The sequence below is a fragment of the Pinus tabuliformis genome, chromosome 9 (assembly GCF_031772625.1).
Source record: "Pinus tabuliformis cultivar Carrire ecotype Pingquan chromosome 9, CPIR1, whole genome shotgun sequence".
In the NCBI taxonomy this organism is placed as follows: domain Eukaryota; kingdom Viridiplantae; phylum Streptophyta; class Pinopsida; order Pinales; family Pinaceae; genus Pinus; species Pinus tabuliformis.
Genome location: NC_142307.1, coordinates 1,383,174,299 through 1,383,318,477, shown reverse-complemented (window position 1 = coordinate 1,383,318,477; position 144,179 = coordinate 1,383,174,299). Strand labels below are relative to the sequence as shown.

The window sequence follows — 144,179 nt, the reverse complement described above, 5'->3', positions numbered from 1 at the left end:
ACCACAGAGCAAAGGACAAAGCCAAGGCAGGGTGGCCCATGACGACCCGCCAAAGCCGCAAGCAAAGAAAAACACAGCGAAGCTGAAGAAGGACACAGGAAAGTGGTGTGAGTTCTATAAGAGCTCCACTCACAACACAAGTGAGTGGCGGGCCAAGCAGTCGCTGATGGCCGAGTTAAAGGCTTCAGAATTAGATGCATGTTCTGACTTTGAGTCAGAACCCTACAAGGGGAATGACAAAGGGAAGCAGATTATCGATGCGAAGCCCAATTCCACCACGAAGATCTAGAAGGAGGAACCCAAAGATCCAGAGGAGGAGGAACCCCTCTTCCACTCCCAGATGTGGGTAAAGGGTTCCCCGCTACAGTTCATTGTCGATAACGAGAGCCAAAAGAACCTCATTTCAGCAGAGGTCGTGAAGCGGATGGGCTTACCGACTATAACACACCCACAATCGTACACAATCGGGTGGTTTCACCAAGCACGAGATCTTTGCATGAGCCAACAGTGTCGCCATCCATATAGCATCAAGCCCTTCACGGATGAGGTATTATGTGATGTTGCTCCCCTTGATGTTTGTGATGTATTATTAGGCCAACCATACTTGTGGAAGTGACATGATGTGTATGAGTCAAGGCTTCGTGTTGTTAGTGTTACTTTGGGAAATAAGTTGCACAGGATACCGGAGGCAGAACCACCTACCGCCATCTCTTTGGTTACTGCAAAACAATGCAGTAAGCTCATTTCCAAAACCGGGAAATTTGTTTTCCTGATGATACGCCCTCAGGGAAAGAAGAAGACGGTGGCCATGACCTCCAGGTAGGACCCCTCCACATGAAAACAACAAATGGACAAGGTCGTGGAGGAGTACAAGGACATCTTCACTCCCCTGTAGGGGTGCCTCTGCATTGTCAGGTCAAGCACTCCATCTATTTGACCCCAGGTGCCTCGCTGCCCAATGGACCTGTTGGCTCATGAGAGTCATCAGGGGGAAGACCCTGGGTTCGGGCACAGGAGGCCAACAATGGTCTGAGGTAGTCTAGGACAGCGCCAACATTTTCACCTTACCCTAAAGGGTAAGGAGTCTCACACGAGGCGCGCCGCGACCAAAAGAGAGAAGGGTTCATCATGGAGTCACGGAAGTCTTAACCGGGTTGCATTCAATCAAATACATGGGTACATTATATAAAACACAGAGGTAACAACATACTCATGATAGCACACGGACTACCGATTACATGCAATTGTTAAGACATTCAAAAAAATTAAAGATCCATCATACACAAGGCCCTGATACATAATAAGCCACAACTGATCTTAGCAGATCCTTATACTAATCATAGCAATCAAACATTACAATATCATTCAGCTTCCATCGTAAACAACTACATGAAATACCCAGCTCAGTTCCACGAGTTCTGTGTAGCTTCACGGACCATGTCTTCTCGGCTCCTGCAACCTTCCCTCCGTCTACCACAACAGGGGTCCTTTCACCTTCTCTTAACCTCACCCAATCTAACCCCGCTCCTTTCCTGGTCTTCTCCTTTTATATCCCTCTCTGTTACTTGGACTATCGGTTTTTCTCCTCGGTTGCTTTTGAACCTTCCCACCCCCTCGGCTGCCTTTGCCTTCCGCTGCCACCTTGCCGCAACTCTTACACAACTGCTTGTTCCACCAACCAACTGTTGCTGCCACTCATTTCCTTCTCGTCCCTTGGTCAACCAAAATTGGTCAAAACCTTTTCAAAATTTAAATGAAAGCTCCAACAAGGCCTGACCACAATTCCTTAACTCGTCCCCGAGTCAAGTCATTTCATCCTTTGTCGGTCCTGCTGATCCTGTGGGTGGTGGCTGTGCTATTGCCTGCATTGGTTCTGTTGTCTGCTATGCAGGTGCTTCTTCTGCTTCGATCATTGATTGCGGGGTGGCATCTGCTTCTGTTGCACCTTCTTGCTCCTGCAGTTCCCCCGTTCCAAACAAAGGCTTCAACTCCGAGACAGAGGTCGTTTTTGCTACCTGAACACTGTGTAATTTTGAACAACGGTGTCCCATCGAGTGATAATTGCATCAGCGGCCTGAGTAAACATTTCGGCTGAGTGCAACATTAGTTCATTTGGTCACTGGCTTTCGATGTCACTCCATTGCTGCCCGCTAGAGTCACACACCTCCTTCAGAAGCAACACCTACATTCAAACTAGTGGTTGCAGATCCCTAATGATCTTCTTCGTCCTCGCGGACTCCTCCTCTATACTATCAACCTGAGCCTAGAGGGTGTCCATTTGATCGTTGATTTGCTACCATTGGGCGGGGTCTGTGCAATCTTTCATGCTAGCAAACAGAGTCTGTATTTTCTCTCGGAGGGGGTAGACCAAGTGGTTCTTCAGTGCCAGACTGCCAGACCAGTCATGGACCTTGTTCATCAGGGCATATCCGTCAACAAGGGCATCAGCTAAAGCTTGCTTCTTGGCTTCCAGTTCCCTGACCTTCCCCTTGACCGTCCTTGCATAAATTGCAACTGGATTTGGTAACGCAGATATCACCATCTCCAATTTCCTCTTCATCTTGGCATTGCTAGCTGCCAGGTGCAAGTATGCAGCCTGGATGTGGTTGCAACAGCTGATCAATGTGCAGCTAGCCATGTCTGTTGGTACTTCGACATCCACCTCAGTGATGGTCAGCCATAGTGATCTGAACTACTGTTTGACCTGGTCGACCTGGGCCTGAAATCCAGTGTTTGCTTGTCGCAAGTGATCACACTCTTCGGTCACCATCTGCAACTCCTTCGTTTGTTGTTCATGCTCTTGGGCCAAGTCCTCATGGAGCCTTTTGGCCCTGTGTGCTGCCTGCTGAATGAATGAAAACAATTGGGTTGACGATCAGTGCTGGAGCGTCTTGGCCAAAATTGTGCTAGGGTCTGGGAACTATTACTATAGGGGTAGGCCGCTGGCGATGGATTTGTCAGAATGGGAGGCGGGTGAATGGGCTTGCTGTGATGGTGGGGTGAACTGTGGAGTGGGTGGAATGATGCTGGGAATCAGGCAGACTATGAGACTTATAGGGAAGGGTGGCAAGTACGGCTCAACCCTTTCCCCATGCAGAGTAGAATCTAAGTTTCCCCCTTCTAGTGGGTCTGACCCAAGCATCGGGAATGTGGTGAGTTCTGTAGGTTGCATCCCGGTGGTATGAGTGGTGCCCTCTATCTACTCGACTGACTGGACTTCTGCTTCCACAGTCGTCCCTCGCTGGCCAGGCTGAAGGGTTTCGGATAAAGTCACGGAGGTTGATGCAGTGTGCAGGGACGACTCCCGTGACTGGTGTAATGCGGTGGAGGTGGTGGTGGGGATCTCTTCAATGATGGTGGTTGTGGGGATTGATTGCTCGACCTCCATAGTGAGGTCGACGATCGTAGCTGGCGGAGTAACTTCCGGTTTCTTGACAGTTGGGGTTCGGGCGACTCACTTTTTCTTGGGCTTGGGGACCATGGGCTGAGAGGGGGCTTGTGCTACTCCTGTTGGGAGCTTCATGGCCAGTGGCATCATGACGATAGGTGTAAACATGGTGGAGCCCTGAAATATGGCGGGGTAGTTTCTCTCACCTGAACCGAAGCTAGTGATTGTTCGTCGGAGCTCGAACATCCTTTCCTCCATCTGGAGCACCATCGGCTCGATTTCGTCCTTGGCTGGCCGCTTCCTGCTGCTCTCGGCCCCATCTTCCCCTTGCCCCTGCAGAGTCAGCACTCCAAAAAGGTACTTGTGCTTGCCTTCTATTATCTCGCAGGCCACTCCCGACCATGAGCCCACTTCTCTGTGTAGCACTTCCTCAGTTAGGACAAACCTCAGAGGTCTCATTTTAAACATTTGAGGGTGGGCACACGTTGGTCTCAAGTACGTATGTGCGTGGGAGGCACCGAACCATAGGTCTTCTGAGAATTCGTCTAATAGAGCCTTGGGTATCCTCTCTGTCGACCTGATGGTGGCCAGCATTTGCTCGTACTAGTCCCTAAAGGTTATCTCATTGATCTCCTTTGTGTTGGGGTCTCTTGATGCCTTCCATGGGTCATACCGAAGCGCAATTGGTTGTCCCTCGAGGATGGGTGCGATTTTCCTCTCCTTTGGTGGCCTCCATTTCCACATTGCCAGGGACATCAGCAAATAGCCAAACACAAACCCACTACCCCTTCTGTACACATCCTCACATGCCTCAAATAGCTCGTTGAGAACATAGGCTGACCAGTTGAGCACCTCCCCTCGGCAACAATGTTCTGCAACTGAGATTGCATCCAAGGTGCATTTTTTCTTTGTGAAGTGTTGCATTGTTTTGTCTGCAATGAGGTAACAAGAAGATCTAATGTCATCCTTGTTGATCTTATCTAACTTCGCTCCTCTCCTGCCCCGCTCTGTCCCATATTTGGCATAAATGTTGTCTTCACTCTACTTCTTTACCCGCCTAGCCCCTGCCTGGACCCTAGTGCTAACTACATTTCCAACCTCAGCCAGTTCTGTGAGTCAACTAATATCTTCCACGTGGATATGATACTCCTTGTCTAGCCACAGTGAACCTCCATGCATCTTGCTCACTAGCAGCTTGGTACACTGCATCGCGGAAAATTGAGTGCCAAACACAGGTAGGCTCATCAAATGGAGGATTGTTGATATTTGTAATCCCTTGAATTCTTCCCTGACCCTAGAGGACTTAGTGCCATCCTCCTTCAGGAAATCCTCCATGTAAACTTCTCTCTTCATTATCGGGAACTGGAAATAGTCTCTGAAGTCATTGTCTATCGGATTTTCCTTGTCATACTTTCCATATAAATTATCGACTGCTTCGATTCGTGCATCCTATCTCCTTTCTCCTATGATAAACTATCTGCACTGGAGGCTTTCTACTTCTCTGTTTCTGCACCTGTTCTTCAGACCGAACTTGTAACTCTTTTGTTGTCTACAATTGGAATTTTGGAATTCCCTTCATTCTTTTGCGACTTAAGTATACGGTTCTGACACAACGTTCCCTAACTGACAAGGCCTTAATAACTAATTACTTTGTCGATCTTCCCATGCGTTTTAGCTAGACCTTGTCGCCACCGGCAAACTTAGACGTGACAACCTTGACGTGGACTCAAAAGTACAAAGTGGGCTGCATGGCATATTTATTTTTCCGTGATGGGTTTATTTATTATCTAACTTTATGCTTAATGGGAAAAGATATTGCGGCTCCTACTCTAATAGCTGCTTATTTAGTTACTTAATCAGGAAATGACTATTGGTACAGTGGACGGGTAGGTATTTGTGTGGTCATAAATGTTGGAAAAAGTGCATGCCTATGTGTATTCTGCTGATTAGGATTATGTATGTGGCCACTGAATCTACTGAATAGGACACTACCCCCCCACTGACTATGCTGACAGGGACTACATGTGTGCCCACTAACGCTACTTCTCCCCCCCCGACCACAAATGGGTTGCGGTAAGAGAAAACTTTGTCGCAACCTTATTGATATCTGCCGCCCATTATATATATATATATATATATATACATATACATATACATATATAGATATACATATACATATATATATATATATATATACATACATACATACATATATATATATATATATATATATATTGCGCAACTGGATGGAGTCTTATATGTATATGTATATGTATATATATATATATATATATATATATACATATATACATATACATATATAGATATACATATACATATATATATATATATATACATACATGCATACATACATATATATATATATATATATATATATATATATATATATATATATATTGCGCAACTGGATGGAGTCTTACTGCATGGATGGGTGAATGGCGCATGTCTGACGCCCTTCCGCAACTGGAAAATATATATATATATATATATATGCAACTGGATGGAGTCTTACTGCATGGATGGGTGAATGGCGCATGTCTGACGCCCTTCCGCAACTGGAAAAAATATATATATATATATATATATATCCAGTTGTGCAAGCCTTACCGCACCTAAATCTAGAATTTCTATTACTATGAATGGACCCAGCCAGTGCATCTGCAATTTCCCACTTGCTGTCATAAAGGAGCACTTGTTCCCCTACTTCAAATGACTTCCTCTTGATATGCCTATCGTGCCAAGATTTCTTCCTTCGTTGCTCCACTGATTGATGGAATTCTGCTAAAAACCGGGTTTCATCAAGTTCCATCAGCTGGTTTAGTCTGTCTCGTAAGGCACTGTTGTCTGTCATTCCTGTTGCCTTTGAGATGAACATGCTAGGTAGTATAAATTCTGCTAGTACTACCACTTCCCTTCCATATACAAGTTGAAATGGAGTTTTCTTATGGAGTCTTTTTATTGTCATCCTATATGCCCATAGGGTTGCAGGTATTCTTTCATCCCAGTCATCCCTATTGGTAGATACGAATTTCATGAGTCCTTTCTCCAGTATCTTGTTAAACGCTTCTATTGCACTGTTGGCTTGTGGGTGGTACGGGCTGCTCTTGTTGTGTTGAACCATGAATGTCTTTAGCAGAGACTCAATGGTCTCATTCAGGAAATGCGTGCCTTGGTCGCTTGTGAGGCTCCTCGGGCATCCGAACCGTGAAATGATGTTCTCAAATATGAACCTTGTTGTTGTTTTTGTTGTGCAGTCCTTTACGGGTGCCGCTTTTGCCCACCTTGTGAGGTATTTTGTTGTTGTTATGATGTACCTTGCTCGTGAATGCCTCACTGGTGGAGAAATGGGTCCAATGAAGTCTACCGCCCACTTATCAAATATTTTCACTATGTGCACCGGGTGTAGAGGCAGCTCATCACGTCTCGATGGCTTTCCGACCCTTTGATAGATGTCGCATGTCCTGTCAAATTCTTTAGAATCCTTATGGATAGTTGGCCACCGTAGTCCTGTGTGGAGTATATTTCTTGCAGTGGCCTTCCCTCCTACATGACCTCCTGTGACCTCTGCATGGCACTCCCATAAGACATTATTCCTTTGAAGGACACAACGCCTCAGTATTTGATCTAAGTCCATATAATAAAGGTGTCCTACATTCAGCTGGTAATATGTTGCCCTAACTACTAAGTGTTGTCTTTGTGCTGCTATGTATTCTGCTGGGCAGTGACCAGTTGTTAAGAATGAAGTGATTTGTTCCAGGTGGTCTGGGATTGCCTCTACTCTGAATAAATCGGCATCGGGCAACCGATCATCTACTGCTCCTTCATTTTCCCCTGTTTCCAACCGCGACAAGTGGTCTGGTCCCACATTGAGTCTGTTAGGCTCTACCACTACTTCAAACGTGAATTTCTGGAACAGCAACATCCATTAGCATATTCTCCCTTCTAGCACTGGCTTGTTTACTAAATACTTGAGCACAGAATGGTCTGTGAAGAATTTGAATGGCGCGCCTAGTAAGTAGTGTCTGAACTTTTGGAGAGAGTAAACCATTACCATGGCTTCTCTTTCAGTTGTTGTGTAGTTTCTTTCTGCAGTAGATAGCTTTTTGCTAGCATAGTACATTGGATGGTCCATGTTTTTGTCCCCTGGCTATGCTAAGACCGCTCCCAGATCTATTCCTGATGCATTGATGTGCACATGGAACATTTTGTTCCAATCAGGATACACCAATATAGGGGCGCTTACTAGTCTTTCTTTTAAGTTATTCAGGGTTGTCTGGAAATCCGCAGTCCAAATGAACTCTTCTGTTTTCTTCAGTAATTTCTCCATTGGAGCCATGATGGATGCGTAATTTCTGATAAATCGCCTGTAGTACCCCGTATGCCCCAGAGTTGCTCTTAGTTGTTTGACGTTGCACGGTGGTTCCATGTGGATAATTGTCGCAACCTTTGCAGGGTCTACACATACTCCATCCTTGCAGACGATATGGCCTAGTAGATTTCCAAAGGGGACTGCAAAGATACATTTCTTGAGGTTTAAGGAGATCTGCAATTGTCTGCACCTTTTGAACATTATTCTCAATAGGCTGGTGTGCTTTTTCAACAGACTGTATATTGTCCAGTCATCCATGTAAACTTCTAGGAACTTATGAATATAATCTCTAAATGTAGTTATGACGATCCTTGAGAAGACTGTTGGTGCATTATTTAATCCGAATGGCATCACATTGTAGGCATATGACCCTCACTCCATGGTGAATGTTGTTTTCCTTTTATCTTCTTCGGCTATTCTGACTTGGTGGTAACCTGAGAATCCATCTGTGAATGAATATGCTTCGTTCCCCGCAACATTGTCTAGGACCTCATCACTAAAGGGCGTGGGAAACGGGTCATGCATGCATGTGTTATTCAAGCTCCTGTAGTCGACACATACTCTGATTTCAGTTGCGTCCTTCTTGTTCTAAATAACTATCGGACTTATCCGTTTAGCTTCATCCACTAGGAAAATGATTCCTGCTTCCAACATTTTGTCAATTTCCTTCTTAACTTTCTATTTCACCCTTGGGTTTAATCTGTATGGTCTATGTTTCACCGGTCAAGCATCCGATCTCAAGAAGATTTTCATTTCCCCAAAGGTTTCCTTTTATTCCATTCAGTTCTACCACTGAAGCCGGGAATAGGTCCTGATATTCGTGTAATAGGTTGAAAATTTCTTTTGTGGTTTGCTTGTCCTAGTAGTCCCCCACTGATGCTATCTTGGGCTTATCCTCTGACCCAACGTTTTACTTCATCAGCCTCATGGGGAGAAGGTGAGCACCTTCCATTAGGGGGCTCTGCCGGATTTCCCTCTCCCCTTTTGTTTCCCTGAAGGCTAGATGTCTCAGTCCTTCCAACTCGTCATTGTCATCTGGTCCTGCGTCTACCTTGTCGTGCGCTGCATATCCTGGCGACTCTATTTCATACAAATATTGTAGAAAACTTTCGTCGGGACCTCCCTCAACTAACGGCTATAGTGTGAACAGAACTCCCTTTATTGCTTGGAGTGGTCCTTTCATTTGTGCCTCGTCCCCTTTGAATGAGAAGTTGCTGACAAACTGTACCTCCACGGTATCCCAATATGTTGTCTGCCGACAAAGCTCCTCTTGGACATACCAAGCTCGGGGAACAGTTCTGAGGGTGTGTATAAATGCTTGTATCCATCGATCCTTTAGCATTCCTTTGCTTTTCCAATTGATTATGCAATCCTTGATGTGCTCTTCAAGACTTAAATCCCCCTTGTATTTTCCTTATCCTATGGTTGATCTTCTTCCCAAGAAAACCTTTCCTCCATGCCTTGTTCGACGCTTGCCCAATCTCTTAGTGTATTGCAATGCGTTCTCCACCATCTTGCCGGAGTTTCCATGAGGCCGATACTTAGATAGGAGATCCTTTGATCCTTTGTTACTTCCCGGTCCACTCTGTCTAAGAAGATGTCCACTGGTTCAAGGCCATGGTACCTTGGGTAGTCAGCTATCTCCATTTCTCCCCAGTTTACTTGGCTTATTATTGCACACTGTCTAGTGGTCAGTTCATATCCCCCTTGCTGCCATGCATCCCATGCAGCTTCCGAGCCGGTTTCCGAGCTTTGGATACTTTGCCAGCTTACTGATCCTCCGACTATGGGGTTGATGTAGTCCTCCGTCTTCCATGCTGTGAACGTGTATAGTTGGTCTAACCCTCCTGGCTCATCCCTGTCATCTGCTAGTTCTGTGAACCTAGGTCCTTGGTAGGGGTCTAATGGTTGGATCACCCTTAGCCCGTCTGCTTCAAAAATCATCAGTTCCTTCTTCAGGTTTATGACCGCGTAGTTCTTGTATGCCCAATCAATCCCCAAGAGTGTCGGGTATGGGTCCTTATTCCCCATGATGTCAATCACCTCGAATTCTGTGTGATTCTTCACCCCCGCAACATCAACCTCTACATTATCCAATATCCCAATTGGTAGTATGCAGTACTAATTTTCCATTCTTAGTTGAATTGGCGAGTATTTTAGTTGAGGCTTCCCCATTTCCTCCTAAGTTTTCCTAGGTAGGATGTTTACATCTGACCCCAAGTCTAACATGGTGTCCCTTATCTGGAATCCTGCCACTTGCGCATTGATTCGGAACTCCTTGTCACTTCTTCTCTTGTTCTGTTTCACTCTTCTAGAAGCCTTCTCTGGCAACCCTGCGCATGGTCGATCCAATTCCTCTTCCTCCATGGATACCGTAGCCTTTAGACTTTTTCTCAACTCCTTCAACATGCCTTCATCCTCAACAATTTTCAAGAATAGTTTAAACCGTTCTCAAATTGGCTGGGTGTGATCAGGAATGTGGTCTCATGGTGTTTTAGTATCCTTCTCTGCGGTCATCCCTTCGAATAGCTTAGTTGCTTCCTAATAGTATTGCTTTTGGTGTTCAGGCTGATACCCCTTCTATGGAGACGCCGCTTTAAGGATTAAGGGGGGGTCCTTTGTGTAGCAGACCTCCCCTGTCTTCTTCCCTCCCATGGTGACTATATTAATATTGGTTGCGGGGAGGCCGTCATTAGTCCATGGTTCAGCATTCACCAAGTTGGACCCTCTATGTTTGGTCCTTTCTTCCAACTTTGCAATGAGTTCAGGACAGTCCTCTATTGTGTGGGTATTAATTCGACATTTTGAGAACCATGGTCTCCTCGGCAACGGACATTCTCTGGCAACATGCCCTTCTTGATCACAGTTGTAACACCTCACAGACCCTCTTCCTCCTGTTCTTCCTCTTCGCCCATTTCCTTCTCGTCCCCCCCTTTTTGACTCATTGATCCTGAACGTGGATCTGTCCAGCCTTTCTACTAGAACATCTAGTGCTTGGCACTGATCAGTGTGATGCGTCGTTGATGCGCAAAACTGAAAATAGGTGTTATTGGGGACGTTAGAGTAATTTTGCAAAATGGAGCACATTTGTGGCAGGTGTCCATATGCCCGGCAGACTTCACAAAAGTCTTGGTTATTCCTCCTTGGGAAGGCCCCTTGTGCTCCCACCACCGTAACTCCTACAATTGGTGGGGCTCCTAACAACCCTGCAACCCCACCTGTATGATTAATCCCTCGCAACCTCGGGCATTCTGTCACGACATGCCCCTAGACCATGCAGTGGGTACACCAAACATTGGGTGTGGCTGGATACACTGGCTGAAGATCTTTCAGTTTCTTTGTCAAGGTCGCGATCTGGTTCTGTAGGCCTAAAATCGATGGATCTTGCAGGCTTGCCCCTCCCCTGTACTCATGTGGGTATCCCGCCATAGCTTCTATGCGTGATGCTTGTTCCAACGCATCCTATAGGATTCCTATCTTCTATTATGTTAGTGGTGTTCTAGTCAAAGACAATAGTGTCTTAATGAACCAATATTGCTGGTGGTTTGGGTCCAGAGTAAACCTTTGCATGAGCTCCCAAGCCGTCTCTCCTTCCCTTTGTTTAATTTCCCAAAGTTCCGATAGCCCTTGCTAATCCATCTGTGATACCTTGAACTGCTACACAAATCCTCTCTTGATATCATCTACTATGGGGTTTTGATTATGCTCCGCCCACTTTATAAACTAGCGCAGAGCCCTTTCCCTCAGCGTGGTTTGGAATTCTACTGCCCTTACATTATCTAGAGTCTTACGGGCCCTCCAAACAGCTTTGCAAAGATACTAGTGCTGCTCTACATCCTCGTTTCCTCTTCTCGCAGATTTGAGATATCTGGTAAAAGATCTCGCCATACTTATCTCGGTAGGAGATATCAGCATGAACCCTTTGCTCCCCACCTGTTGGAACCACTGTAATCCTAAGTTACTGATATTACTAGTTCCTATGTCGCTCCCAATGTTGAAATTGACTTGGTATTTCTCCCACGCGCTATATACCCGCACTGCCTTAGCTAAGCTAATAATAAATTCCTCTGGATTGTGATAAAGTACCAGGGGAAGATAAGGGGAAACGTTGCCTACATCTCAGGGGTATTGCTGCTGACTCTTAACGGATGCTTCCTCTTCACTGAATAATCTCCTCATCACCTTGCCCATATCCTCTTTGCTTCCTTCTTCATGCCCATGTGGCCTCTTCTCTTGCGATCCGTCTGTCACAACCTGTACTTGCGATACGGCTTCTGCAACCTACAGGGAAGGTCCATCCTCATTTCCCCAACTCCTCCATCTTCCTTCACCACTCTTGCTTTTCCCAGTACCTTCTTCTCCTTCCTCTTCGACTCAGGGTTTTCCCTTCACTGCTCCTACTTGGTGGGGCCCCATCCTTTTCTTCCCTAGAGTCTGAATCACTCTCGCCTGCCACTTATCCGCTAGCAGTTCCCTTCTTTGCGCCCTAACATCTCTTGCTTTCTTTAGTTCTTCAACATCCATCCCTTCAGCAACATCTCTATCCCTCAACCGACAACATTCCCCCCTCTACGTCTTCCCCTGGTACTGGGGATTTACGCTACCATCCCCACAGCAGGCGAAGACAACAGTCCTTCTTCCACCATAAACATCTTGATCCATGTCGGGACTTCCCTCATCAACTCACCTCTCAGTCCCAAGCTGAACAAAACTTCTTCTTTTGAGAAAGACTTATAACTCTCTGCGACAAACTCAACTACGTATCCCTCCACCATAGTCCTTACCCAAAATTCGACTGCTCTGGTCAGATCATTATCCAACTGTTGTAGCAGGGTGACCTCCAACGAAGTCCAACTTTGGCAAGTTGTCACTTATCCACCTGGCTGAGTCTGTCCCTTCAGCATTCTTAACCAATTGTACAGGTCCTCCGGGAACTTACACCAGAAAATTTCATACTGATCATTAGTGTCATCAGCATGTAAAATTTCCTCGATTACCTTGTTGGTCGGTTGACTTTTACGGGTAGCCTGCTCCGCTACAAATTGATCTACTCTATGGTTCCACCAATCTCTAATCTCTCTTTTAAATATCCTTGACACCATATTCTGAGCTAGTTCTTGTACCTTTAGGTCCCGACAACAGAACCATTTGTTGGCTCATGAGAATCATCAGGGGGAAGACCCTAGTTTCGGGCATAGGAGGCCAAAAATGGTCCATTGTAGTCTAGGACAGCGCCAACATTTTCACCTTACTCCAAAGGGTAAGGAGTCTCACTCCAGGTGCGCCGCAACCAAAAGGGAGAAGGGTTCAGCATGGAGTCGCTGAAGTGTTAACCGGGTTGCATTCAATCAAATACATGGATACATTATATAAAAAACAGAGGTAAAAACATACTCATGATATCACATGAACTACCGATTACATGCAATTGTTAAGACATTCAAAAAAATTAAAGATCCATCATACACAGGGCCCTGATACATAATAAGTTGCAACTGATCTTAGCAGATCCTTATATTAATCATAGCAATCAAACATTACAATACCACTCGGCTTCCGCCATAAACAACTACATGAAATACCCATCTCAGTTCCATGGGTTTTGCGCAGCTTCACAGACCATGTCTTCTCGACTCCTGCAACCTTCCCTATGTCTGCCGCAACAGGGGTCCTTTCACCTTCTCTTAACCTCGCCCAATCTAAGCCCGCTCCTTTCCTGGTCTTCTCCTTTTATATCCCTCTCTATTACTTGGACTACTAGTTCTTCCCCTCGGCTGCTTCTGCACCTTCCCGCCCCCTCAGCTGCCTTTGCCTTTTACTACCACCTTGCTGCAACTCTTGCACAACTGCTTGTTCTGCCAACCAACCATTGCTGCCACATGTTTCCTTCTAGTCACTTGGTTAGCCAAAATTGGTCAAAAACTTTTCAAAATTTAAACGAAGGGCCCTACAGGACCAATCTATTGGCGCTCCATTCTAGAGAACAACAAAATCAAGAGGCAAATTCAGGAGTTGTTATGCCTTTCAAGTTGATGAATGCTCCTGCAACCTTCATGAGGCTGATGATGACATCTTGCATCCATTCACCAACTAATTTCTAGTGGTATACTTGGATGACATCCTGATCTTCAGCCAGAGTTGGGAAGAGCACCTCCACCACATTCGACAGGTTCTCCAAACACTACGACAACACAAACTGTGTGCCAATTTGGAGAAATGCACTTTTGGCATGACCCAGGTTCAGTATCTGGGATACATTATTGATGAATGGGGGGCTGCATGTGGAACCAGCCATGATCCAAGTCATTCGGGATTGCCCAGCCCCAACTACTGTGATAAAGCTTCGTAGCTTTCTAGGTCTTGCCAATTTCTACCGCAGGTTCGTGTTGGGATTCTCTCATATCACTTGGCCCTTGAGTCAAGTCACCAAGGGAGGAGCAAAAGAAAAATTCTTTTGTTCTAAATATCAACAGAAGGCATTCGCAGAGTTGAAAAATCACCTCTGCTCTACACCAGTGCTCACATTACCAGACTTGCAACAGTCATTTTAGATCGAGACAGATGCCTCTGACTATGCTATTGGGGCAGTCCTTACTCAACATGGGCATCCATGTCACAGTGAGACACTTTCAGACACAGTCTGGAAGTATCCCACTTATGACAAAGAGATGTATTCCATTGTGCAGGTCTACCGATAATGGAAGAATTACATCTTGGGGAAGGAAACGGTCATCCACATAGACCACCGACCCCTGTAGTTCATATAGATGCAAGGGAAGTTACAGAATGATCACCATCAGAAGTGGTCCACATACCTGCAACAGTTCCATTTGAATATCAAGTATAAGAAGGGAAGGACCAATAATGTTGCAGATTGCCTCAGCCGACCACCGATTATGGCAATAACCACCGTGCTCAACTCTTGTGGGCACCGGACTTCTGATTGGCTACTTCTCTACAAAAGCGACCCAGAAATTGGCCACACTTACCAGACGCTCTTGGAGGGTTAGCAAGTTCTAGATTTTCACCTCTAGGATGCCCTATTATTCCACCTGGGACACCTTTGTGTTCCTTCAAGCGAGTGTGCCAAGATGATTTAGGAAGTGCACTACAGTCAGGCCGCTGGTCATTTTGAGGTCAAGAAAACAGTGGCAGTACTGTAGAAGTATTTCTATTGGTCGAATCTTCAACATGATGTCGGAAGTACATCAGATCCTGCACTGCCTACGCCATTGCCAAACCAACCATCAAAAAGCAAGCCCTCTATACTCCACTACCTACCCCTAGTCGACCTTGGGAATCCATCTCCATGGATTACATGTCGGGCCTTCCTTCTACTAAGCATGGCAACGACTGTTTTTTTGTGGTCATCGACAGATTCTCGAAGATGGCCATTATGGCGGCCAGCAAGAAGAATATCACAATAGAATCCACTGTTAAACTCTTCTTTGAACGAGTGTGGGTACATTTTGGGATCCACAGTCTATCATCTCAGATAGGGACAGCAGGTTCCTTAGTACATTTTGTTCCAGTCTCTGGTCGATGCTAGACACCGAGCTCACTAAGTCCACAGCTTTCCATCCCCAAATTGATGGCCAAACAGAGGTCATCAACTGGATGATTGTACACATTCTGCGCATGTACAAGTCAAAGCGTCCACGCACATGGGATGAGAGCATCCCGTATGTCCAGCACAACTATAATCGGGCTCTCCACAGCTTGACTAGCCACATCCCTTTTCAGATGGGCTTGGGATTCTAGCCATTATGTCCCATTGATGTGGCCATGCCATTTGCAGCTACTTAGGCAAATTCGGCTCATGTCTAGTTCGAAACCGATAAGGAAAATAGCTTCATTGAGCACATCCAACATATCCACCAGCAGGTCCACGACATTTTGGAGAAATCAAATGCCAAGTACAAGTAGCGACATGATTAACATCGGGTGCCACACAAGTTTTAGGTGGGCAACAAAGTCTGGTTTCATTTGCAAAAGGAACGCCTTACCGGTGCTTATCGAAAACTCAGACCACTCCGATATGGTACTTACACCATTACCAAGGATGTGGGAGACAATGCATTTGAGCTCAACATTCCCCCATTCCTTGGCCTGCACCCAGTATTCAATGTGGACCGCCTTCGACCATACTTCCCACCACTGCTAGACACATCAGACATTAGAACATCTCACACCTATAGAGTTAAATTAAGATTGCAGGGAACAAGCCACAGCTAATCAGATCATGTATACGCAGATCAATAACACCCAAAAGCAAAGGATCCAACTATATCAAGTTGTCAAAGCAGACCAACTCCTTCACCAGGGCAAGTGGCTCACCAGGAACCAAGTTCAGTAGAAGTTTCCTCATCTCATGGAGGAACTCAAAGCAATGGGGACCATTGCCTCCTAAGGAGGGAGGAATGATCCAGGTGGATATTGGTGGCCACCTACCTATTCCACTTGGACCCCCACCATTGTTTCTTTCAGTTTTTCAGTTTCCTTATTTGTAGCACAATTTACTATTTTTTGTAGTTTTTTGGGTCCTGAACTTCTGGAGTCGTTTTGAGGCCCTAAACGACGTTTATTTGGGAAAACTGGGACCAACATACATTTTAGATTGATGTTGGTCATTCAAAAGTTGTAGTCCTTGGATAGATCTTTCTAACGAGGTATTGTGCGCATTAAACGAAGATCGTATGCCAAAGTTACGGCCTCGGGAAGTTCATGTACCAATTTACCCAAACGGGGCCCATAGTTTGGTGCTTCATCTCCTAGGGTTAGGTTTTTCGATGTTTAGGGTTTTCCATTATTTCTCAACAATAAATAGGCCTTTGAGTCTCATTGTAACACAATTTAGAGGCATGTAGCCGCCACATCTCTTCTCAGAGATAAGATACCATCGCCTAAGCTAGCATTATTTTCATTCTGTTTGTAAGCATATTTCAGTGTTTGATATTAATGAAATGAAGTGTTATTTCTACTGCATCTTTGTATTTATGGTTATATCTATAATGTGTTGCGTTCCTGTTTAAATCCAGATCAGACATGAAAAGTGACAAAGTATCATGTTCAAGAGTGACTTACTATCTTTACAAATTCAAAAAAGGAATACTTATTTCTCAATTTTCCCCACCATTACTAGCAAGTACCTCTTTATTTTTACACAAGCTTGAGGAGGACAACATATGCTTGAAGTATAATCTCATCCTTCGGATGAGTCCTTTGGAGTATTAACGAACCCTAGGAAAGAGTGGCTCAGTCTCATCATGATGGATGATTCCTACTTTTTTATGTTTTACAAGTCCAATGAAGGGGTAACTCAACTTCTTTTCATGTTTAGAGAGTCTGAAAACAAATAAAACGAAAACTCCAAAATGGCCTTTTTGTTTACTTTTAATGAGTCCGAAAAAAGGATAAAAGATAACTCATTCAATTATTTCAATGTAAAATTTTAACGAGCCCAAAGAAAGTAAAGCTCGGGGATTTTTCATATTTAGGGAGTCTAAAAAGAGCATAAAGAAGACTCCAAGGGTGTTATTTTTCATAAATTTAGTCTCCTAGGGCTGAAAAAGGATAAAACAATACAAAGGGGAACTCTTCTAATAGTGATTGACTAGAGCATACCTTTTTCGTAATTAGTTTATTCGGCCTGAAAAAAGGGTAAAGTTACACCGAACATACACCCTTTCTAATCCATTTAATGAGTGTGAAAGGAAACAAGTTCACTTAGAAAACTTTTCATGTTTATGGAGTCTGAAAAGAGCTTAAGGAAACTCCATAAAGTTCCTTTTTCGTATAGTTTTTATGAGCCTATTTAAGAGCACGAGAAGGAACAAATACTAAGCTCGAGATAGGTTTGTTTTTTACACAATCTTGAAATGGAGAGAAAATTGTGCTTGAGATAGGTTTCATTTTTTTTACACAAGCTTGAAACAGAGAGAAACTTGTGCTTGAAGGTTGGTACCATGACCCCAACATAACGACATAAGCTAGTGGCTTAATTTCAACATGATGACCAGAGGCACCCCCCATACTTTATGGAGGGAGATCCATTTCATTTTTTAATGATATTAACACAATAAAGGAACTATGCTCATGCGACTTGTTTCATTTTTTAACGAGCTTGACAGAAAAAAGGAACTATGCTCATGCAACCTCTTTCATTTTTTAATGAGCTTGACATAGAAAAGGAACTATGCTCATGGCACCTTGTTTCATTTTTTAATGATATTGACACAGGAAAAGAACTATGCTCAACATGAGTTTGTTGATGGCTTCCAAGAGGAAAATGCTCTAGAAGGGATACATGCCAAGGGACACAACTCGATCATGGCTTCCAAGAGGTCTTCATTGGATGGAAGAACAATTCTCTAGAAGGAATACATGTTGGGTCCTTTGTTTTTGGGAGCTAAAGAATGTAGATGGAAAACTAGAAGGCTGATGATATTTTGTGGAGATAGACATTGGGAAGTTGTAAGGGAGACAACCGACAAGAAGGAAGGAACTCGTGGAGAACTATCAGTTGCAAAGGAATGGTGGAAGAAAGAAACCACAACCGAGCGGAGAAGAACAATGACAGTCGAGCAACCAAAGCATCTGAATGAGGAAGAAGGCAGAGCCTCCAAGAAAGAATTAGCAGTCCAAGCAGAGGTAGAAATATAAGGAAGGGCATGCAGAAAAGGAAAGAAAGGAGAGAGTACTGAAATGTTGTTGAGGAGTTGTTTGAGCCGCATTGTATATGTTGATGTGGTTATGTATTGATCCCTATTGATAGTTTTTTGATATTGATGTGAGGCTCTCGATCAGGATGTAATATTGTACTGGTGAATCAATTAATAGAAAAGGAGTTTGTTGGGATATTTATATACTGCATGGATAGATACATGGTTTCTTAGGACTTTTAATATGATCATATTTGTAGTGTATTTCTCTAATGTATGTTCATGATATGTTGCGATTAGATGTTTGATTGACACAGTCCGGGATCTCTAATTCCTGCATTCCTCATGTGACTTTTCCCCAGTACTGGACTTCCATTCCCATTTGACTAAAGTCGCGACATGCCTCGAGTGAGACTCCAATCCTTAGTGGATAAGGTGAAAACGTTGGTGTTGTGCTAGACTACAACGAAGCTTTGTTGGTCCCTTTGTTTGAACTCAAGGTCTCAACTCGGTCAATATTTTTGTGCCAACAAATTGTTATGTTGTCGTGACCTGAAATTTCAAAAGGGAGTTTGGAATATGGTATTGAGGATCTTTAAGAAGGAGTTGCAAGACTGGTGGCACGAGTAAGTGGACCGATTCGTCTTTCAACAAGCTCAACTCCATCGACAAAGTGTGGGGAAGTTGAAGGAATAGATCCTATATGTGGAACCAACTAGTGATCAATATGAGATCTTCTGGTGCAAGTTCCCAGAGGAGATTTACAACTGGTTGTTGAGGTTGCAAGTAAAAGGAAAGACCAGTGGAAAAAACCGATCTCGTCGTGCCTGGACTCAAGCGAATCTTGTCGAGCTACATTGACTTGACACAGATTTGATGTGAGTTGAGGATTTCTAGGTGCAGACCACGCTAGAGGGATACATTATTGAGTTTGCAACAAAGAGTCGTCAGTCTTTTTCTAAATTTGAAGTTGTGTTCAAGTCAGGATTGAGAGGAAGACAACTGAAGGAAATTTTGTTGTGGGTTAAGGTTCTAATGGTGTAAGATAACTTATTGGTATTCTAGAACTTGAACATGGTAGCTTAACCACCTAGTACTGGGGGAAGGACTTAAAGGGAGGGATGCTACCAAGCGAGGAACTATGAGAATGTCGAAGAAATGGACACAAATGACTTTCGAAAGGCTAGGGATCTGAGGGCACAAAGGAGAGCACGAATAGCTGAGAAATGGAGGGAGAGGGCTCTACAGGAAATTAATAAGTGGCATAAGAGTTTACACCAAGCAGGAGTGGTGTTAAGAGGTCTAGAAGAGGAAGAAAGTGCGGAAGTTGGTCTATTGGGAAGAGCAGAGATGACTGTAATGATTGTGGGTCAGGAAGGTGACAGGGAACCATCCCCACTAGTAAAAATTGAAACTTCGGATGGAATGGGCTACACAGGCTCCAAGGAAGGATTTTATTTATTATTATTATTATTATAATAAAAGAATTAATATATGAGGATTTTTATTTTATTTTTATTTTTAGGAAAAAATCATAACTTTATATCAAAAATAAAAAGTTACAATAGTACATGCGCAAGTGCATTCGTATAATGTCCCCAAGGACCATTTGTATGTGCTTGAAGCACTCATCATAGCCAAGCTAGCAAAAAACAACATTCACCTAGATAAATTTGGTTTCTCTTTTTTACCCTTTTTCTTTTAAACTTTGTGCCAAACCCCAAAGTTTGGAGTGGCCATAACAATAGCTAATTCTTATCCTTCTAAAAGTGTTGGTGTTTACTTTTATGAGTGTGAACTCTCAAATATGTGTGTTTGTTCCACCTGCTCCTTGGTTATTTCTCTTTTCATCATTCTGATTACCAGGTGTTTGAACCACCGCTGAATCAATGAGTTTCATTGCATGCTTGGCATGATCCTCTTACTTCTATTCTCTCTCCATTTGGGTAGCTTGTTGATGTTGTGCCTCTGGTTTTTGTTGGTTCTCATCAATTTCTTTATCTTCGTCTTTAGAAGAGGATAGATCTAGAAATTTCCAACCCTTTGGATTTTGTGATCTCTTCTTCGTCCTTTTTTTCCTTATGGGCATGAATTCTGCAAATACCCTATCTGATGGCAGATCTGGCACCTAAAAGCAGTGTTTTCAAAATCTAACCATTGTGTCCACTGGAAATCTTGGTGGGTTAAATAGATGCAATTTGTTAGGCCCTTGCTTAAGTCTATCTCCCCACATATGTGTGCAAAAGTAAAGATACCTTTGTCCATCCTTTCTCGATCCATCTTTAGAAATCTCCCCATTGAATTTCCAATGCCTTCTAAGACTTGGTGATGCAAGAAAGGAAGAGGGAGATTATGTAACATTACCCATATAGACATCTTCGTGACCACCATTGTTGTGGTGTTGAAACCAAGAAACCATGGTGTTACAAAGAGACACGCCCTTCCCCAAAACCATGGTCCTTCATTGATGACATATTCCAAGCCTTTCTGATTATTGAATTGTACCACAAAAAATACCTTTGCGCAGAGATAAATATCACATTTTTTTGTCTAGTAGATGGAGATCTTCATACTCGGGCCAGAAACTATTAAATCAACATATAAGGGCTCTAACTTGCAGACTAGTGAAAATACCACTCAATTCTGGAAATTTTATTGATAGATTTGAAGATTTCTCCATCTTCTCAACTAAGTAAGTACCTGGAATTATTATATCTAGGGATTTTTTTATGGTGTGGTAGCATTCCCTCTCACTATCTCCTTAAACGAATTCAGACCCTTGGCAACTGAAATTGATCCTGATGGTATGCTCATTCGTGGAGCTCCACCCCGTAACCTCAAATTTGTAATGATCATAGAATTATGTTCGATGTCGTAATATTTCAGTTTGATGGCATCTTGTAGTGATTTTCCCTCAAAGATCATATTCTAGTTATTAACTAGTTAAACCCAATTTTCCTGCATCTTCTTTTTTAGATATGATACTAGATCCACTGGCTAAGCCCCAATAAGGATTGAGTTTCTGTTTATGGTTTAAAAAAAAAATGAAACTCCTCCTCACTAGCCTAATCTGAATCTTCGAGTTCGTGGCTTGGATATGGAGAAATAGAGGCTCATATTGTAGTTCTGGGGTGGTGCAGAGATCCTCCGGCTAGGTCCACACCCACATAAACATAGGAATAAAGATCAAGACGCTCCCTATTTGCCACAACTTCCCCAATCCAACCAAATCCTGCATCAGCATAACACATACATCCTTGTGAGAGATACGAGATAGCTTTGCTTAGATCTGGCATCCAAAGACTAAGAACATTTCCCATGTGTCATTTATCCCCATACCTACCATATACTTCAAGTATAAGATCGTGGAATGGAATATATGGGCATTTCTTGTTGAGATCCAACCAAGAACAATAGACGGAGGATGAGATGGGGATCTCATATGTCTCATATACACTAGCGGCACGAAACAATGAGTCATGGATGCTTAGATCCATCCCCCTTGATAGTTTGTTGTGTAATCTGTAACCCTGCTCCTTCATCCAACGATGAAAACAATCCCAGGGTTGTATATTTGCGCAGAAGATAGCAGGCACCAAGACCTCCTGGCATTTCAGGTCCGTTCGTTATAAACCTTCATTAATATATGAGTTAAACATATATAGAATTTCAAAAACATGTAACAAGAAAAACATGGTAAAACAACAATAAGTAATAAGAGTTCAATCAACAATGAGCAATAAGAGTTCAATGACACTTGTGAACATGTTTTATATATATATATCTATATATATATATATATATATATATATATATATATATTGAAAAGAAAAAAGGGTCTAACTACCTTTGAGGTAAATATCAACCCTATATCCTCACTACTAAAGATATCCCATGGAGGTTAAATCCCTACAATTTACCTAATAATTATTGATAATTAAATTAAAATTATGGAAACCCTATTCCAAAATAAACAAACTTGTCAACATAAAAATAAAAACTTTGTTCAAAAGTGCTCATGGAATGCAAAAATAAAATACAACATAATATAAATGAAAAAAAATGTTACTCATTTTATTTAGACACATATTTATGTATGCTTAAAAAAAAAGAAAGCAATTTCCAAAATCTTAAATGGCAGAAACACTTAAACTCCCTCCAACTATGATTTATCCATCTCTTCAATCAATATGTCAAATTTATTTTAAAATCAACATGATTAATGCATTTTGCTATATAGTTTTTCTTTTAACAATATCTGAGAATATATATTGTATTAAAGGACAATGAGCTAAAGCTCAACTTAGATACATGATTTACATAAGCAAATTAAAATCAATGGACATGGTCGAAATGGAGTATGTATCAATGACCATCTACATAATTTTGACCTTGAAGCTTTTAAACAAAATGCTACAATATCTACAATATTCCACTTGTACATTTGCTAATACTGACCTAACAAAAACCAAAATTTACAAAGCATCAAAATATTACATTAAACCATGAGGAATTATTCCTCCTCTTTGACTTTCGAGTCTCCTAATTAACCATTAAGGAAGGGGGACATACCCCTTTTTCCCATACCACCAAAGTTCACCTTGATTTAACCTTGACCCCAAATTAGCAATGGAATCATCCTTGGAGTTATTTGATCTATGGTCATGGAGACATTTCTTCCTGGGGATAGACTGATACAACTGATAAATCTGTTTGAAAATTTGACTTAACTTTGTATATGAGGGGAGAGATCCTAAATATAAATGGTGAATTATATTCAAGGAATCACTATAAACAATCACCTCCTAAATTCTTAATTTCACAATTTGCCTAAAACCCTAATGTAAAGTAAAGGCTTCAGCAACGTTGTTGGAAGTATGACCTAAACCCCAAGCATACCTATGTTCTTATTGATTCTTAGGGCAAAAAACTACACCCTCCCCTATCCTGCCACCCCTGGGTTTCCTTTTGCTACTCCATCAAATCCTAAGAAGAAATGTTTCTACTTCAAGAGCCACTGATCAAATTCCTCCTTAAATAATCTAACTTTCCAACTCTTGTTGAGATATGTTTCTCCCTGATAGCCCACCTTGGATCAATAAATTTAATCCGTTATGATTCCTCCAAATACAAATTTTGACCCTATTCATTTATTTTCTTAGCCCTAAAAGATTCTCCCAAAAACTTTATTATTGATCTCCCCGACCTGATGATAACCACCATTTCATCTTGAAAAAGAACACAATTTCTAGCCAACCAAATTTTCCAATATACATATTTAGGTAGTACTTCCTATATTATCTTCATTAATTTTTTCCTTAACAAAAGAGTCATTATAACATTTTCCCAACAAGTATTACAGTGAAGAGGCTAGATTACCCTTGATTTTAATTGAGATAAGATCACTCCCTAGACTTCAAGCGTGAAAGGGCATTCCAAGAAGAGATGATTTATATTTTCAGTAGTGTGTTTGCACAACGCATACCAGGAACATCCAATAATTCCCCTTTTCAATAAATTCTCATATGTTAGGATGTTCCTATGAGCTAATGTCCAACAAAAAAATATTAATTTTTGGGAGGCAGTATGAGCTCCAAATGAAGGCCCAAAGCTGAGAAGAGGGTGCTCTAATATCAAGGAAGAGAAAATATTGATAACCCCTTTTAACAGAATACAAATCACCTTCCCAACCATGAGAGTCTCGATTTGATAAGGAGGAAGGAGCACATATAGTAAGAGCGAATTTGAGAGATCTGCAAACACTAACAAGGTGACCTGAAATGTTACCCAAGTCCCATCTTAACCAATTCCTGTTAGATGACCATGAGGAGATATTCCATAGAGAGATTTTATGATGTGAAACAAACCAATTATGCAAGAGATGAAATAGGTTATTTGAGCCCAAAGGAGGATTTCCCATAATTCCTTTAGTTTAAAAATTTATTGATTTCCCATTTCCTGGAATCTAAGTAAGCTTAGAACTAATTAAAGGAATATAAACCAAAATCAAACTCCATACCTAGGAGTTGCCTCTATTTTAAGGGATATGACGTATACAAGATTCTCTCACCCCATTAAGATATTTTTTATCAAGCACTTGTTTCCACCAATCATTATCCCCTATGATTAGCCACCAAACCAGATTTGCCCCAAGGCTATATTCATTATAATTGAGTCTCTTATTCCTAACCCCCCCATGGTTTTTGGGATCCTAACCACCTTCCAACACACTAGATGAAACTTTTTAAAGTTTGTCTTTCCTCCTTTCTAGAGAAACTACCTGAGTTCTTGAGCCATTTTTTTCCTGACTGAGATGGGGGCCATCATACCTTAGAACTAGAATCTCAGAAGGGATGAATGGACATATTGAAATATAATTATTCTTCCAATGGATTTAGCGAATGAGCCCCCCATTGCACAAATTTGGATTTAAGCTTGTCAATAGCATGACCCCAAGAAGGATGAGGGAATGTTTTGAGACATATGGGCTGACCCAAATATTTGAAATTGGTCGACTCATCCCTTCATGTTATCCCCAAAATTCTTAAGATCCTTACATGCAATAGTTTGCTATAATTCCAAGAATACATATTTAATTTTACCCTAATTTATTAATCCTCCCGATACCAGAACAAATTCATACAAAATGTTAGGATCACAAAATACCAAGAGAAGTGGTGGCATCTAAAGACACCATTATTGGGATCCCATTAGTCACTGGGACCAATTTATGTGGATTCTTTCCATCATTAATTAGGCTATATTCCACATGAATATTGTTGTAGTTTTTTTTTTTTATCATCTATCGCACAAGTGCTTCAGAAGATATAGTAGCCTCCTAGAGACAACCTCCGGGTTGAAAGAAGACTAATGCCTAGGGCATCCGAGAGAAGTGAATTTGGAGATTATATGAGGGATTTTTGCGACACTCCATATGTCACGAAGTTTGAAAAAGATAATAAAGGGGGATTGGTTCAATGGTCCTTCATCAAGGTAGACTCGAGCAAATACATAAATCTGAATACATAGGGGGTAAATCTATCTCATCTCAAAGAGAAATGTCTGGTTCTGATGGCCAACACACAACAATAGGCAACCTTATATTGGCGTTGTAGTAAAAATGAAGAGGAGGAAAGAAACAAGGGAATTCGATGCAAAGGGTTGGGTACAACGTAGAATCCTGAGCATCAAGCTCCGGCAGAAGTATGAAATAATCAAGAGGTGAAATGGCAGAAATTGTGGAGTGCAAATTAAGGTCTCGTACTCTAAACCTCATGGGCACTCTTGTCACTAATCAACATAAGTTTTTCTGTGCTCATAAAGGTATTGTAAGTTATCAAATAACACATGTAAAACTTCAATTAACACAGGGACTATTACTACTTAGTAGCATACATATAACCATGAGAGAGTGAAACCGACAACTTCATTATACAATTTTAGAAGAGGAAAAACATACATGAAGTGAGATACAAAGAGGAAAATGTACTATGCATTACTTTGATAGGAATCAACAGAATAGTTTCATTAATCCTCAAAGATCAAGTCCAAATCACCAGTCCATTTACATTCAACAATTATATCGTTCAAGTCCCTCATGAACAGGAAAATAGAACCAATGTGGAACCACAAAATTCGAGCCTCTTGGATGCAGAATTCATGAACCTTTGTTAATTGTTTCTTCCCCCTTTTTCTAAGGAGAGGGGAAGATTTGAAAACAGTTACAGAAATGTCTTAGCCTGAGCTCCATTTGTCTGATCGACTAGTTGTCTCGGCGTGTAAAGGCTCTGTCACCCAAATCATTTCAACATAATGATTCCTTTCTTTAAAATACAATAATAACAGAATAACAAAACAACAAAATAACAAAACAAGGGAAAAATTGAATGATTATTATAGGAAAATATATCCATGTCACTTCCTGTGATGACCTCTGATCAGGCCATGTCTCTTACACAATGTGCCTCTTCTATTATTTGAATGGTTCCCCTATCTCTTTCCACCTTAACAACTTGAATTCCCCATTTTCTAAAGTCGGGAACAATCACCCGTGATGGCCTTAGTAATGCTTTGTAGCACAGCTGCCGACTCATCCATCTCTTTAACTTCTTTGTATTTCACTATCGGAGTGCTATATGCCCTGTAGTACAGCCATAATGTTATATCAAAGCTTATACCCTATTGGAACTCTTACTCTTAAACATGTTACAAAACAACAAGTCTCGATCTCCTTTGCCCCTTTTGTTTAGCCCCTTTCTGCATTTCTTCATCATAGGACCGAGGGTTGTGACCTGGTGCTTAGCCTTAAGGTGCTAAGGCCTTTTATTCCTACTTAGGGGCTATTTTTCCTTTTTAAACTACATAGCGCCCAAGGTTCTTTAACTTCTTATAGACCATGTGTTAGCCTAATATATTGGAGCCCCTCTCATCGGCGGTTTCAAATCGGGGAAATAATAATGGGAGTTGCGACATGCTCATTCTCCGATCGATGATCTCTGATTATGACTTCATCATTTCCACGTGGCACTTCCTGAGTGGTGACACGTGTCACCCAGATTCACCACATTAGGCCCCCTTCAAAATGCCATAATTGCCTACCATGTGTCCTTCCGTACCGCCACATCATACTGACGTTAGCTGCCACATGTCCTTATTAGAGCCAATACTGTGCCGCCATGCGTCATTATCGGAGCCAATCATGTGCCGCCACGTGTCATTCTGGAGGAGAGAGAAAAGGGTTTGTTCGTCCTTGGATTTGTGATGAAATCCTTTGTAAACTTATATTTGAGTCCCCTGATGATTTTACACTATTGGCATATTTCCCCTGTCGCAACATTAGAAAGGTTGCCACCTACCAAAAGTCTTGATTTGCGATTGTTGATGTTGCGATTTTGCTTGAAGCTTCAATCTTCCTGCTCCAATGCATTGGATCCCCAATGTGCGATCGTTGATCTGCTTAGTGGCACTGATGTGCAATCAACAATATGTGATCACTGATATGTTGGATGCCCTGGTGGGCAACCGTTGATCTCTGATATTGCTGGACCTTCGATATATTGTACCTATGATATGCGATGCGTTGATATGCCATGATGATAGACCTTCAATATGCGATCTTCAATATCAGACCTCCAATATTCCTTCTTTCCTAAGGCTTGAATCCTTGAAACTTCAGAATAAAATATCTTTTGATCTAGGAGTCCATTTTTTGATTTCCACATACCGTTGGAAAGCTTGTTCAAATCACTTTTCAATGGAGATGGTCTGATGTGGACTTGAGTCCTTCTGAGGTTTGGAAGATGACTGCAATATCCTCTGCTCTTTTGCATTCTTTTGACTTCATTTGGCATTATTTGAACAATTTTGCAGTGGGTGATAACATTGGCTCCAATTGGGGACAATGCCTTACTAGCAAGGTGCTGAGAACCTGTAGGCTAGTAGACTTCTATCCATTGGGCATGGAGTCATTTTATTCAAGTATATAAAAAAAAAAACATAAACATAAAGAACTGAAAGTATTACTGATATTTTACAGTGGCTCACTAGTATGTATAATGGGTGAGAAATAAACCTCTTATTGCTAGAAGTAAAGCTTGAGGAATTTCCCATTTACAGGTAGCTCAAATATTTCACTGTCCAATTTTTCCAGCAAGAAAGTATTGTTTCCCTTTGCCTCAACAATCTTGAAGGGTCCAAACCATAAGGGATCAAATTTTCCATGTTTCCCTTTGTCTTCTCTTCATCCCACCTCAAAACTAGATCTCTTTGCTAGATAGGTTTGTCTTTAGCCTTCTTGTCGAACAAAGATTCCATTTTATGTTGGTAATTGATTAACCTATGGTTTACCAGCTCTTTGTTCTCCTGGAGCTCCACTAGTTGATTTATTCTTCGGATCAGGGAGTTTGGTTCGTCTTCTGCATCCTATAGTATCTTGGCAACCGACATAGTGATTTGTATAGGGAATATATGTTGGCTTGTTGAGGCCTGACCCAGGTTTAGAAGTGATTTAGCCAAACAAACCTTGAAACTACTGGCCCTTTCGGCAATAGTCTGCGATGCCCGAACTGAGGTCTCACCTGAGGTAGTATGGGAGGTGCTGGAATCAGGTTTCCACACCTTAGGGATGTCTTGATGAAGTCTAGGAAGTTCGTAAACCGAACCTGCGTGCTTGCGTTGCTCTGCGCAACCGTCTACCCTTCGCAACTTGTGCAACTGCTTCCGCATAGCTCTGTAAAGAGCGCGAAGAGGTGTTGTCTAGATCCTTTATCCTTACTGTGTTATTATTATAGATATTACTTAATTGTGTGGGCCCAATATTCTCATTAATCATTCAACATTCATAACAAGTGCGCATAATCATAAAACTGTAAAGAGATGCATAAATATAACAGAAGCATAGACACACAATATTTCAGAATCAACTTATCTTTTATTAATTCTTTGTCCAAGTACAATCCCAACTCCACCCTATGCACTCAGCTGCAGGGGTCCGCGCACACAGCTGCGAACTCTACCAGGCCTCTGCGCACTCAGCTGTAGAGCCTCTTACTACTACTACAACCCAAGACTCAGACTTACAGACTCAGAGCTAATTCATCATCCAAAAACCATATGACTCCCTTTACCCTTAGAGCCTTGCTCTATTTATACAATCCCATGGTCCGCGGACCATGGGTAGGCCGACACACTTTACATTAAATTACATTATCTTTAGGGCGGACAACCCTAGACTCTTGCACTCCACGCCTGCATTTCGTGGGGTCTTTCCATTACACTTGACCAAACTTCGGGCTTCAAGCCCCAAAAACCCGCTATGGGGGGATCCGCTGCCCAACAGGTCCCCAACACAATCATTGTGACTCGTCTCGAGCCACCCTGTTGGTGCGACGATCTTTGCACGAAGTCCATCTAATTGTGCTTGTGTTGCGCAAAGATTCGTAGCGCACTGTTCTGCCGTCCGCTAGATCTGTTCTGCCGTCCGCTAGATCTGTTCTGCTCACTTGGCCGAATGCTCATTGTCAGGGTCAAATCCCTATCACAGTTCATGCATCGCGTTCATTTGCGCAAGTTTTCCTTCGATGTCAGCGATGATGAGGAAGGCCTCATCAATCCAAGGTTGGATGCGTGCTTTAAGTACTGCCTCTTTTTGGCGCGTTGCGTCCACTTGCTCCTTCAATGCCTTTGCCTGTTGTAACCTCGCGAGCTGTTGAGTTAGGACCACTGTCTGCGCCATCCCGCGCACACTATCATATTGCATTTGAAGCTCCCACGCCTCTATTTCCAACCGCTATATGGTGGGGTCCTCCTGTAAGGTTGTGAGGACCCCGAAGGATTCTTCCAACAATGTGGTGCAGCTTTGCACTGCCTATTCAATTTCTTCCAATCCTTTTTAGATATCGTCGGCATGCTGATCTCAAACTTCTGGGGGTGTGGAGGGTTGCGCCTTTAACTGTAGTTCAGCAATTTGCAGGTTGAGGTCCAGCTGGATCCTCGTAGCTTCCTCCTTCACCTTACGAAATCCACTGGCCAATTTGTGGATCCGCATTCCTATTGGCAGATCTGTCGCAATTTCCAGTTCTGGGACGCGACGACATGCTTCCTCTACAATCTGCTCCAACTGTTGGTTCTGAGCCACCGCTTCATCACGTTGTAGGCTAAGCTGTTCGATGTTGATTTGTTGTTCACTTAGAATTTGCACTGCGCGTCCCTCCCTAGTGCGAAGTTCTATCATCGCTCCGTCCTGTAGCTGGTATAAAATATCCCGCGAAAGGGCAACCAAGTTTAGGCCGAGTCCCTTGATCCGTCCTACCACAGCTCTATCCTCCATGTTGTCTACTATTAATGCTCCTTCTAGCAGCGCGATGGTGTTGCCCATTTTGGCTTGCAACAACTGCTTTGTTATCGATGCTCCTGTGGCACCATAGACGGCTACCGTTCCTTCTTGTGGGAGTCGCACCTGAAGTCCCTGTAGTTGTGCCCTGAGTGCCCCCAACACATTCTGCTACTCCGTCATTGCTTCTTGGAGCGCCTCCCTGGTGACCTCGCGAACTGTGTCGCCGATGTTGTATAGATCACCCTCTGTCAATGTAATAGGCTCCCCATCCAATTTGGAAGCCTTGGTCTTCTTCCGTGGCCCTGTTCGTTCCATCCCGCGCGGCCATTTCAATTGTGTAGAGGTGGTGCTTGGGTCCATGCCTTCCGCCGTATCATCTGTCCCATGTCTTGTGGTTAGGTCCGGGCCTCTTTCCTCCTGCGTCATGGTGGCCCCTGCTGCTGCTGTTTTTTTGGCGGCCTTGGTCTACTCTGCGGTGGCCTTCGCTACCTCGCGGGAAGCCCTTACCTCCTCGGCGAGCTGCTCGTTCCGCTTTTATTGTGCCAACAACTTGGCGGCATCCTTCTGTCTTTGTATCGCTGCCTCATCACGCACTGCTAGATCTGGGGCACGCCATTCGGGTGGCCATGAGTCGAGCACCGCGAAAACAATGTCATCAATTGCGATGAACGGGAGTTTGGTCCAGTTCTGCTCCAGATCCTTCCGCGCCTTGATATACACATTGTGCATATCCACCTTAAAGTCTGCAAAGCTCTGCAGACTGTCGTATACCATGGGGGATAGGCGTGGCCATTTGTGGATCCACATCCATACACTCACCTCCATGAGTATCCAGAAGATCTTGATCTTGCGGATGCGCGTGGCGTGCCTTGTCACCCAGAGCGACGCGTATTTCACTGCCTCTGGCAAGTCCTGGTCAAGAGGAGGAAACTGACTGTCCTCTGGCAATTCCCCTACAACCAACAAGATGGATAAGAGCAACCACGTGTAGTGGAAGGTCTTACCTTGAACCTAAGCCTCCTTGCAGTTTGTTAGGAACTCCTCACAAAGGAACTGCACCCAGTTAAACTGTACCCCTTGGCTCATTGTTCGGCCAGTGCGATGACCGTTGTTGGTACCTCATTGCTGCAACATTTTCTCATCACTTTTCCTGCCAGCAGCTGGGTGGTTACCCGCACCCCATTGTCTTGAATGCTAGTAATGACATCGCCCCTTTGCTTCTTCTCCAACTTGTATTTCTTCTTCATGGTTTCTGCGAGCGCCAAGTCTCCGCTTTGGCCAACTATTTCTGCAGGGTCCCTTCCCGTACAGGGAAGGTTTGAAATCCTATGAATCAGCTCCGCCGTAATAGGAATCGACTCCTCCGGCCACAAGTACCCCTCATGCACTAGGCAAAGCAGTTGCCTAATGACGAATATCATGATTGGTGCCTAGTGAAAGTGCAGAATCCATAGTAGGTGGAGTAGCCTGGCCTCCTCCACCCCGTGCAGCCATTTCCGTGGCTGCAGCACTGTAACTACCCCCTCCTTGCTTTGTTTCATAAGTTGGCTAGTCTCCAGATGTGGGAACTTTTCACTGTCTGTGAGGTCCCAATCTTCAAATTTCATTGTGGGCACGTGGCCTAGGACTGAACCCTCAAATAGAATTTCGTCTGGGAGGAGTGGGGTTTCAAGTGCGCTCTTAACGGTATCCACGTCCTTGGGTACTTTTGCTTTCCCTTTCCGTGGGGGGGCATATTTGGGCAATTTTGCTGTAGCGCACACTGGCTGAATGTCTTCCTCTACTTCTTCATCTAGTTCAATCTCTTCTACAAAGGCCTGAAGATCCTCCTCCTCATCATATGTCTCAATATTAACCGTCTTGCCCTTGTCTTCCATAGACAGTTTACCAAACTACGGATTTCGTGGAGACATATGGACCGGTCCTGCTGCCTGTGGATCCCTTTTGGGCCTCGGCGTCTAGGGCGATTTAGGGATTTCCGATGCATCCCCTACCAGCGATGTAGAGCTCTATACATCTCCCTTGGTTGTTGACATCATTCTGATCAGGGAATCCTGTGTCTCCTTCGACAATGTTTCAAACCACATAATTTCTCTCACAACCTCCAAATTCGTCAGGTTTATACCCAATTGATAACGCAACAACTAAATTCTCAAAACGCAAAGGGTTGTTCGGTGGAGAGCCACCTGTGATTTATAGGCCCTTTTGAATTCAAATTCAACCGTTCCCCCATATTTGGCTCATTAATGCGAGAATGGCAGCAGATAGTCCCAAATCTAGTTCTGACTTTGTGTCTTAATTGCCCGTCGTCCGCTCCTTGTTGCCTTAAATTGGACATCTTGTCATGAACAGTGACACCAACGGTCACTTTCTAGCCTACCCACGCGGCAACACAACCCCTTGTTCATGAACGTGACCCATGCGTCATACTGACCCTGCACGCAGCTTCTGTGTCGCGCAGCGCCCATATAGACTCTTTTATAGTCCCACGCTCTCTTTCAACTGCTTGGAGTGCTGAGACTGTGCTTCCTACGGATAGTCAGGTGGTCGCACCATCAGTGAAAGGCTTCAAGTCACCTTCCAACCTGATTCGTGGGCCTTCCTTAGTTAGGCTCGCGCCAGTCAGCGCCTCGCGTTCTTCCTTATGCGATGCACTTCCTTGGTTACTTTGTCCGATAAGGTGCGGTTGCAGCCATGGTACCAGAGCCAGAAATTCTTGCCGACAATCTTCTAGTGCAGTGTTATGGCTGCCCATATGTTGTCCTGTCCTTCTGTTGACGCATATGGCTTGCGCGATTTCGGTTTCCAGTTTCCTGATTTCCGAGTCCATTAACATGCATCTTTGCTTCAGTCGTACCCGATCTTCTTTGAGTTCACGAAGCTCAAGGTTCCCTCATCGAATGGCTTCTTGAATCTGCATATGTTCATCCTGCCGCGGTTGCTTAATCTCTTCACTTTCCTCCTCACGTGTTGTCCCAATTATGGGAGTTATTGCATGAGGATTCTTTTCAAAGCTATTCTGCTCATCGTCTTTGGAATCATTCCCATGCTCAGGTTCTTGTGCATGGCCCTATAGGCCCATCGGACCGCTGGCACATGCAGGTCCCAATCAGTTCTTTCTGCCTGGTAAACTCTATTCATGATTCTACACAGCTTTGTGAATGCTCCGATGTGGAATATTTGTGGTGTGCATCGCTTTTCCTGTTGCCGTGTCGGGTTCTGATTTTCGATCCTTAGTTGGGGATGTGCTTGCACAACACACGTCTGCAACCATCAACACAGGTGGGCGCGTACGCTGCTCCATCCTGGCTGCCTGGCTCTTGTTCGATGTTGGGGACTTCCAAACCGTAAGCGCATCAGTCTTCTACATTCACGCCAGTTTCCAATGGTCTTCTGATGTGTACTCCACCATCGTGCAGGTGTTGCATGCAACGTCCATTCCAGCGCACCATACCGCTGCTATTCTGGTACTGTGCTTTCAAATTTGTCTAGGAATTCATCCACCGCTGTTACTCCATCGTATGTTGGCAGTTCCCTTGCCTCTGTTGTCACGCAATGCAATGATCTAATCATCATTTTGTAATTCAGCATTGTCACTTCGTGCAACTGGTTCTGCCAGCGTTCTACTTCTTCGTTTGAATCTGAAGTACAGGAAATGTCGTGCTCCCATGAGATTCTTCCATCTGCAGTCGGGTTCACCTGCTCCTGGTCTCGCACCGTTATTTGGTAAATACAGTCGCTTTCATCGTCGCGCACTGGTTCGGTGTAGCGCGCTCCTTCGGCTGGATCTAGCGGAACTACTACGCGAAGGGACTTTTTCTCGAATATCATCTTCTACTTCTTTAGGTTAATGACTCCATTCATATCAATGGCCCAGTCTATTCCTAGCAACGCTGGGATAAGGATTGCTATCATCGACAATCTCTATTACTTCAAAGTCTGTCTATGTGCTCGTGCCTTCGATATCAACTGTTACCCCCTATAACCTCCCCATGGGCAAAATCTTCTGTTGGTTCGCCATTCGTAATTGAATAGGGGACCACTGTAACGCGGGCCTGCCCATGTGTTCCCATGTCTGCTTTGGTAACACATTCATGTCCAAACCCAGGTCTAGGATTACCTGATCCATTTCGTATTCGCCAATCTGCGCTGTCAATCTCATTTCCCTCCTAATGCGCAATGCATGCTTTCCCAGTTTCCAGACTATGCGCAGTTCCCCTGACCCTGCACATCTGGTGATCAACTCCTGTAGTCCCTTAACTGCCTTATTGTCACGCAGCAGTTTCATGCATGTCTCCAAAAAGGTAGTAAGCATAGAAGGATCCATCCCTGTCTCTAGTTGATCCTTACTACCCGAAGTGGAGGCTTCTGTGAAGCTCTTCTTAGCTTCCATGAACATCTCCTTTACGCGTTCTAAGTCAAACTCAGGTTCCTTTGTAGGAGCCTTGCGAACCCATGTATCTTCCTCGGGCTTCTTCCCCTTATCTTCCCCTGTGGTCGCACCACTTCTGAGCACTATGTTCACATTTGGGTCCTCTTTGCACAGTTCAAACCTCATCATTTGAATATTTTGAGTCGGAGTAGGCTGGAGTACCCCTTTCTCGCACATTTATGTGATCAACGTAGGACAATCTACTGCTTCATGATCAAACTGAGCACAGTATGAACAAGATATTCTTGTCGGGTTGGTACAATCGCGGGTGTAGTGCCCTGGTCCTCCACAATTGTAACAAATTAACTGTCTGCTGCCCCTTCCTAGCCCCATTCCTCCTCGTCCTCGACCTCGCCCCTTAACTCCAGCGAGCGCCATCCTTGCTGCTGGGTCGAGGGCTCGCGTTTCTGTCTACATCCGATAGGCTAGGGTCCAATACATCATCAACTCGTAGCTGCGACAAGTACGCTTGTCGTGGCCTACTGACCTACAGAAATTACAAAACAACTGTTGGGGAGTCTGTGTATACTTCTGCAACAAATGACAATTATCCGTCGTGTGCTTTCCTCCTATTTGACAAATCGCGCACCATAATGCGGGTATCACATTCGGCCCTACCTGTGCCTCTGGTCTCAACGGCATTAGCCCTCCCTGCCAAGTAGTTCACGAATACTGGACAGTGATCCTTGTCATGGCCCTGGCCTTTGCATTTTATGCACCACACTTCCTCGTGCGCCTCTGGCCGCAGTGCCCTATCCTGCTTCAAGCTCTACATTTCTAGGCAAAGATTCTGTAGTTGCGCGTGGATTTGTTGAACTCCTAGCCCTGGATCTTGTATCAGTGTTTGATGCAACCTCATCGCCATTTCCAATGCTTCGACCTGGGTAGAAAGTTTATGTTGTGACAGCACCGTCCTCAAGTTTGGTGTTAGAGATGCTACAAACCAGGCGCGATGTTGTGCATCGTGAACGTGATATTAGCCTCATGGATCGTACTCTTTAGTCACTGATCCAAATCCCAGGGGGTCTCGCCTGGAAGCATCACGATTTCTTTAAACCCGATGATTGACTGTGTCTCTGATTTCGGCTGGCCAAATTCTCTGTTCAATGCATTTTGGATCTCTATTATTCTTGCATTTGGGTGATCATTAGAGTGCTTGATATACCATGTCAATGCACTATCCTGTAGCGTGCTCACTAATGTAGCCTTCTTAATGTTGTCGTTTGTGACCCCTTGCGCTTCCCACACCGCTCTTACCACGAACCAGAACTGGTCTGGGTCTTCATTCCTTACTCCTCTGAATACGGGTAGCTTGATTGCGCTCGCCATGCTGAACTACGGGTTTGGTGGAGGTGGAATGGGTGAAGATGGAGGTGAAGGAGGTGAAGCGGGTGATGGCGTAAGTGGAGGTGGTAACTGCGGAATGCGCTGCCTTATCAAACTAACCGCACTTCTCAGAGAGACCCGAGCAAGCTCTTCCTCGCTCTCTCGTGAAGGTGAAATTAAGGGACTTTTTCCTAATTCCCCGCTACCTTTGTAGGTCTTTCCGCTCTGCGTCGTTCCAAACATTAATGTATTCACATAACCCGCTTTTCACATAACATCATGTTAATCCAAGTATTCAAAGATTTAATGTACTTACCTCGCGGTCCCTTGAGAAAACGTCGTTCTACTTCGTTGTAGCTCACGATCATGTCTATCACAAATTCAATGATAAATCCCCCTATTATTCGGTTGAGCCAATGGTCCACAGCTCGCGCGATCTTATCTTCTAATGCCTCTAGTCTGCGCACTAATTCCGGAGTCCACACTATTGGTTGGTCGAGCTTACACCTTCCCTGGTTGTCGACTAACCTCGCAATCCACTCATACAGTTTAGAAGGAAAGGATGCAAAGAAGATCTCGTGGATTTCTGTATACACGTAGCAATCCAACCACCTTTTCTCAGATACCTGCAGAGTTTTGTTTTCCTGTGTCATGAACTCGTGAATCTTCTTGTCCAACCACTCTTCAATTTCCTTCTTGGTTGGGTTCCAATGGCACGACATCAGACATCCCTTAGGCAGATCCCAGTCCCGGCAACAGAACCATTTGTTAGCTTGTTGGGGCCTGACCTAGGTTCAGAAGTGATTTAAGCAAACAAACCCGAAACTACCGACCCTTTCAGCAACAGTTTGCGATGCGCAGACTGAGGTCTCACCCAAGGTAGTATGGGAGGATGCTAGAACTAGGTTTCCGCACCCTAGGGATGTCTTGATGAAGTCTAGGAAGTTTGCGAACCAAACCTGTGTGCTTGCGCTGCTCCGCGCAAACGTCTGCCCTTTGAAACTTGTGAAACTGCTTCCGCGCAGCGCTATAAAGAGCTTGAAGAGGTGTTGTCTAGATCCTTTATCCTTACTGTGCTATTATTATAGATTGATCTTAATTGTGTGGGCCAAATATTCTCATTAGTCTTTCAACATTCATAACAAGTGCGCGCAATCATAAAACTGTAAAGAGATGCATAAATATAACAGAAGCATAGACACACAATATTTCAGAATCAACTTATCTTTTATTAATTCTTTGTCTAAGTACAATCCCAACTCCACCCTGCGCACTATGTTGCAGGGATCTGCGCACACAGCTGCGGACTCTACCAGGCCTCTGCGCAATCAACTGCAGAGCCTCTTACTACTACTACTACAACCCAAGACTCGGACTTACAGACTCAGAGCTAATTCATCATCCAAAAACCATATGACTCCCTTTACCCTTAGAGCCTTGCTCTATTTATACAATCCCATGGTCCATGGACCATGGGTAGGCCAACACACTTTACATTAAATTACATTATCTTTAGGGTGGACAACCCTAGACTCTCGCACTCCGCGCCCGCATTTCGCGGGGTCTTTCCATTACACTTGACCAAACTTCGGGCTTCAAGCCCCAAAAACTTGCTATGGGGGGATCCGCTACCCAACAATATAGCTGCTTTCCCATAGACCAATTTGAAAGGAGATTTCCCCATGGATCTTTTAGGAGTGACCCTATTAGCCCATAGGGCAAATTTTAGTTGGGAGTCCCAATTTCTCTAGCTTTCTGCAATTGTTTTCTTCATGATCATCACTATCATTTTGTTGGAAGATTCAACTATTTTGTTTCCCTGAGGATAGTAGGTAGTAGAGTGGACAACTATAATGTTGAATTTTTGACAGAAGTTGATAAATTTTAGAGACTTAAAAGCCCCAAACCTGGCCAAGATATTTTCGTCCAAATATTTTATGACCACAGTGTCAGTTGCATTTCAGGGTGGGATTACTTCCACCCATTTTGTGAAATAGTTTGTGGTTGTGAGTATCCACTTGTGTTGGCCGCTGGAGGGGGGGTGTATCTCTCCAATAAAGTCCAATCCCCATTGCTTGAAAGGCTCTTCTATACAAATAGGGATTAAGGGGAGTGGGGCTAATTTATGCTTTTCGGTGAAAAATTGGCACCGCTGGCAGGCCTGAACATAAGAGTGAACCTCTCTGAACAATTTAGGCCAGTAGAATCCTCCTTTCAATATATTATGCAAAGTGGTCTTCCAATTATAGTGTCCCCCACAAATGCCACTATGGAAATCATCCATTACCCTCTGAGTTTCTATTTCTACCAAACACGGAAATAAAATTCCAATTGAGTCTTTCCAGTATAGTATGCCATTCGATATAATAAAATTTTGGGCTTGTAATCTTAATGCTCTATACTTGGATTTATCCATCTTCACTGGGCACCTCAAGAATAGCAGATAGTGGATGACGTCCTTATACCAAGCAGATGTTTCATATTTGATATGAATTTTTTGGATCGATCTCTTGATCATCTGTTATTGTCTCACCTCTTCATCTTCCTCTGTCAATAGGTTAATCCCCAAGGTCTGTTAATTAGACTCTAATAAGATTTTGTCCAATCCTTGTCCTTTGAAAAGTATAATGGGCTTGATATCCATGTCATACTCTTGAATTTTGGCAATCCACTTACCTCTTTTTCCATCACTGTCTCCTTGCACCAAGATGTCCTTGAAAACCGTTGTAGGAACATAAGTTATAATGTTAGAGTGTAAAACATAAACTCGGAAGGCCTTCAAATCTTTGACCATGGAATAAGCCTGTTTTTCAAAGATATTATATTTTAATTCAACCTTTCGCAACACTTGGCTGAAGAAGGCTATAAGCTGCTCGTGACCTTCCTTATTCTTCTGTAATAACACAACGGCTATAGTATGAGGGGAGGCAAAAGAAAAGATGTAAAATGGCATTGAATAATCTGGGCTGACTAACACAGGAGCCTCTACAAAATCTCTCTTGATCCTAGAGAAGGATTCTCGGGAATCTGGGCTCCACTTTACTTCGTTCTCCTTCTTCAACATCTTTGTGATGCCTTTCACTATCTCTGCATAATTAGGTATAAATCTTCTCAAGAATTTAATCCTTCCCAAGAACACTTGGACCTCCTTTTTATTTCTTGGTAGGGAAATGTGGCTGATGGCTTCCACACGCTTAGGATTGATCTTCACCCCCTCATGTGCTACTATATGCCCCAACATCTTACCTTCACTTAGAGAGAACTGAGATTTCTTTGGATTTAGAGATAACCCATACTTCTTGCATTTCTCAAAAGTGAGTTTCAAATGTTCAATATGCTCCTCATCTGTTTTAGAAAAAATCGTGATATCATCGAGGTAGACCACTATGAATTTGTCTTGTTCTCCCATGATTGCTCTATCCATTGCCCTCTGGAAGGTTTCTCCTGCATTTATAAGGTCGGGTTGCATTCTTGCATACATGAAGGTCCCCCAGGGTGTAGTGAATGCAATTTTCTTCTGATCACCGGGATGCACCTCTACCTAATTATACCTCGAAAAGCCATCCATCATGGACATCCAAGCTGAGCCAACTATCTTCTGTAATATATAATCCATTTTCGGCAATGGGTAATTGTCTTTCAATGAAGCTCTATTGAGGTTTCTGAAATCTACACACAGTCTTATCTCTCCATTCTTTTTCCTAACAGGAACCAATTTTGCCACCCACTCTGAGTACCTTAATGGTACAATGATCTTGACCTGAAGCAAATTCCTCACTTCCTTCTTGATGGGTGGGAGTAAAAGGGGATTGATCTGTTTTATTTTTTGCTTACAAGGCTTCATTCCATTCTTTAAGGGAATCTTATGTTGAATAACATTTGTATCAAAAGTCTTTAAATCTTCATATGACCAAGCAAAAACATCTTTATTAATTTTTAAGAGATTTAAGTACCTTTGTTTATATTGATGGGGGATCCCTTTTGATAACTTGATCATCTAGGATTCATTCTCCGAGCTGATGTTGCAATCCTCCACATATTCATCAGCTCCCTGTTCAGCAGGTTTTGAAGCCACGTCATTGGATTTTAATAACCTCTCCAAAGGAACTAGACCACGAGGAATGGTGTTTCCCTTTAGCTGCAGAACTCTATTCCCTACAATAGTTTCCTCCCAGGCGGTTGGTTGTTCCTCTGTCACTTATTCTTCTTCTTGGTTGATCACAAAATTTAAGAATTCACCAATGAATTCCATGAAACACTTGATTTTTCCAATATCTTCAAACACTTGTCAGTGTTTCAAATTGTCTGGCACTGAGGGTATGTACCTAACTTCAATTTCATATATGAGAAGTGGATTTTGCGGTGGCTTGAAATTACTGGCAGCTATAGCCAAGGAATCAACCATTCGATTTCCTTCCCTGGGTAAGAATTGGACATTAAAAGCTAGGAAGAAGTTTTCAATTAAATCCCAAACCTCATTTCTATAAGCCCTTAGCTAGGGATGCTTAGTTTGACATTGGTCCTTGATTTTCTTCACCACCAGTTTTGAGTCTCCAAACACAGTCAAGCATTCAATGTTTAAATTCCTTGCTACTTGCAAGCCTAGTAGTAATCCCCCATACTCTGTCGCATTATTGGTTGCCTCAAATTCCAATTTGAAGGAGAGGGGAATGAAGTTACCCTCTGGAGATATCAACAATACTCCTGCTCCATTTCCTTCTTTAGAATTTGCACCATCAAAATGCAACTTCCAAAATTTGCTACAATCTCTAAGCTACTGATCTAGTTTGGTTTTTGCTTGTACCTATGTTTCTTCTAAAATAAAATCATCTTCTTCTAACATTAAGCAGGAGAGATCCCTTTCTTTCCCATACAAAAGAGCATTATTTGGGAAATCAACTTTCATGATTGTTTTAACCACCAAAGATAAGGATGGTAGCATAGGTAAGATCCAGCTTGATGGAACCTTCAACCTTTGATCCGCAAGATCTGGACAAAAGCATATTGAACCTTGTAGGGATATCAACTACTACAATGTCCATTACTACACTTTTCACTGGGATCTGGGCCAAATTCACCACCAAGTCCTTTATCATTCCCAAGCACTTGACCCTCTTAGAGTCAAAAGAATAGAGATCTTTGTATGGTATGGTTATATCCAGACCTAGTTGCTCCATTACTGACAGTGGCATCAACTTATATGAAGCTCCTGAGTCCAACATGCAGTTATGGAGCAGGAGGTCATGTACTACTAGAGTAACATAAAAAGGTGTTGTGGAGGGATCTTGTTCTTCGACATGGGGTCCAAAGAAAACCATTGGCCTTTCTTCTTAGAGGTTTAAACTATTAGGTGGTTGGATTGAAGCAGAAGGAAACATGAACTGAGAAACTTGGGCCTTATAGGTGGGTTGTTTCAAGAGCTCTGATAATGAGACCGAGATCTTGACTTTCTCAAGCTCTTTTTGAAGATTGAAGATGGCGAGGCCTTTTTCTGTTGGGCTAACTTCTACTGGCTCCTTTTCTTTTTCATAGATGGGCCTGGAAGGGGAGGTGATTTCTCTTCTTGGAGAGCTTCGGGCTTATGGCAGTTTGGGTATAAGGACCCATTATTTTTTTGAATAATTAGCTCTAAAAGCCCCTTCCCCTCGTCAACTAGCTTAGGAGGCTCTTCAGAGGAAGTACCTTCATTATGGTCTTGTACTCTCAATCTCTTTCTAGATGACCGAAGATTGTATTTCTTGTGCATCTGAGTCTGCATGAAATCAGCAGATTGCTTGCAGTAATCATCAATATCGTCATCGTTCAACGTTGCATCAAGCTCATCCTCCTCTTCTTCATATGTTTTGAGTTCTTGTTCTTCATCGAAGAAAGAGGAATACAAGTTCTGAGGAATACAAGTTCCCCTTAACTTCATTTGCATATGGTATTTGTTCCTCTTGGTCATCTTCTATAATGGAGGATGAATGTGGTCTTGCTGCTATTTCCTCTCCCTTTGTAGTAACTGTAGGGGAGGCCTTTTGTATTGGGGATAGAAACCCCAATTAGTAGCCGAGACTTTCTGTCATTGAAGGATTTTATTTTCCAACTCCATTTTTATCAATTTATTTTATAAGTTCTTTATCAACTTATCCATCTCCTCTATCCTCTGTTCTTAGGATTCTCTTCCTTGACTTGAGGAAGCTGCCTCTTTTTTTCCCTTTTTCTTCTCTCCAGGGTCAGTGCTGCCTCTTGACTTCCTTGTTGAGGAAAAGATTTATTCTACCTCGAGAGCATCAATTTGAATGTGGTCCAAGGTAAGAGACTTCCTCTCTCTGAGTGTGAAGCCAAACTATTATTCAAAGGCCCCAACAAAAACAACTAGAGCAATGGCCTGTGGAGGTTTAATCTCAGCAGGTTTATTATTGTACAATTTATTAAACCTTTTTATAAAATCCGAGATATCCTCGCCAAGTTTCTTCTTCATATCGTTGAAATCAGTAAGAATGTATCCATGATCTCTCTTCTCTCCCCATACCTGCATAAAAGAATTCTCCATTTCTTCCCAAGTGGTAATGGAAGCATTCAGAAAGGATTTGAACCATTTCATGACTTCCCCATCCAAAGATTGGACGAAAATCCTCAACACTACGTCCTGGTGCTCGACATTCAAATTTTCTACAAAGGCACAAAAAATTTCTATGTGTCTCTGCGCTGATATGTCAGCTTCTTCATTAAACCTGGGCAGGAGCTTGAGATAGTCCTATGGCATGAATTTAAAGGTTGAGGCAGGTCTAAGGGAGCATATTTTTTTAACAAGAAACCTGGGACAACCATTTGGATCAGAGGTGGTGGTGCTTGATTTATTAGGGGTCTCTGAGGTATGACCAATTGTGAGACAACTGACTGACCATGGAATGAGAAACTGTTCACACTGTGGGTAGGGCTGCTTTGGAGTATATCTTTTATCTCCTCAGCTTCAAGGAGGAGGAATGAGAGAGAAGGGGTGTTGAATGTAACTTCTTCTTCTTTGACCTCTAGGGAGGCGGTATTCAGTAGCTGACCACTTTCTGAAGGATATACTAGAACTCTAGGAGGAAAATCAGAGAAATGAATTATGGCATTATGTGAGCTGGATGAGAATGTTTCAAAAAATGAAGAGAGAGTAGCACCAATATTTGGGGTTTTTTCTTTCTAAATCATTTTGAATATTATTCTTTCTGGTTCAGATACAGATGGTGTTCTTTGTTGAGAGGTATCTGAGCAGGTATGGGGCCTCTTATAAGCCAGGATGATCAGATAAAAATATGGACAGTGGAGTCACCAAGGTGTTTATAAAGAAATTCAGACAGTGGAGTCGCCAAGGTGAGAGATATTCAACCCACACTTCCCTTGCTCACCTGACAAAGGGAATGTAAAGATTTGTCATACCCAGGGGAAAAATTCTCTAATCCATTCCCCGACAATGGCGGCAAAAAGTTGTTGTAGCTTTTTTATATCACCTGCCATACAAGTGCTTCAGAAGATATAGTAGCCTCCTAGAGACAACCTCCGGGTTGAAATAAGACCAGTGCCTAGGGCATCCGAGAGGATTTCTTTTGGAGATTATCTGAGGGATTTCTGCGGCACTCCATATGTCACGAATTTTGAAAAAAGATAATAAAGGGGGCTTGGTTCAATATTCCTTCATCAAGGTAGACTCAAGCAAATATATAGATCTAAATACATAAGGGGTAAATCTGGCTCATCTCAAAGAGAAATGTCTAGTTCTGGTGGTCGACATACAACAATAAGTAGCCTTATATTGGCATTTCAGTAAAAATGAAGAGGAGGAAAGAAAGAAGGGAATTCGATGCAGAGGGCTGGATACAACGTAGAGTCATGAGAATCAAGCTCCAACAAACGTATGAAAGAATGAGGAGGTGAAATGGTAGAAATTGTGGAGCGCAAATTAAGGCCTCATACTCTAAACCTCATGGACACTCTTGTCATTAATCAACATAAGTAAATCTGTGTTCATAAAGGTATTGTAAGTTATCAAATAACACATATGAATCTTCAATTAACACAGGGACTATTACTACTTAGCAACATACATATAACCATGAGAGAGTGAAACCGACAACTTCATTACATAATTTTAGAAGAGGAAAAACATACATGAAGTGAGATACAGAGAGGAAAACATATTGCACATTGCTCTGATAGGAATCAACATAATAGTTTCATTAATCCTCGAAGATCAAGTCCAAATCACCAGTCCATTTACATTCAACAATTATATCGCTCAAGTCCCTCATGAACAAGCAAATAGAACCAATGTGGAACCATAGAATTCGAGCCTCTTGGATGTAGAATTCAGGAACCTTTGTTAATTGTTTCTCCTCCCTTTTTATAAGGAGAGGGGAAGCTTTGAAAACAGTTACAAAAATATCTTAGCCTGAGCTCCAACTATTTGATCGACTAGTTGTATCGATGTTAAGGCTCTGTCACCCAAATCATTGCAACATAATGATTCCTTTATTTAAAATACAACAATAACAGAATAAAAAAACATGGGAAAAACTGAATGATGATTATAGGAAAATATCTCCACGTCACTTCTTGTGATGGCCTCTGATCAGGTCACCTCTCTACCACAATGTGCCTCTTCCATTACTCGGCCGGTTCCCCCGTCTCTCTCTGCCTTAACAACTTGAATTCCCCATTTTCTAGAGCTAGGAACGATCACACATGATGACCTTAGTAATGCTTTGTAACACATATGCCAACTCATCCATCTCTTTAACTTCTATGTATTTCAATATCATAGTGCTATATTCCCTGTAGTACAACCATAATGTTATATCAGAGCTTATACCCTATTGGAACTATTACTCTTAAAAACGTTACAAAACAATGAGTCTAGATCTCCTTTGACCTCTTTTGTTTAGCCCCTTTCTGCATATCTTCATCATAGGACCAAGGGTTGTGACCTGGTTCTTATCCTTAAGGCATTAGGGCCTTTTGTTCCTGCCGATGGGCTATTTTTCCTTTGTAAACTGCAAACACTCAAGGTTCCTTAACTTTTTATAGACCATGCGTTGGTCCAATATATTGGAGCCCCTCTCATCGACGGTTTCCAATTGGGGAAATAACAATGGGAGTTGCAACATGTTCATTCTCCAATCGCCAATCTCTGATTATGACACCATCATTTCCACGTGGCACTTCTTGAGTGGTGACACGTGTCACCCAGATTCACCCCCTTAGGCCCCCTCAAAACACCATAACTTCCTACCACGTGTCCTTTTGTACCGCCACATCATGCTGACGTCAGTTGCCACGCGTCATTATCGGAGCCAATCCTATGCCACCACTTATCATTATGGAGGAGAGAGAAAAGGGCTTGTTCGTCCTTGGATTTATGATGAAATCCTTTGTAAACTTATATTTGCGTTCCCCGATGATTTTACACTGTCGGCATATTTCCCCTGTTGCAACGTTAAAAAGGTTGCCACCTACCAAAAGTCCTGATTTGCGATCGCCAATGTTGCGATATTGCTTGATGCTTTGATCTGCCTACTCTGATGGATTGGATCCTCGATATGCGATCGCTGATCCACTTGGTGTCACTGACATGCGATCGCCGATCCACTTGGTGTCATTGATGTGCGATCGTTGATATCCGATCACCGATATAATGGATGCTCTAGTGGGCGATCGCCGATCTACGATATTGCTGGACCTTTGATATATCAGACCGCTGATACGCGATGCACTGATATGCCATGATGCTGGACCTTCGATATGCTATCTCCAATATCAGACCTCCGATATTCCTTCTTTCTTAAGGCTTGAACCCTTGAAACTTCAAAAGACCATATCTTTTGATCCAGAAGTCCATTTTTGGACTTCCACATACCGTTGGAAAGCTTGTTTAGAGAAATTTCCAATGGAGAGGGTCCGATGTGGGCTTGAGTCTTTCTAAGGATTGGAAGATGACTGCAAGCTACTCTTCTCTTTTGCATTCTTTTGACTTCATTTGGCACTATTTGAACAATTTTGCAGTAGGTGATAATAAATACCATGGGAAAAACCATGGTTTCTCACAAACCTGGAGCCCGAAAACCACTGGTAACTTGACATAGACAAGTTTACTCGAATCCCCCCCTTAAAATTGACTCAGGGATATTAACCTTGTCCCAATCACTCTATTGAAGTCCATATAAAAATCTCACCATCTACTGGAGTACATGAGTTACTAGTCATTGTATCCACCAGTTATCTAGGACACCTTTTCACGTACATGGTTTTTCAACCATCTTACATTCTCACATTCCCTCTCTCAAGCTAGAATACCTGTACACCCGCCACCTTGGTACCTATCCAAGTGGTCCATTCAACAACTTGATGACTCTATGTGCCACTACACTACATGTATGCCTGCTCAAAGTCTTAAGGCCTTACAACAATCCATGCTCCCGCACAACATGCATGCTTGAACAACAGGTCTTACAACTTCTTGGGGAAATACACTTGCCTTGGACCAAAACCATTAAGGTGTTCACACACCACTACAACTCTCATCACATGTTGGCTCCTTCACTATCCTCAAACCATTGGCTCCATCTCCATTCTTTCTCATCCATGTCACCTCTCTCTCCCATTAGATCTTGCCTGATCCATACCTTGACTTGGACTTTCAACGTCATTTGCTCTTGCCAAATCCATGCGATCTATTTCCTTACTGCAAACTAAAGATTTACAATTTATGCAACTTTATGCTACTTTGAAAGCCACTTCTCACACAAGTGGCTTCTCTATGTTCTTACTCTTTTTTCATGCTCTTTCTAGTGTTTTGTGGTGGCCATGACTTCCTTTACCACTCTTTGATTTCTTAACCATCCACATGATGATTTATGATGCAGTCATCCACCCATTCAAGTCACAACTCTTGCTGCCCATTGACTTCAAGTGCATACATCTAGTCTCATACGACTACACCATGTGACATCCACATTAGCACAACTACCCTAACATCACTTTCCTTTGTCACAGTCACCACAACCTTTCGTCTCACATGCACACTTCAATAGATCCATGTAATAGATCGATGCATCTCCTTGGAGATCTTACATTTCACAATGATTTTGACAAATTCCAAAGCTTTTGATAAGTCTCACCGCAACTCATAATCATGTGCCTCTCTAACACTCCAACTCTTTAGGATCATGTGTTGGCCTTGATTGATTTGCACACATATTCTAGTAGGCCATTCATGCTTCATACTCAACTTTAGGCTTTGATACCATATGTTATGATCACGAAACACCGAGAGAAGTGATGGTGTCTAAAGACATCGTTGTTAAGATCCCACCGGTCACTAGGACCAATTTACCTAAAGTCTTTCCATCTTTAAACAGGTTATATTCCACATGAATACCACGGGAAAAACTATTAGTTTTGACAAACCTGGAGCCTGAAAACCACTGGCAACTTGACTGAGTCAAGTTTACCCAAACCATCCCAACACAAAACATATTTGAAGCGCCACACTATAATGCAAGAGGCACCACCAAGAAGGATCATGTCATTAGATGTCATTAGCAAATTGGGTGTGATTTATGCTCTTTATACCTTTTGAGAATCACATTCTAGGGAGGGAGTGACATTTGTGTTGAAATTCTAGCTTCCTACTCAACGATTCAACCACGAGAATGTAAAGAATGTGGGAGAGGGGGCACCCCTACCTAAGATCCCTAGAAGCTTTAAAGAAACCAATCGTAGATCCATTAACAAGAGGGGCAATCCAAGGCCTAGAAATACAAGCATTGATCCAAGATATAAAAACAGAAGAGAACCCCATTTTTCTTAAAATAGCAAAGAGAAAAGAATGACGCACATGATCAAAGGCATTGGCCATATCTAACTTTATGACCATCCCTTTGTCTCCTCTTGAGTCGCTGGAGTGCATGACTTCTTGTACTAAAATAAAATTTTCCATTAAATGCCTCTTACTAACGAACCCTTGATTTTTAGAGATCAAATTGGGAATAAGAGACACGAGTCTTTGAATAATAATCTTTGTAATAATATTATATGAGAAATTACAAAGAGAAATATGTCTAAAGCGAGAGAAAGAAGAGGACCTTACATCTTTAGGAACCAAAGCAAGGAAGAACGAATTGAGAGCACCCCCATTCGGTCAGATTAATGGATGAAGTCAACCATTTTGATTAGATCATATTTAATTATGTTCCAAAATTTCTCATAAAAGTGTCCCATGAATCCATTAAGACCAAGAGTTTTATCTAGATCAAAGGACCAAACCACCTTCCAAATTTCTTCTTCCGTGGTAGGGAGTAAAAGCTTGGCGTTGTCTGATTCTAAAACTAGTTGGGGAATATGGCCTAAAAAATCTTCCACTAAACCCGTAAGAGAGTTTCCATCTTCTTTATATAAAGATTAAAAGCGACATCCTTTATTCTATCTAGATCTGAAATAATCTCTTGCATTTTGCTATATAGTTAGATCGATATACATGGTCTATTTCAGAGTGGGGTTTCCAAAATTTCCATTCTTTAAAAAATAAAAAATACATGGATGGTCTAGATTTAATAACGTGACAATATTTTTTGTCATATTTACGATCTAACAAACAAAATCAATGATTTTCAAACAATTTTCCATTTCAAAATTTATACAATTTGTTTGGGATCTCCACCATGTTTTGTCCTTACAAATTCTCAACATTACATAAATTAAATAACTAATAAATTTAACTAATAAATTAAATAACCCATAAATGTATTAATAGGAATTAACCTTTATCAATCCACTTTACTGATATTTAATTTTAATAAAAAAATAATAAAATTCCAAACCGTCTTTTCACAAGAAGATAAAGCAAAAGCTAAACTTAAACTTCTGTTAAAGTTTAAATATAATATTCTTAAAGATAAGGTTATCATGATTAATGGGTAGTTTGTATTGACCACTCAGATTTGAAAGTAAACTTCATTATAGTCTCCATTCCCTACCCTCAAAAAACCATTTTTTCCAACCTATAGAATTATTGCAAATTCTGTGTGCGTCGTGCGTTCCCAACCAACCTTCAAAGCGAAGACTTTCCAGTTTGCCAAACTTCTCTGAAATTTTATGAATATGTTGTCTCTGTGCGATAAAAATGGAGGTTTGAGAAAATGGGGTGCTGCGGGGAATCAAACGACGATCTGTGCCTATGGGAAGAGCTAATTCTACCCCCAGCAACACCCAATTCACCAACTGTCGAGTCCTGCAGCGTCAAACACACCCCAGACGATAATTCACGCGAAAGTATGGAAACCGCCCCAAATTCGAACCCAGATTCTTGGTGCTCACTATCAAAGGACGTGTGGAGAAGCATTCTGGAACGATTAAGCGCTGCAGAGCTTTCGCGAGCCGCCTGCGTGTGCTTGATGTGGAACTCCATTGCGTCGGAGTCTCAAGTGCAAGTAAATGCATTTAAAGCACCCTGGAAACTCAAGGAAGTCGTTGGCAGGCCGTCTTCAGGGAGCTTCTGGCATGATAATAGTCTCGGACGCTTTGCAATTTCGCATAAGTTGAAGCGCTCTGATACCATGGCTGGTCTTGCCGTCAAATATCAAGTTCATGTTTGTTTCTAACCTATCTTTTTGCAACTATTCTGACATTTCTTCCATTTTTGGCTGCACTGAAACTGTTCTTTCCAAATCCAGTTGTTTTGAGCAAATTTTTTAATAAATCTATATGTAAATTTTGATTCTAATGACGGACCACATTAATCTTGTCTGAAGCATGCATGAAAAGAATATAAATGCGATGTCTACCCGAAGATTCTATACCCTCTAAAAAATATCGCAGAAGTCTGAGAGAAAGAGTACATAATAAGGATATGATTCTTATTATCCCGGACATATATCCTCTCAATCTAAGCATTATATATTTTTTGAGGTTTAGTTACTTAGGGTATTTTAAGGCCATTTTCACTGTTGCTTCTGTATCAGAAGGCAAACAAATCTTGCCCCTTTTTTCTTTATAAAATAAAAAAATTAACACTAGAAAATAAAGCAAATTGTTTCATCTGCACTGGAATTGTAAGCAATTTTCCTTTCCCCAGCTCATTCTACAGACTTCCTCCACGTGATTAGGTTTGAATGGCTGCTTCTAATTTCAAGTCGAAGAGTTATGCTCATCCGATCCTTTAATGAAGAGATTGACAAGAGTAAATTAAGTACACTTCTAATAAAAAAAATGTTATAGAAAATATTTCCCTTGCATTTTTTTACAATGTTAAAACTTATTTCTGAGTTCAGGCTTCAGTGATTCATAATGTTTAGATGAGATTCTTCCGGATTAATCATAATGAGCTTTTTCTCGGTCAACGTTTTGAAACAATCAATGTGATTCATCATCGAATCGAAACAATCAATATGATTCATCATCGAAACACTGTAATGATTAATCCAATGTGGACCCACAAAATGCTCATTGTGATTAATTCTGAAGAATCTCATCTAAAATGTTAAAAATTAATCAACCTCAACGTAATTAAAATGTAGTTTCAATAAAAACTAATAAAAACATACTCCTTACTTTCAAATTAGTATATTGGATATGTGTATAAAAATTACAAGAATTCATATACACATGTAACTCCCACCCTCCGTAGAGGATCCTTCCGTGTTTGGTTAGTGATATCTTTAATTAGATCCTGAGCTGGATGAGGAGCCTGATGATTGCCAGTACTCACACCATTCTAATCAAAGTAGAAACCATATTTCAATAATGCTTTTGTAAATTTTTATTTCATTAAGAACAATTTGAAGATTTCTGAGTTTGTTAAGGGAGAAAAATTTAACACAAACTTAAAATATGTATCTGAAGAGCTTCTGTTATCTCACCTCATAATTCTTGACTACTCATCTTACGCAGTACAAGTTTATATAGAGGATTCACGACAATCAGTACATTACAGTCATAAGAAGAACTGATAACAGGACACAGTCTGTAGAAACATGGACTGAAATATAGCTTAAGCCAACGAGGCAGGGTGGGCTTTCCATTTTTTCTAACTAGTAAATTAAATGTCAACTATACCACTGACAAAGATGTGAAAAACATCATATAACATAAGAGGAAGACAAATTTATCAAATAATAAGTTCCAATTTCAAAAGACAGGGCATCCACCTCCCGGTAAAAAAATCCAAAAACAGGGCATGCTGGTTACATTAGAAATGTTACGATGAGGCCAGTGGAGATGCCAAAAAATGGTTACCTCTTGATGGAAGTAATAAAAGCATGATAACCCGGCTGCCCATCTCCATTTCCCTTCATAGACAGATATAGCTGGTGATGCGGGGCAACCCTGACAATGAAACCCCGATTTTGTCAGCCTCCTACAACTCCATGCCTAGATCCTTAACCGCATACTCTGGACATCCCCTGGCACAAATTCACTATGAATCTACCTTGTGACAAACAGTTCCATCACCTTCGACCCCATTGCTCCCCGGGAAATCACTGACAAGTACTTGGAGACATCCAGCCTTGCATTGTGAGGAAACAGCAAGCCTCACTCACGAGTCACAACCATAATCTGATTCATTATCTTTCTAGTTACAGTTCTGCCCTAAGCCCGTAGGTCCCATATATGTAGTTGATCCCATGGGACCTAAACAAGGGTTCCAACTTTGCCATGCTTTCTGCACAATCCCTTACTAAGATGGCCAGAATGTTGTCCTTAGCCCCCTTGTACCCACCTGAGGCTGACACTAGTGTGTCAATGGAGCTGCAACCTTAGGCTTTGGCTTCCTTGTAGATCTCTTTGGCAAGCAAGGGCTGACTGCTGGTTATATTGACTAGGAGAGTTTCTTTACCAGAGGTGACGTCCACAAGGATTCCTTTCATTCCTAGAAAACCTCGCAGACATCCAAATTGTTGCTAAGCACTGGGAAGATGATGTCGCTTCATTCCTCTCACCATGGGCAAATCCACCATAGTCATGCCCTTATCACACAAACCTATGATTTTTTGAGCATGCTGGCATAGATTGTTATCTGATAGCTGGTGGCTACAGGCCACTCATACATTGATAAGTCCATCACCCCTGCACCCACTCATATAACCTCGATACTCCTCATTGTGAACTGTTTCGCCATTCCTAGGGGCCAGTGGTTCAAATCCTTCAGAACAAGCAAACAAAGAAACAAAATCTCTATAGATCATACTAAATATAAACAAAAACGGCGATGCAATCCAATCCAGTTGGTTGATTGTCTACATGTTACATCTTTAACAAACAGAGAAGGACAGCAACAGAATGAAAGGTATGGGCTCAAAAACATAGGCAAGCTTCTTGACAATGTCATCGATGCCAGGCAATTGGATTCAAAACCAGCATGTATCCATTTTCCTCAATCCCAATCCCCATGATGATGTCTGTTATCTTGATGATTCTCACAATTTCTCTATTTGCCCATTTCCTTAATTCATTCATACTCCTGATTTCTATACTTGCCTTTCTCTCCCTTTTCATATCAAATACAAATTGCTGGTGGAAAATAAAGACAAGAGAATTGATAGATGACTGTTGCTGCCTCGAGGACATAAATGATAAAAGTGTTTGGAGAAGAACCCGAGGAAAGCAGTGGTTTAACTGCCCCGGGAAATAGGTTGTTGTGTTGTTGAAAATTTGGCCTTCTTTTGAAATTTTATATGATTTGTTTCCCTTCATTAATAACCAGTGAATTCAAAGATGTATACTTTTTTTGATGGACAATTTTAAATTACATTTGTAAGATGGGTTTGAACCCCTTGTAATGGCTAGGTTGGGGAAAATTTTGATCGCTGCTTCTCACATTCAATATGCATCTAGTATGGGTTAGATGATTTGCTTCATTGCAGATGAAATGCTTTATACTCAGTCTTATGCTGGGTGGATAATGCCTTTTTTTAATACTTGTATTACTAACTGTGATGCAATTGCCATATCTTTTTAAAGAGCAAATGCTAGCCTGTCATTATGTCAGAATAGTCTTCTCCTAACTACCCATGTAAATAGGGAAAGTCATGAGATATAGGTCCTGCATCTAGCTTTTCACAATCTTTTCTTGAGGTGATTGAATTCATTGAACATTGAATAACTTTATATTTTGAACTTTAGAATTTACCAAGTTTAATTACCCTATATTTGCACCAATCTTGAAAAATTCTAGCACATATCTTTTGCCACGGCAATTGGAGGGTGACCATCCAGAATACCTACTAGACATTCCAGACAGTTTTCTGGGATCACCAAGGATTCTTGAGAAAGATAGCCTGCCAATAGAGTTGTTACGTAAACGTACCTGTAAAAAGGCCTTGTATCCAAGTCCAGGCCTCTCCTGCTGGAAGTGATGGACAATAACCTTCTTTATAGTTGATGGCATACTTGAATTTTTTTATGTGGTGTTAGGGTAATTAAATCTTATTACAGTTCCTTTTTAATTGTAATTTATTTGGAGATTTTGGTCTGTGTGGAGTAGCTGTCATTTCATTTAAAATCTATAGGAATGTTCAGGTCAAACTCCAATATGCATAATGCATATGGCAAATCTTTTTGAACTGCTTGTAAGAACCATGTAGTAAAGATCCCATGGTATCACGTCTGGTCTATGAAGAATTATATCCCTGACACAGAAGGTTCATCTCTAAGGTAATGGCATAGAAAGTTTCAGTTCACAATGCATTTATACAGTGGGACGTCTGTGCTAATATTTGAGGGAGGTTTAGGTATGCACCATCCACCTAATGGATTTAGCATCTACGGAGTGAAGGGTTAGTTCAACTTAGGAGTTTCTTTGAAGATCTTATTTTTCTGCTTTGGATTCATTGACTTCCATTTTCAGTATATGGAGATTTGTGATGGCATACTGGGATTTATTGTTTTCCGTGGCCAGTGCAGTGCTTGAAATAGGTGGACCATGATTAAGAGATTCATTGGAGGTGCTAATCATTGTACACTCCCCTATTTTCACAACTTCTTCATTTTATCCGTGGTGTGTTAAGAGCACTTCTGTAGCAAAAAATTATGTATTTTCAGGTGCAAATTGGTAATTTTCAACTTACTTGAGGGATATAGGTTGAAATTCAACATGTACAATTTCATATACTGGAACATTCTTATCATAAATTGCAATTTGAGCAGAAATTCAGTTTGAGATACACGGGGACAATTCTTATCTTTTGTTGCATTGCTTGTGTGTGTCACTGGAGGTGGGTCCTCAGGCAGGGATGTTCTAAATCAGGTAGGCTTACATTTGTCAAGGATGATTCCCATTTGCACCTAGGACATTGCCACACAGGTGAAAGATGTTTCAGTTGAAAAGACTCAGATGATGGAAAGAAAATGCAAATCCCATTAAAAGCATTTAACATGAAGTCCTCTGTAATATACTAGTGCAATTTTCTTCTTATTTTGCCTATGGTTTTCTGCATACAAATAGGGCTTCACAAAAATTTCCTTTTCATTCGTTCATGAGATAAATAATGCAGTGATAGTTCCAACAATAACACAGCCCAATCAGTTAATGTGAAAACAATAATTCATTAACACAGTACTGTAATGCCACTAGTAAAAGATCCAGAACAGGATCCAGATCAACAGAATTAATGGTGAGCAACCATATTTGCCTGGTCTTAGAACGTAGTCTGAAACAGTGCTCAATTATCACTACATGCAAATCTGGAATGAATGACCTAGGGTTCTGAATAAATCCAGCCCTGGAAGAGTAGCTGACTGTTGGAAATGAATGATGAATCCTGACTCAGGGTTTATCCACCCTCCAATTATTACTCACAATGCTCCCTTGCAGTGCTATCAGTATGATACGGAACCGCTACAGAACTGGACAAGACTGCTCAGTCCACTTGTGTAACCCTTCGTTCAGACTCGACCTGCCTCCGAGAATTATCACGAGTCCTTTCAATACAATTTCGCATGCATTCAATCAACAGGGGTTATGCTGCTTAGTGTACTCGATTTTGTGGCCGCAGACATTACTGATTTCTCCAGAAATGTCGGCCTACGGGCCTCAGGCACCACTGCGGCTATCTCAAGGGATGAGGCTCACACGGATCCCAATCTCAGACAGATGCGTTTCACTTTCAGGATCTTCCTCTATTCCGTCTTAATTAGCCTATCTTAGCTTCAGACTTTTACCTCAGCCCTTGATTGCAGAAACCCTTATTTCCAGACCCCAAAATGATTGTGCTCTGCTTCAGAAGTTCATGAACTTGCTCCTGTTGTTTTTCAGACAAATCTGCAGGGCCACAAAATTAGGTCGATCTACCCTAGGATTCCCACAGGGTCTCACTGCTTCCTCAGATGTATAATTTCCTGTGGCCAGAACAAGAAACAAAGACCAAAAGTAGAAAGACTTCACTGCCTCCTCAGAAAGATGATTCCTGTGCCAGAACAAGGGAGAGTGACTAGGTAGGGTGGGATCACCTCCACCGAAACTAGTCCAAAGAGAAAAATGAGGTCTTAAACCCTCAGAGCCTCAGGCTCAACAAAACAGAGATGAAACAAATCAATCCAAGTCATGCCTCAAGTGCTTCTAAGCCTCTTCTATTTATAGATTTCCATGAGGTGGTTTTCTCTTAAATTAATTGAGTGATGTTCAATGTTCACCCCAAGCCCCAACTTTTGGGCTTTTTGCCCCAGCTGCCCCAAAACTTGCCCAACATTGGGTATTTTGGGGTTTTCCCCCTTTATCGAGGACTATAGGCTACATGGATCGATAGGCTACTTTGTCCCTTGGGTTAATTAATCCCCCGGGGACATTACATCCTCCCCTACCAAAAAAAAGGAAAACATGAAGAAAACTAACAAAGAAATGGCGTTTTTAACATGCAATTAGTGCATTTTTGTTTTCATCTTGCTGATATCCTTCCTGTAAAGATGTAATACTCATTTTAGCTAGACACCCTACGTCACTATATTTTGCAGTAGGGCCAATTTGAATGTTTTGTTAAATTTTCTAGACCATTCTAAAGAGATACTGCATTAAAAGAAGATCTAAAGAAACTAGATAGCTGAAAACTGAAGACCACTCAAAACTGCGACTCTAATGATGCTAGAATCTATAAACACACTTTGCAGATATAACAGAAACTTTGTAGATGAACTGTCAAAACCTGTTACTGCTCTCTCATTAATTCTAAATTGAATTTCAATTTTCACTACAGGGAAAAAAGCATACTAATTCACTGCTCATTGCTGAACTGAATGAATAAAATGCATACCCCAGCCTTCTTATATACCAGGAGGAGGTTGCTTTAGGGTTACAAAATTAGACCTGACTCCTAGAGCTACTGTAGTCTTGGGATGTGCACCCTGACTCTGCATGATGATGTACTGTAGTGTTTAATCATTGCACTCCAAAGAGATAAGATCTCCTTGGGATATGGACTTTCTAATTAAACTGCATGCACCCTGTCTAAACTAGACTTAGACTAAGTCATAATTAGCAAATCGCTAGAATAGGCTTGAACTAACTATGCAAACTGCATGCACACTACTGAGAACAGATTGCTGAAAATAGAACAACAATCCACATGATAACACTAACCACTATTTCATAGTTAATGACATACCGGTGCATCTGGAAAGAGGAACTGTGCCCTTCCTGTTTATTCAAACTGCTGTAACTGAAGCACCTTCATCTGTTAACAAGTGCACCCAGGACTGCCACACGTGTGCCTAGGCTTAGCATACTATCTGAGTTACATCTAACTTGTTTGACAAATCTGAGGTCGGGGGGACTTATTTTTGGGTGAGCATATATCTGGCTACAAGATGAAACTCATCCTCCATCGTTAATTTTTGGGACACTTTTTTGTATATAAATATTTATAAACGTGCAATCTGAGGTAAACAAGTTTTTGAGAATCTCTTGTCTTCCTGTGTATTCTCTGCTAAATATAACATTAGAAATTTTTCCAGTAGTATAAGCCTGTGGAAGAAGAATATGACTTTGAGGAGGGGCCTCATAGACCAAAGAGGAGAGCACCCAACCTTGAAGAAGCGAGGAAGAGTGCTGGATGCCATTCCTTCTGAGAAAAATGTTGAGAAATCTGAAAGTAAAGGAAGGAAGAACAGCTGTTTTACTTATTAGAGAACAAAATCACTGCTGGTAGCAGAAGGGAGTGTGTGCTCCAGCTGTGAAAAATGACAGCGTGAAGAGAAGTTGCTGCTGAAAAGAAAGGGTGCTGTTCAGCTTTAAAAATGCCCTTTAGATTGGGAGAGTTGCTGACAGCTGAAGCAAAAATCTCACTTTAAAGGAAAAAACAGAGAGCTGTTACTGCCCCCAAATACAGTGTTGTTGCTGGCAAGAAGTGAAAATCACAGCTACCATATAAACTTTGTGGCCACTGAAAGGAGAAAGAAACTTTGATTTAGTTTTTGATCTACTCATGAGTGAGCAAGAAAAAGTTTGGAAGGTTGAAAGTTTCCTAAAAAAGGCATATTCTGTGAATGTCCTTTTCAAATGTTGTCCCCTAATTTTGAAGTATAAGTGGTGTTTATTTTAAGAGGGTGCATCTAAAGGGGTACCTTAATTTGTTAAGGTGAAGTGAAGGGACTCTTAAAAAGAAGGTTAATACAGATCTAGAGGGAGTTGAAGGTAAGTGAAATATTATTGCATTAGATCAGCGCTAAAGCTAAAAGTTCACAAAGAATAGATCTGGGAACCTAAATTTTAGAATTGCATTAATTGCTTGAGTTTTGAAATTTCCACTTATCTATCAATATTCCTCCTCCCAAAGGGTTCAGAGGGAGGAAGAGGGAAAGATAAAATAGGAAGGCTGGACTTCAAGAAGGGTAGCATTCATGGGAACTCCATATTGGAGTTTCCAAATGTAGCATACGAGTAGGGATGAGGAACCACTCCAGCACAAACACCACTAATTGTTAAATTGTAAGGCTTACTTATGTGATAATTTCAAGTTGTTGAGCAACAAATTATTTGTGGATGATGGTTGAGATAATCACTCAACCACTTCCTCTTGAATAAGTAGTAGTTAGATCTAACAACAAACTCCAATATCTGAAAAGAGACAAACACTGTTGTATTAAGCAAATTGGAGCTAATATTGAATATCTTCTTTGGTTTCCTCTTGCAGTTAATTATTCATTGTGTTATCATTGTGCCTCCCATTTAGTGAGATCATATTCTTATATGGTATCAAAGCTCCATGTATCACTTTGGTGTGAGCCTCTCGTGATTTACACAAATGCAAGTATGGAATGATGGTAGCTGTATGCTGCTAGGCCTTCTTGTATATGTGCCTTCATGTATCTAACAAAAGAATAGACTTTCTAAAAGGAATATTTTCCATCCACCTAACTTTGATTGTTTTGTTCGAGTTCTTGCTCAATTGGGGTTCTCGTTATGTAATTGAGTGTTTGCTTCATCACAGTGTGAAGCAAAGGTGTTACAATTGAGATGGTTGGTGGAGATGCCACCAACTAGAATCACATAATTGAAGGTTCTCATCAATTTTAGCCAACAAACCGTTGTCATATCAAAGAAACCATTAGGCCACTGTCAAATCTCTATCGTATCAAAGTTGCTGCTAGACCATTGCCATATGAAAGGGGACTGCTGTATCTTTTGGCCTAGCGATAGAGGGGTGCTAGTGTGTTGTTATGCCATTGCCATATGAAAGGGGAGTGCTGTATCTTTTGGCCTAGCAATCAAGGGGTGCTAGTGTGTTGTTATCCTTCATTGCTAGGAAAAGAGTTTGAGGACTAGATAAGAAAGTGAAATGATGGAATCTAGGTCACTACTGTCATTGAAATTGATTGACTAAGACACATCGGTTGTCTAATTGTGCGAGACCTATTTAGTTGAGGAAATATTATAACTATTGTCCACTGGTGTGTTTTCATTTCATTTGATGTTTGTTGTCAACAAACGCTAACTCACGAACCTCATTCGAATGTGTCAATTCCCCATACATGGACTTTGTTTCGTTTAAGAGATTTGAGTCCATACCCTCCCTTACAAGAAGCGCAGAGAGGAGAGCACTTGTTGATCATGTTTGCAGAATTCAAATTGCGATCTATAGAAGAACTGATAGGAGACACCAATTATTTGAGGACATTAAACATGGAAATTCCATTAGAGAAATACATTGGTTTCAATTTCCACATTTGGAAAGTAAAACTCCAAATCTTGCTAATGAAGAAGTCCTTGTGGGAAATAGTGAAAGGGATTGGGCTAACAGTGAGAGATCCAATTAAATTACTAGAATGGAAAAGAAGAGATGATAAGGCCAAATCCATCATTGGCCTTGCTCTCGCAAATTTGGGGTTACATCACGTAGATCTAGAGCAATAATCCAAGGAAATTTGGGGTATGCTAAATGCATTGTTCGAAACACGTGGTAGTTGCAAAGTTTTCACTAAAGCTAAAGTTATTTAGTTTTAATATGTCAATTGAAATGATCTGAAAATGGGGCACTAAAGGCTTCTTGTCAGCTTACAAGAACCTCTCCCACTTCCAAAGCTTAAATATTTCCAAGACCTTATGATTAACCAATTGCAGAATTAAAAAGTGCTTGAAATAGGTGTATGCTTTTAGTTTGCCTTTAACTGTTAAGTGCTTTAAGTTCTGTTGCTTATGCTGATATTTAAATACATGTGACAGTAAGTAAAGCAACAAATAAACAAACACACATAACAACAATATAATATGGAGTTCACCCAAACCTCTTGGGCTACGTCTCCTTGAGCTCTAGTCAACTCAACTAGGCTCTTTGGGATTATGGCATCAATTCTTTTACAAGCTCCACACTCAACTCCATTGGTTTACACAGAAACAATGGGCTTAGAATACCATCTTATCTCGCTGGTTGTCCATACTTTTGCAGACAGATCTAGGCTTCTCTGGACTAGATTCCTTCAATCAACGCTCTGAGTGATCTTGCTCTAGCTTGCACCAACTCCCTCAGAATTCTCTCACTGTCTCTGGAATGCCTTCTTCTATCTTCAGCACACTTTGGACACCAGCAACAGTTGGATCATTTGATCTCTTTGTTGTTCTTGGCTTTGACTCTAGCTCTGGCTCTCCGGCTTTGGCTCTTTGGCTCTTGCTCTGGCTCTTCGGCTCTCTGAGTTTCTCCGGGCCTCTGTAGTTCGCTTGACCTCCAAGCGACTCTCAGCAACCTTCCAGCAACCTTTTTCAATCCTCCAGCTCCCTCTGGTCCATCGCGCTCTCTATGTTTTTATCATGCATCGGTTATAGTCCTCCATCATTGAAGAACCCGACTGTTTCCACAAAAGAATCAGTTTCCTATTGCAATGAATCGGCGGGCATAGGAAAACCCAACCATTTGGCCTTCCTCCTGCGGAAATAGCCCAATAATGCAATACACAGGAAAACTGATGAAAACACATGATTGAGCGTTTTACCAGACTTCAAAATGCATTCAATTGCATTGATAAACCCATCAGGTCCACCATTCCATCGCAAATCGCTATCGCATGGCGTAATGGTCAAAAACCCAATACACAGGAAATACAAAGAAATCCCGCATTTCTGGATTTCAAATATTATGAAATCGCGTCCACAATCCCTATCGGGTCCGCCTTCTATCGACATATCGCTATCACAAATCGCATGGTGCATTGGCCTTTGTGTCGGGGATCACCAATTGCCGATCGCCGATCAAATCTGGACCGTTGGTCTTGCTCCTCGATTGGACGGTCGATATCGCTTTTCGCTATCGACATATCGCATTGGTAATGGCCTAGGGGTTCTTTCCTTTGGCTGTGCCGATTTCCGATCGTCGACCACCCCGATCGTTCCGATCGCCAATATCACAATCGCTAATCACATGTCGTCTTGTTTTCCCGCCAGGCCTTTATCCCTTCATCGCTCCGATCCGATACATCTCATGGATCCGATAAGGGTTTAGGCTGCAGAACATAATATTTCGGGTTCGCTCTTTAAACCTTTCACATGCGATTTTTGCATATACGGCCTTAAGCCCATTTTCATACGAATTTGCCTCCTTTTCAAAGGACCATGGCAAACTTCTTTCTGTGATAACTTCTTCATCCGAAGTCCATTTTCGCCCATTCAAATTGCATTAGATTCAGATTGAAAAGATCTATGCAATGAGACTATTCCCAAGGGCATCCTTTGACTTTCATCCGATCCGGATTTACAAAGGGTTTGTGCCATTTAGCACCTTTTACCTCTTATATAAAGTTTCTTAGACTTAGAGGTTTATCCAAGATCCATTTTGGATCACGCCTTCCCACTAAAAAGCTTTTGGTCCCCAAAACACTGATATACTTATCTGAACAGTAAATGAGAGTAACAACACCCTCTTCTTTCAGCCTCCATACACTTGCCTTGCATAGTGCCTTTGAACCAAAGCCTTTGACCACTTTCCTTCCTGGATGTGCTGGTCCTCCTGGGAAGAACTGTTTTCCTCCTTGACTTCATGCAGAACTCCTGTTGAGATGGTCACAGAAGGTAGTTTGAACTTCTCTACCTTGATCATTGATCCAAGGTGGCTCAAACAAATGTGAAGTTACATCTGCTTCACAAAATTTTCATTTGTACCTGTTTGACAAGCTGTCAACAACAACTGTTAACAACAACAGAAATACAGACAACAATTGGATGGCCTAAAACTCCTACTTCAACAAAAGAAACAGATCTCACATCTTGTGAACACCTCCATGTCTTACATCTGCATACAAATGATGGACTAGATACCAAGCCCACAAAACATGCCTTTAAAACAAATGACCCTTCAAGTCAAGCATGTAGAAAAGATCTCAAGGATTCTTTTCAAAAGATGAAACACTTCATCATTATCTCCATCTTGGAGACCAAATCAACTTTTCTCAAGTCAATATTACATGCATGTTTACAACAAAGCAATCAACCCTTCAAGTTAATTACACATACATGGTCAAATATGAGGAAATCATCAACATCCCTGTGTTCATGCATATCATGCTCATGCATGCATTTCATCCTTCAACTTTCGCTTAAGCACACTGTACTTTCGAAGCTGAACTGAATATAATGTTGCAGCAATAAAGTGAGTCTCCTACTCAACTTTTCCATTCACCTTCTTGGTAAAACCTGCAACTTGCATTCCATTAACAAAGAAATGCAAATAGATGCATCAATCAAAAGACATGCAATCTTAATTGGATAAGAACTCTAACCATTTCTTACCAATCCATTTCAAAGGTGCTACCTTTGTCTGCACATCAGCATCAACATGTGAATCATCCTGAAACACATCAATCATGGAATCTTCCTTTCCATTTCTGCCATTTTCTCTTTCCACCTTCTTCAAGTTTCGTGGAAGCATTGTTGGATTCAGAGTCCAACATTTTTCAGCAATGTGTCCTTGCTTATGGCAGTAAGTGCAACACATGTGCATCCTCTTGACAGCATGATTTGCCTTGTCTAATGGACCTTTGGCTTCTTGCTTCCTTTCCTTCAAAAGTTTCATGTATGTGGCCATTCTCTTCCAACATCTAGAAACATTATGGTTATCCAAACCACAAAAGGAACATGCAATTCTTTTTCCATACTTATATGGGAATTTACCATGCTGAACATAATCAAAAGGAGTATGGTTAGAACCAGATTTACACCTTTCTCTTTCACTTTTATTGCTTTCATGAGGAGGTGAATTGAATGAATAAATAGCTCCCTTTGGAACACCATCAACCTCTTCAATGGTTTCAGAGTTTCCAAAACTCTCTGGTTCAAGTGTATGCTGATGAACACTTGCATCTTGCAAATGATGTTTCAAGCTATTGCATTCTCCACGAATACAATCTTCACACTCTTGAGGTAGAAGACCTGAAATGAAACTCCTTCTTGGAACTGTTTCAATGGCCTTCATGGCAGCTTTGGAACTTTCTCCATAAGCTTGTTGTTAAATTGGCAACTAGGGCAAAACTCCATGTGGGTCAGCTTATTTATGGCAGCTGATAATTTTATTGGATCCCTCTCGTCGAGAGGTGTAGGATTGATCCAAAGATCATTCGATTCCGATAAGTATTTATGGAGATATGAATTTATTTTGTTTATGTAATTATTATCAAGCCGACCAGCTCTTATGTAGGCTCTAGAAGCCCAAACGTCGTGTCTATTCATCATCTACACATTAGTATAAATAGAAGAGGATTTGAAGTCATTTGGCAGCTCACTCTCTCGTGATCTCTCTTCATCCTGTTTTGGGTTTTGATGGAGAAGAGATCTAAAAGGAGTGCCCTAATATCTACGTTGCCCTAACGAAGATGAAATGCTGGACATCTAGACGCAGTCACAGAGGATCCTTATACGATGTATAAAGGTGATCGTAATAAGCCCTAGCTGCAGTGATAAAAGGAGGCACAACCGCAGTTGAAATGGAGCCATCCTATACGCAGTCTTGGGAGACATCTAACTGCAGCCCTAGAGAGGAAACCTAGCTGCTATCATAATAAAGCCGTAGCTGCAGATTATGAAGCCATAGCTGCAATCATTAAGGAGACCTAGCCGTAGTCTTGAAGGAAGATCTAGCCGCAGGTGAAGAGGAGACTCAAACACAAGTCCTAGCCGCCTTGAAGAGATATCTAGCCACAGTCAAGAAGGCCCTAATCCACAGCAAGAGAAGGAGCCTTAAGACAAGGAGAAGGGTCTCTGTTTTAGGGCCGCAGGTTAGGGCAACTTCAGCGAAGAAGAGAAGGACGTTAGGGTCATTCTCATGACTGTTTTGAAGTGCAAATGAACCAACATCAAGGCCACATTACAGGAGTCTACTTCTGGGTTGTTTGTAAGGGCATTTGTGGCAAGGTTTATCTCTGTCTTGAGCAGCGGATTGCACAGAAAACATTGCGGATGGACTGAGCCCTTTTAGTGAGCTGTTGGGTGAGTACAGGGGCTGGTTCTAGCCTTATATTCCAGCGTTTGACAACAGCTAGGAAGGGAGACAATACCGCAGTCTATTATGCCTGATCAAGAGGCTGTGTTGAATCTGATGGGTGTGAATAGGGTGCTGTAGCAGACGGAGTTTGTGCCCCAACCAGTGTAGTGATGAGGTTGTTCATGAGGACAGTTTAAGGTGACCTATCTAATAAGCAGTGACAGCTAGAGCAGCAGCATGATGATTAAGAGCAGCAAGTTATGTACAGCGTACAACTCAGCAGTAAAGCAGCATGGTGCAGCTCAGGAACATGGTATGATGTTGCAATATGATGAGGTGCAGCACATGGACAAGATACAACAGAATGATAGGTGAAGGAGTCACCTTGAGAATCAGTTGAAGCAGAATGTCTTCAACTGATCTCATCGCTATACGAAATGATCTATGCTAGATCTAGATAAGTCAAATTGTTGACTTCTGTTGTAATTGTACTCTCTCTCTCTCTCTCTTTCTCTGCTGAACTTTGAAGATAAAAGAAGATTGATCAAAGGGTTTCCCCACACATTGTGGGGTTTGTCCCTGGCTCGCGCCATATCTTGTGTCCTCTTGTCTTGGCTTGTCTTCTGCGTTTTATATTTATGTTCTATCTGCAGTTTATCATAATGCTGATGTGATTGCTAACTGTGAAAATTTAAATAAATTGCTCTAGCATAGAACATACCTAATCTTAACACTTGTCCATAGCCAAGACCTAAATACTTAGGCCTTCCCTCAACTATTATTGGCTCAACAATACCCTGTGTATGTTTACCCAAGCCTTTCCCTTCATAGCCCATCTTGGACATTAACTTGGAACATATGCCTCTGGTATGTTTTTCAAAAGAACCAATATAAGCATTCTTAGAAGAATTTGAAGACAAACAGGAATTGTTTACCTCTTCTTCAAGCTGATACTTGACTAAGGCTTCTTTGGCAATAAAGAGCTGCGTCTCCAACTCATGCATCCTTTTCAGGTTCATATTTGCAATATGAAGTTGCCTCTCCAGTTCTTGCAATTTGTCAGAAAGCAACTGCTTCTCTTCCTTCATCAAATTTAACTGCTCTCTAAGTATGCTGCTCTTCCTTCCATCCTCATACATTTCTCTCATCATATCCATCATGGTGGACAAGTCTTGCTTCATGTCTTCATCAAAGACTCTTGTGAAGAAAGAAGAATTTGAGGACTCATTTGTACAAGTTGCCATTATCAAAATGAACAAAAGAACTTCAAACAAGATTAACAAAGAGCTTATTCAAGCAACCTTTTGCAACAAACCTCTTGTGCTTCAAGGATTGCTTTGAGGTCCTTTGGGATAAGAAGAATGCCTTCAGCCCTTCTTCCTTTTTGTCCTCTCCTGGACTGAGCTATCAATAGCTTTCCCTTCACCTCTGCAAACTCAAACAATAGTCAGTCTGCAAACAAGCATACAATCAACCTCTGACTGTTTAAACACCTTTTAGACAAGCAATCTTTGCTCTGTCAATCAAGCATTCTGATTTGATACCACTTGCTCTGGTATAACCAGCTTTGATATCACCTTCTTTGAAGGTGGGGTTAATCAAACTTAAGCTCTGATACCACCTGATCTGAAAATGGGGCACTAAAGGCTTCTTGTCAACTTACAAGAACCTCTCCCACTTCCAAAGCTTAAATATTTCCAAGACCTTATGATTAACCAATTGCGGAATTAAAAAGTGCTTGAAATAGGTGTATGCTTTTAGTTTGCTTTTAACTGTTAAGTGCTTTAAGTTCTATTGTTTATGCTGATATTTAAATACATGTGACAGTAAGTAAAGCAACAAATAAACAAACACACATAACAACAATATAATATGGAGTTCACCCAAACCTCTTGGGCTATGTCTCCTTGAGCTCTAGTCAACTCAACTAGGCTCTTTGGGATTATGGCATCAATTCTTTTACAAGCTCCACACTCAACTCCATTGGTTTACACATAAACAATGGGCTTAGAATACCATCTTATCCCGCTGGCTGTCCATACTTCTGCAGACAGATCTAGGCTTCTCTGGACTAGATTCCTTCAATCAGCGCTTTGAGCGATCTTGCTCTAGCTTGCACCAACTCCCTCAAAATTCTCTCACTGTCTCTAGAATGCCTTCTTCTATCTTCAACACACTTTGGACACCAGCAACAACTGGATCATTTGATCTCTTTGCTGTTCTTGGCTCTGGCTCTGGCTCTTCGGCTCTCTAAGCTTCTCTCGACCTCTGTAGTTTGCTTGACCTCCAAGCGACTCTCAACAACCTTCCAGCGACCTTTTTCAGTCCTCCAGCTCCCTCTGGTCCATCGCGCTCTCTGTGTTTTTATCATGCATCGGTTACAGTCCTCCATCATTGAAGAACCCGACTGTTTCCACAAAAGAATTAGTTTCCTATTGCAATGAATCGGCGGGCATAGGAAAACCCAACCGTTTGGCCTTCCTCCTACGGAAATAGCCCAATAATGCAATACACAGGAAAACTGACGAAAACACATGATTGAGCGTTTTACCGGACTTCAAAATGCATTCAATCGCATTGATAAACCCATCGGGTCCGCCATTCCATCGCAAATCGCAATCGCATGGCGTATTGGCCAAAAACCCAATACACAGGAAATACAAAGAAATCCCGCATTTCCGGATTTCAAATATTATGAAATTGTGTCTACAATCCCTATCGGGTCTGCCTTCTATCGGCATATCGCTATCGCAAATCGCATGGTGCATTGGCCTTTGTGTTGGGGATCACCGATCGCCAATTGTCGATCAAATCTAGACCGTTGATCTTGCTCCTTGATCGGACGGTCGATATCGCATATCGCTATCGGCATATTGCATTGGTAATGGCCCGGGGGTTCTTTCCTTTGGCTGTGCCGATCTCCGATCGCCGACCACCCCGATCGTTCCGATCGCCGATATCGCAATCGCTAATCGCATGTCGCCTTGTCCTCCCGCCAGGCCTTTATCCCTTCATCGCTCCGATCCGATACATCTCATGGATCCGTTAAGGGTTTAAGCTGCGAAACATAATATTTCGGGTCCGACCTTTAAACCCTTCACATGCGATTTTTGCATTTAAGGCCTTAAGCTCATTTTCATAAGTTTTTGCCTCCTTTTCAAAGGACCATGGCAAACTTCTTTCTGCGATAACTTCTTCATCCAAAGTCCATTTTCGCCCATTCAAATTGCATTAAATTCAGATTGAAAAGATCTATGCAATGGGAATATTCCCAAAGGCATCCTTTGACTTTCATCCGACCCGGATTTACAAAGGGTTTGTGCCAATTTAGCACCTTTTACCTCTTATATGAAGTCTTTTAGACTTGGTTTATCCAAGATCCATTTTGGATCATGAAATCACTATGTCTAGTCACAAACATTCTGGGATCTATTCTTAGATAGGTAGTAGAGGTCATGGTTGCAGTAGATGAAGAGGACACCAAAGCCATTCTGTTAATTAGTCTATCATCCAATTTCACATTTATCATTATTAGGAATTTATGTCCAGGGATCCAAAATATACGTTATCAACGATATTGGGCAAAATATAAGAAATTACTAGAAATTATTAGGAAACTTTAAAAAATACAAAATAATTATTTCTTTTCACCTTTTTAAACTTCTAAAGCAACATCAATCAAATACAACATCACATAAATATGAAAATAAAATTGCAATATAAGATGTCAAGTGGTACATTAGACATCGATATTGAAATATGATATCTGCCCCAAGTCATAAGTCCTAACAGGATAGTACAAAATCACATCAAAACAAAAATGATTGTATCTCATGAGATGATCATCATGAGGCATCTAGATACTACAAGGCTAATAATAATGCACTAAGATATCAACGATATATTCTACCCCTTTTAGAGGAAAAGGTCACCATTGGCGTTTTTTTATAGAATCAGTAGGTGAGCATGTTGAGGTTGATTATGAGGTGAAAAGTGCAATTATCAGGGATAAGATGGAAGATCAAGTGGGTTGTCTTCCACCTCTTCCCTTACTTCTTTGTCTCTATCAAGCGGTGGCACTGGTTGCAACATACTCTCAGTGTTCTCCTCTTGCTCTAAATCTATCTCTCTTGGAAGTGGAACATCCTTTCATACCTCCTCCAACTCATCAACATCATGATCCAACCACTTAGGTGTCTCCTCCATGATAGGCTTTCGTTTTTACTCTCCATGAACCCATGGTGTCAAGTGCGTCCAATGAAATGACATTTGTGTCTAGGACTTTGTCTATTTGCCTCACCCGTAGCTTGAGATTGTGGTAGGTATAAACCATGTCGTTGAGGCGGTGGACATCTAACTTATATGGGGACCATTTTGTAAATTAGTGGATGATGTCCCATGGACATAAATTAAAATTAATGAAATCATAAAAACATTAAACTTTTAATTTGAACATTTATAACTTGTGTTTCTTGGAGTGTACTTTTTCAAAGACACTTTGGTTGCACTCACACCTTGAAGAGCTATAAGTTTGACTAAACACTTGAATGACAAGTTTTTGTAACTTTAGAACTCTTTTGTCATAGCTTGCACACTAAACATCTACAACAAATAAATGGAAAGGAAAGAAAACAAATTATATTTCCATTGAGTAACAAATAGATAGAAAGGAAAGACATTGAAATTTGAAAGTTTGAAACAAATTTTACCTATAGCTTACCTAACATCCTAGTGGTCTTGTGTTGGATAACCATATCATAACCAAATGTCCCAACACAACTTATATATTTGATATCTTAATTTGTTTTGAAATTTGAGAATCTCCAAGCATTTAATGGGAGTCAACACCATCCTTTTAAAAACATTAGAAAAATCCATCAATAACCTATGCATCAAATCTAAAACCACATGCATAAGAGTATGCGGGGGTGAGGTAGAGCCCTATTGCATGAATTGGATGATGGAGAGTACAAGGTTACTTGGGAGCGGATCGGGAGCGAATTTTCATATAATATATATTTTGATGCATATATGTCAACAAAAGCATGTAGAATGATGAATTACATATAAAAAGCATAAAAACATGGATTGAACCATATAACATCAATCATCTAGAATTTATAATCTTCATCAACCACATCCACATGTTAGTAACGTACAACATATCGAGTTTCATGATTCATCAATCTTAAGGTTTCAAGCTTTCAAAATTCAATATATAACATTTATCATCATTGTTCACTAAAGTTGTACTCATTACCAAGTAACCAAACTATAACAAAGAATATCTAACATGAAATGAAATGTTTCAACTTTCAACTTTCACAAAGCATCATATTCATAATTCATTACCAATGAGTTATAATTGCCAACTTCAAACTTAAATTATCATATATTGTTTACAAAAAATCTCATAATAAATATGAAAGAGTCAACAGTTATAAAAACTACTAGAAACTAGAAAATACAAGAAATTAGAAAAGACAAGTAAATCTATTATCTACTGCTTCCTCTTGCTTCCACGAGAAATGTCTAATTTCTGAGAAGGTCGTGGTGGTCTACTAGTATTGGGAGTCTCCCCTCGCATAGTCGAACAACTAGAACCAGAAGCCACATGCCTTCCACATGAGGATGTAGATGGAGGTGGCGGCAACAAAGGCAAAGATGTTGGAACTCGAGCACTGCTACTGGATGGTGGGGGTGGCATGGTTGGTGTTGCTTCATCATCATCTTTCAAAAGTTTTGTTTGCAATTCTTCTAGATGTAGAGCACCATCCTCCAAATTATCTTCCTCTGGGTTGTTGTCCCAAGTTGTATATGATGTATCCTCACGAGCTCAATCACAATAATGACTCAACAACCTCAAGTTGTAGTGCACATAAACCAAGCTTTCTGCCCGATTTTCATTGAGTCTGTTTCTTCTCATTATGGATGAAGCTATAGGTGCTCCAACACCTCTTTGCAGAAGAAGTATTTACAACCTGTGAGAGCACTTTTTTTGCCAATTTTGGCAAAAGTCCTTGCCTGCCATATGCGTCCCACCATGTGATAACATCAAATCTGTCCCTATCTTCCATTGCATGCAAAGAACCAAACACTCCAGTGCTAGTGAAGTATCTGCCTAATTCAAGATGCAGATTAGCACACTCCTCCCTGTCAGGGACCAACTTGTCTAATGCTTTCATATATCCCTCTTGTACCTTTGGATCTGTATGGGGTTTGGCCCTAACCCCACCCCCAAGTGCAGGTTTGCCCAACCAAGCTAGAGAGTAGTATTTTGGCATAAGGATATACACCAAGGCATGTAGTGGAACATTAAGTTTATTCCACTGTGCACACACACATTTGTGAATAATATCATACAAGTTGGGATCTTTTTCTTGAACAATATCTTTTATTTGCCCCAACATGTTATCCATCTGCTCATACACCTCCCCAATCACTGGTGCATCTGTATCTGCAAAACAAATCATGTTATAAATGGGCTTGGTGAATTGCAAAACTTCCCTCACACGTGCTCGAAACAGACCATCAAGAGAAATGTCCTCCACTTGTTCAAAACCGTGCTTGTCAACTGCGGTTGGAACCCTGTCCTTTAATACCTACCAGTGTTGACTTGATACCATGCTAGCCAATGACTCTCTCGCCTTCAAAAGGCGCGTGAAGTTGAGGTAAAATCTAGTCTTTGCAATCTTCAACAACTTAGAACTTGAGTGACTGCAGAAAATTCCATGGGTATTGCCATGATTTGTAATAAATTTGATCATTTTTTTGTCTCTCTTGTACAAATCACCAATCCATTTATATTGAGGGGGGTATTGCTATGATTCGTAATAAATTTTATCATTTTTTTGCCTCTCTTGTACAAATCACCAATCCATTTGTATTGAGGGTTTTTGTTCTAAATAATATCATGCATGAAAAGATTCATTGTCTGAACCAAACACCCTAACCAAAATATGTTGGGGTATCTATCCACAATAATTTGCTCTCGCTGCCTTACAATTAGAAGCATTATCAGTTATGACTTGGATGACATTGTATGGGCCAATACGTTCAATTGTTTGAAGTAATGGTTTTGCAATGTTGATGGTGGTCTTGAACTTTTTTGAGTAATCATATGCTGAAAGGAAGACTGCACCACTAGTAGACACAACAAGAACACTTATCAATGGCTTGCCTTTTACATTTGTCCATCCATCAGATACAATGGATACCCCATGCTCATTCCAAGAATTTGTCATTTTACCCAAAGCATGTGTTATTTTTTCTTTTTCATGATCAAGTCCCATGGTTCTAGCCCTGTCATACCCAAAGCTCTTGTATCCTTTGGGGGCATCATTAATGGCAGAAACCATTCCATGCCAATAAGGTGAGTGAAGAACGTTGAATGGTATTCCACATGCATAGAGAAACCAGTAAATTTTTGAATCCACATCATTCCTACACCCTTTGTCAAAGAAATCTAATATGGTTCTACGCATTAAAGGGGTGTTTGTTCCTATGCCTCCATATCCACTACCATGGGAGTATGCTGATGGAGTTCTTTGTCTATGTGATTGTGGGCTATCATGTTCAAAGTCACCCTTTGATATTTTAGATTTATATTGGCCTTCCTCCTCTTCCCTTATGTATTTGGCTCTTTGTTGTGCTGTCACACTTACACAAGTTTTGATTCCTACTTGTTTACCTCCATCCCATGGCATTTTCCCACAAAGGTGCTTTCTGACATGGGTGTATGAACTTGTGTAAGTGTTTTTGCAATTGAGGCATGTAAATTTAGTGGTTCCACCCCGTTTCCTTGCTTCAAGCCTAGCAACATATTTCCACAATGGGGTTTGGTTTGCTTTCGTTTTTGTGCCCTCATCATCTCCACTCTCCTCTTCCTCCTCACCAAGGTACTCCTCCTCTCCAGGGTTTTCAAATCCACCACTACCCACTTCTTCATCTTCTTCATCATGATCAACCCTCCTTCTTCTTCTCTCCAACACCATAATAACAAATAAAGGAACCAACATCAAGAGAGTGCCAAACCATGTAGCCATGATACTGGAAGTTTTGATTATTTGAACTTTGGTGGAGTCATAGTTTCGTGCCTGCAATAAAATGGAGGAATGGGAATGGGAAAGAGAGGAAAACATTTTCATTTAACAATGAACATATAAAAAACACAAATGCTAGATTAGAGTCAAGATCCTATCTCTTTGGCCTTCAATCCCAAGCTCTATTCTCCCTTGCAAGCTCCTCAAGCTCCCAAGCAATCCTCTCAATCTTTCTCTCAATCTTCCTCCTCAACTCAAGCTCCAATTCCAATAGCCCTCTCTTGCTCTCTCAATATGCAAATGGTGAATAATGGGAGGGGAGCAGTGTTTTAAAAACTAGCCGGTCTGAACCGATAACCAGGTCAAACCGGCCGGTTAGCAAGGCCACCAGGTCAAACCGGCTTAAAAACCTGGTCAACCTCCCCACTTCGCCATTTTTTTGCCCTAACCGGTTTGTGGTCAAACCGGCCGGTTCCGTCCTAAACCAGCTGGTTCGCTGCCACGGCCACGAAGGACCCACACAACGATTTCTCCAAGGTGCTTAGGGTCTTTTGGAGGGAAAGTAAGGGTCCTTTCCTTCCCAAAACACCCTCTCCAAACCTTTAAGAGGCCCTTCTCCCACTCATTTGTCTCACACATCTCATTTGGAGTATTTGTGAGTTTGCTTGGGAGCTTGGAAAGTGTTGAGTTTTTGCTGGAGTAGTCATCTTGGAGGCTTGGAGTTGGAGTTGGAGCTATTTTGGAGATAGTTTGTAGCTGTCAGTGGAGTTGGCATCTTCAAGAGGAGGCTAAGGAAGCTAGTTTGCATTTCTAGGTAAGGATTTTCACTTGAAAATTTCTCATTTGACTGCTGTCCATGTATTAAATTTTTTTATGTGTTATAAACTTCTAACTTCCATCATCTATGCTATCAAATATCTAGTTCTATGCTATCAAATTTTGTAGGCTACATGTGCATTTGTTTTCCTAAATTTAGCTTTGGTTTTCCATGTTTCTTAGTTGCATTTTTTTTTAAATGGAAGATTTCTTTGCAAATTGTAATTATTTCAAGCAAACATGGTTCCAAAAGGAAAGGACAGTGCATGGGCTCATTGTGATGTAATTGATGTAAAAATGATATGCAAATTATGCCATAAATCTATTGGAGGTGGGGGTATTCTTAGATTGAAACAACACTTGGTTGGGGTAAGAGGTCAAGTAAAGCCATGTGATGCACCAAATACAGTGTTAGGTCCTATTAGGGCATAATACCTTTCCAAGCTTGAAAAGTTTCATGAGGATAAGGCTAGGGAGAAGGCCATCCAAGATGACATTGCAAGGAAGAGGGAATTATTAGAAGCCATGAAAGAGAGTGGGTATGATGATTATGAGATTCAAGACTCCTCTTCTTTCCCTTCGACCAATGACCCCTTTCACTATGTTCATCCTTCTTTTGGCCCACTATCAAAAGGAACAAAGAGAACAAACATCCAAAGTTATTTCTCATCTTCTGCCAACATTGCCTCTTCTAATCCCACTTCCTCCCAGCCAAGTCATCAACCCACTTTGGATCAACATTGGAAAAAACAATGCAAAGAAACTTCTCATCAATACATTGCTAGATGGTGGTATGATTCAAATATCCCATTTAACGCTGCTCACTCACCTTATTACCAAGCTATGTGGGACTCGGTTATAGCTGCAGGAAAGGGCTTCAAATGCCCTAGTATGCATGACTTGAGGGGAGCTCTTTTGCAAAAAGAGATATCTTCCATTGATGAGTATTTGGCTGAGTAAAAAGATTCATGGCTCAAAACAGGTTGTTCCATCATGTCAGATGGATGGACCGATGGAAAGAACCGCAATATCATTAATTTCCTTATTTCTTGCCCTTAAGGAACCATGTTTTTGAGATCAGTTGATGCATCTGATAAGGTGAAGGATGCAACCCTTCTATTTGAGCTTTTGGATGACATTATTCAAGAAGTTGGGGAGCAGAATGTTGTGCAGGTCATCACCGATAATGCCTCAAACTATGTTCTTGCTGGAAAGATGCTTGAGTCTAAATATAGGAACATATTTTGGATTCCATGTGCTGCACATTACATAGACCTCATGCTTGAGGACATAGGCAAAGTGGAGTGGGTAAAAAACACTGTAGAACATGCTAAGTGCATTACAAAATACATTTACAACCACTCATGGGTATTGAACCTAATGAGGAAAAACACTGAGGGCAAAGAGCTTGTTAAGCTTGCAATTACGAGATTTGCAACTCACTTCCTCACGTTGCAATGTTTCAATGGTCAACATAAAAACCTGCAAAAAATGCTTTCTTCTGATGAATGGACTGAATCTCGGTGGGCTCGTAGACAAGATGGAAAAGACACCAAAAAGAAAGTGTTTGACAATTATTTTTGGAAAAGGTCTGTAGAGCTTGTGAAAATTATCGAGCCCCTTGTTAAGGTGCTAAGGATGGTGGATGGGGAAAAATTGGCCATGGGCTACATTTATGAGGCTATGGATCAGGCAAAGGAGCAGATACAGGTAGCTTACAAGGACAGGTTAGCTAAATATGGTCGTATATGGGAGATCATTGATAACAGATGGAACAATCAACTCCATCGTCCTATACATGCAGTTGGGTATTTTTTGAACCCAAAGTATCATTATAAAGATCGGCTAGGAGATCTGCAGGATGGGGAGGTCAGAGCTGGATTGATTGATTGCTTGGAGCGCATGGTCCCTACCCATGCAGACTAGTTGGAAATACATAGACAATTTACTGTTTTCAATATGGCAGGGGGTACCTTTGGCAAAAACTTGGCAAAGATCGCAAGAGATGTGGATCAACTAGGTAAGCAATTCCAATTTCCAATTTTTTTTCTTTTCTTTTCAAGTTAAAATTGTTTACAAATTTACAATTCAAATTATAAACTAAGTTACTAATTAATGTCTTTTTCATTGTAGCGCATTGGTAGGAGTCATTTGGTGGCCAGTGTCCTCAATTGCAAAGGTTTGCAATTAGAGTCCTCAGCCAAACTTGCAGTGCTTCAGGTTGTGAGCGCAATTGGTCTATTTTTGAGTGCATACACACGAAGAAGAGAAACCGTTTGGAACAAAAACGGTTAAATGATCTTGTTTTCGTGCAATACAACTTTCGACTAAGGAGGAACCAAATGATGAACAAAACACCTGATCTAGATCCCATTGTGTTGGACGATATTGATCCAACATTAGAATGGGTGGAGGAGACTGAAGATCTCGTGTTTGATGCTGATTTTGATATCGACATGGAATTAGCGAGGGATGAAGCAGATTTTGTGGCGGCATCAAAACTAGGATTAGTAGTGGCATCAGAACCAGGATCAGTAGCGACGTCAAGGAAAGGCAAAGAACCAATGGAAGACACTAGTCGTGTAGGTCGACAAACTCGTGCTTCCATGAGGTCCACTTCTATTGTTATTGGTGGCATTGCTACTAAGGTTGCAAATCAGGCTGAGGCAACCTCAGACTCTGAACCAGATGATGTCTATGTAGCTCCTGATGATGATCCCGTGTCTAGTAGTGGTGGTGAACTTGATGATTGATCATGTGTACACTATAGACTTGTAGTAGGCCAATGGCCTCATAGCTTGCAACATTGTTTTTGGACTTTATAGGCCATTTAGAGCCTCATTGCTTATGTATTTTACTATTTTGTCGATGATATGTATTGCACTCGGTGCCATTTTGATATATTTGTTGGAAATACTGAGAGGGGGAGGTGAATCAGTATTTCTTTTCAATTATTATTTTTAATAGGAATAAAACATTTATATTTGGAACACAGAAATAGATAACAGGAATAGATGCTTTTATTAATGTGATCTTTACAGTAAATGAAGTACAATCTATATATATATATATATATATATATATATATAGTTTCAATCAGTTGCCAAGCACCAACTTGGACTCTTTGTGAGGCTCCAACCTCCAGAGCACCAACTCTGTCTTGTCAAGGCACCAACCTTGAATTTAGGAGCACCAACTCCCAGGACACCAATCCTTTCAGTTCTGAGGCACCAACCTCAAGGGCTCCAACCCTCTGTTGTAACTGTCTGGATCTGTTTGGTTGTAATTCTCTGCTCCCAACCCTGCTGGACCTATGACTTACTTTTGTCCTCCTATTCCTTCCACTTCTGCCAGAACTTCGGCTCCCTTTTTTTCTTACAGTTCGCCAGCAACATTAAACTTTCCTTGTTCTCTGTTTTATATGCCTGATATGCCTGACCTTTGGCTTCCTCCTTGCTCGCTTGAGCTTCGGCTTCCTCAATGCTCATTTGATCTTTCAGCTTCCTTTGCGCTCACTCTTCGACTTCCTCTGTCTCTTCGAATTCATCAATACTCACAGGACATGTTAATTAGGAAGAGAGGCCATCTTTATTATTATTCAAACAATAGACTTATTCTTTACGGCAATCGCAACATTCATGAGGTCTTTATAAGTCGTGCCCATAGGACAGCTGATGGCCGATAGCCGATTCCCCTGCTGGATGCGATATGATTATAAACTATTTTTAATGAATCCATCGGGTCCACAGTAATATCGCAATCGCAGTTTATAGTGTGCCATCCCTTTATAACTTGCGATACATATCTTCCGACACGGCGGATGCGATATTACAATGGAGCAGCGGGTCCGCAATATTATCGCAATCGGAGTTTTAACATGACAAGGCCTTAAACACTGCGATACATAACTCCCGATACGGCGGACGCGATATACCATTAGGGTGCGATATAATAGGAGTCCTCGTTTCGCACCGTCGATTTCTTCTGTATTAGATCCGACGATCAACACTTGGTCCAATCAACACAATCCATCGGAAGCTTGCTGTGCCGTAGATCTCTTCTCTCCAGATCTAACGGTCCCGACTTAACCTGATCAACCCAAAACCATCCGTTGATCCTTCGCCGTCGATCAACCCGCGCTAGATCCAACGACCTACATGCATTTCGGGTGGACTACTTGCACGAGAGTTACCCGCCCGAAATGAGCGGTTTTTCTCTCTCCTCTAGTTGCTACATGTCAACCATTGAATGGAATCAGGCGCTCTCCTCTAAATACCACTTACCATTTTGCATTCGCTCGAAAACCACTGCCACTATTACAAACCCGCTTTTTGGAATATAACCACGTGCATTAATCAATCACTTAAATAAAACACTTAATCGTTTAACCACGAGATTAACTGTTAACTTCTTCGTTATGGCTCTTACTCTTGGCATATGCGATACTTCCGATAATTTTTCCTTTGGCTTCCGATAGCTCTATTCCTCCGGATTCCTTTTCCGCTAGAACGAAAACTCATCTTCCCCGTTCATCTCTTAATGCCATTCAATACGACTCCACGACCTTCCTCCATACCTTGGCTCCAATATAACGCTCCTGGTCTGACAACTTCCAGTAATCTCTGCTCTGATATGTTCCTCTTTGCTTCTTTTGATGAATTCTTCCTCTCGTTTCTTCTTGGGCATACATTACACGTGATACTCCCGATATGGCTCCTCCTCAATCTTCTGCTCTTACACTTGCTTCTCTTCTCTGCTTTGATAGCTCCTCGGCTTCATATTGCCATTAATGACAATCTAGATCAACAATCTCCCCCTTTGTTATTGATGGAAATTTTTTTCTTCTCTCCCCCTTTGACATCAGTGGCAAAGGAGTGCACAAGGACTCCCCCTGTCGAACTGCTCCCCCTGTCCTGCAACATCTTTATGAATCAACTTAAGTGATGCTAAAGAGATAATCCCCATCTTTTGACGAAGATGTTCAAATGCTTCTCGAGGAAGAGGTTTTGTGAAAATATCAACTATCTGCTCCTTAGTATTGATATATTCCAAGATGATGTTTTGTTCAGCTACTTGTTCACGAAGGAAATGATACTTGATTGGTATATGTTTGGTCTTTGAGTGCATCATTGGATTTTTGCTGAGGCTGATCACACTTGTGTTATCACAATAGATGGTAATTGGTTGATTTGTACCTATGTTGACATCTTTTAGAGCTTCCTTCATCCATAATATTTGAGTACAACAATCCGCGGCAGCTATATACTCGGCTTCAGTTGTAGATAGTGATATGGATGTCTGTTTTTTGCTGAGCCAAGATACTAAACAGTCTCCCAGAAAGAATGCATTTCCACTAGTACTTTTTCGATCATCGACACTTTCGACCCAATTAGCATCGGTGTATGTAGTCACAGTAAGAGTTGAGCTCTTAGGGTACTAAAGGCCAAAATCAAGAGTTCCTTTCAAGTATCTGAGAATTCTTTTTATAGCCATCAAATGGGATTGTTTAGGGGCTGATTGAAATCTTCCCACCATTCCTACTGCCTGCATAATGTCGGGTCTCGTAGCAGTTAAGTATAGAAGGGCTCCAATTGTTGATCTGTAATGAGTTGCATCTACTGGAGGGGAGTCATCATTTTTGCTCAATTTGCAACTTGTGGTCATAGGTGTGCTCATGGGTGCACAATCTTCCATTCCATATCTTTTAAGCATGTCTTTAAGATATTTGGCTTGAGATATAAACATGCCTGCCGTGGTTTGAGATACTTGTAGTCCAAGGAAGTGAGATAACTCTCCTATCATTGACATCTCGAACTCTTTTGACATATTTTGAGAAAACTCATGGCTCATCTCATCATTATTACTAGCAAAAATCAGATCATCAACATAAACAAGTGTGACTAGTAACTTATCCTCATTCGTCTTTATGTAGAGATTACTTCCTGCCACCCCCTTCTTGAAGCCTTGTTGTTGTAGATAGTGATCCAATCTTGCATACCAAGCTCTAGGAGCTTGTTTCAACCCATATAATGCCTTTTTCAACTTACAAACAAATTCTTTTCCTTCTGTTAGATTAAACCCTTCTGGTTGCTCCATGTAGACTTCTTCCTTGAGTTCCCCATTCAGAAATGTTGATTTTACGTCCATTTGATAGATTTTGAATCCTTTTGAGCAAGAAAATGCCAAGAACATCCTGATAGCTTTCACACGAGCTAATGGTGCAAATGTTTCTTCGAAGTCAATTCCTTCAATTTGTGAATAGCCTTTACAAACAAGCCTTGCCTTGTTTCTGATGATTTGTTCATCTTCATTCATTTTGTTTTTAAACACCCACTTGGTTCCTATTATGATTTTGTCTTTTGGATGAGGTACCAGCTCCCATGTCTCATTCTTCTCGATTTGAGACATTTCTTCTTCCATGGCTTTTACCCAATGAGGATCCTTGCTTGAGTAAATGTTTCTGGTTCTATCATGGATAGAAGAGCAATATCATTTTTCTTTGGTGTACTAGTCATCCTTCTTCGGGTTTGCATCCCTTCATCCATATTGCCAATAATCTGCTCTTCTGGGTGATATTTTTGGAGAAATTTCATCTTCGAAGGGGTTTGAGATGGTTATTTTTCCTTGGTATTTTTCTTCTTTTTCAGGTTCTTCTTCTTCAATGAGAGGATCGACTTCATGTTCTTCAATTTCTTTTTCTGGAAGGTCTTCATCAATTTTTACATCAGTGCTTTCCACTATTTTGCGTAGTCGGTTATTGTAGCACTTGTAGGCTTTGCTTCTTATAGAATATACAAGAAAGATCCCTTCATCAACCTGTGAATCAAATTTTCCTCGTGAGTCATCATTGATTTTTATGAAGCGCTTGCTTCCAAAAATCTTGAAGTATTTTACTGACGCAGGTCTTCCTTTCCATAATTCATAAGGAGTCTTTTCATTTTTTTGTCTCAATTGAGTTCAATTCAATGTATAGACAGCTGTCCCGACTGCTTATTTCCTGAATTTTGTTTGCAATTTAGCTGCTATTAACATTGTTCTTGCCATTTCTTGAACTGTTCGGTTTCTTCTTTCAACTACCCCATTTTGCTTTGGTGTTCTGGCAGGAGATAGTTCTCTTTTAATTCCATGTATTTTACAAAATTCATCAAATTCTTTTGATGTGAATTCTCCCCCTCTATCTGTTCTGAGACACTTAATCTTAGAGTCCTTTTCATTTTCCACAAGAGCTTTAAGATTCTTAAAACACTCAAATGCTTCGGATTTATATTTTATAAAATATACCCACATCATTCTAGTATAGTCATCAACAAATAAAGCAAAGTACCTTTCTCCTTGGAGTGCCGGAGTTCTAGTTGGTCCACATAAATCAGCATGAATGATCTCCAAAGGCTTTGATGTAGAAAACTCCTTGGTCTTGTGACTTGTTCTAGTTTGCTTTCCATGTTGACATGGGCCACATACTCCTTGATTTGGTTTGAATAACTTTGGAATGTCTCGTACTGCTTTAATCTTGCTGATATTGATCAAGTTATTGAAGCTTGTATGTCCAAGTCGCTTGTGCCACAACCAACTTTCATTTGTTTGACTTAAGTAGCATTTATCTTCTTGAATCTTGTTCAGAATATAGATGTTGTTTGGTGTTCTAACCCCTTTTGCCACAAGTTCCCCTGAGGAAGAGTTCCTTATTTCACAGTCTTTGGTGCTAAAGACAACATTATGTCCTTGATCACAGATTTGGCTAACACTCAGGAGGTTGTGTTTGAGCCCGTTTACTAGCAAAGCATTTTGAGCTTTTCCTTTTCCATTAATAAGAGTAATAGTTCCTTTTCTAGCAATTTTGGCAGATCCACTTCCAAAGGATACATTTCCTTCCTTTTTGTTCAATGAGACAAACTTCCCTTTGTCCCCTGTCATGTGTCTGGAGCACCCACTATCCACAAACCAATGATTTTCATTATTTTGAGCACATAGAGCTAGGCCACATTTATCCGTGTTGGGATTCTCACTTCTTGCTTTTCCTCTTTTGAGTGGGCAATTTTGTTCATTGTGTCCATTATTATTACATAATGAGCAAATCAGATCAAATTTGGCCAAGGGATCAAAAGAATTGTAGGTCTTGATTTGTCCTTGCCCTTTGGGGCCATATGGTTTGTTTATTTGATCCTTCAGTTTTGGTGTGTCATTCTTACGAGCCATGCAATGTCTAGCTTGATGACCAAAATTTTTACAATGGAAACAATGCCCAAAAAAGATAGTTTTGTACCTGTTGTAATAGCCATGATTTGAATCAACATTCTTCCTTGGAGTTACTCCCGCTTCATTCTTTGGATTTGAGATGGGCCTTTGATGAAATACTGTTTTGTATCTGTTGTAACATCCATGATTCGAATCAACATTCTTCCTTGGAGTTACTCTCTCTTCATTCTTTGGATTTGGGATGAGCCTTTGATGAAATAATCTTTCTTCTTTTGGGTTGCTGGAAAGTACGTCGGCATAACTTTTCGCATTATTCTTAGTACTTGATGATTCTCCTTTAAAACCTATTCCAGATTTGTCATGTTGAGGTTTTTGATTATTTAGGATAGTGTTAAGTACTCGAGAGCTTTTCCAACCCTTTTTAACTTGCTCCAATTCCTTCCTCAGAGATACTATTTCGGCTTCACGTTCTTCACAAGCTTCTTCTTTTTCTTTTAGCTTATTTTTCAAGAGATCTTCCCTTCTTTTTTGTTTTCTCGTTTTCTACCTTGAGAGAAATGATTTTATTCCGTAATTTCTCATTTTCTTCAATGGCACTTATTAACAATTCATCTACATTTCCATCTAGCCCTGAGTCATCATCATTTGTGAATGCCATGAATAATACTTCTTGGCTTCCAGCATGATCATTTTCTTCATCTGATTCTTCATTACCTCCTTTGCGGTGAGGGAACTGGTTAGTTGATTTCTTTTTGATGACTACAAATTCATCTTCATCAGACTCATCTTGCTTAGAGAGGAAATTCTTCTTATTGAACCCTTTCTTTTTGTATACCATCCTTTTAGAATTTTCTTCATCATCACTATCATGCTTATGAGGGCATGTTGCAACATAATGACCTATGTTTCCACATTTGAAACAAATAAGAGGGTACTTACCTTTTAGCTTAGATCCTTTCTTCAGCCTTCGTACAAATTGCACCATTTGGATTCAACATCGGAGTCATCACTATTGACATTCCTTTCTTTCTCCTTTTTTGATTTTGAGGCCTTGAATGCTGCATCTTTGGAACTTGGGCAATCTTTTCTCATCTCATAGGCAATGATGATTCCATGGAGTTCATCCATCTTGAGAGTTTCTAGATCCTTCATTTCTTCTATGGCACTTTGGAGTCAAATCTGTCTGGGAGAGATCCTAAGACCTTTTGAACAATGGTGCTTTCTTCAATGTTTTCTTCCAATCCTTTAAGAGAGTTGACCACTTCAGCTACTCAGAGAAAGTATGATGCAATATATTCTTCATCATCCATTTTCAGACTTTCAAATTTCCTTCTATGAGTTTGAAGCTTTGCCTTCTTGACTTTGGAGTCCCCGTCGTATAAGCTAATTAGCTTATCCCATACTTCTTTGGCAGAGTTACAATTCATGACTTTTGTAAATTCAGAATCAGTGATTCCACTAGTGATGGAGTTTAAGGCTTTTGCATTTGCAACGTAGACTTTCCTCTCGTCTTGATCTGTTGGAAGAGTGGAAGGAGCTATGTACTCATTTAAGACTGAATGCCAAACTTCAGGTCCAAGGGACATTAAGTAGTAGGACATTCTCTTTTTCCAGAAACCAAAATTTGTGCCATCGAATAGAGGAGGTCTTCCTGACACTTCTTGATTTCTCATCATGACTAAGAATCCTTCTTCAAGCTGTTAGGCTGATATGAAGAAGTCCGCTCTGATACCAATTGTTGAAAATACTGAGAAGGGGGGGGGCGTTGAATTAATATTTCTTTTCAATTATTATTTTTAACTGGAATAAAACATTTATATTTGGAACACAAAAATAGATAACAGGAATAGATGCTTTTATTAATGTGATCTTTGCAATAAATCAAGTACAATATATATATATATATATATATATATATATATATATATATATATATATATAGTTTCAATCAGTTGCCAAGCACCAACTTGGACTCTTTGTGAGGCTCCAACCTCCAGAGCACCAACTCTGTCTTGTCAAGGCACCAACTTTGAATTTAGGAGCACCAACTCCCAGGACACCAATCCTTTCAGTTCTGAGGCACCAACCTCAAGGGCTCCAACCCTCTGCTATAACTGTCTGGATCTGTTTGGTTGTAATTCTCTGCCCCCAACCCTGCTGGACCTATGACTTACTTCTGTCCTCCTGTTTCTTCCACTTCTGCCAAAACTTCGGCTCCCTTTTTTTCTTACAGTTCGCCAGCAACATTAAACTTTCCTTGTTCTCTGTTTTATATGTCTGATATGCCTGACCTTTGGCTTCCTCCTTGCTCGCTTGAGCTTCGGCTTCCTCAACGCTCATTTGATCTTTCAGCTTCCTCTGCGCTCACTCTTCGGCTTCCTCAACGCTCGTTTGCTCTTTCAGCTTCCTCTGCGCTAACTCTTCGGCTTCCTCTATCTCTTCGAATTCATCAATACTCACAGGACAAGTTAATTAGGAAGAGAGGCCATCTTTATTATTATTCAAACAATAGACTTATTCTTTACGGCAATCACAACATTCATGAGGTCTTTATAAGTCGTGCCCATAGTACAGCCGATGGCTGATAGCCGATTCCCTTGTTGGATGCGATATGATTATAAACTGTTTTTAATGAATCCATCAGGTCCACAATAATATCACAATCGCAGTTTACAGTGTGCCATCCCTTTATAACTTGCGATACATATCTTCCGACGCGGCGGACGTGATATTACAATAGGGTGTATTACAATGGAGCAGCGGGTCACAATCGGAGTTTCAACGTGACAAGGCCTTAAACACTGCGATACATTACTCCTGATACAACGGACACGATATACCATTAGGGCGCGATATAATAGGAGTCCTCGTTCCGCACCGTCGATTTCTTCTGTATTAGATCCGACGATCAACACTCGGTCCAATCAACACAATCCATCAGAAGCTTGCTGCGCCATAGATCTCTTCTCTCCAGATCTAACGGTCCCGACTTAACCCGATCAACCCAAAACCGTCCGTTGATCCTTCACTGTCGATTAACCCGCGCTAGATCCAACGACCTACATGCATTTTGGGTGGACTACTTGCACGAGAGTTACTCGCCCGAAATGAGCGGTTTTTCTCTCTCCTCTAGTTGCTATGTGTCAACCATTGAATGGAATCGGGCGCTCTCCTCTAAATACCACTTACCATTTTGCATCCGCCCGAAAACCACTGCCACTATTACAAACCCGCTTTTTGGAATATAACCACGTGCATTAATCAATCACTTAAATAAAGCGCTTAATCGTTTAACCACGAGATTAACTGTTAACTTCTCCGTTATGGCTCTTACTCTTGGCATATGTGATACTTCCGATAGTTTTTCCTTTGGCTTTTGATAGCTCTACTCCTTCGGATTCCTTTTCCGCTAGAACGAAAACTCATCTCCGCTGTTCATCTCTTAACGCCATCCAATACGACTCCACGACCCTCCTCCATACCTCGGCTCCAATATAACGCTCCTGGTCTGACAACTTCCAATATTCTCTGCTCTGATATGTTCCTCTTTGCTTCTTTTGATGAATTCTTCCTCTCGGTTCTTCTTGGGCATACATTACACGTGATACTCCCGATATGGCTCCTCCTCAATCTTCCGCTCTTACACTTGCTCCTCTTCTCTGCTTTGATAGCTTTGCTCTAATAGCTCCTCGGCTTCATATTGCCATTACTGACAATCTAGATCAACAATATTCACCTTTACATGGTATATAAATGAGCAAACTTTGCATATTTTGTCTCTATTGGCTTGGAATCATGGTTTTAAATCTTAAAAATAGTTTTGTTTCATTAAAAATTAATTATTTAATGTATTTTTCTAAAACCGGTTCGTTTAGACCTAACCAGTCCCGGTTCGAAACCCAGTTCATTAGGTGGACCTGTCCGGTCATCGGTTCCGGTTTTTAAAACATTGGAGGGGAAGAGGGCCTTTTATTTCTTTTGGCTCTTCCCCCCCCTCCCTTGCCCGCCAATTTTACCCATGGGGAGCAAATTTTTGAAGGCGAGAGCGGTTGGGAGCGGCCTTAAAAAAATTACTTTGGGAGCGAACGGGGGCAGTCAGGGAGCGAACGCTCCCTAGTTTGCTCTTGAAAAACCACAGAGCATTTTTTTTTAAGGGAGCGCGCTCTCGAGGTCGCTTTTGAGCGGAGCGCGCTTCGGGAGTGGGTTCAAGGGGGGGGCGCTCCCTCGCAACTCTGGGAGAGTATTGTCATAGTCCATATCTCAGAATGTCTAGTGAATTCCTCTTCCTCTTTGTTCTCATAGTATTGATGGATAGCTTCCTTGGTCCTATCCATGGCCTCATACAAGTATTCCATTGCAAGCTCCTACTAATTGTAGGAGTTTTGTGCTATTAGAAGAACCTTTACCAAAGATTCACTAATAGCAGAAAACTCCTGCACTCCCATCCAAAAACTTTGATTATGTCTCACAAGTTGTGCTATGGCTTACCCATGCACTTTAGTGTTGTAAACAAAAACATTCCTCTCATCTAAAAGAGACATCCTCTACAACTCCAACATAGAATTGTGGAGAGACTGAAGAGAGATGAAGCTAGTGGAAAAATGCATGATTTCCGGACTGTGCGCGTGTGTGTGTATTGTAACACTCCTAGCTGAATCAACAATTTCCTTGATCTAAGGAATTTTGTCCATGCCCTCTAGCATCAAATCAATGTAGTGGGTGGCACAAGTAGCCTGATATAACATCTGATACCTCTTCATGAGCAACTTGCCAACGAAAACATAATTAGTAGCATTGTCCATAATGACTTGGACAACATATTGCGGACCTATTTTTTAGATGAAGACATCCAACAACTCACTTAATAACTGTGCATCTTTAACATATGCAGATGCATTGATAGATTTGATAGACATTGCTCCGCTAGGACAATCAACCAATAAATTGAGAATGGACCTACCCATCCAATCTATCTAACTGTCCAACGTAATGGTGCATCTTGTGATCTCCCATGATTCCCTAAGCTCACCCAATCTCTTTGTGCAATCAACCTTTTCCTCTTGAAGGAGAGGTCCTCTCAAGTCATTATAGGAAGGGCTCTTGTACTGCGGACCAACGAGAACTGCAGCTTTAAACATAGAATTGGAGAATGAATTGTACTTGGTAATGTTGAATTGTGTGTCACTCCGTAGAAAATATCTTACCACAATATTGGTGGCCGCCTCCTTCTCCTTTGTTTTCACTATTGACCAAATTGAAGGTTGTCCCCCAGGCACTGACCTCAACACAAAGAAAGGTGAGGATGTTGAAAGGTCGGGCATTGTGGAATGTGAGCCCATGGATTGGTGTTTCCCCACCCTTGAGATGCTTGCAGTTTTATTTGCAAGATCAAACCTCATTTCTTTCCTTTGCATGTCAAAAATTGATTGGTTTGCAATGTGGACAATTTCTGGAGTAGATGTTAGGCAAAACCCCACTTCATACCCTTGGATTTTTGTGAGGTGGTATTTCAAATGGGCAATTCCCCCATACATTTCCTTTCCACATGGCTTGCAATTTAGTCTCATTCTACTATGACCATCACATGGCAGACCACACTCCCACATTGGGTCCGACAGATTTGGCATTTTTAAATGTGAAGAGCATTGATTAAATTTATAAACTTATGGGACGAAAGAAAATTAGAAATGCAGAAATTTAGAATACATATCCACAAAAACCTTAGATAGCTATGATATTTTAATAGCAGCATTCTCTAACTGTTATCCCCCATTAAAAACGGCAAGAGGAGGTATATCTCATGGACAATGCAAACCCAATACTAAATCTTGTAAAACAAAGAAATGGAAGGCATTTTTTTTATATACCTGGAAATATGGATTTGGTAGTTTGGAATAAATTCCGACTGCACAGCTTAGCTGATGGCAATGAAAACTACAGATTTCCCCTTGTTTGCTTGATGGAAAATGGTCACAATAGCTTCAAAGCTCAATCCCTTTTAGGAAGGGTTGAAAAACCCAAAATTGTGTCTTAAAGTGGGCCAGAAAGGAGTGTTGTTCAACTTGTGATGAATACATAAATTATCATGATAAATATAAATTGTTCATAATAAATATGATCATATTATCACTGAGTTGGTTTTTTGTGATAATATTACATAATTCTAATATTATACTGCGATAAGTGTTACACTGATACAGAGGATGCTAGGGATGTCCCAGTTATGTCCTACAAGTACCCCCATGCAAGGTACATCAGGGCATGCAGCTGGGTACATAGCTGTCCCAATTTTGACCTCCACTGCAAATTGGGACATTATTTTAACTGAATGAAAAAGAAGGAAAAACACATTTTCAATTCCAAAGCCCTCCCCTTCTACTCGTTACCTAGTGGGTCCCACTAGTGATTCTAGACAGTATATACCCTAGTTGAAAACATAAACTAAAGCAAAGCATCATTTTGAAGATTGATTCCTGGTGATGAGCACTTGTTGGAAACTTGGTGGTTGAAAACTCCTAACAGCAGAGGATTTTGTTATTTTTTCCCTGGATTTGACATTGTACACATTGGTGAGGCATTCTAAGTTTGATTTTTTAGCTTTTCATGGGCAAAAATCTGTGATAGTCGTAGAATTTTGTGATTTTTCACTGCAATGGTGACTGGAAACCTGTGACAGCAGTAATTATTTTGGTATGTTTTAACTTTTTTCAAATTGAACCTATTCTTGGTTCATTGTTTGTAATTAATCACTGATTGATAAAAATTTCATAATCCTATCTATTGTATTTTTCTATATTTTGGGCAGGGTCCCCTATGTTAGGATATACCCTTGATGTACCCTGTTGTTTCATGAAATGAGGGGTCTCTCTAGATGTACTAGGTACCTGTCTTTGCATACCTGCATCCCCATGCACTGGAAATCTGGTGGAACATTTGTTTCTAGCCTGTCGGTAAATTCAGAATGTGTCAAAAGGTGTAATATGTTCTTGAAGTGAAATAGCTGAACTCAGCTTGGAAGTGGAGTGATTGTCCTGACTGACCTTTAAATTTATGTTGCTTTTGTTGGCATTATGATTCAAGTGTTGTCCTTGATGGCAACTCACTCAGAGGTTGGTACAGATGCTCAGAAGTTGGTACAGGAGATGGCAACTTAATCAGAAGACAGATCCTAGTACAGCTTGCCAAGGAAGTTCATACACGCAGGTTTGTTAAGACCAAGTCGCGTGTACACGCAGGTTGGCTTCAGAAAAAGCGCGTGTATGTGGAAAAGTACCTTTGGTCCATGGCGGTTAGTCCTTGGAAGTTGTGCCTATGGTTTCGGACCATTATGTCTCGACGGACGTGTTGATCCCTAGTTTCGAGGTTGATGGTATTGTGTTTCTATGGTTTTGGCTCTTGGTATTGAACAAGGCCTAAGGCTATATAAGGAGAAGATCACTAGGCAAAGGAGTATGGATTGTGGGTGTCTGACGCAGTGAGAAGATCTGGTATTGCTGGTTATCTGTTCGGGACGCTTGGCAAGGGTCGGATCTGACAGCAAAGGCAGAAGTAATCATTTCTAGATCTGCACGCGGGTTGCCTTTGGAGAAAGCGCGTATACACGCGGTTTTGGTACAGTGAAGTAGCGTATGCATGATAAGTGTTAATATTTCAGGTTGCTGCTGATTCTGGTGGTTGTTGCAGAGTTCTAGATTCTGGTTTGGGTTCTGTGTTCTTGATGACAGGGTTTCAGTGATTCGGTATTGGGTTGTTTAATGAATTATGATGCAAGTATAAGTTGATGATTGTATTGCGGTAATGTTTGCTTTGTACTCTTGGATCCAGTATGAAAATGTATGAAACGTGGTCCCTGAAGGTTGTAGGGTCAGCACCTACGTACTAGTAAATGGATCAGCTAGTACAAGAGCTGAGGGGGTTGTAGCTCCCTTCCAAAAGTAGTTGGAAAACGAGAGAGGGTTGTAGCCCTCTGCAGGTTGTAGCCTGCGTGCTGGTAAAGGACTGCACCAGTACATTGTAAAAGAAGTTTCTCATTAAAGAAGAAAGATACAAATTGCAGCAGGTGGTTTTCACCCACATTGGGTTTCCACCTTATATCATGGTGTTCATGTGTGTGGCTTTTGTGTGATGATCTATTCTGTTATACTGCACCTGTTTACTGTTAATATGCTTAATAATATCCTGATGCATTTACTGAAGATAAGATTAACTGAATCATAAGATCTCTGCATATACGCTAGTTGCTTTAGACACAGTCGCGTGTACACGCGGGTTCACTTAACTGAAGTCGCGTATATGTTTCTGAGTATGAAATTGAAAAGTTTTATCTGATCTGATAATACTGATTCACCCCCCCTCTCAGTATTATTTCCAACAATTGGTATCAGAGCAGGTCCTTCAGAGAAAGCTTGATCGCTTGAAGGAAAAGATCCATCAAATGGCTAATCCAGAAAGAGAGGCACACATCAGGCCACCAGTCTTTGACGGGAACAATTTTACTCACTGGAAGATAAGAACCACTGCATATCTACAGTCGCTTGGAGCAGAAGTTTGGGGAATCGTAGAAGGAGGATACAAATTCCCATCAGCAACTCCTACAGATCCAGCAGAGAAAAAGCAATATGAGCTCAATGCCAAAGTAGTTACTGTCCTATTGAGTACTTTGACTCAATCAGAATTTATGAAGATCATGCATCTCAAATCAGCTAAGGAAATATGGGACAAAATCGTTACAAGCTACGAAGGAGATGATCAGGTAAAAATAGCAAAGCTTCAAACTCTCAGAATCCGATATGAAACTCTTAAGATGCGAAGTAATGAAAGCGTAGCTAATTATTTCCTGCGTATGGATGAGATTGTGAATTGTATGAGGGATCTGGGTGAAGAATTTGAGGAAGTTGTCTTAGTTCAAAAGGTTTTGAGATCTCTGTCTACTAAATTTGATTCTAAAGTATCTGCCATAGAAGAAAAGGAGAATGTGCGGAAAATTACCATGTCACAGCTTCACGGGATCTTAACTGCTTTTGAAATGCGACAAGAGGTACCACCAGAGGCCGCATTCGAAGTGTCAGAGGAAGAAGATGAGGTAAATTTTGTCAAGAATCTTGAACGGGGATCTGGACGGTTCAAAGATAAGCTACCTTTTCAAATGTTTTCTATGTGGTAGAGTTGGTCACTATGCTGCTAGATGTCCTCATAACAAAGAAAAGATATATGAAGAAGATGGTAGAAGCTATTATACCCATATTAAAAGTTCATTAAATGATAGTGAGGATATTAGAAGTCTCATGGCACATAAGAAGAAGAATGCTTCATCCAATAATAGCGAGGATATTAAAAGTCTCATGGCACATGAAGAGAAGAATGCAGAAACTGAAGAAGTTTCCAAACTAAAAGAACTATTGGAGACAGAAACCAGGGTAAGGGAGAAATTGCAGGATATAGCAAAAGATCAGAGCACAACTATTCAGAGACTTGAATCAAAGATCCTCTCTCTAAAAGAAGATCTTGAAGATCAAGAACATGAAGTGATCAAACTAAAGCGACAAGTGGAAGAAGGGAGAAAAGTTGAAGAAGACCTAAGGAAGAAGTATCTGAAAAAGGAAGAACAACATCAAGTTGAGGTAAATATCTTGAAAGGTAAACTAGAAGAAAAGGATAAGCTTTTACGATTTCAAGATAGTTCTAAAGTCTTGGATGATATTCTTAATAGTCAAAGATCTCCTGCTATCAAAACTGGTCTTGGTTTTCATGAATATGTTGAAGGTGAATCTAGTTCACAAGGTGAGACAAGAAACTCTAATGAGAAATCTGAAATACTCAAGGAACAACCAAGGAAAGAAATTCCTCAAGGAAGATCCTTTACTCCTAACTATGGACGTGATAGACGATTATTTCCTCCGCTGAATAATGTTGAATGTTATGTATGTCATAATCTTGGACATGTTGCAGCCAGATGCAGAAGTAGAATGGTTCAAGAAAGATCATCACATCGCAGGTACTTCAGAGGGTATTGCTTTGCCTGCAATGCATATGGACACAAAGCAATTGATTGTGATAGAAGGAACATGAAAAATATAAGGTGCTATACATGCAACAACTATGGGCATAAAGCAAGGGAATGCAGGAGCAGATTTCAAAATTCAAGACAAAAGGACCATACATCATCACAGTTGCAGGAATTGAAGAAGACAGAGACAGAAAGGTGTGGGATAACTCAGTCAGCTGACATAACAGACACAGGGGAATCTGAAAGTGAAATTCAGTATTCCATCCTGCATACGCTTATATAATGAATACAAGTCGCGTATATACGCGAGTTACAGGCTGCAAAGTCGCGTATATGGAGAAAGGGCAGCAGAACAGACCCAGGTTCAGACATGGTTGGCTTACACTCAGGGGGAGAATATTCTTCAAATAATGCATTGTTGGCATTATGGTTAGAAGGTGTTGATAAAGTCTATGAAGCTAAATGATACATCTTACTGTTTAGGAATGGTATTGCAGGCTGATGCTTATGGTACAGATCATGATGCTGTTGGTGGCTTTCATAAGTCTTGGTCTAGATATTTCATCACTATGTCATGTATCTCTTTTATGATGTCAAGGTCATGTAACGGCCTATGTTGGTTTCCCCACTATGCCTGGGATGAATGATGAAATGTTCATGTATTATCATGTATCTTCACATGGTTAGGTGGATGAGTCAATATTGGTATATCCCCACTAGGTTGGGTGATGAATGTATGTTGAGTCTTTTGGTGATAGGAAGGTCTTCTATGATGTATAAGTCTTTGTTCTTCTTGAAGAACATCTTTTGCAGATCTTGCCTACAGTCAAGGGGAGCATGAACAGCACAATTCAGCAAGAGCAGGATGGATAGATTGGTACACTTTGGCATACACAAAGGGGGAGCACATTTGGAGATTTCAGCATGTACTCAGGGGGAGTATGGACAGCAGTATGGACAGGAGAGGGTATACCAAAGAAGAGAATATCTTGGTCCACCCTTTGCCCTTGATGTCAAAGGGGGAGAGTGACTTGGTGTGGTGGTTGCCATCAAGTCCAAAGGGGGAGATTGTTGGCATTATGATTCAAGTGTTGTCCTTGATGGCAACTCACTCAGAGGTTGGTACAGATGCTCAGAAGTTGGTACAGGAGATGGCAACTTAATCAGAAGACAGATCCTAGTACAGCTTGCCAAGGAAGTTCATACACGCAGGTTTGTTAAGACCAAGTCGCGTGTACACGCAGGTTGGCTTCAGAAAAAGCGCGTGTATGTGGAAAAGTACCTTTGGTCCATGGCGGTTAGTCCTTGGAAGTTGTGCCTATGGTTTCGGACCATTATGTCTCGACGGACGTGTTGATCCCTAGTTTCGAGGTTGATGGTATTGTGTTTCTATGGTTTTGGCTCTTGGTATTGAACAAGGCCTAAGGCTATATAAGGAGAAGATCACTAGGCAAAGGAGTATGGATTGTGGGTGTCTGACGCAGTGAGAAGATCTGGTATTGCTGGTTATCTGTTCGGGACGCTTGGCAAGGGTCGGATCTGACAGCAAAGGCAGAAGTAATCATTTCTAGATCTGCACGCGGGTTGCCTTTGGAGAAAGCGCGTATACACGCGGTTTTGGTACAGTGAAGTAGCGTATGCATGATAAGTGTTAATATTTCAGGTTGCTGCTGATTCTGGTGGTTGTTGCAGAGTTCTAGATTCTGGTTTGGGTTCTGTGTTCTTGATGACAGGGTTTCAGTGATTCGGTATTGGGTTGTTTAATGAATTATGATGCAAGTATAAGTTGATGATTGTATTGCGGTAATGTTTGCTTTGTACTCTTGGATCCAGTATGAAAATGTATGAAACGTGGTCCCTGAAGGTTGTAGGGTCAGCACCTACGTACTAGTAAATGGATCAGCTAGTACAAGAGCTGAGGGGGTTGTAGCTCCCTTCCAAAAGTAGTTGGAAAATGAGAGAGGGTTGTAGCCCTCTGCAGGTTGTAGCCTGCGTGCTGGTAAAGGACTGCACCAGTACATTGTAAAAGAAGTTTCTCATTAAAGAAGAAAGAGACAAATTGCAGCAGGTGGTTTTCACCCACATTGGGTTTCCACCTTATATCATGGTGTTCATGTGTGTGGCTTTTGTGTGATGATCTATTCTGTTATACTGCACCTGTTTACTGTTAATATGCTTAATAATATCCTGATGCATTTACTGAAGATAAGATTAACTGAATCATAAGATCTCTGCATATACGCTAGTTGCTTTAGACACAGTCGCGTGTACACGCGGGTTCACTTAACTGAAGTCGCGTATATGTTTCTGAGTATGAAATTGAAAAGTTTTATCTGATCTGATAATACTGATTCACCCCCCCCTCTCAGTATTATTTCCAACAGCTTTCATGCTGATAGTAGTTGTCATTATGATCATTCACCTAGCTTCCCTTTATTTCAGTGTCTTTCTGTCTTTAGGGTACTCAGCTACAAATCTACTATCTTTTGGTCTCTCCCTTGTACCTTGGTACAATAACCAAAGGATTCTGCAATCTTCAAAGGATTTGTGAACACCTCCTTTGCTTCCTGATCAGCTGATTTTGGGTATTTAAAATTTTAAATGGATGGTGCTTTCATGATATTTTGAAATAATGACTTGGCTGTGCACCAGCTCGATCTCCTGCATTGCATTTATGAGAAAAAATCTTTTCCGGATAAAATCTGCAGCCTGGCTTCTGCTTGACTTATTTTTGTTTGTCAGCAACAACCTTCAATAAATCTGCAGGTTGTTTTCTACTTGATTTATTTTGTTTGCAAGCAATCACAAATTTAGGATGCCCCCCTAACATTATTGTCATGTATGAACTGACTAAATTTGTGTGACAGCACTAGTGCAGTTACAATTATTGTTTTCACTCTCTGGAAAATTACTTAACAGTGATATCTACAGCCACTTTTTTAAATAGTTGCACTGGGCTTGTTACAATTTTGGAGTTCTTTACAAAACACCATATAATGTTTACTGATTCCAAGAATGGGTGCAATGTGCTTGAGTTTCAGTGATGCAATTCAAGTCTTATTGACATTTACCCAGACAGGTGATTTAAATTTGAAATATGTGTTCAATTCTGTATCCAATTACTGACCCTTTTAGTGTAGATTGATCCATTAAATACAAGTATTGCACTTTGTCCTTTGAAGCATCGAAAAAGTCTTTATCTGTCGGAAAGAGGTCCCTGTCGAATCCAACCCAGAATTGCCATGTTCCATTATTCGCCGATCATCCTATCGTGACTCATTGAGGATAATGGGAAGAACAGTGAAGAGATTGGAGGATGGATATGGAATGTCAATGAATCATATTATTTTATATCTGGGTCTTTTCCATTGCATTCACATGCTGCCTACCTCTAATATGTCGAGGCAAAGGGTTCCTATGCCCTGTATTAAGTCCACCAATCTTTTGAAAGTTCTCAAATTTTCCTTTTTTGCTAGTTCATCTTTTGCTCATTCTTTTATGGAGTTGTAAAGGTGGCTTAGGAGGATGTGTTTGATAGCTAAATCTGTAAATATATTGTTTGCTTTCAATGCTTTTTATTGATTGCAATCTCTTCAAGTTTGTGCAGGTGACAGACATCAGAAGATTAAACAACATGATGAGTGACCATGGAATATATTCCAGGGAGAGGCTCTTGATTCCAGTTATCCAGCCTGAAATCCTTGTGAATCAGACCTGCTACATTGAACTGGATATATATGCAAAACGGGAAGTAGCAGTGTTATATCTGGAGGGTGCACCTGATGGAAAATCCAGCTATTTAACAAACAGTGTGCCGGAAAAAACTAAGCGTAGATTACTTGATTCAATGAAAAGAAGCTTGCAAGCAGATGATGGAACTGTAGAGTACTATTTATCCATTTCAAATGGAAATCTTAGGACTGCATTTGCACAGTTTTCCCACGATTTGAGGTGGGAAGAGGGACACACAACTTCTTAAGGGTATATTGTGAGATGCTCCTGACGGCAAGTCAAATGTCTTAACTCTCAAAATATCAAAAGCACTAAGAGTGTAACTTGAAAACATATAATGGAATAGTGGAGTATAGCTATCCATTATTTTTTCTGAGCATTTAAGGGGAGTGCAACTTTTCAATGTGATCTGATGATACACAGTTGTCAAAAGTTCATATGGCGTAGTTTTCTTTAATTTAGTAGTGGTATCCACATGTCTATTTGTCTAAACTATGTAATGAATTGTACATATGGTTGTCATATATGTTCCATAACAATCTTCATCATCCATGAAATTCAAATTATTGCCAAAAAAATTCATGTTATTTCTTGCTTCAGCAGAACCCCATAAAACAATCATGTCAATATTAATATGATGACTGGTTATCCAGTAATAAGATGTTCATAATGATTTATCATTATAATTCACTTTGTTATAAAATTGCTTTTATTTCTTGCCTCAACACAAGATGCAAAATGAAATATTCTTGTAGATTTGTCACTATTTTGTTCCACCACTGCATCTTGATTTCACAGGCATTGTTCATGGTGACTTGAGCTTCCAAGAGTGAAATTGTGATAGTGGTGATCACTCGGACATCAAATTTCTCTTGAAGGCAAACTTTTGTGAGCAAGAGAGAGAGAGTAGTAGACTTTGAAGATGTTGGAAGGTCCTTTTTTGAATACAGTAAAGTCTAATTGTTTAGATTTGTTCATTTCTATTCCCTCTCTATGACAAACATGTTGTGCATCTCAGTGATGTGAAGAGGTGATCCAAAATGTTACTGTTAGATGAAACACATAAGAAAGCGTTAATTACTTACTATTGATGGTGGTTTAACTGATGAATGTGAGATGTCCTATTTAATGCCCAAATTTGAATTTGGTCATGTAATAAATTGGCTGGAGTTATAACCTATCAAAGACACTACAACACATCAATCACATTCTAAATGATTTTCACTTTGTCTTGTTTAGCTCTCATCTGTTTTCTTAGATCTCTTAGGAGTCTCCTTGCCTTTTGTACATCCTCACATAGGCTTGGTGGGTCCAGCACATTACAAGCTTATGATCCACCAGTCATTATTGGCATGGTGCATACCACCTAGCGTTAAACTTTATTATTCTTCCCTTGGTCCATTTGAGTCACAATTCCTTGCGCAAGTCAATAATGTTGTATAAGTGGTTGAAAACAAACTATTTTGTGGTTTTCACTTTAATGTCGTGATATGACCTCCAAAAGGATTTGGCTATATACTCCCGTTGATTATCATATTGAAAATGCAAAAATTCTCAATAATGCAGTGAAACATTTGGGAATGGATACAAGATTAAAACTCCACTTGAGAGCATATAAACCTAAGAAACAAGAGTGGAGCCTTGACCACCCTAGAGATGTATTAAAACATTGAATTGAAAGGGATGAATTGTACTTGATTTTCTTTGAAGGAGGTACTAAAGGGAGACCATGTGTTTTAGGGATTGCAATACAAGATCCACAAGGAAAACCAGTGAGACAATATTTGTAGGGATTGGGGAATTCAACAAACAATTTGAACTTGTCAATTAGCTTAGGGAGAGTTGGTTGTCAAACATTCTAGGTTCAACACTACAACAATAAAATAGACAACATAACAAAATGGTGAGAGAATCTACTGGACAATGTAGTAGATGACCTATTGTATATTTTATTATGATCCCTATCACATGGTCATTTGTTTTGGTTTATGTTAGTAAACATACATAAGTGAGAATATTGACATCATAAAGATCACTCCATCACCATGATTACTATGAGCAAATGAGATATAAGGATGAGAGTATATGTATCTTGTCAACCATTAGAGAAAAAAAACACAAGGACGTGTCAGGCAAGAACCACATCCATATTAAAGAGAAATAGTGATCCAATTTAAAGGGTTAGTCCTAATTTCATTTTTAAATGCATATATTCATCCAAAAATTTTATGATGAAACATGGGAAAAAAATTATATTTAACAAGAATTCATATTGATTCGGCAAGCTTTTGACAAATCAATTAGGGCTGATCATGATTTTTAGGTGAAAGGTTGCAATCATCTTTCCAATTGTAGGTAAGAAAGGAACCTATGATCATAGGGCAAAACATGTTTTTTCTAAGAAAAAACAAACTTTCCAACAAGATATTTTGAGGCAAATCTTATATTAAGCTCTAGGGATGTTGGTTTAGATGAGGATAAATGAGTTTAAATGGCCAAACACCAAACTAGAAGAGCTACCAAATTGGTGTGATCACAAATGCCCCAACAGTGTGAGGGTAGTGATGTAGTGGATGGTTGAAATATCATATCTAATTTCTCTTCAAAGAATAAGGCTTCCACTAGGTCAAATATCAAGTCACTACAACCTTGAGGTTAGAAGAACATTAGTAAAAACACAAGCAAGGCTAGTAATAACTCTGTCATCTAGGTAGGGACCTATGCTCAAGCAACAAATAACTATGATCACAAAATCAAATACACTATGAGGTACGGATACCTATACTCAAATGACAAATAGCTATGGTCATCAAATCAAATACACTATGGATCCATGGAATATATAAAAATAACATGATGGCTAGATGCATGTATTTAAATAATGGATTATGAATACATAATAAATCCTTGTCAAATTAAATCAAAGATGTCAAAGAGTAAAAATACATAATAAATCCATATCAAATTAAATCAAAGATATTAAGAAGTAAAGAGAAATTAATGCCCATATAATGGTGAGTAATGAAAATAATAAATAACAAAAAGGAATAAAATAAATGGCAGAAGCAATGAATGCCTATGATTTTTAATGTTTTTTAATAACACTTTATCATTAGAGAGATATATTATTAATGCTGATTTAATTGAAACTACCAGCCATTAATAAAATATGCCATCCATAATGAAAATGAGACCCAAAATACATAAATTTACTCAATTTCATCACACAAGAATTTATTCTGGATTGGGGACTTAGTCACAGACGTTGGCTGACCTTCACCCCCACCATTATGTAGGTAGCGACCTAGATTTTCTTATGGCCAATCTGACACTAGACTTGGCGCAACTCTTTGTCCATAAGGGACCCTCTCGCCCCTCTCCTATATTTGTCAGCTCAAATTCTGCTCACAATGTCACTATTCGCAAAAAGGGGAAGCGTGGACCTTGGATCCCCAATCTTCGGGATTCCGAGGGACTTTGTGACATTCCTATTGCCTTTGCATTCACTCGGGTCCTTAGGGCAACCTAGCCTGATGACATGCCTGTGCAATGATATGCCTTTCATTGAACCTGCGTGGCCTGGGGGATCACTCCAAACCCCATTCCCTCAAACACCTATTCAATTCTACTCGCCCTTTTCTGATTCTTTTACAGGAGACAATGACTACCACAAATAAAGTTTACAAATATTTCTATAAGATTTTCTCGCATTGGCATATGGTTGATGCACTTTGGGATCCCAGATGGGCCACTATGACTGCATATAAATTTTTTGGGGGTATTCTTCTGACTAGTTATATTCAGGGTTATCCATCTAGACTACACTTCCTCAATTTATATGCTCCATATAATGACAAATATTCATTCTGGAAGTGCATGGATGACTGTGATATACTCAAAATTGGGTCTCTAATATTGGCAGGTGACTTCAATGCAATTTTATCTGGGGATGAATGTTGGGGTGTCAGATGTAGGGCAGATCCCCTTGCTGACCATCTATGCCAGCTATTTGAGTCCAATCATTTACTGGATATCAGATCTCTTACTCTGACTCCAACCTGGAACAATGGTCGTGCGGGTGACGACCACATTGGTAAAAGACTGGATCAATTCTTAGTTCATGAAAACCTACTGGAGAGTTTGGGTTGTGTGCGATCATGGGTAGAAAAATCTTTGATCTTTGACCACATGTCGATTGTTTTACAGTGGAGACTGGAGCGCCCTCGTTTGGGCATACCATTCAAATTTAATAGAATCTGGTTGGAGGACGAGGAGTTTATTCCCCTGGTCTGCGATTTTTGGAGGGCACACCCTTGGGAGAACGGGAAGTCCCCGATGTGGTACCTATCTAGATTGCTACAGGCATTAAAAAGTTGTGTTAGGATATGGGAAAGAGAGAAGAAAAAAGCAATGTCTCGAGAACTGAAGGATATAACGGGGGAAATTGAGAAAATCTACAATTTGGTGGAGAGGGGTAATACATTTGGAAGCATTTGGGACATTCTCAAAACACTGGAGGGCAGGAGCAACAAATCCTCCACATTCAGGAGGCAACCTAGTGGCTAAAGAGTAGAGCCCTTTGATTGCGGGAAGGCGACAAAAATATGAAGTATTTTCATTGATATGCAAATCAGAGAAAAAACCAGAATACCATTTGGAAAATTCAGAAACTAGATGGGACTGTCGCATATACAACCAAGGAGATACGATGTGAAGCCGTACAACACTTCCGGACTTTCTTTCAGAAACGACCTGGAAATTATATTGAGGATCAGATTTGGGGTTCGAATGAGTACCCACATATGTTCAATGAGGAGTTGAACGTGGAAATATATAGACCATTTACATTAGATGAAATTCTACAGGTACTGAAAACATTTGCAAAGGATAAGAGTCTGGGTCTGGATGGGTGGACAGTCAAAATTTTCATTCATTTCTTTGATTTGGTTGGGGAAGACTTGGTAAACATGGTAGAAGAATCATGGTCTCAGGGGCGTGTAACGGGAGCTATAAACTCCACTTTCCTTGCATTGATTCCTAAAGCATTTGCCACTTCCACATTTCTTGACTACAAACCTATTTTGCTATGCGACATTACTTACAAGCTCATCTCCAAAATGATTGCGGAACACATCAAAGGAACCCTCTCAAGCCACATCTCAAGGGAACAATCGGGTTTCCTGCATAACAGATTGATACATGATGCTGTCGCCACTGCTCAGGAGGTTATCCATTCAATACATACCAGGAAGATGAAGGCAATTGTGATGAAAGTGTATCTTTGGAAAGCGTATGACCCTGTTGGCTGGTCCTTCCTTAGACTTATTCTTACAAATATTGGCCTATCATCTGCTATTGTAGAAGGGATCATGGCCTGTGTCTCAACGACCCATTTTGTGGTACTAATCAATGGCTACCCCTCAAACTTCTTCACTGCTGGCAGGGGACTTTGGCAAGGTTGTTCGCTTTCACCTTTACTATTCATATTGATGATGGACTGCCTTAGACTAAAGTTAAAGGGGGTAGTTTAGGGGGGCCTTTTTAATGGAATAAGATTGCCGTTTGGAATTAGGATCTCACATAATTTCTTTGTAGACGACATACTAGCTTTTGGAATGATTTCCTGCCCACAATGGAGGCTGTTCCATGACATTCTGCAACGATTTGGGGATGCCTTTGGTATGAGGGTAAATGAAGGAAAATATTTTATATTACATTTCGCAGGGGACCCATGGGAGATTAATGAGATTGGGAGCATGTTCAACTTCAAAACACTGCCTTTATGTGAAGGACTCACATACATTGGGTTCCGGATCAAGCCAAACAAGTATAATGTTTTAGATTGGATGTGGCTGTTAGACAAATACAATAGGTGGATTAATGGCTAGGCACATAGGAGTTTATCACTGGGAGGTAGATATATTTTGGTTCAAGCAACGCTACAACCACTGGTGGTTCACTGGGTACACTTGTACATACTTCCCGCGACTGTCATCAACAAGATCAAACAAATTATGACACAGTTTATTTGGTCTGGAAGGGAAGATCTCCATAAATACCACCTGACCAAATGGGATAATATAACTATTCCTAAGGATCTGGGAGGCTGGGGCATCTTAGACATCAGTTTATTTGGGCGGGCACTCATCATCAAATCAACGTGGCGTGGATTCTTCAAAGATGGTATATGGAGAGATATTGTTGCTACAAAGTACTTACAGAACAAGAGGATAGAGGATTGGATCAGATTGGGACTAATTGGAAGCAACACGGGTTCCTACATATGGATATGTTTCCAAAAGGTGAGAGACATGTTTTTGCAAAGAATTTGCTGGACTTTTGGAAGAGGGAATCAAATCCTGATCGGGATGGATAACATCAAGGAGGTGGAGGATACACAAAATATGACAGGTGGCTTGATTCAACGCCTCCACCAAAGAGGCATCTTCATACTAAAATAGGTCATATATGGATGGAATAATTAATACTCTCCAATTTGGAAATGTGCGGAGTCGTTGGGATTGATTGGCATGTTCGCTGCAGAGTGGGAGGAATATATCCTAAGACTACGGCTCATTGGAATTTGTAGATCCGAAGTTGGGGACTCTCTCACCTGGGCGGGGAAGCTACACACAAATATGGTCGAGGTGGCGGAAAATTACAGGTATCTCATACACTCTCTCCATAATCTACACCAACCATGCTGGTTTTCACTAGTATGGAAAATCGACACCTCCATTAAAATCATACTTTTTAACTGGCTTGTATGGAGAAATAAAAAATTCACATGGGAGAATTTATGCAAGAGGGGTTGGATGTGTTACGCAACCAACGCACAAAATAGAAGAAAAGATAGATTAACGCCTTCAAAATCATCCTCTTCGAGGGGGCAACCTCCTTTACATTACACAAATGACAATTCTTGGATGATACAAATGACAAAATCTCTTTTCTATATATAGGAGTCTAAGGGGTCACAATATAATCAAATCAACATAACAATAATAATATAAGGGCACAATAATAACAATAGTGGGCTTCTATGGGGCACAATAATAACAATATGGGGACAATAGGGGCACAACAATAATAATAAGAGCTACAATGACAATAGTATTGGGGGAATCACTAGTATTATAAGGACCAAACATGCCCCTCTCCTTCAAAAAAGCATTGTCCTCAACGCTTGAGTAGTTCTGGATGCTTATGTATAAAATTCTCACCCTCCCATGTGGAATCTTCAGCGGGTAAGTTCTTCCACTTGATGAGATACTTCGAAATTGATCAATTTCGTAGCTGTTGAGTTCTTATTTATGTGAATGCTTTAGGTTCCAATATGATTTTTCCTTCCTCGTCAAGTTCTGGAAATATTATTTGAACTGGGAGTTTGTCACCTATAACCTTCTTTAAGCATGAAACATGGAAAACCGGGTGCACTCGGGAAGTTGCAGGAAGCTCCAATTTGTATGCCATAGTATCAATATTTTGCAACACCTTGTATGGACCATAATACTTGGGTGATAATTTATCATCCTTATTAGCTTTCTTAAGGGACATTTGTTTATATGGTTGTAGCCGTAGGAATACCCAGTCAGCTACATCAAAACTTCTTTCGTTGCGATGTTGATCTGCCTGTTGTTTCATTCTATTCTGTGTCAAAGTGAGGTTATCCTTTAAGAGTTGGAGAACTTGTTGTTGATGCGCGATGTGATCTTCCATTGCTTGAACCGTAGAATTTTCTCTTAAATATGATGTGATGGATGGTGGATGATATCCATAAAGTTCCATAAATGGGGTCATTTTTGCTGCAGTATGGAAGGAAGTGTTATACCACCATTCAGCCAGAGGCAACCATTTGACCCATTGTGTCTGTTTATCAGATACAAAGCAATGGAGATATCCTTCTAAACATTTGTTTACTATCTCAGTTTTCCCATCAGATTGAGGATGATAAGATGAGCTATGAGTTAACTGAGTACCAAGACAAGAAAATAATTCTGTCCAAAAATTTCCAGTGAAAATGGGATCTTTGTCGCTTGCAATAATCTTTGGGTTTCTGTGTAGCTTTTGAATTGTTTCTATAAATGCAGTAGAAAATGTACTGGCTTTAAATGGATGCGATAATGCACAAAATTGTGCATACTTGGTAAGTCTGTCAACTACCACCATGATGACACTCTTTCCTTCAGACTTGGGTAAGCCTGTGATAAAATCCATTAAAAGCTCCTCCCAACGTTGGCTTGGAATGGATAAAGGTTGTAATAGACCCGGGGTCTTAATTGTTTCAACTTTATTTTGTTGGAAAACCAAACATTCCACCACAAATTTTTGAATATCTGATTTAAGGCCATCCCAAAAAATTCCTTCTTAACCCTATGGTAAGTTTTTATGCCCTCCGAAGGGAGACGTGTGCAATTCCATAAGAATATTTTGTTTCAGTTGGGAATTCTTACATATATATAAGCAATCTTTGTACCATAACGAATAATTTTTCCAGCAAAATGTATTAGGAATGAGTTCCCACACTTCTTCGTCATTCTTCCGTTCATCCCTTGCTTCGTTTATCCAACTTGATTGGATAATAGAAATGGTGCAAAGAAATGCTTCCACAACCTCATCTTTTCTTGAGAGTGCATCTGCCACAACATTTTTTTTCCCTTTTTTGTAGAAGATTTCAAAGTAATAAACCAACATCTTTGTGACCCATTTTTGCTGTTCTTTTGAAGATAATCTTTGTTCTAAAAAGTATTTAAGACTATCATGATCCGTTTTTACCTTGAAGTGTCTTCCCATTAGATAAGGTCGCCATTTCTTAAGTGCATGTAGTATTTCCAACATTTCATTCTCATAAATAGATTTGTGCAAATACTCTCCTTTGATTGGATGACTTTCGAAAGTAATGGGTCTTTCTTCTTGTAATAAAACAACACCAATTCCATTTCCTGAGGCATCATATTCCACAATAAAGGTTTTTGTGAAGTCTAGCATAGCTAAGACCAGTGCTTGGCACATTGCCTCTTTAAGATGTTCAAAGGCCTTCGTTGCTTCTAGAGTCCATGAAAATGCATCTTTCTTCAATAATGTTGTTAGAGGTGCTTCTATTCGCCCATAATTCTGAACAAACTTGCGATAATACCTTGTCAACCCGAGAAATCCTCGCAGATGCTTTATGGATGTGGGGATTTTCCATTCCTTAATGGTTTTAATTTGCCAGGGTCTACCTTCACACCTTTATGAGATACAATATAACCCAGATATTCCACCTCTTGTACTCCAAATAAACATTTGGAGCTTTTTGCATATAATTGTTTCTCCTCCAATAATTTAAGCACCTTGTCAACATGTTGAACATGATCCTTCCAAGACTTGCTGTAGATTAGCATATCATAAAAAATACTAACACAAATTTTCTAAGGAAGGGTTTGAAAATGGAATTCATCAAACCTTGAAATGTAGAAGGTGCATTGGTAAGGCCAAAAGGCATGACCAAAAATTCATAATGATCCTCATGAGTTCTAAATGCTGTTTTTGGAATGTCTTCAGTCTTCATTATGATTTGATGATATCTTGAACGAAGATCAAACTTGGTGAAGTAAATTGATCCATGCAATTCATCCAATAATTCATCAATGACATGAATGGGAAATTTATCTTTAATAGTGAGCTTGTTTAGCTCCCTATAATCTGGACACATGCATCATGATCCATCCTTCTTGTGCACCAATACTACCGGAGCAGAGAAGGAATTTTGACTAGGTTGAATTATACCAGCCTCTAGCGTTTCTGCAACCATACATTCAATTTCACTCTTTTGGGCATATGGATATATGTAAGGCCTAATGTTTGGAGGAACACTTCCTGGAATCAAATGAATAACATGATCATGATCACGAATAGGTGGGAGGCCTTTGGGAGTCTCAAATACCTTGGAATGATTGTCCAAGACTTTTTGGAGATATGGAGAAATAGATGATTTTGATGTGGGAACCTCTAGAGAACATAATTGTGCAATTACGCCTCGTTGTTATTTCTTTAGAAGCTTTGTCATTCCGTTAGAGCTCTTTATCTTTCCCGGTTTCCTTGTGATACCCCTTAATTCAACTTCCCTTCCTTTCGAAGAAAATTTCATGAAAAGTTCTTGAAAATTAAAAGATATTGTACCCTTGTAGCCATTGGAATCTTAGTACAACATTAACACCACCCATTGGAATGGAAAGCATTGGGCTATTCAATACATATTCTCCCATGGATAGCTTGATATTATGGCACTTTCCAGAGCAATTTATGGTTCCTCCTTGCAACCATCACTTGAAACTCTGGTGCTCGATATAGGAAGCAATTCAATTCCTTGGCTATCTTACAATGAATAAAATTATGGGTATTGCCCGAATCAATCAACACTATTACCTTTTTCTTCTTAATATGTCCTTTTATCTTGATAGTTTGAGGAGTAGTAATTCCGGCCAATGCATTACAAGATATGGTCGGATTCATTTCTTCTTTCTCTAGGGTTTGTTCCTAGTGTATATCTTCTTCTTTTGACGTTTCTTGTTCCTTTTCTTCCTCCTCTTCAAAATCTATGTAAAATAATTTCTTCTCAGCACATTTACGACCTTTAGTGTATTTGCTATCACAAATGTAATAGAGCCCTTTTTCTCTTTTTTCTTCCAATTGTTGTGGTGTCAACCTTGTAGGTTGTGGAAGGTTAGGGGCAACAACACTTCCATTTTTATAGTTGTGACTGGTAGGCTTCCTTGTTGCCATAATTTTGCTTTCCATTTTTCTTACCAAATTGAATGCCTTCTCCAATGAATCAGGTTCCCAAAGGCGAACCTCATTTTGGATGTTATCCTTTAAAGTCCCTATGAACGCATCAATCCTATGCTCCTCTGGAATATCTTTTACCCTTATATTCAATTTTTGGAAGTCCTCAATGTGCTCCATCATTGAACCATTTTGTTTGAGATTTATCAATTGGCTAAAAAAAAATGTTGCTTTTTATAGCCTCATAATGTGCTATCATTTCTTTCGTAAAAATTGCCCAAGTGACAATTTGTTTACGAGAGCAATGCCATCGATACCATACAAACTTTTTTGGTTCCAAATATAAAGTTGCAATGCGTACCTTTTGTGTGTTTTTCACATTATGGAGATCAGAATATTGCTCCATCTGTAGTATCTATGTTACGGGATCCTTGCCATCAAACTTCCTCATATCGATCTTTGGGACATGGTGGGTCTTCAATCTACCGTTAGATTCTATGAAATCATGATTAACATTTATTTTGTTCTTCTCATGAGTTTCCTTTACTACCCTTTCGCCATTAGTGAACATTTCTTGTAGCAAATTTGTCAAATCTGTCTTCATCTCTTCCATGTTGCATTTAAGTTTTTCTTCTATACCATCCATCTTAGCTTCCACACCTTTATTTAAACCATCCATATTAGCTTCCATGCCATCCATATTAGCTTCCATGCTTTTATTTAAACTATCCATCTTAGCTTCTGTTACTTTTTGTGAGAGTGAATTTTGTTGCACTTGGTCTCATAATTTTGATATATCATGTTGCATTTCTTCCTCTTCTTCATGAGTCGTCCTAGAGTTTTCAGGTTGCTTACTAGGTGTTTCCATTTTCTTTCTTCAGGGCATCAATTAATGATAATACTGCTTCACTATACCTTTTGAATTCCTTCAAACTATTTTTTCAAACCAATCTTGTGCAAAATAAAAAAAAAAACTACACACCATTTTTTACTTAGGAGCTCGATATTGAATCTGTTATATCTCTGTAATTTTTGATCTCCAAGGTCTAAAATTGCGTCCTGCGGTAGCCCTCTGAGTCCTCTTTCCAACCTCGCAAGTCTGATCAAGATTGGATTCCCCAAGGAAGAGTTATGCCAAATCTCCCACGATGACCTGATTATAGATTGGTTCAGTAGAGCGAACTTGTACGAAGTTCCACATGTCACTGTTTCTACTTACTATGCAGCTATGTTCATGAAGGGCTTGTGATAATACTGATAGTGGGCCCTTTCCCTCTGTTCCAGGATCATCCAAGTGCCAGGATGCCTGTTTACAGCCTCTTTCGATAATCGATCGGCAACTGCGTTCCTTTCCCCGTAAATATGATGGCATATGAAAAAATCAAAATGTGAAGAAAGTCAGAGAGCCTCATCCAGAATGTGTCTCAAAGTGTAAGTATAGCATCTTGTTTTTTTGTTAAGCCAGTCACATACAACTTGTGAATCCCCAAACAGTTGCAGTGCTCTACAATGTTTTTTGAATGCAAATTGGATAAGGAATTTGGCAGTGGATAGTTCAACAAAGTTGTTCGAGCCTCCTCCTAGGCCCATTTGTATATTGAAAAGATGGAGGTCAGTGAGATACAGGATGGCTCCCCCCCCACACCTCCCCTCCTGCGCAGAACCATCAAAATAAGCCCAAGGAAGCGAGTGGTTAATGGATTCAGGTATAAGAGTGTGAGGTCGTGGAGGATTATCTTCTTCCGGGATAAGGGTATAATCAGACAAGATCCAGGCAGCAATTGAAGGCCAGTGAGGGGAAGCGTTCAGGAATATGAGTCTGTTGCGCGCCATCCAAATGGCCCAGCTGATAAGAAGTGGGAGGTTGCGAAGTTTAGGCGGGACAGCCCTTGTCCACCAGTTTGTCCAAGCCTCCACAGGATTTGAGCCCTACCACCTGATCTGTGTAGAGACTGCTGTAGTAATTGTCTGCTAGAGTTCATGAGCAGCTGTACATTATATGAACAAATGTAAGACAGATTCATTGCTGCTCTTGCATAGACAACACCAAAATGGACCATTTTGTGCGCGCTTGAGGAGGTTATCCCCCGTGGGGATTTTATTGTTGAGGATGGTCCACATAAGGAGTCTGCATCTTGGGGGTGCCTTGAGCTTCCACAAGTGCCTCCACCAATGTTCTATGACTTGTGGTCGTCGAGCATCAGCTAATACCAGGTAGCCTTCCTTGGGTGTGTATGACCCAAATTTCGATAGTGCCCAGATGATCTCGTCTTCGGCATCCCCTATTTAGATATGGGCGGTAGTGAGAGCCCCAGTGTAGTCCTCCCAGATCTGCACCCATTGCTGAGGTATATTTAAGCTGTGGGCCAATTTCCAAGCTTGCTGGAAAAGGGTGGAGTGCTCTGGATCTGCTATGTGATTGATATGAGTGATATTCATTGTACTTAGATGATTCCTGATCTCCATAGGTAGTCTGTGGGCATCCCCACAGCCGATCCAGGGGTCCTGTCCTATTCTAACAGCTGAACCGGATTGGATTTTCCATGTGATGCCCTCTCTGATGATGTCCAAGGATTTAAGAACAACCTTCCATATAATCGACATCCCAGATGAGTATCTGTGTGGTTGCCTTATCCAATCCATTACATTGAGAGGGGCAATGTATTTGGAGACTGCCACCTTGGTCCTGTTGTGGCTAGCAACAACCCCCCCCCTTTTTTAATTTAAGTGTTGTCCAAAATACTAAATGAATGGGGACCCTTAGTTAAAATTTAGGGAAAGCAAGAGTTTCCTTTCTTCAAAATAAGGTTACCATCGTAAGCTTAGGAAGATCTTTTGAATATTTTAAAACCTAAGTCTATGATAAGGAAAAAATCTTTAAAACCGCGTTGCAAAAAAGATAGGAAGTGCCTCCATTTCACTACAATATCGGTATATACAAGACTCTCATGCTAAGAAATATATCGCATCGCAATAAAGTAATACTCATAACGGAAAAACTTCAAGATTTACCGATCTGCGATAACACCGATCGCAAGATTGCATATCGCAGAAAATGAGCTGACAAGATTTGGCAAGCATAAAACTTCTGCGATCTGCGATGTTGCGTTCGCTGCGATGTTGCGTTCGTGTGTTTGCGCGATCTGCGATGGTGCGATCTGCGATGGCGCAATCTGCGATGTTACGTAAGCAAATCATAAAATCACTTCATCACGAATCCTTCGGGCACGCTATTTAAGAAAGGCCACTTACCATAATCTGACTCAAGATCATGCGCTTTTAATGATAGTAAAGGGATTAGTTGTCAGCTATTAAATGAAATGTAGACGCGTGCTTTTGTAAAGAATTACTTCACGTAAGGTGGCATATTTGATATATCTGCTGCATTTAAAACTCTCCCATCACCTTTCTTGATCAGTCATTTCCATTTCACTGGTGAGCTGCAGGAACGGAGAGCGAAAGACGATACACAACCATACGCAGGAAGAAATGGGAAAGAAAAATAGAGCTCAGGGCTCTGAGGCGAAGGAAAAGACGAAGGAAATGGCACCTTTGTATACAGACACAGCCTGTAACAAAGACGCAGGGATATCGACGTGGGAAAGCATGTACAGATTACTTGAAGAAGAGAATCCCAGAATAATGAAGGTTACTGCTGTCGCGGGCTCACAACGCTCTTCCGAAGTGTCCTTAAAAGAGCTAGCATGTTCATTTCTTCATCGGATAGCAGCAAGGCCAAAAATTCTACCATATACGGATATGATCAAGTGGATACTTGACAATGCAGACATGGACAACAGACAATTAAAGATTCAAGGACAAGGGCTCATCGGATCATTCGCTGCACAAGATTTAAAGCTTATGTATCATCTTCCTGAACCGCAGGCGACTTACAATGCACAATTCGTTAAGAAATTTGTGGCGGAGAACCCAGACCTATCAAAGACCACCAAAGATTGGTCCAGAAAAGAGGAACTGCTCAAGAAAGATAAAAACGGTATGTACAACACTGGTTCCCTCACCTCTCCGTATTGTTTTGCTGCGGCCATGCTTTGTAGATTATTTAGGATGCCAGATATCAATAAGTTTTCGTATGAATGGTTACCATTAATAGATGCTGCCACAAATGCCGATATTATGGATTGGGCCAAGATCTTTTCTGATAATCTATACACGGCTATTATCAATTACCGGTCTAAGAGATCCTTGTCTCAAAGGATCTATCCTCCTTTTTATCTATCCGCATATGTTATGGATTCTATTTTTTATGTGTCTAAATTTCCCATTATGGGTTGGAAATGGACTGCCCAGAACCCATTAACTATCCATGTTTATCATAAGGTACTGTGGGATTCTCAGTTCATCCCACATTTCAACCAGATTTGTCACGGGCTTATCTTACCCTTGTATAGAATGATGTATGATGAAGATCCCCCGAGGTGCTTACCCGAGGCACAGATAGATATCATCCCCATCGCAAGATGGTTCGGGGAAGAATGGTTCACGTATATTAGAGTATTTGGAAGCACCGTCCCTCCTCATATCCTACTCTTGTATATTCCTGACAAACTGCTGGCTCGAGAAATTGCTTATCAAACCTGTTCAGAAGGCGGCCTAACTAAAGACCTAAAAGACAAAAAGAAGGCCATATGGCCTCAGTTTCCTGTAGCTTGTGGGGCCTTTTCATTGTTCGATGTAGGTCACGTGTTCACCGAAGTGGAGAATGTGACGTGTCTACAATTATTTAAATTCCCAGCAAGGTCATTTGACCCTAATGAAGTTGCTCAAGATTTCACAACGAATGTCAAAATAAAGGTATTCGTTGGAAAAAAGGATTTATTTGATGATTTATTTCAGAATAAACGCTCACTCCAGGAAATTTTGCGGGAAGCTCAGTCAAAATTGTCTCCAGATGACCTCCAAAAATTCATGGTATACAGGGAAAGAATACTGGCCAGTGTTCCTTTAGAAAAGCTGCCACTGCCTGCCAGAGAACCAACTCCAAGCGTTAGCCTCAGTGCGAACTCAAGCACTTCCAGATCTAAATCTAACACTGCGCAAGGAGTACCTGAAAATTCTAAAGGGTCTAGAAGCGACCAAGGCAAGAACGAAGAAACAGCTAATGACACGGCTCAGTCAAGTGAAATGTCGCAACAACATGTTATCGCCTCCCCGCCAAGATATGTCCCCCCTCTCGTCATCAAAACGCCACCCGTCACGACAGAATTAGACAAAGAATGAGAAACCTTCAACGAGCTGATCAATCTTGAAGGGCAAGCCCCAAGAATGCCTGTGAGCAATACACAGGTAGCACAAGAAGTGGTCTCGACCATAGTCAGCAGTGTCACAGAAACGGAGAACATTCCTATCGCTCCACCTTCCAAGCTTCTACTTAATGTAGAAGAAATTACTCCACTGGACGTATTCTATAGTCCCCAACATAAAGCAGTTGTAAGAAGACAGAGAAAGAAAAGAAAACTAGAAAATACACTGTCACAAGATGCTGAACAACTGGACGTCTTATGGAAAGACCCCAACAATAACCCATCTGAAAATCTCACTAAGTTGTCTCAGATCGCAGGAGCATATGCTTCTGCAACTATTGACAAGGCATCGGAAGTTCAGCAACTGTTGAAAGAACAAGAAGATCAAATACAGCTACTACAACGACAATTGCAACAAGCCAATGCTAATATTGAAGCTAACGAACAACTCGAGAAGTTGCAGGAAGACTTTCAGCAGATGCAGATAGGCTATCAAAGAAGTCTAGATGAGAAAGGAAAACAATTACAAATTTTCCAAGAAATGCATAAAGATGAGCCTAAGCTTACAGAATTTATTTCAGAGTCTATTGGCTTAAATGAACAACTACTGCAACAACAGGAAGATTTGGGACGTAAGATATCACAGTGGAGTCATTATTGCGAAATGAGCGATAAAATCACCAATCAAGTGGTAGACTTGTGGAGTGACTATGATCAGAGTGACAAACGAGTGACGGAGTACTTGGCTTGGCAGGATGAAGATGAAAGGAAAAGAGCAAGTGCACCCAGAATAAACGAGAATCATAAAAAATTGCTCTTTGATAAATGGGACGATCAAATCAGGCAGGCGGAACAAGCAGTGGAGACAGCGGCCACGCAAGCAAGCATTCTTATCGACTGTGTAAATGAAAATTTGCACAGAGCAAATTTAATCGAAGATACCACCTCGGGGTATCTACCAAATAAACTACGACTGGAAGCAGAATGGAAGCAGAAGGCGCATAAGAAGGGAAAAGCGATCCAAGCATTAAGCAGGTTAAATTGGGAGTGTTACTGGGCATACTTGGTCAAGCCGCATAGTCAATGGATGACTGTGAAATGCATCATAAACGCGGCCAAAAAAGTAGTGCCAGCTCTCATAGATTCCGTTTTTGCAGCCCAGCTCAAAGCAGAAGTCAGCCAGCCGACTCTCCTCAAGCCCATGATGAACACTTGCAGCTTTAAAGATCAGATTCAGAAATAGTCTTATTTAGAATGTTGCTTTTTTCTTTAAAATTAGATTAGAAAAAGGACGATCATTTGAAAACCGCATCCTAAATTTTGTAAACAAACTATTATTAGAATTAGGAAGTAGTATTTTAACCCTTCTCATTGCATTTGGAGAAGGGTCCAGAAATTTGTCAAAAACTTGTCCTCAGAACATGCACTTCTGCACCCTCAGAGGAGGTTTTGATGAATGGATGGATCGAGGTTTATTAATGTTTGCATTTGATGTCTGCTACTGATGTTGCACTTTTGTACTCTTAGTAGATGTTAGAACAAGTAGAGATAAATCATTTTTGCTTGAAGCTTATGAGTAGGATCAGTCATAAATGGTACTTTTATCTCTTGGCCATTTCTGCTTATATTCTTAAAGTGATATACAGTTTTAGTTGTTTATATGTTATTGCATGAATGTGTGAGTTACCATTTGGCACTTTTGTACGGTGGAGCCATTTATTTATGTATGATATATGAATAACTTACTATGCGATATGCTGTTCACAACTGTTTTGCCTAACTTTTTATGCAAAGTAGTTCATCTTAATTGATTTCTATTCTTATGATAGCTGAATGATCTTTATTACCAGTTATTGTTTGAAATCTCTTTAGATCGCATAATAGAAGAAATACACCCCGGGTTAGCATAGATTAGATGTGCTGTTTTTCATTAGATTAAAATAGCATAAAGTTAGTTTAAAAGTTTGAATTAGATTAGCTTTAAGTATCCTTAGATCAGCAACATCCAACTCTGCACACATACACACACCCTTAGATTGGGAAACTGGTCCCATTATCCCCAGTCGGACCCGCTATACCAAACGGATAAGGAGCTGCCAACCAAGGTCCGGACCGGGTGGGTATCCCCCTTGTTGTCGACCCGATTTTCGGGGCTTCAACAGGTCCATAAGCTATTAGACGATATAAGTTGCCATCCAAGTTTTGCTGCCAGGGCTGAGGAAAAGTCTTCCAATTTCTTGATGCCCCATCCTCCCCATTTCTTTGGAAGGTTGAGTGCATCCCATTTGACCCATGCAAAAATTCTTCCTGTCTGATTACCCTTCCAAAGGAATCTGCAACAAAGTGTCTATATCCTTGAGAGTATACCTCTGGGGATCCATGCCAAGGACATCCAATAGACCGGTGTAGCCTCTAGAATGGTCTTGATGAGGATAAGTCTACCTGCCCTGGATAGATATTTGTAGTACCAGATATTGAGTCTTTTCTCCATCTTCGCTATAAGCCACGTCCAGTCTGCTATTTTGTATCCCAAAGGCTTCAACTTATATCCAAGGTATCTTAACCCATCCTCAAGTTTCAACAGAGTGAACTGAAATATTTGTAGGGCAAATTGGATCTCATGTTGAGTGCATCCAGCCGTTGTCAAGGTGGATTTACTATAGTTGACCATCATGCCTGTAGCCACTTGAAATAGGGAGAAAATGTTCTTTATGATGGTCAAGTCCCCTATACCTCCATTGAGGTAAATTAAGACATCATCCACAAATAACAGGTGTGTTAAGATGCAGTCTTCCGTGACTTTTATACCTTGTAATCTTCCCCTTCTGGCCTCTGCTTTGATGAGTCTACTGAGCCCCTCCACTATTAGGAGGAATAGGAGTGGTGAGAGTGGACAACCCTGTCGAAGGCCTCTTTCAGAATGAAAGAAAGGAGAGGCCGCGCCATTGACCAGGACACTGAATGGAGTGTTAGTGATACAACCCATAATCCATTTGATGAAGACAAATGGGAACCCAAGATGGGTTAAAAGCATTCTAATATATAGCCAACAGACTCTGTCAAATGCCTTAGAGAGGTCGACCTTGAGGATCATACCTTTGATTTTCTTGTAATGCAATGAGTGCATAACTTCTTGGGTTGTTCCCACCGCTTCATGGATCTGACAGTCCTGAAGAAAAGCAAATTGCTCCTGTGAGATGTGGGTGGATAGGATGGGCCTTAAGCGGTTGGCAATGATTTTAGCCATGATCTTATAGATGCAGTTACAAAGAGAGATCGATCTGTAGTCGTCGAAGGAGTTTGGATTGTTAGTCTTGGGGATGAGGGCAATGAAAGTAGCATTGAAGGGTTCATACATCTTGCCATTAACTCTGGAGTCTTCCACTACCTTGAGGAGGTCTGAGCCCAGAATCTCAAAGAATGCTAAGTAGAATTCCACCGTCCAACCGTCCGGCCCAGGACTCTTATCTTTCTTGAACCATTTGAGGGTGGCTTCCAGCTGTCCTAAGGTGACTTCCTTAGTTAGTTCCTTGCCTTCCTCCTGATCCACAAAACGTGGGAATAGCTATGCCACTTGTATAATTTCGGCAAGGTTCACAGTGGGGGGTGCTTTGTATATTTGCTTGAAGTGAGAGGATGCCAGCACTGCTAGCCGGGGGAATGTATTTATAGGGTGTCCTTGTTCATTCGTAAGCTGCCAGATGGTGTTGATTGCCTTCCTCCCATTTGCGAATTTATGATAAAACTTGGTGTTATCATCTCCCTCAAGCATCTAGATCGCTCTGCTTCTCAGTCTCCATGATTCTTCGCGTTCCTTTAAGATTTTCCCTCTAGCGGCATATAGAGATGAGATTCTATCCTTGTGTTCAGTGGAGCTGTAAACCCCTCCCAAGGTATTCTCAAAGTCCACAATTTTTGTTTCAGCCTCTCTGAGGGCTTGGTCATCCCGCCTCCTCTTGTTATGAGCCCAAATTTTGGAGAGTCTCTTCAACTCATTAAGGTTTTGAGCAAATCCTTCCGCAATATGACCTGCTGCAGTAGGGGGGTGCGCCTTCCAGAAATCTGTGACCATACTAACGTAGGAGGGGTCCTTCAGCCATGTGGCATAGAACTTGAAGGGCCCTTAGGTTTCCCCTACCCTCCACTTATTTCCATGTAGATAGGCAAATGGTCAGAGATGCTCCCTGATCCCACCCATTGCCTGTGAATTAGACCCTGATTGAGGAGGCCTTCCTTAATAAGAAATCTATCTAGTCTACGAGCTAGACTGTCTTCCCCTGTTCTATTGTTCCGCCAAGTGGGTTGCACCTTTGTAATGGGGATCTCCATCAGATTGTGGGCTCCCAGTACATTCTCAAAATAGACTGAAAGGGGGTCAATTTGTGCTCTCCGTCCCCATGATTCCGCATGTCCTATGGAGAAGTTTAAATCCCCTCCCATAATAAGAAAATCCTTTTGACAGAGTTCAGAGTTAAGAAGGCGATCCCAAAATTCAAGCCTGTGTTGACACGACCCATAGACATTAATAGCTCGTATCTCCAGCCCTAGGTCAGCCGAGAATAAGTCTACCCCAAGATAACCCCGCCCTCCCCAGCAATTGCAGAGATTAATAGTTCTCAAGTTGAACCCCAGGGCAATGCCTCCTGAATGACCACTTGCATCAAGGCCAATAAAGGACCAGCCTGGAAGCATCGTTTGCAATATTAGGGAGATAGCTTCAGCAGAGCTAAGGGTTTCCTAGAGGAAAATAACATCGATAGGCGAGGCATATAGCAGTCTTCTAAGAGCTAATTTTTTATCGGGCCTAGCTAGCCCTCTGCAGTTGAATGATACAATCTTCATGAGGGGGGCTCAGGTAATGGGCCTCGTGCTCTAAGAGCCCTTAGGATGGTAGATTGCCTACTAGAAGCGATTTCATCTTCAGCCATACACTGTGCTTTGGAGAGGGAAGAGGGGTGTCCTCGTGGGAGTTTAGGGGGTACAGGGGAGAGTACCAGTTCAAGACCAATGTGGTCGTCCTGCTATTTTTTGGCCTTCGACCTGGTCTGGTATCTCGGGGAGAGGGGCCTGTCTTCAGGTACAAGGGAATACAGTGGAAGGGGCTCCGAGATAGAAGGGGGGGTGGTGGAGAACAAGGCTGAAGGGGGGCGAGGGGGACATGATAAGGAGGAGGGGGGAAAGGATACTCCAGTGATCCCATGTACGATGCTAAATGAAGGAAATGCCAAACCATCAACAATAGAAGATGTATGAGAGGGGTAAGAGGAGGATGAATTCTTACCCGATGATGATGCTACCCCAACAACCGCTCTGGCCCTTGTGAGTGGAGGAGAGGGTGGCTGAAGAGGTGGTTTGCTGCATTTCTTTGGGGCCCCTCTAGAGGGTGTCTTTCCTGCATCCACCGGATCTGCTTGTATCCCTGGGACTCCGATGGGAGGTTGTTCCTCCTGTTCCTGTGCTGACTTAGATGGGATTGCCCTTGCCTCTTCCCTTGATCTTGCCTTACTATTGAGTGGGAAATCCTTAAACAGATGCCTGACCTTGTGACAACGTCTGCACCTGAAAGGTACCCCTTCGTAGTCCAATGTCTGTCTCCGAGACAAATTTCTCCACTGAATTGTAATGTATTCCTGCAAGCCATCACTGGTATCTAGATGAACTAATACCCTTGCATAGGCCATCATACCTGTCGTTAGGTAGGATTTGTCGTGATCCAGGTATGAGCCCAGGACATTCCCAAGTCTCCTAAATACATCTTCAGACCAAAATTGTAGAGGTAGCCCTGGGAGACGGACCCAGAGGGGTCCAACATTTAGCTTCTCACATTCTGGGTCAAAAAGGGGCGTCCATCTGCGTAGGAGCACCGGGGCTTGTTCTATGTGCCATACCATAGAGAGGACCCAATTCGTGTGTTTGGCCCTTGCGAAGCGGAGAGCAAACCATCCTTTAACAAAAGTCTGGACGAAAGGAGGATCAACCAGATGCTGTCCCCAAACCTCCAATGTCCACTGCTTCAGCCTAGTTGCACTGTAGTTCCTCCCCCTGACTCTGCCAACCAAGACCCTGTCAACCATCTCCATAGTATCGCTCAATTGAATGTCCTCCCCTAGCCTTAGAAGCTTTGAGTTTCAGGCGCCGCTATCTTTTAGTCGTCTGCGGCCTGTCTTCATCTGTGGTCTGCAGATGTTCGCTCTGAGGAGGGTGAGCCCCAAGATTAGAAGGGTCCTGAGGGGCCTCAACAGTGAAAACTCCAGAAATGGGCGGGATCCCTGTGAAATTACCAAATGGGGGGACCGAGGAGGGCAGCATAGGTTGCTGTTCCAGAGTGGAAGGCACAAGCTCATTGGAATGAACGGCAGAAGGGACACGGGAGCTAGCGGAGGGTGGAAAGGGTGGAGAGGGTGTGATGCCCGTCGTTAGGTTTTCCAAGGCAGGGTCTAGAGAGTGGTCCATGAAGTTTAAGGTAGATGGCGAGAGCGGCTGATAAGTGAGGTCCGACAGCGAGGGGGTGGCTTCAGGGAATGTGGCCACCGAGATCGAAGGGCCCGATATCGAGGGCAGAGAGGCTACGACATCCGAGAGCACACTGTCAAAGGGGTAACCGCCTGCGGGAGCTTTCTGGGGATGGGTCCAAATGGGGATTCCCTCCAAAGGGTCCTCCGAATAGTCCACGAGCTCGTCCATAACTGTCGCTATATTCCCGCACCAGCTAGCTGCAGAGTCCTTGGAGAGCCCGTTGCTGGTGACCGGAGAGAGAAGTGGCAGAACAGTAAAATGGAAGGGAAACCCTTGTCAGTGGAGGGGAAAGATAACCGTGGCGTCAAGACTGTAGCACTGTTGAAACGGGTCTACGCGAAGGAGTAGGTAGGGTAACGGGCAAGGGTACGGTCGCTAGCACGTGAAGTTCCATCGAGGGCAGGGATGTAGTAAGATAAAAAAATTACCAGGCTATTGTTCAGAAACGCTCGTCAAGTGCCCTCATCGTCATTGCCGTCCCCATACATTATACTTATTTGGAGGGAGAGACAATATCGGTTGAGGGCTCTTTTCCCCTCCCATAGCTCCCAATTTTGACTTTTCATATTTAATCTATGCTAAGGGTTTTGACTTTTTATATTTAACCTATGCTAAGTATATATGGTTATGTTTTTTTTTTGGTATAGTCAATTATGAATTATGAAAGTTAAATGTACTTATGACTCTTTTTGAATATATACACTAGTACATAATATAAATCAGTATTTTTTTCATCGGAAAACAAAAATATCCCATCCATAATGAAAATGAAAACCAAAATACATAAATACGTCGCAGGAATTTTGTGAATTTATTCTATTCTGGACCATTGGTACAGTAAAACAAAAATATTAAAATGTTCCATGTTATATTTTTACAGCAATGAGTTGGAGTCAACAGGCTCCTCGGTTGAGGGCCATAATGTTTATCTTTATGTACCACATAATAATGATAGTGTTGGAATAGTTTGAAAACTTGGTAATTCATTGCTTACCACTTTCTACTATGCCAAATGCAAGTCATCATTGCTTGGTGTAACGTTTCTCACCAATGATGAAAATGGGATCCAATGTACCCTAATTTGCGGTGAATAAATGAATCGACGTAGAGCACACACAGGATGAGCAAGTCAGTTAGGGATCATCTCTTGAAAATCCACAAGGAAAAAGTAATTCCCAGGGTACTAACATAATACTTGAGCAACTGATATTTATTTAAGAAACTTCTAACAAATCAACTGGTTTTCAGGATGCGAAAACAAAATACACCAGTAGCTGATCATTTGATTCAACGAACTTTCGACAAATCTTATGACTACAAGGAAAGCGCAATGTGCTTCACATCCAGGAAGCACGTGATTGTCATCAGGAGCATGGAAGCCTGGGAGGAAATAGAGGTTAATGCAGACGGGACTGGCAAGGGTGCTCGGATGCAAGTAACCATACGGTGATTGATGAAATTATTATGATAAAAATATATATATTTTTAAAATCAAGATTTCTAAACAAAGTGATAATTAATAGTGCAATGCATCTTATATACCTCGCTGCATATCAACTAATTATATCAGAGAATATAAATAATGAAACAGTAAACATTTACTGATAAAGAGCAATGGCTACTAGCTGTTTTCTTTATCTATTAATAATTAAACAAGTGTTATATAGTAGCCAGAGTAACTAGTGTTGCATAGTAGCGACAGTAACTGTTTTTAATTTAAATATAACAAAATTAAAGTAATAATATTGAATTTAAATTAGTGTTACAGTTTAGAATTTAATTAATTTAGGGTTTTACAGATAGGTAAATTACTATATTAATTGTAATTATACATTATAGCAATGGAGAATCCAATCTTACTCAACTTCAATAATAATGTCTAATTTTAATGACAATGTTCTTTTATTAAAAACATTATTTAAAAAATTTCACATTATTTTATATAAAGTATAAATATATATATTTTTAAATATTTTTGAAAAATAAATTAAATATATTTTAAAAAAAAATACAAATATTAAAAAAAATTTATTCACTTTTACAAAATCTAAAAAAACATATTCCTAATAAAGTGCGGTTCTATATTTAAAAGAAAGTTTGTTTGTTTGTTTGTTGTTGTTGTTTTTCAAGGATAAATCGTAATTTTATTAATGAAAACAAAATTACATGTTGTAGATGCTTGCAAGCATTCCATCATCTAGTCCAAGAGTGATGATCATAAGTTAAAAAAAAACAACTAACACATGAAGAGAAAGGGTTAAGATTTTCTCCATTTCTTCTTTTCTACCTTCCGCCATTCTCCTTGAGTTGGCGTGGATGGTACAATAACTAGCTGTTTTTCTTCTTCTATTCTTGCAATTTCTTTGTTTGAGTCATAATGCTCTGAGACATGTTGACGTTTGTATCCTCCAGAGTCCTTTGCTTCAGGTATGCTCACTAGCTGTGCCACAGGGACCTATGATTTTGTCGCTTCACGGGAGGCTTCCCCCTTTCCTTTTTTCTCTTGTGTATTTTGGTTTTCCACATTGGAAATGGGATCCTTTTCTGCTTCATCCTCTTGGCATCAGGGCACATGTTTTGTAGATGTCCCGTCTATCAGCATATTTGACATTTGAAGGTTGTGTTCTCAAAATCTAGGAACTGAGTCCAACTCTGTTTGTTGTGTAACAAGTGGATGCGATCCGACAGGCCTTTACTAAGGTCCACCTCCACACATATTTAGGCAAATGTATAGATTCGTTCTTCCATTCTTTGTGTGTCTATCTTTATGAATCATCCTAAGAGGTTCCCAATGCCTTCTAGAACTTGGTGATGCCAAAAATGAAGGGGGAGGTTATGTAGCCTGACCTAAACTGACATTCTTGATACAACCATGGTGTTTGCATAAAAATCTGGGAACCATGGCAATATGAAAAGTCCTGTCGATCCCCAAAACCATGGACCTTTATGAAGGACAACGATCCTTCGATGATGCAAAGTTTACTATGAAGAAACCCTTGGAACAAAGGTGTATTTCACAGTTTGTTGTCCAATTTGAGAAGATCCAGTGGAAAAGGTCCATTGGTTTTGGCCAAAAACTATTAAATTTGCAGATGACAACTTGTGCTTCATAAGTTGTGCAAAGATTGTTTGTTTTCGAAAGATCTATAATCAATTCTGGAACATGATTCAGTTGATCCACTATATAGGAAATGGGGATATTGTGTGTTTGTTCTGAATTCTCTGTAGCTGCTAGTTTTCCTCGGAGAATGTCTTTGAAGGAGAGACCGCCATTTATATGTTCTTGATTCGGTTCTGTACCTTTTTGTAAGCTAGAGCCACCAACACCTCTTGCTCCCTTTGATTTACTTGATCTAGCTGCTCCGCCTCTCAATCTCAAATTTAAGATGATGGTGGTTGGAGGAAGAATGTTGTATTCATGTAGACTTTGATGATCATGCATAAATCTACCACCACAGATAAGGTTTTGCTGATGTGATGGATAACCCAGATTTTGCATGATATTCTGCTTCATTTAAGAAACCTTATCAGATGCCTGCACCAAAACTAATGATGATTTACCATCAGGGGTCTTTAAAAAGATTTGGAAAAGGTTATGTTCTTCCTGATCTAGGGAGTCATGCGTTTCGGGCTTCAGTTCGGTGCCATATGACAATTCTGTTGCCTGTAGCAGAGATTGAAATGAGGGCACAATCTTTGACTATGAGTTACTTAATATTAATACTTTGAGATCTATTACGTATGAGAGTAGATCCAAAGAAAATGGATCCAAAAACCTTGGTTTCGTTCTCGTTGTTGGCATTATGATACAGGTGTTGTCCTTGATGGAAACTCACTCAGATGAAAGCTCACAGTGCAACAGGTCAAAGAATTACAGATCAGACTACAAAGAATGAAGAAAGAGAGGTATACGCAGGTTCACCTTGTCCAAGCTGCATATACACGTAGGTTTACTGAACAAAAGGAGCGTATACGTACACACGCACTTTCACAGAAGGAAAAGCACGTATATCTTGGAAAAGCAAAGTTTTTGGTCCAAGGTATTTCTTGGTCCAAGGTAATTGGTTTGAGGTATTTGGTCCTAAGTAGTTTTGGTCCATGGTATTAAGAGAGGCCTAGAACTATATAAGGAGGAGAAGATCATTAGGCAAGGAGTGCAAGTATTTTTGAATATCTTATGAGGTGTTAGATCATATATGCAGATTAATGAGCTTCTAATGGTTTGCTTGATCTGATCTAAGGAGGCACCTATATGGCAGATGAAAGTTGATGGATCAGGATCATAAAGGCTTAAAAGTATTCTCATTATGTGGTTTGATCTTGAACAATCTAGATCTGAATACTGACGCGTGTTTTATTCTATAAATGTGATGATCTGGGTATGAATGAAGTCTGGAATAGTTGTGATGTTTTAAGTTAGCATTTATAGATTTGTACGCAGGTTCGCTTTAGTAAAAGAGCGTATGCACGCTGGTTCGGCATATCAAAGTAGCGTATACATCATAAATTAAAATTTGCAGATCTGTACGTTGGTTCCCTTTGGTAAAAGTGCATATACACACTGGTTTGACACATGGAAGTAGCGTATACCTTATGAAGCATGATGTTTAAAGTTTCAGTAGTCTCTATTTGCTGTTGCAGAGTTCTGGGTTCTGTTCTGATGACTGTATTCTGGTAATAGTGTTCTGAATGATCAGATTGATTGATTGTGATTTGCTTTAGTGATGATGGGTTGTCAGTGATTGATTGATTCAGTTGTGGTTGATTCAGAAAGTAATGATTGAGTTTCAGTGATTGGTTGATGCAGATGTATTTGATGGTTGTATTGCAGTTATGATTTTTTGAGTTTCAATGTTGTTGATGGGTCCAATATGAAAATTGGATGAAACGTGGCCTTCAGATTGTGGTGTTGTGTTCCAGGAGTATCCAGTCTGAAAATTCATGAAACGTGGTCCCTGGTGGAAGAGTGGAGTTTTCTGTAGGCTGGCACCTACGTACTAGTAAACATATTGGCTAGTACAAGAGCTAAGGGGTTGTAGCTCCCTTCCAGTAGTAGCTAGAGAACGAGAGAAGGTTGTAGCCTTCTGCAGGTGAGTGCCTACATACTGGTATGAGTCTGCACCAGTACAAGATTGTAAACATATTTTCTTATTATTAAAAGAAGACAGAGACGACAACAACAGGTGGTTTTTACCCACATTGGGTTTCCACCTTATATTTTGGTGTTCATGCATGTTGCTTTATTTTGGTTTTACTGCACTGTCCAATAAATCTCTGATATACTGGTTAAAGCTCAATACATGATAAATTGTCTAAATCAAAAGTTCTCTACATATACGCTGGTTGCTTTAAGTGCAGCTGTGTGTACAAGCTAGTTCACTTAGCTGAAGTAGCATATATAAATCTGTTTGGGAAATAAAATTATAGATCTGATAATACTGGTTCACCCCCCTCTCAATATTATTTCCAACACCCGATCCATCTTGATTGATACTCATTGTGCATAAGATGGATAGAGATCCTAGATCTGACAGGGGAGATTCAAGATTTATTGTATACACCGCCTCGGTGATGGAGATCGATGTGCTGATTTCGGTCCATCGATTGAGTTCTTTTGGCAGTTCTTTTGTGACAAGAGACAAAGGCGAAGAGGGCTTCAAATCTATACCTTCTAGCCTCTTATGCAAAACTAGATCTGGCTTGTACCTGCATACCATTGGACAGACATTCCATCCTTCCCATAGGGCATGGGCGATTCGAGGCTTAGCATCGATAATTTGTGCACCCCCAACATTTTGTTTAGAACTCCCAGAGCGTGTTATCACCGATGCAGAGATCCACCCACATAAATCATTGTAGGAAAGTCCGTGGGAGTGTTTTCATGATTTTGCTGGAGCAGACCCAAAACAATAAATAAATAAAAAGACAAAGACTCCCATCTCTCGCGTAGTCAGTAGGGGACTCAGAAATGGTTTTCAAATATGATCAAAGAGAGACCCCAAAGAAGTCTATCTTGTCTGACACAGAACAGTGGATCAGGAGTGTCCAACACTGTGTTGAGAGATGCAACCCCAGATTTGGTTGATGAGTCGGTGATCTCCTCAACTACGGGGAGCAGAGAAATCCTAGTGCACGCTATCATTCCTATCCCTTAGTCACTTGTATATTGAAAAGATCTATATGAATCGGCCTTTTCTAAATCTTTTATTAATGTTGTGATTTCAAAAAAGGAGTTGTCTATAATGCGACTTTTTGGAGATTCCGGTGACGGAATCCGGCGAAGAAATCCAGGTTAAATCTTGATTTGTTGCAGTTAAAATGGTTTTTTAACTGCATATTTGGATTCAGCACCCTGGAAAACCCCTGGGATGCTTTCATTATGTAGAAACTAGCTATCAAACTTGCGATTCCAATATATTCCTGCTTGATTTCGACCGGAAAAACCTGCCGAAAAAGCTTTCAAAAAGTCGCGTTATAGACAACTGCTTCAAAAAATGATGGGTACTCCATAATTAAAAGTTATATATATATATATATATATATATATATATATTTTTATAATTAACAGTAATAATATTTTTTTAATAAGACATATAGTGGTATAAGTGTTTTGATACTCGTTATGAATTTGATATAACTAAATTAATTTGTTTATGAATTTATTTGTAAAATTTATAAAAATAAGTTATATATAAAATTAGTATTTTAAAATTTTACAAAATTAATGATATTAAGTAACCTCCAGATTTTTGTGAGAAATAATTTGTTCAACCCTTTCTGAATTATTCACTATACAAAAAATTATATTATTTTCCACCGGCAACCATTTCCGAATTATTCACAATACAAAAAATTATATTATTATCCACCAGGCAACAAGATTTATATACGGTTTGTTTTTTGTTTTGTTTTTTTAAATTAATTATATGATCTTCACTTTATTTTTTAATTATCTCTCACTCACTAATCAGGTTTAATATCTCTGTTCTGAAAATAAGCCACACTTATAGGGTCGAAACGTGCACAATAATATAAATCTGTTTATTGTGATTAATCGCAAATGGCTAAACAAAATTACGTAACCTCTTGAAAAACCGAAACAGATTCAATTTTGATAACTACAAAATGCAGTATATTATATAAAAAAAGAGCATCGGTCCCATCTATCATCCATGCGAGATCACCCATATCGTCGATTGGAGCATGGCAAGTAAAACGAGGAAGGTGAAACCACATTTAGTATGGGCAACAACAACATACAAGGTCTCGGTTACCAGCAAGAACCAGAACATGAAAAATTACTGGATTCAGTACTGTGGGAATTTTTTTATTATCTTTTTTGAGGCAGAGACTTTATAATGACAGGATCTGGTCTGAATCTCATCGTTTTTGGAGTGGGAGCCTGTGTAATGACAGAATCTGCTCTGAATCTCATTAGAGGCTTTCATATAATAAAGATGTAAGAAGCCCGTCTTTATGATTCCATATCCAGCTGTTTTGGTATAAAGCTGAAGCATGTAGATAATACAGTTTGTTGGTACAAGCATATGCATGTTTCTGTCACTAAAAATCAAGTATGTACTGTACTTATAATTAAGTTGGAAGCATGTATCAATATGGTGACAAAAAAGTACATTTTGTTTTCGAAATACGTATGTTTAACTATTTTCATTTGTACCAGAGCACACTTCGTTTTCGCAATATGTACGAAAAAGAGGAAACCATATTACAGGCCAACAAGTCTGTTTGGAAGCAGACGACTGTGACAGATCATTCAAAATATTTATATCTGACCAAAAAATTGGCGGGAGCACGTTGTCACATGTGCATGGTAACTTCAAGAATATTCGACAATTGACCAGAATGTCAGAGATTGAAACCAAACCGCTGGTTGATTTCCAATTCCACCATCGCAAATCCTCGTCTTAGGTTCTTCCTTACACCGTAAGATTCAATGTAACTGTACCTAGATTGGAGTTTCGTCTCGATTAACCCGGGGGCCAATATTGGATATGACAAATGAAATCGGCTGGTTATGTGATGACGGTGTCGGCGATAGCGCAAAGTATTAATCACAGTTAAATCGAAATACAGCGGTCTAACTATACGTTGGTTTTTGTTCTGGTTCTGGTTTTTATTTTTAAATCCGGAGATTCCATTGGTAAAGATATAGATGTGAAAGATAAAAAAAAACATTGTTTTTCTTTTTCTTCTGGGGTTAAACATTTTGATTTGAAGAGCTAAATAAAAATTAAAAAAACGCTTAGTTTAAGTTTGGGTGGGATGTATTTATTTATTGGAGGGAAGAATGATATATATATACAGTGGGATGTTATTACTAAGATTAATTTGAAATTGGATATGTTTTAATATAGCTATCAAATTTGTATGAGAGAAAAAAATACGGAAATTTTGGAATTAGATTCGTACATCGAATAATTTGATGAAAATTCGATTCGGTTCATTTAGCTTCGCTTATGTTTGGTTCACGTAGACACGGTTTGTAGTTTATTGCAGGAATTTATTAATTTATGTTTGAGAATAGTAAGTGCACTGATTCCTGAGCACAAAATAGAGAGTTGTGGAATCACAGGTAGGAAATGGAAAGGTTGCTGGATTGAGAAAAATTCTGAGTTTTAAAATTTAGTGTTGTTTCAAAGAGTTTAAAAAGCTGAGAAAACAAGGAAATAAATAATTTGAGCAAAATCTTGAAAATATAATGGCAGGGTCACATGTAAGAAATGGAAAGGTTGCCAAAGTGAGAAAATTTCTTAGTTTTAAGTTTCAGTGTTGTCTCACAGAGTTTAAAAAGCTGAGATAACAAGTAAAGAAATAATAGAAAACAGAACAAGGAAAGAAATAATTAATTGAAGAGTAATTTTATAATAATTAATTGATTTTTTAAATATTATAAAAATAAGTTTTGAATATTTAATTTATAAATATGTATTAATTATAAAAGATTTTAGATGAAATTTGAAATTAAAGAGAGATAGTTTTGAGTTTTGAATATTTAATTTTTAAATAAATATTAATTATAAAAAGATTTTAGATCAGATTTGAAAGTAAGAGGGAATTTTGAATTTTGAAAAGAGAGATTTTAGAAATAAGACAAGTGTGGTTGTCATTTTGGTAACTAAACCGTAATTTTAAAATTGTTTATATTGATTAAAATAATTCAAATTTCAAATGTTTAAGATATATACTCTAGAATTTTTTCCGAATTGAAAATTTCTCATCCGAATTTTTATCGTATCTTATCGTATTAGAATCCGAATTCGAATTTGGTAACTATGTGTTTTAGATAGTTTAATTGATTTTTATTCCCAACTTTTTTCATGAGGTTTGATACTGGTGAGCTTTAAAACCTACTCAAACTTAACTAGTCTACACTTCATAGGTACTGATATGAATTTTAGTTGTTTAAATTGTATTTCTGAATGGATAAATGGATTTACCAGTCTGGAGCATTTAAATTTTAAATTCTCTACTGATGCCACCATTTTGCAGAGAATACAAAATTCTAGCAATAAAATTCAAATTTCAGAAAATTCGAATAGTTTTTTAACGCTAGACACCCAAAATCTTGAAGCTGTAACCAAAATTTCTAAAATTTTTATAATTTTTTTCAAAATCTTACCAAGAAATACGACAATGAGAATGAAACGGAACTCAGCTGGTTATGTGATGACGGCGTTGGTGATAACGCAGAATTTTGAGCACAATTAAATTGAAATCAAACAACCAGTTGATCGCGATAATCACAAACCATAATAAACTAAAAATCATATCATTTCATAAGATGATAGTATTGTGTCAGATGGCCCACATTGAAACCAAATGGAACGGAGAAGATGATTCACAAGATATAAAATCAGCTACCATAAGCTGATTTTGAGTTTATTTTTTCATTTAATTTTTTTTTTTGGGATTCACTATATAAATGAATGGTTTGCCAATATGTTTAAAACCAGTTAATGTGATTTAAATGGAAAAACTCTCATAACCATTTAGTTGAAGAAATTTTCATCCAACATGGGTGAAGTTAGGTTAAAAAGCTAATAACTAAGTCAAAAATCAAACAATAAAAAAATCAACCTTCCTAAAAACTAATTTAATGAAAGGTTAGAAAAATAATAATAATAATGTGTAAAATAAATAATTATAATAATTAAAAAAATAAATATTATTATAAGGAAATTAGGGTAAATAAATAAATAATTCTTTATTGTAAATAAAATAATAATTCTAATTATTTAATACAAAGTTATGTATTATTATAAAATAAGTAATATAAAAGATTCAATAATAATAAATAATAAAATATTAATAATAATATATGATATTTGTATATGTATTAAGAGGTGCAAAGCAACGTGGATAGGAGAAGTGGGGAATATGGAAGCAAGTAAAACGAATATTTATTTAAATACTATGTGTTGTACTACTCAATAATCCCTTATTATAGTTAATAATAGAATTAATAAATAATGCAGAGTGTTTTAAAATTTAGGTTATAATTTAAAATTTTCCAATAAAATAAGAAAATCTTAGCTATAAGATTCCAAAAAACTTTCACGAAATCCTAGAGGGGTGGTGTGCATAGTTAAGGGTAGGGGTGAGCAAAATATGGGAATGGGAGGGTGAAGGAGGATGAGTCGATGGTGGGATGTGCGATGTATATGGGGAAGAAGTGGAAGTGAATGGAGGAAGTTGAAGGGTAGGTATAGCCAGAGTAGGGAATGTTGAAGGAGACGGGTTTGCAAGTGAAGCTTCAAGATGTTGGGGAAGAGAAACATTACACAAGGGTATACCTGGAAAGGTTTCAGTGTTTAAATCAAATTTATATTTGAGGCGTCTTTATTCTGTGCATAAAGGAGTCTCTTGTGAGCATTTCTTGAGGGGTTTGCAAAAGTCGTTGGCATGTCCATCCTAATACAAACATGGGGACACAAGTATTAATGAATATAGGAGATGAGAAAGAGTAGCCTTGAGCGCAAAGATAATGTAGACATTCTTTTGATATCCTAGAGGAGAACGGAACATGCAGAGCCATTGTTGATTTCCTTGAATTGATTAGTACAAACTTCAAACGGTCGACACCATTGAAGCTATCTGTTTTTACAGCCAGTTTGAAGAGGAAGGATGGCATGAAACCCTTGCATGAAGCTTGTGGATAGCAGCAGGATCACTGGAGAGTATGAACAAGTCTTTTACTTGGACACCCATGAGTTCAGTTGCATCATCATCAAAATCAGTGACATTTTCCTGCATTTCAAATTTCAGTACATAATGATAGTCACATTCCTGGAAGTGCCACATTCCATTTGAGTGGCTGCCATTTTTTTCATGCATTGCATGCCATCAGATGAGAGAGGGTATGCAAGGGAGTAGAAATCCTGCATGTCAATAGAGGTGATGGTTCCACGAACAGAGAACCATGTTGCTTTTTCGGCGGGATGTGAGTCTATGAGGTCGACAATTGTACGTTGTGGGTGGCCCCGCTTGGAAGACCCCGAGAATTTTCTACTTAATGATGGTGAAGAGGCCAAGTGACCTCTTTGATGAAACCATGACAGGCGTTGTCCAGTCTCTGGAATGTTGAGATCTAGCACGAGGCTGGTCGTTGAGATAGTCCCAACAGTTCTTCCATTAAATTCGGATATGAGCCCCCCTTTGATTGCAAGCACAGTTGAAGCAGCAAAAGAGGCAAGTTTAACGAGTTTCTTGCCTACGGCGTGGCAATGCTCCCCCCATAGGGTGATGTCAATACTATAGCCATACATGTCTTGTAAGAAGAGATTTTTTCTATGTGTTTCAGAGGCATCTCTTTGATGAATGGTGGAAGTTGGAGAAGTGGACCTGACAATTCCAATAATGTTGATAATTGAGCCAAGGTTTGCAGATATGATTTCATGTATAGATTTAAAACGGAAACGGTGCAAAGGAATTGTCGGAACATCATTTAGGGAAGGTTCAATAGTGGAAGTTGTAGAGAGGGAGACTTCCCATTTGCTATTGAGATGCATTAGGCGGATTTTGAGGTCTAAAATGGGCCTCCTAAGAAAAATATACAACCAAAATAAAATTTATAAGAACCAATAGGATTCAAGATGATGATGTCAACCATGGGGGATGATTCACCATTTTTGGAGTAAAACAGTACAAAGATTAAAAAATAATAAAATAATAAAACTACTTTTTCAACTTATCTCCCTAAGTTTTTGCTCTAATTTCGAGCGGGAGTAGTCATTGGATGAAAAATTTAATTCTTCATCCAAGGAGTACCCATGTTTGATCTAAAATGGAGCAGATTAGTAATGCTGTGTTAATTCCTAATTCAGAATAAAACCCAATATGCTTATCATTTTCTTATCAAGTGCTTAAGGATTCACAAATTTTTCTTAATTAACTGATTCCCATGAGAGTTTCTTATATAAATGTTATAAACAACTTAACATAAAACATATGTTGAACAACAATAAAATAAAAACAAAGAACATCAAAATACAACACACAACACAAAGATTTGATGAGGAGTTCACCCCTCCTGGGCTATGTCTCCTTGGTCTAGCTTTCAATGCTTGGGCCTCCCTATTATGCTAAAAATTATTACAAAAGTGTGTTTACAATGCTCAAATGCCTCTGAGACCTATCTCAATGAGTTCAGAATACTCAAAAATGGCTATCAACCCTTTTTTGTTCATCCAATTTGGATAATAACTGAAGAATTTATGACTTATCCTAGTTCTCCCACTATTTGTTCCACAAATTGCTCCAAAACCGACAGAAACCCCCATTTCCATTCCAAAATCCACTAATCCAGCGAATATTTCGCTGCTCCGCTGGCCATAACCTTTCGGCCGTATCGCAAATCGCAATCGGCAAAGTTTAGCGAGATGAAGGTCTTGTTAACACGTTGAGGATGTTGCAATTGCGATATCGACGGACCCGACGGTATATTAAACTACGGCTCATAACATATCGCATCCGGGACTTATCACATTTTGCAATCGGCAGAGAACTAATGATATTCTTAAGTGGGATTAGTATTTACTTGCGATATGTAATTGCGATCTACGATCCATCGCATCACAACCTAGTACCTGCTCAGGCCAATTTTGACCTGTTTGCGATATGCGATATGCGATTGCATTGCAACCATGAACCTACCGGGGGCTGATTGGTAACAACTTTTCCACCTGTGACTTGAGATTTGCAAAATGTGGAGGCCAATGGCGGACTGCCACTTGGCGCCTCCTCTTTCGCTGAAAGGATTTTCCATGTCATCCAATCCTGCCATGTAGACAAGTCAAACTTGAACTTTGACTTGCTCTAACTTTTGCATATGAGCTCAGATATGAGTGCCGTTCACACCGTTGGATTCAAAATGACAAGATCTTCGATACGAAGCTGAGTTTAACAAAATTAAGACACTTTTTATATTTATTTTTTGAGCGTAAACTTGAGCACGTGATCACTCCTCCCCATTGGAGGCCTTATGGACCCAAAAATATTATATTTAGTTATTGAACATATGAGGGTACTGTTCCCTCACCTTCCCCTCTTCAATCCATTCGGTCTTTGATGGATTTTTACCTTTGAGACCCACTCGAAGATAATCGAAATTTCCCCTCTTTGATGACCTCGTTCTTTTGTTAAGTATGGTGTCTTGCTGAAGCTCATCAAGAAATTCTTGAGAAAAATCTTCAATTGATGGAATCTGTAAACTTTCTCCTTGATCTTCAATCAAAGGAGGTTCATACAATTTCAAATTTTCAACATTAACAACGAAATAAATTTGCATATATGAAGGAAAATCAAGCTTGAAAGCATTCTTACGAATCTTTTCTAGAATTTTAAATGGACCATAATGGATTGGTTTCAGTTTTTTAGATTCACCTTGAAGCCTTTCCTTGCTAATGTATAGCCAAACTTCATCACCTACTTGAAACTGATGATCCACACGATGCTTATCATGCCTTGCCTTATGCTTGCCTTGACTCTTTTCTAGTTGTTCTTGAACTGTTTGGTGTTTCAACTGAATTTGCTCAATGACTTTATTTGCTCTGCCTATGTATCTATTTCCATCTACAACTACATCTTTCTCAAAGATGAAATTCAAAGGCGATTTAGGCAAATAACCAAGACATGCCTCAAAAGGCGAAGTTAGAGTAGAAAAGTGTTTTGCTCGGTTGTAAGCATGCTGAATATAATGCAATTGTTCATCCCACAACTTAGGATGTTTGCTGCAATATCCTCCTAGCAAATTAGTACTTGTCCTGTTAACCACTTCAGTTTGACCATCTTTTTGCAGATGGAAGGCTGTACTTTTCTTCGATTTGGTTTCCATCAAGTTCCATAAACTTGACCAAAAATTCCCAACAAATTGGGAATCACGATCACTTACAATAGAAGTAGGTAATCCAAAATGACCCATACATTTTGAAAGAAAAGTTGAGCTATTTGTTCAGCTGTAATTTGTTTTTTACTAGGCATTAATATGCACATCTTGCTGAACCTATCCACAACTATGTACAAATAATCATGAAGGAAGACCTCCTACTAAATCTATAGAAACACTCTCCCATGAATGTGAAGGCATTGGAAGTGGTGTGTACAATCCTAGTTTCCTAATACTAGGCCTACTAACTGCACATAATGAACAATCTCTGATAAAACGTGACACACTTTCAAGCATACAAGGCCATTAAAAATACCTCTGAAGATTTTCCACTGTTTTACTTACACCGAAATGTCCAACTTTAAGAGAAGTGTGCGCTTCCGCTGTGACATTTACTCTCTCTCCCTGTGGAACACAAAGTTTTCCCAAACGATACAACATATTATCATGTACATGCAAGTCTAATTCCTCAACTTGGTGGCCTTGAATCAAGTTTGAATATACCTCTTGAAAGTCAACATCATGTGCATATTGTTCAACATAACTTTCAGGAAAAATATAATGATTCTTGAGTAAAATGGCTACATTAACAATCGGTCTAGAAATCATATCAACAACACTGTTATAAATACCTTTCTTGTACCTGATTAACAAGTGGAATTTCTGTAAGAATCCCATCCAATGAAAGTGCCTTGATTGCTGTAATTTTGTTTGAGATTGCAGATATTGAAAAGGTTTATGATCGGTGTGAATAATGGTTTCTTTTCCCATTAAATAATGCTTTCATTTCTTCACACTTTGCACCAATGCGTAAAGCTCTTTATCATATGTAGGATAGTTAATAACAACACCATTAAAAATCTCAGAATGAAATGAAATGGGCTTACCATGCTGTAAAAGAATTTCACCCATGGCGTAGTCACTTGCATCTGTTTGTATTTCAAATGGTTGTTTCAAATTTAGCAACTGATCTTTTGTTTTAAAGCATCAAATGATTTTTGCTATTTGCCTCCCCATTGGAAGACAACCTTCACATTGGTCAAAGCATGTAGTGGAGCTGTTGTGGAAGAGAAATTGACAATGAACTTCCTCCTGTACTGTGCTGCTCCCAGAAAACTCCTTACTTTTGTGACTGATTTGGGTATTGACGAATTCACAATGACCGAAACTTTAGAGGGGTCAATCTTCAGCTCATCTCCTCCAACTATGTGGCCCAAATATGCTAAGGAAGTTTTCCCGAATTCACATTTAGACATCTTCAGAAATAACTGTTCTTTTCATCTCAAGACATCCAACACTTTCCTCACATGCTTGACATGTTCTTCTTGTGATTTTCTAAAAATCAAAATATCATCTAAATAGACAATTACAAACTCATCATGAAAGGATCTTAAAACATCATTCATAACTCTCATGAATGTAGCTGGAGCGTTGCAAAGACCGAAAGGCATAACCAACCACTCAAATAATCCCCATTTGGTCTTAAAAGTAGTCTTCCAAATATCCTCCTCAGCTATTCTAACTTGATGATATCCACTTCTCAAGTCTAATTTAGTGGAATATTTTTCATTCTTCAACTCATCTAGCAAATCATCTATTTTGAGCAATGGGCATCGATTCTTTATGGTAATTTTATTCAAAGCTCGATAATATACACACATGCATCAGGTTCGATATTTCTTGGGTACCAAAACAATTGGTGAACCACATGATGAAGTAGAGGGATGAATTACACCTTTATCTAACAATTCCTGGACTTGTTTCTTAATTTCTAAACTTTCCAAAATTGACATCGATACATACCGATATTTGGGAGTGGACAGTATTGCTATAGCTAAATTTCGTGCTGAATTCTCTTTTTTGGTGGAAATCCCTTTGGTTCTTGAAACATATCTCCATATTGATTGACCACATCAACCAATTCGGCTTTCAGCTTCACTTCATAGGCTGCAAAGGATTCATGCTTCGTGTCATTCTTCTACTTGATCATAAGGAGCACAAGACTCTTGCTAGCATTGAATAGTCGCTTCATTTGCCTTGCACTTTCCAAAGTCATATTAAGATTCCTACGATGGGCTCTCACAATATACTCCACTCCATCTTTAAACAAATGATATTTTTTCTCAAATCTATGGAAAATGACTTTCTGATCATACAAATATGGCCTTGCTAACACATTTCAAGAAATATCCAGCAACACTACATCTTGTTGGAGAGGTAAATCCCCTCTATGGATAGAGGCGATCCCTACTAGCCCAGAATGGGTCTAGCAACAATCAATCAATGCTACTGTGCAAATTCCTAATTGCAAATAAAAGAGAGGCAAAGAACACCTACTTGGATTCCAACGCTATTTTTTGATGAAGAGATGCCGCTCTCGCTCCTTCGCTCTGGCCGGTCATGATCTTCCGCGATCTCCGCAAATAGATACCTGCACACACGAAGAGAAAGAAAAAAACAAGCGTGAAATCTAATAAAAGCAATTATACATCAGTCAGAAAGGATGTAATTCACATTAACCATGATAAATACAAATGAGAATGGAACCATAACAGTAGTCATCTATTATTAAATCAATAACAGAGAAAGGTACAACCAAAGTTCTGACGCTGAGTCCTTCTCTTGAGGGTCCAGCCAGCAAGTCTCTTGAGCATTCACCCTTGGAAGTGGATTCTCCCAAAACGAAGCTCTCTCTCACACAAGCAAAACTCACAACCTTCCTTAAGCTTCCTCTAGCAAAACCACACTTGTCACACCAACTACCTACTAGCAGCAACAATCCAAGCACTATGAATTCCACACTATCCAAACTAGCTGCTCATGGCAATGGTAGAGATTTAAATAGGAGAAGGAGTCTCCTTGAATGGTGGGAGGACAAGCTTATCTTCAAGGAAGGTGGTTCCAAATGACGAACAGACATGCCATAGAAGGGAGGGCGATACTCACAAGGTCAACAACCAAGTCTGGAACCATCTGGAAGGCTGGCTGTTGGAACAAATTCGCCCAAACTGGATCAGCGCGGGTGTAACACTGAACTGGCGCGCTGACAGCGCATCACAGAAACAGAGAAGGCTGTGTCAGCGCGGCTTAATACTTTCATAGGATGCGCTGGCGCATAAAATTCGACCAGCGCGGGAAACCCGTGTGCTTCCGCGCTGGCAGCGCATCAGTTACACTATCAGCCGCCTGTCAGCGCGGTTATTTTAATAACAGACGCGCTGATGCAATAAACTTTGGCAAAGTGGGTCTTTTGGCCAGTTTAGAGAGCATGAGCATGGTGTATTTGATTTCATGGGACAGTAGGGAGACTGAAGGGGAGATAGTGACAAATTACTGCGTAACAGATGCCCCCTAAAGCATGAAGCCCGAGAGAGTGGGAGGGGTGAAATGCTTTACAAAACTGCTGAACTGGAACACCACCAGGAAGGACCTGCACGCATATACAACTAATATCTCAATTACATGTAGTCTAGGCATGGGCGTAGCCATCCAAAAGACATATAAAGACGGTCTGTGGTATGGACGCAGCCACCCAGCTGAAGAGACCATGATGATAAGAAGGTATGGTCGCAGCCATCCAGAAGACTCAGGTATGGGCGCAGCCATCCATCAATGAGTCATGTAATAACAATCCACAAAATCGCAGCCTGGTTTACAACAGACAAAAACCAGGGTCTTGCGCTCCATCCCAACCCGAACAAAGTACAAGTCCAAGCATGTGAATGCATGAGTTGAAGTCGAACATGCATGAACACCGTCTGATTACCAGTCAATGATGAAAACTGTTAACAGACGCGAGAGGTACCACCAATAATGACAATGGTCCTCAAGGTACTTATAGGTACAATCCGCGGCGTGTGAATCAATGAGCTGGTGTCGAACACCCGCAGAATCATCCGATCGGAGGCCAATGATGAAAACCTCACGTCGAACACGAAGAACCTGCCATTGAGGCATGCAGGCTCTAAGGCACCTGAAGGGAGTCTCTAGGTCACTTTCCTGGATAATGAGCTTAAGTCGACAGGAAGTAACCTTGATCGAAGGTGGGCCATGATGTTTCCCACATCATCGACATGAGACAGAGAAGGATAAAAGATTTTGTGTGAGACATCAGAGGGAGGTGGTAATCTTGCAGAGGTCGACTTCTCTTGAACATATCAGCGGCACAACAGCGGATTTGGCAGTATCTGACATCAAAGGAGCAGAGGTCATGGTGACAATGGCAATGAGCAGATGAGAGGTCAAATAGGATAACCCAAACCCACGGAGGCTAGTGTAAAACAAAATGAGAAATCCCCACCCAGACACGAATGCAGACGAGTGCCATGTTCAAGAGTGACATACTGCCGACACGACCATTATTACAGTTTCATTTTCCCCACCATTTCTGGCAGGTACCCCGGTTATATTTGGATGACAATCTTGACGGGGATAGCATATGCTTGGAGAGGCGTCATTTTGACGATGTCCGATGTCATTGATTTTTAACGAGCCTGACAAAGGAGGAGCTCGACGTCTTTTCCTGTTTAGAGAGTCTGAAAAGACAGTGGAAAAGGAAACTCCAGGGGGGTCCTTTTTCGTAAAGTTGTGTCTCTCGAGCCCGAAAAAGTATAAAACAATGCTCGAAAGAACCGCCCGACTAGTATGATCGAGGAGTACTTTTCGTGAATAGTAGCTTCGACCCGAAAAAGTAAAAAAGCGGTCGGAAGCACGTCGTTTTAGAGCCAATAACGAGTGTGAAACGACAAAAACCCAGCAATCTTTTTAAGTTAAACGGTCGAAAAAAGAGCTTAAAAACGATCGCCTCTCGTTCCTTTTAACGAGCCGAAAGGAAGCTCGACCATCTTTTCTTGATTCATGTCGGAAAAGAGCTTAAAGACGACATTTTTTGGGACCAAGTGTACGAAGAATCGTTATGACCACGCCGGTTACTAGAACCTGCACAAGAACACCACCCGCATAAACCTGTTCGATATGTGTAAAAACATAGTAAAACATGCATAAAAGCATAATATAGCGACATTAGTGCTAAATCCATGGTAAAAATATGACAAAAACCCACATTGATAAGAAATTATAGCTAATTATGAATTTTTTACCATAAATAGAGGGGTAAAAGTCATTTTTTACCATTGTTACCATTTTGAGTTGTGAAGAACGTTGAGGAGCTGCAAGGTTGACGGAGCGATTTCCAGCCCGTACGGACACCATTCATCCGACAGCTTGTTCCAGGTAGGTTCTCCTCTCCCTGCGTTTCATTTTGAGTCTTTTTGAGAGCAATTCCACGGTGGGATTGGGCCGTTTGGGCAATTTTTTTGAGCGTTGGTGCGCTCTCGGTCAGCACGGATTTCCCGCTCGGGTCCGCGCTGATCGATTTACATTTACACATGCCACCTCATGGGTCAGCGCGGAAAACACGTGTGCTTCCGTGCTGACCCAAGGAAAAAACAACGGTGCGCCATTATCAGCGCGACTGTTTTAAAAACTGTCGCGCTGGCGTCGTAAAGATTTGTTTTTAAGAAAATGGACGTACAAATTGCAGCAGTTAGCGCTCTAATATTTTTTCATGGTCTTGCAGGGCAAAATGTCTTTTGTTTGGCAAGAGAGAGCTCACGATGATGAGGATATAGCCGCTTATGCCATTGCCGAATGCCGAAATGCAATGCGGGCATGCGGGTTCTTGAAATTCTTTCTCACTCCGCGCCTGAGGGCGCAACCTGATCTGCTTGAGCTCTTAATCAGAGCTTGGAATCCAGTTGATGGGAAATTCACGATCCGTGGCCGGGACATTGAGTTTGATTCCACGGATATTTATTTTTTGACTGGATTGTCACGCCGGGGCCAGATGCCCATCCTGGAGGGGCAACGACCCAGCGGTGAGACTCTTGACCAGCTGATGGCTCGAGTGTGCCCAGGAGCTGTTAAAACACGGAGCGGGAAAGTTGGTATTCCGACGGTGAACGACATGGTTCTTCGCACCATACTCTTTTTGGTGACACGGGCAGCGGGCTCTTTGGCCAATCATGAGGCCTCAAAGACCCAACTACTACTGGCTCTGGAGTGTTTACAGCCCACCATTTTCAACTGGGCAGCAGCTGTGACGACCAGCATGAAGAGGCAGTTGAGCAACTGCCGACGCGGAGAGTCGAAGCAGTTTTCTTATGGGTCGCTCTTACTTCCGCTCATGCTGGAGCGGGTGCCGGCCCTACAGCTACAGACCATGGCCGTGGATCCACCTAGAGGTCCCCGGGAGACGAGGGCCAGCCGATGGGCCCGCGTCATGCCACGTGGAGGTGGCGGCCGCCCAGTGGCTTGGGGAGTGTATTTTCGAGAGTGGCTGGATCGGCAGGCCATTCTCGTAGAGGACTGGCCATATGCCGGTATGGACTTCCGCAATGATCCCGACATGCCACTGCCCGCGGGAGAGCATTGGGATGATGGAGGTATGACACTTGATCTCATTTTAATATTTTTGATTTTTTATATACATGTCTTGATAAATGTCACGGTGTGCAGATGTGGGACCCGTGAGACCCATTGGCCTAGCCCCAGAGGCACGGAGAGAGGGGCAAGGAGCTGGAGCCCTGGCCCTAGTTCCTCCAGGAGTTGACACGTCGGAGACTATAGCTCGCAACCTCGAGGGTTTGCTGGAGGGGGTGCCAGATTACCAGGGGGTCGAGGAGGTCCCCATAGCTCATCAGATTCACACAGTGGGGGTGGCACCCAGGATGCACCGCCTTTTGAGGCGGGTGGCACGGGCAACAGTATGCTATAGAGAGCATAACCCAGATCAGTAGTTATCTAGGTCTTTTCCACTGATGTTTTTGAGAGACACCTGTCTCGGATGTACCGAGAACACCGGCTTTACTTCAGACATATACACTTATTTTTGAGCGCCTCAGTGCGCCACACGATATATATATATATATATATATATATATATATATATATATATATATATATACTGTTTTTGGATGGATCGTTTCACATGTGATGATGTTTTTATATGCTATGCAAATGTCTAATACAAATGTGATCTAATGTATCAGTTTGCACAACACACGACCCATGTATTTTCATTTTTTATGCAAGCTTGAAAGCACACATGCAGGCACACATGCAAACTATGCTTGGAAAAGAAATTATTTACATATGCTTATCCTATGGTCTTATTATGTTTTCTATCTCTTCTTGTATGATGTTTATCTATTACGCAAATGTCTGTCCAACACATGGTTTGCCAATGCATCGGTTAACGTATTTAATCGTCTCGGAATGTGTTGATATGTGATATAATCAAAATTCCTTTCTAACAATCTCACACGTAAATACAACCTTAGAATGCGTTGGTCTCTGACAGAATATCGCCCGTTGAGTTGATGGACGACAAGTTGAGAGTCCAGGTTTACCACCAATGCACGAATGCCAAGATCAACTGCTTCGGCTAGTAATTCAATTACAGCACTGTGTTCGGCAACATTGTTGGTGGTACGGCCCAAGCACACACCTTGAAGATCTAGCAACTCACCGTGAGGATCGTAGATCGCCCACGCCGCAGAAGACAAATTGCAAGTACTACGACAGGCGCCATCGGCGAAGCCAACATAAGGTGTACTAGACATCTGCACAAGAAGCAGAAAACAAAATAAGAGGCAAACACGCCTTCACACCAAAGCAAAACAGGAAATCATGCACACATAACACACTTGCTAAGAACACACGTATGTACAAACTAGGTGCACGAAATCATGCATAATATTTTTTCAAATAGAGCCCGTTGCGGGGCTTGTCAAGAGGATTTCCTTCGTAATCGATCAGCTCATATGCCCCCTTTTGCAAAACTCTCTTCACGATATAGGGGCCTAGCCACATGGATTCGAGTTTACCTGCCCCCAGCTTATCCTTAGCTTGATCATAGAGCAGTACTAGATCTCCCTCAACAAAGGAACGAGGTTGAATGGTATTGTCGAAGTGAGCCTTAACCCTCTTCTTCTGCGCTTCAATAGCTAGAGAGGCTAAGCGACGGGTCTCGTCTAGCCGTTCTAAATAAAGAAGCCATTCCTCCACCGGAGTGGTGTTGGGAAGCAACTCGACAGCTAACTTTAACGAAGGAATCTCACACTCAACAGGAAGGGTGGCCTCCAGTCCATAAACAAGCTGAAAAGGAGTGAAACCGGTGGCGTCCTTCACAGAGGTCCGATAGGCCCACAAGGCGGGGAACAACATCAGATGCCAGTTAGAATTGTGCGTATTCACGGTACGTTGGAGCATTGTGATCAAAACTTTGTTCACAGCTTCAACTTGGCCGTTGGATTGAGGGTAATACGGCGTCGAGCTATCTTGACGCAAGCCTAGCTGGGTCGTTAGTTCCGTCATCATGTGATTACGGAAATGTTTTCCGTGATCCGTGACGATAGCCTGGGGGACTCCGAACCGAGTAATGACATGATTAAACAAGAACTGCGCCGCTGTGTAACCGTCTTCGTTCAATGTAGGCATCGCTTCGGCCCATTTGGTGAAGTAATCCATGACAACGATGATATATCCATGCCCCCCGGCCAAACGAGGGTTACAAGACGTATAATCGATGCCCCATTTGGCAAATGGACCTACGGTAACAACAGGGTGCAGTGGTGCAGGAGGTGCACGCATTTTCCGGTGGTAGACCTGACATTCATGACATGCACGGACGGCAAGAATGCAATCCTTGAAGATAGAAGGCCAGAAATAACCAGCACGGAGGATTTTCTGGGCGGTGGCATATCCGGACATATGGCCGCCACAAGCACCAGAGTGGCAGTCATTCAATACCCGCTCAGCCTCCTCGAGAGTCAAGCATCGGCGGAGAACAGAATCAACGCCGAGGCGGTACAGGGTATCGCCAATAATGCGATAGGGTTGAGATTGGTGACGAATCCTTCATCGAGCGTCTTTCGATACATTAGGACGGAAGGAAGACGTCTGCAAATATACTATGATGTCCCCATACCAAGGGTCGAGGGTGCTGATTAGAAACAATGTTTCATCCGGGATATGCTCTTCCGAACGAGATGGTACAGAAGGGGATGGCAAAGAGCAGAGCAATTCCGCAAAGACCAGAGATTTCTTAGACTTGGCAGCAGTAAATTCCAAGTCAAACTCTTGTAGGATGACAATCCATTTCGAGTACTTGCCCCCCAGCAGCTGACGCGACAAGATGTAGGTCATTGGGTTGCAGTCGGAAATCACGGTCGTAGTGCGCAATAGGATATAGTGCCGGAATCGTTGGATGGCGCAGACAGCTGCCAATGCCAACTTCTCGACATACGCGTAGCGAGTTTCTGTATCCAAGAGATTGCGACTAAGGTAATAGATAACGTGCTCATTGCCATCATCATCATCCTGCACCAGAACCATGCCGATGGTGGTGTCAGCGGCAGCTAGATAGAGAGAATAATCACGGTGATAGTTCGGAGGTCTTAAGAGTGGAGCCGAGACAAGGAGGTCCTTGAGTCGCTCGAAAGACTCCTGGGCGATGGCATCCCAACGAAAGGGTGTGTCTCGCTTTAATAACCGTGTGAAACCCTTAGCCACCTCGGCATAATTCGGAATGAATCGTCTAAGGAAATTCGCTTTGCCCTGCAGGCTCTGCAATTGCTGCAAAGAGGCAGGGGGAGGAAGATTCAGGATGGCCTCAACTTTGAGGGGATCCAGACGGATGCCTTCTCGGGAGATGATGAACCCGAGCAGTCGGCCAGATTCTACGCAGAAGACACACTTATGGGGGTTAAGCCTGATGCGGTAGTGTCGACAGCGGAGAAAAATCTCGCGAAGATGAGAGGGATGATCCTGACGCTTAGATGAATGAGCCGGGAGGTCATCCGGATAAGGTTGTACAATGTGATGAATATCATGAAAGGCATAAGACATTGCACGTTGAAATGTAGCGCCAACATTCTTTAGACCGAAAGGAAGCTTCTTATAGGCGAAGGTGCCCCAAGGACAAATAAAAGCCGTCTTATGCTGGTCTGAGGGTGCAATGTTGATCTGGTTATAGCCAGAGAAGCCGTCCATAAACGAGTAAATCTCACTCCCTGCGCACTCATCAATAAGCTGATCGATGAAGGGCGTAGGGAAGTTATCCTTCGGACAGGCACGATTGATATCACGATAGTCAACACAGACCCAGATAGTACCCTGCTTTTTATTCACAGGGACTATATTAGACACCTAATCTGTAAGGGGAATGGGGTAAATGAAGCCAGCTTTAAGAAGCTTTTCGACTTCGGCCTTGATGGTTGCAGCCTTTCGCGGGTGCACAGGGCGTAAGCGCTGACGAACAGGCTTAGCACTTGGGTATGTAGGTATTTCGTGCACCACTATACTAGGATCGATGCCGGGCCATGCGAAGACATCACGAAATTCGCGAAATAAAGAAGTATAGAGTTGAACTTCCTCAGGAGTGCAAGTGACTCCGATATGAATGTGCTCGACAATCCCTGGTTTGACAGAGATGTCGATCGGTTGGGTTTGCGTGATATTTCCCATATTTCCCTCTGAAGACACTTGATAAAGCTGAATGGGTGTCTGGAGGGGCGAGAATGGGACACATGAAGCAAACCGCTCGAGACATGCGGTCATTTCCGGATGGGGAGGGAGAAACGAAGAGCGATGGTGGTGATCTGACCAAGGGAGCTCTTCGAGAGACATGGTCTCTATGATGGCTTCGTCGGAAGGAAATATTTCCTTCAATGGATCCAAAGTAGCCTCATCTCCTAGCCAAGGGAAATGATCATATGAATCGGGAACACTGCTCGAGAGAGCAGGTTCATCAGGGGGAGCCGATGCAGCGACAATCTCGATGTAGTTGAGTTCGGTAGGACTCAACGGCATCATATCACCCCAAGAGTCTTCCTGATTAGCAGGAGGAAGAACCCATGGATCAGAGTGTACAGAGATCATGTTGATAGGGGCGAGATTCGGAGGTGGGAGGGGAAAAACTCCCATTAAAGTGGGATCTTTGAAGAGTCCAGCACCCACGTTCACGAGTGACTTAGAGGTATGCTCCACGAATGGCACATTACCTTCAGAAGAAGAGGCGAAGAAGGAGAGCTGGTCCACCGTGACGATCTTCCCTTGGTGAGGGAAACGGATGACACGGAACAGGGAGAAAGCCACGGCTTGCATGGCGTATGTCAAACTTCATCCGAGGAGGAGGTTGTAGGTCAGATTGGCGTCGACAACTTCGACCTCCACTTCTACGGTCTTCCCTTCCAAAGAGATGGGCAATCGTTGGAGGATACCGTAAGGACGAGATTCTCTTCCATCGAAAGCTTCTAACGTCTTAGGGGACTGACTCAAAGCAGGGGAACCAATCGCCTTCCAGCAAGCAACAAACATGATGCAGGTTGAGGCACCTTCATCAATAACCGTACGGTGAATCGTTCTGCTATTGATGATGACCTGTATAAGGAAAGCGACTTGGTGAGGCAGTCTCTGTGTAAAACCCTCGAGATCGAAAGAAATCAAATCTGAATCTGCGGGGTCGATGCCACCAATAACTGATAGCAAGGACTTCCTCTGGGAGGGGAAGCTCTGGAGGACTTCTAGAGTGGACATAGCAGACGGAGCCTGAGCTAAGTCCTCAACAATGCTATAGTGCTGGGCAGCACGAGCATTAGGGTTGTAAGATGACTTCCTGAGTACACCTTTTGGAGGGGGTCGGGGGATCGTCTCAGTGCTGGGCCTTTCGATGTGGAGAGGACCAGAACTAGACGGAGGAGCGCTGGAGGGAACCTCCGGCTCTTTCCCGGCACGAGATGGATAATCTTTCGCTCGAGTTGAAACATGGATGGGGATCGTGCCAGCCATGAACACTTGAGAACCGAACGAGGAAGAGGGTTGAGACGGGTCTGCCACCATTTGGGTCTGCTGGGAAGGGAAAGGCTCTTTAAGCACGGCAGGAGTCCCAGGAGCACCTTTCAATAACCGACTAACTTCGGACCGCCTTGGGCAGTCCTTAGTGTAGTGATCCTCATCACAGATGAGACAAGGATACTTAGGTTTTCGTTTAGCTCCTTCCTCGGGTGGAGGCTTAGGGGCATCCTGTTTTGGCTGTCCAGATTTATCTTTAGCTTTCCCCTTCTTTTTCCCTTTTGAGGATTTATCCGCCGCGGTGGACTGGACGGCGTTTACCTCGGAGGTACTTCCAGGATTAGATTGGCCCTGAGAAGCATTTTCATTAGAAGCGTTCTGTTTTTGCTTCCCAGGGTTCGCGGCCGATTTCTTCGATGACGAGTTCACAGAGCCAATGACTCCATCAACAGATGGTTTGGGCAGAGCCTTGGTCTGTCCAGGCCTCGGGGCGTCTGGCAAATAATCATATAGAGTACCTGACTGAGAGTATACTAAGTCTAGGTACTGAGCTCGCGCGATCGCTTGCTCTTCAGTTACACAAGCTCCCATGGCGATGTCTTTTGCAATTTTAGGGACAAAGGAAGTTGTGAACCAATCGGTCAG

At 40.9% G+C, this 144,179-nt stretch overlaps 2 protein-coding genes across 2 annotated transcripts; one reads left to right on the top strand and one right to left on the bottom strand.

The window, feature by feature from the left end:
- The first annotated feature begins 49,036 nt into the window (after positions 1 to 49,036).
- LOC149153641 (peptidoglycan-binding LysM domain-containing protein) lies at positions 49,037 to 95,351 on the top strand. Its single transcript, XM_089445841.1, has 2 exons — positions 49,037 to 49,640; positions 94,609 to 95,351. Exons 1-2 carry the CDS (start codon positions 49,191 to 49,193, stop codon positions 94,978 to 94,980), a joined length of 822 nt encoding a protein of 273 aa, XP_089301967.1. The 5' UTR covers positions 49,037 to 49,190; the 3' UTR covers positions 94,981 to 95,351.
- Positions 95,352 to 114,895: 19,544 nt separating this feature from the next.
- On the bottom strand, positions 114,896 to 116,841 carry LOC149153640 (uncharacterized). The gene is made up of 2 exons (XM_089443884.1): positions 116,043 to 116,841; positions 114,896 to 115,443 (listed from the first exon to the last, which is right to left on the bottom strand). The coding sequence occupies exons 1-2, from the start codon at positions 116,839 to 116,841 to the stop codon at positions 114,896 to 114,898; spliced, it is 1,347 nt and encodes a 448-aa protein (XP_089300010.1).
- Between the last annotated feature and the right edge of the window lie 27,338 nt (positions 116,842 to 144,179).

What these genes read in the sequence shown, in the direction of transcription:
- LOC149153641 (XM_089445841.1), top strand. Translation starts at nt 49,191, where the DNA reads ATGGGGTGCTGCGGGGAATCAAACGACGATCTGTGCCTATGGGAAGAG. An exon ending in CCGTCAAATATCAAGTTCAT is followed by an intron (nt 49,641 to 94,608) that starts GTTTGTTTCTAA and finishes AAGTTTGTGCAG; the next exon opens with GTGACAGACATCAGAAGATT.
- LOC149153640 (XM_089443884.1), bottom strand. Translation starts at nt 116,841, where the DNA reads ATGGAGATGGTTGACAGGGTCTTGGTTGGCAGAGTCAGGGGGAGGAAC. An exon ending in TGGGGTAGCATCATCATCGG is followed by an intron (nt 115,444 to 116,042) that starts GTAAGAATTCAT and finishes CGATGCTTCCAG; the next exon opens with GCTGGTCCTTTATTGGCCTT.